The 140,767-nt window shown below is 56.1% G+C and overlaps 2 protein-coding genes and 1 pseudogene across 5 annotated transcripts; all 3 read left to right on the top strand.

Annotated features, from left to right (window-relative positions):
• The first annotated feature begins 50,610 nt into the window (after positions 1-50,610).
• Positions 50,611-103,624, top strand: PPP2R3B (protein phosphatase 2 regulatory subunit B''beta). 2 transcript variants are annotated; one of them, XM_060292659.2, is made up of 13 exons: positions 50,611-51,496; positions 74,147-74,332; positions 88,666-88,769; positions 89,008-89,110; positions 89,829-89,903; positions 91,432-91,518; positions 92,660-92,816; positions 97,137-97,185; positions 97,720-97,809; positions 98,513-98,688; positions 99,322-99,440; positions 99,527-99,633; positions 102,872-103,624. In XM_060292659.2, the coding sequence occupies exons 1-13, from the start codon at positions 51,164-51,166 to the stop codon at positions 103,020-103,022; spliced, it is 1,737 nt and encodes a 578-aa protein (XP_060148642.1). In that variant the 5' UTR covers positions 50,611-51,163; the 3' UTR covers positions 103,023-103,624. The 2 variants fall into 2 exon arrangements, with proteins under 2 accessions (XP_060148642.1, XP_060148643.1); XM_060292660.1 differs by lacking the exon at positions 50,611-51,496 and adding an exon at positions 66,481-66,689.
• Positions 103,625-121,987: 18,363 nt separating this feature from the next.
• GTPBP6 (GTP binding protein 6 (putative)) lies at positions 121,988-134,701 on the top strand. 3 transcript variants are annotated; one of them, XM_060292493.1, is made up of 10 exons: positions 121,988-122,366; positions 126,976-127,113; positions 127,668-127,738; positions 127,866-127,996; positions 128,323-128,393; positions 129,540-129,698; positions 131,108-131,316; positions 133,410-133,558; positions 133,876-134,028; positions 134,324-134,701. In XM_060292493.1, the coding sequence occupies exons 1-10, from the start codon at positions 122,003-122,005 to the stop codon at positions 134,445-134,447; spliced, it is 1,569 nt and encodes a 522-aa protein (XP_060148476.1). In that variant the 5' UTR covers positions 121,988-122,002; the 3' UTR covers positions 134,448-134,701. The 3 variants fall into 3 exon arrangements, with proteins under 3 accessions (XP_060148476.1, XP_060148474.1, XP_060148475.1); XM_060292491.1 differs by lacking the exons at positions 133,410-133,558; positions 133,876-134,028; positions 134,324-134,701 and having other exon boundaries at positions 131,108-133,007; XM_060292492.1 differs by lacking the exons at positions 121,988-122,366; positions 127,668-127,738; positions 133,410-133,558; positions 133,876-134,028; positions 134,324-134,701 and having other exon boundaries at positions 126,974-127,113; positions 131,108-133,007.
• A 3,932-nt stretch (positions 134,702-138,633) lies between these two features.
• On the top strand, positions 138,634-139,695 carry LOC132594572 (phosphoethanolamine/phosphocholine phosphatase-like; annotated as a pseudogene).
• Positions 139,696-140,767: the final 1,072 nt, after the last annotated feature.

Here is a 140,767-nt window from a genome sequence, read left to right as displayed (position 1 = left end):
TCATGGGTTCTCTTTTAGAAGGACACTTATCCCGTCATGGGGGCTCCACCCTCATGACCTCATCACCTCCCCAAAGCCCCACCTCCTGATACCATCACCTTGGGGGTTACCTTTCAGCATAAGCTTTTTGGGGGCACACGGACAGCCTGTCCATACCAGGGAAACACATTTCAACCCACCCACAGTGTCCACTTTCTACAGGCCTGGCTGATGGGGAGGGATCCCTTGTGACTTTTTTTGTTTGTGAATTCCCTTTTAAGTCACTTTGGGGATAATCTGTGGACTCCAGGTACCTGCCTCAGCTCATAGCCATGTGGGATTGGCCCTAATCATCTTCAATGCCTGGGCCAAGCTGCCTCAATGGAGGAAAAGAAATGAAATTTCGAGCAGGTGAGTAACAAACATGGCGTGTGTGCTCCCAAAATCTGTGTGTCGTGCACACGACCCCATCTTTCTCTCGATCACAGATCCTCAGAAGCAACTGTGTAAGCAGATTTTCCATGGGATGTAGTTGTACCCGATCAATCCATGACCCAAACCTTCTACCAATCAACCCAAATGGGTCCCTGACAATTAGCAATTAGTGCATTTTCCCAACTTTGCTACAGTAATTCTCTCTACATGTTCCAGAAAGACTCATACACGCCTGAGAGAGAAGAAAAATGTTGAAAATGCATTTCTGAATTGGAAATATTAACATTGCCTCATCGTCCGATGGCCTATGTAGCTGGTGGGTTTTCTTTAAAAGGCTCCCCCTCCTGATTTCTCCCTGTTTCCACCTGTTACTGAGAGGAAGGGGAAGATGGACCCTGTTTCCACCCAAGCTGCCCGCTTTGGGCGCCCCAGAGATGAACACTCACCCTTCCTTCCTCCCTTCCTTCCTTCCTTCCTCCCTCCCTCCTCCCTTCCTCCTCCCTTCGTTCCTTCCTTCCCTCCTCCCTTCGTTCCTTCCTTCTTCCCTCTTTCCTCCTCCCTCCCCCTAAGCTCCATCTCCTGCTCCACCAGAAGCCCCTCCAGAAACTTCGTTTGAGGTCCTGGAGAAGTAGCTCCATCTCCACCCTTTTTCAGCAAAGTTGCCAACATGATCACCTGTTTCCCCAACTTGATTCCTGTATAAACCCCTTTAAAGGAAGGGGTTTCCTTAACCCTCCGGGACCAGAAAGTAATGTTGACGGTAACATGTAACACGAGTTAGATCTGCACAAACATGAAAACCACCACCTACGTCTGACACTGATAACGGCCCAGGCGTGGCAGGTGGACAGAGCATGTCTTCTTATTTTCTGGATCCTGGATGCTCTGGATTCTTCGGACCTTGATGATTCAGGGACTGTTTGCAACTTCCTAGAGCGCACCTTTGACTTGCAAACAACCCACCCAGCGCCCACACCCTGTGACCCCTATGAGGGACCTTCACGCTCTGGGCCTCCATCCACCTGCCCTCATGCCCCCAGGGCCAGGTACAGACAACTGGAGCCAGCCCTGCACCCCAGCATCTGCAGAAATATCCCCGCCAGCCAACCCCACCCTTCTCAGCTTCCTCACCCGGCCTCCCCATCCCTCCCATGGATGGACAGCCATGTCCCCACCTGCAATGCCTCCTCCCTGGCACTCCCCCGAGGGGCCCTGCACAGCAGGCCTCCCATTCATGTGTCTCACTGGGTACAATGACAGCGAGCCCCCCGATGCCTGCTCACGGTCACGGCTCCCTTGCAGATGCATGAAGCTGCCCAGATTCTGGACCTGCCCTGGGGGGGTCGCTGGGCACTCAGCAGCCCAGGCCCTGTGTGGTGTGGACAGGACCCTGGGCGCCCCCCATGGGCTGCAGCAGACACCTACTGGACCCCTGGTGGGTGCCGGCCCTGGGCATCTCGGGCATGTCCGCCACCCCTTCAGAGGAGCCGGCTGCGTGCCTATGAAGCCAGCCAGCCCATCGCCCGGAGTCGGTCCTGATGTCCAAGCCTAATTAGTGCTGCTTACTGACCTCCACGTGTCCCCTTACCAGGCGGCCACAGCCTGGCTGATGCACCCGGAGCCCAGACCAGACAGGCCTAAGCTGGGGAATAATAATCAGTGTTAATTACCAGCACTGAGGCTAATGGGCCCCATGCTGGCGGCCCCCCGGGGCCCCTTGGGCTGCTCAGACTCCAAGGCCCAGAAGCCGAACCCTCACCCTGCCTGCAGACCCTGCCCCATGGCCATCCCACACTGGTCCAGGCAGGAATCGGGCATCCCGTGCACACCTGGTCCCCGCCCTTCTGAACACACAGGTGTGCACACCCAGATGTCCACTCTGCCCAGCCCCAGGAGGGGTCCGGGCCCAGGGCCCTCCCCATGTAACCTGCCCCTCCGTCTCCCCAGGACACCCTGATCACCTTCCCTCCAGACATCATGGCTCATGCAGTGTTGGTGTCACGAGCTCCAGTCTCCCCTGGCACCCACAGTTGCCAAGGCCACGTCCCTGCCGGCCACGCAGATTCCCTGACTCCTGCCATGCACTGGACCAGGGCTGTGGTCACCTTGTACTGAAGTGGGGGCCATGTTCCCCCAGAGGCTGCCAATTTCATTTTTACTCTTTGGTCCTGAGACGGGGTATGAGGACTGTATGTTCCTGTAATGGGCTGAAAAATGTCCCCAAAATTCATATGTAGAATCCCTGACCCCCAAGACCTCAAGATGTGATGTATTTGAAGACACGGTCTTTAAAAGGGGATGAAGGTAAAATGAGGTCATTAGGGTGGGTCCTGATCCCAAAGGTCAGGTTTCCTTATAAGAAGAGGAGATCAGGACACAGACACACACAGAGGGACGACCCTGTGAGGACACAGGGAGGAGAGGGCCGTCTACACACTCAGGAGCGAGGCCTCAGGAGAAAACAGCTCTGCCCGTACCTGGATCTCAGATTCTAGCCTCCAGGACTGGAGAAAATCAGCGTCTGCTGTTTGAGCTACCCGTCTGTGGTATTCCAGCATCAGGAAAGTACTACAGCCCCTTGTAACCACTGGCAAATTACTTTACTGTTTCTCAAATGATTACAGACGTAAAAATAATCATATACGCTTCATGCTTAGAGTTCTGAGACGTTGCAAATATGAAAACAAATTTGCAGATTGAACCCCAGCCAAACAAGAAAGGCTTTCAAGTCCACATTCCCCCTCGAGGTCAGAGCCCCTCCTCCCACAAGTGGGGGAGACTCCAGCTTCCCGGGAGGCCATCCCATGATTCTTATTCCTCCAGAGAGCTTTCCATGCCTGCGTCCTGTGTCAAATTTCTGTTGTGTTTTCTGAATTTCCCCAGTCAGAAGCTATGTCCCAAAGCATTCATGGAGCAAAATAAAGGGAATTATTTCTGCATTGCGTATTTTGGGTATACTCACTCTGATGGGGTCAGAGTGACTATCCTGGCAAAGCAAAGGAAATCAGAGTTTGGATTCCCACACAGGACATGCTTGGGCCAAGCCAAGTCCGAGGCAAGATGGTGGACCCGACACACACAGCTGGGGCCAGTTCTTCCAGACCCAACACAAGTTCTGCATGGAGGCCCTGCACGGTCTGAGAATGTCCAGGAGTGGAAAGAAGGATCTTGTGTCTATCACATGGTGTAGGGTGGGGAGTAAGCAATCTACAAATGAGGTGAGGGGGCAAGGGGTGGATCTCCAGGCTGAGGAAGTGAAGCTCCCCTACAAAAGAAAACAGATGCCCAAGATGGCAGCCCAGACCACCGTGGTGCTATTGTCCATCTTAAACATTTTCTTGGTGAAAGTTTCAACATAATCAACTGTTTCTCCAATTGATTGATGGATAAACCCTTTTTTAAGAAAGAGTTTTCATGACCCCCTGGAGCTAGTAAACTTTTTTGCCTGTCACGTCGCTTAAGCACAAATGTAAAAATAATCCCACGTGGCATTCTGATACATCAGTGATCACCTATGCAAATTGATAAATTGAATCCCAGCAAAGCAATGAACCCTTGACATTCAAGCCTAACACACCCATTTATTGTAACCAGCGACGTTGATTCAATGTCAGGTTGCTGGAGAAATATTCATCTTCAAACTTCCATATTGAATCTACTTTGGTATTTTTATATCAGTGGTCTTCCTACAGAAAATGCCTTTTTGAATAAACATGTAAAATCAGCACCTGACTGTCAAGATTTGGTTTGCCAGCCCAGAAGAGGGAGACCTCACAGGTCAGAAAGACTGAAGTGCTCACGTCAAGGCCGTGGGGACTCGGAGGCCCTGGGAAGGCTTGGCCGAGGAGGGGTTTATCCAGTGGGGACATAGCTCCACCTGTGCGGTGACCTGTCACGGGAAATGCCGTTCACTTTGTCCCAACTGTGTGGAAATAAATGTGTGGTGTAAAGGACAAGCTGGCCATCAATGCCGTATTTTCTTCCAATGTTTATATTTGTGAAAAGCAATGAGCAGTAGGCAAATGCATACACATGCACGTCTAGGAATGTGTGTAGTGACATCGGAACATGTAGGAACCCGCCGTGCCCCGTCTGCATGTATTTATTTGACAGGAACTGTGTTCAATGTATGGGTTTCCTGGGGCAGCTGTAACAAATGACCCCAAACCAGGTGGCTTAAACAACACGAATCCATCCCCTCCCAGCCTGAAGACAAGATGTCTGAGATCAAGGTGTCCCAGGGCTAAGCTCCCTCCAGAGGCTCCAGAGGAGGGTCCTTCCTGCCTCTTCCAGCTCCTGGGGGCTCCAGGCGTCCCTGGGCTCGTGGCTGCAACCCTCCCGTCTCTGCCTCTGTCTTCATGTGGCTTCTCCTCTGTGTCTGTGTCTCTCCTCTTCTATCTCATAGAAGGACCCTGGCATTGGGCCAGGGCCACCGTCCTCCAGGGGGACCTCATCCATCTGCTCGACTTCTGGCCTCTGAAACAGTGATAAAATAAATTTCTGTTGCTTGAAAACACTGGGTGGGGTGACTTGTTACAGCAGCCCCCAGACACTCAGACGCACCGTTATGGGGTCTACCTGGGGGTTGCCACTTGCAATTTCCTGAGGCCCCTGTTCTCCCGTGGAAGGTATTTTTTATTTTCTGGGCCCCCCATGGCCCCCATCCCTGCAGTTTTGACCCCATGCTCCCCCATAAATTTTGCCCCTCGCTTGGGGCTCACCAGAACCATAGCCCAAGCCCATGGCCCCGTCCACTCCCTCCCTGCAGCACCCATTTTGCAGACCGCAGCCTGGTTTCTACCGCTGGCAGACTAGACAGTGCAGGGTGGACCCTTGTGCCCACACACGCACACCCAGGGCAGTGGGTATCTCGGAGCAGCCTGGATTCTCACTCATCTTAGACAGCCCCCAGACGCCCAGTCATCCAGCAGAGCCCCATCCGGCATTCTGGGGGGGGAGGTGTCTGGAAGCATTTCCTCCACCAAGAAGGTCTCAGGAAATCACTTCTTTCATTAGATATTGGTTCCGCAAATCCCCTTCCCCATTCACGGTTGGATGGAGAGGTTTTTTCCCCTCATCCAGCCCTAATTTATTTATCTTAAGGCCGGCGATGCACTGTAATTCCATCATGAAGGGCTCCCAATCAAAGTTTACCTTATCCAGAGGTAATTAATACAAAGATTGTTGAATTAAAGATGTGAGTCTTGACACTTTGGCAGGGGGTTAGGGACATGGTCTCCAGGGCCCACATTATGCCTGAGACAGACCAATTAACACCATGCATCTTCTTTTATGTTAACTCCAATTAAGGTTTCTTAAAATTTTTAAAGTTATTTTCTTCCTCACCGTCTCCAAGTGTCAGACAGTACATCAAAGGCCGTTGGTGGAACACTGCAGGTAATGCTGATTGGCAGGCAGATCTGGAGGGGACCGGCTCTCAGCGCCCGGGCGTGAGGCACGGCAGGCTGTGTCTGGGCATCAAGGGGCTTGGGGAAGAGCCCTTCCCGTGAGGGCCTGGGGTCAGGTTACTCTCACAGCCCAGATTCCAACCAGCAAGGGCTCTGGGGGTACCTGCAGCTCAGGCTTGTTCTGCCCTCGAGGTCGGCAGGAATAGCAACCTTCTTTCCTTGCGTGGTTGTCTCCTATCCGAGAACTAAGGCTGTCCATCCAGGGAGCAGTTGAGGGCCTAGGAGGACCTGGGGCTGGTTGCAGCCTGTGTGAGTCTCCTGAGGCTGAAGTAACAAAGAACCACAGCCTGGGGACTTAAAACTCCAGAAATGCATCCTCCCCCGTCCTGGAGACCAGACCCCTAAGGCCAAGGTGACCCAGGGCTGAGCTCCCTCCAGAGGTTCCAGGGGAGGGTCCTTCCTGCCTCTTCCAGCTTCTGGGGGCTCCAGGCATCCCTGGGCTCGTGGCCGCCTCCCTCCCATCTCTGCCTCTTGTCTTCACCGGGCTTCTCCTCTGTGTCTGTGTTTCTCCTCTTCTGTGTCTTAGAAGGACGCTGTCATTGAACGTAGGGCCACCCTCATCCAGGAGAACCTCATCTCAGACCCTTCACTTCATCACATCTGCAAAGGCCCTGTTTCCAAATAAGGTCCCGTTCCCAGATTCCTGGTGGACGTGAATTTGGGGGGATACCAGTCACCCCCTAGGTGGGCTTTTTGCTCCCATGGTAGTCTCTTGTCCTGCAAGATCAGGAAAAGACTTGTCCCTTCCCTTCTCACAGGGAGGGGCAGGGGTTCCCACGAAAGTGCAAAAGAGGGGACACCCTGGGTGTCTCGGCCTCAGGAACAGAAACACTGGAAAGAACTGTTCTCCACGTCAAGGCCGAGGTAGGAGACTGGGGTCCGTGGGGGTCTCGGTGGAGACATGGCACCAGGATTGACTGCAGGGTCTGTTCTGTTTTCCACCAGGATCTGCACAGACAAACAGGCTCCTCTGAGGAGAGCTGAGTGGGGCAGACCACCCGTCAGCCAGTCTGTGGGTGACCAGACTCGGAGTCAGCTGGACAGGCTATCCCTGTTGACACTGCAGCCTGGGGTCCTGGGGGAGGTCACTCGAGGGGCCTTGGTGAGATGTGACAGCAGGCGCACCTCCGTGCACAGCGACCGGGCACAAGACTGCTCTCCGGGGGTCCTCTTCCCACTGTTCCTTCACCCTCCACGACTGACTGTGGTGGGCCGTTCGCTGTGAGCTGTGGGGCAGGAGCAAGATGGAGAGAGAGAGAGAGGGGACAGGTAACGTGTACATGGATAGACGCGATAGGGAGATGATTGATAGATGGATTGATAGATTGATCGATAGATGAATTGATCAATAGATGATTAGACAGACATAGGTGAGAGATACATGTTGATAAAAATGGATGACTTATAGATACATAAATAGATATGTCAACGGATTGATAGATGATTAGATAGATATAGATAATAGATATGATTGGTAGATTGATGATAGAGGAATACATAGATATAAATAGATGATAGATCAAAAGTGAACAGATGTGATATAGGTAGATTCTAGATAGATAGATAAATAGATTCTAGATAGAAAGAAATACATGACAGATATATAGGTAGATACATAAATGGATAGAGGCATAGACTGACTGACAGATAATCAACGATCAGATATGGATGTTAGGTTAATAGGTATGATAGATAGATTAATGATAGATGGATACATAGATATAGATAGATGATAAAGATAGTTTGATATTAGCTAGATACGCTAGATGGATGAATATATTTTTTGGTTCATGACAGACAGATAGACAGAGATTTCCACACTCTGTCGGATGATGACCGATAGCAGCTCTGATCTGGAAGAGAATGATCTGTGTAGGGTTTGTCATCCTCGCACTGTGGGCACCTGGGGCTGGATGACTCTCGGATTCCACAGAGCGTGCCCCGTGTCCGTCTTTGAGCAGACAGCCTGGAGGGACACGGCGCCGCGAGTCTGGGCTGGGATCCGATGACACACCCTGCGGAGAACTTGTCTCTCCAACCACCGCTGGCCACGTGGCCCGATGTCTGCAGGTTTACCCCCCTTCACACAGGTAACTCTAGGTTTCCACAAAATGCGCATTAGGGGACAAAAATTCTCTTTGCACAACGCATGCAGCGTGTAACACGTCTGGAATCAGCAAACTGTGTCTTGAGTACAATTGAATCTCGAATTATGTGGCTCCTGTGGGGATCTCGACACAGCAGACAGACCAACAGAAAGGGTTGAAGGTGGCATTGGTGGGTCTGATGAGCTTCACAACCTACCTGCGGCCTGTTTGGAGAACCTTCCAGGTGTACGTACAATAGGTCTCCATCCCTGGCTCAAAACTGGATGCCAAACTGTTGCCTACAGAGTAGCCATGTGACCCAGCAATTCCACTCCTAAGTATGTGCCCAAAAGAGGTGACAACAGGGTCTCAAACACACGCGTTCACAGCAGCACTACTCAAAACAGCCAAAGGTGGGAATACCCAAGGGACCGTGGATGGACAGATGGATGGACGGGTGGATGGATGGATACACAGCATGGGGTCCGTCCACACAGTGGAATATGACTCAGCCAGGACAAGGAGTGCAGCTCTGACACAGGCTACCACGTGGATGGACCTTGAACACAGGATGCTCAGTGAGAGAAGCAGACACAGAAGGACACACAGTGTGTGATTCCATTGATAGGAAACGTCCAGAACAGGCAAATCCATAGAGACAGAAAGTGGGTTCGTGGTGCCAGGGGCTGGGGGGGGATGGGGGGTGACGGCTCATGGGGACGGGGTCTCCTCTGCAGGATGAGAAGGTTCTAGAACCAGATAGAGGGGGCGGTTAGACAACATTGTGCTAATGTTAGCACATCGTGCAGATGCTAAATGCCCCTGAAGTGCCCACTTTAACATGGTTGGTTTTACGTAGCGTAAACTTTACCTCAATCTACGGAAACAGGCTCTTTTCTGAAAGCCACGTCACCTCTAAAAACGTAATGAGTCTTCTGGAAGCTCTTTATAAACTGTAATGTTAGCTGTTATCACCCGCATAGTAAAACATCCCTCTAATTCCAGCCAAGTGCCTGGCATCTGAGGATTTATAACAAAGGCACCTACAACAGGGGATAAACTCTCCACAAGGGTAACTCGTGACTACATCCCTCTAAGATTTTAAACCAACAGAAGAAACACCTCCCACCAACAAAGGCGTCTCTCATACCTTTGAAAATGATTCATCTGGAGAAACCCTCTTCTAGCATCTTGCTAGTTCCCTCTCCACCCGAGATGATAAATATAACATCAGCCTGACCCTGCATTCCCACATAGCAGACCCTCAACCTCTTGGCCCAAGGATGGAGACAGACCCTCTGGGTCCTGAGACAGTGCTTCGCACCGTCCCGGGGATCCCACTCAGAACATTGATCAAAGATTTCCAGCATCACGTTTGCTCTCTCCACCTCACGCTTTGTTTTCATTAAAAAAACCTGAAAACCCACGGTGCTTTCTAGACCGAAAGAAAAACAGGAGAATCAAACGAGAAAAGGGAGGGGTAAGTCAACATCCTAGGGAAGCCGAGCACGCGCCCCACCCACGCGGCCTCGTCACCTAGGCATCCGGCTAGCTGCAGAAGACGGCGTGATCAACCCTGACCTCTGATCCGCAGCACTGGACTTTGACCTCAGGCCTGTGACTGTGTGTTGCCTTCAGTCAGCCTGGTGCTGGGAAAGTCAGAGGAGGCCAGAGCAGGAAGAAGACCACAGAGGACTCTGCATCCTTCCCTTTTCAGGGTCAAGCCTCCTTCCTTCTGATGAGCAAATGCACCACAATCACCATGGACGAGCCAGCTCCCAAAGAGCATCGCCCCAGGAACTCAAGACAAGCACCAGAAACAAGATCAGTCTGTCCGTTCGCCTGTCCCCTTCCCTCTGAGAAAATCGATGCTCCACCCTTGGTCTGATCAGGCATGAAGGTGGGATGTGGCTCCATGGAGAACGTTTCTGCATCTCTCCACGCGGCAATGCAGGGAGGCACCACACCAGCATCACCCCTGAAACACACCTTAGGGTCAGCTCAACTATCATAACAAAGATTCGCCTCAACTTCAGCACAAAGGAACCCACACAACAGCTCAAGGTTACACCCCAGCTTAGTGGGCGGCGGGGCTGTCGTTCAGGGATGCTGGCTGCCTGGGCTGTGCTCCCCGCCGCACATGGCCTCCCAGGTTGAGTCCACTTGAGCTGGAATGGGGAAGAGCTCAGGCTTGTAAGCAAGTAATGTGGTAGGTGCTCGAGTCCGCTGGCTGGGGTGTAGACCCTCTGCCCCACCAGGCTACAGAGGGTCTGGGAAATAGAGCCCCAGGCTGGTCACCCACCTCCACACACACGGCCAGTACAACGGGAGAAGGGAGAAAAGATTTACATGGGCAGCTAGCAGCCCCCTTGCCATGTGCCAAGTTCCCACATGGGTCCCTACCACCGTCTGACTTCTGCTCGCTGCCTTGTGGCTCTTCTCCTGGTTCAAAACCACACAAAAGGCTGCTCGTGTGGAAGAATAATCATCAAAGTACTTAAAGAGGAATTGTTTTCAGCAGGGATAAATAAGACTGCAAATGGATAAGCAGAATGGGGTCCATGCACACAGTGGAATATTATGTGGCCATGAAAAGGAGTGAAGCTCTGACACAGGCTACAACGTGGATGGACCTTGAATACACGATGCTCAATGAGAGAAGCAGACACAGAAGGACACACAGTGTGTGATTCCATTGACAGCAAACGTCCAGAACAGGCAAATCCACAGAGACAGAGGCAGATTTGTGGGGCATTGGCCACCTTGACTTTGAGGGTCCTTGGAGACATTCAGGTGACCCTCTTAGGGAGGATTTGGGGAATGTGAGCTCTGGGCGAGGATGAGTCTCAGGTTCAGGAATGCAGGGCGCACGATGCACAGGTCCTAACGGAGCCAAGGGCGTGCAGGGGAGTGTGTGGGGGAGGGACCAGGTGGACCTCCACGGCCAGAGAGAGGAGGACGTGCCAGCCCTGGAGAGGGAGGCACTCCTGGATGGTGCAGGTGAGACCCTGGGGGAGGGCGCAGCACAGAAGACGGGGGGAGTCCACCCCGAGCAGAAACACTGAGGAGATCCATGAAGTGTTGGTTTTATGTTTAAAAACAGCTCACGTAAGTAATAATTTCCCAAGATAAATAAGAGCACAGGGAAACAGAAGTCACGTGAACACCGGCAGAAGCATCATCTTTAAAACAATCCTGAATGAAGGCTGGGCAGGCGGTGACCCTGACAGGCAGGCGTGAATAGACCAGCCTTTTGCCCTTTACTGCCTCCTATTCAGTTGTTTTCCAGCATGCCATAGGTGAGTAGACTTTCTCCCAGAACGTGTCCCTGACCCCGAGAAGGCTGGTGTGCCCGAGGTGGAAGGGACAGTGGTGCTTGTGGTGGAGGCCACGGTGGAGGCAGTGGTGGTGGACATGATGCTGGCGGGGTTGTCAGGTGAGTTGAGCTGGTTCCTGTCTGTGTTCCTTACTCCGGGGGGTCTGGCTCCTCGATCCCAATAGAAGCTACACTGGGATGTCATCTTTCCAAGCAGCCTCGACAGCTGGACTTTTAAATTTCACGAAGAGTTACCGGGGCCAAGATGACGACCTTGAACCTCTCCGTTCACGGCTTTCTAGGGTCCGTTGAAAGACTGGAGAGAGTCCCCTTTGCTTGCTGCTTTCCCTGCCACCTGCTGCCACACCAGGCCCCCGCTCCTGCCCCAAATGCCTCGTCCCTCCCCTCACCCATCCCGGGCTGGGAGCTGGGCGCAGAAGTGGCCTCTTTGCAGCCCAGCCTTCCTCGCCCACCAGCACATCAGAGCGTCTCAACGTCCCCGCAGAACCACTCCCCCTCCGAAGCCCTGGTTACACGGGGCCACTTTGCAGAAGTTGCTCCAATGCTTCATCATCACCTCCCCGACGTGTGTCAAAACCCAGGAGCTGCTGCGTGCGGAATTGTTGCAGGGCCTGCAGAAAAGGGAGTGCCCAGCCAGCAGGACAAGAGCAGGTAATAACGGACCAGACCTCTGAGGTCATGGTCTCCATGGCAGCAGGAGACCCTTCCCCAACCATGTGACAGGTAGCTTCGGGCTGGCCCATCAGTGGGCCCCTGAACTCCTAGAACCACCGGTGGGCAGCCATCAGCGGCCCTCACGGCTGTTTAAACGGGGGATCTGCACACCTCACGTCAGTTCTGGACAAGCCTCTCCGTGCATCTGATCCTAGTGCAAACGAACCACAAAGGACGCCCCACTTCCAGAAACTTCCATTCATTCTTCTTAGAAATTAGAAGAGCAGGATCTGTCTAAACACCAAGAAATCCCGGTTGTGACCCTAAATAATTCACACGGGCATCAAGAGATCCTTACGCACCCACAGAACGTGAGTCTCCACGGAGGATGACAGTGGGGCATTTCATGCACTTTTGTTGGCTCTTAAAAGATTTCTGCCAAAAGAAAAATTTCTCAGGGAAACTCCAAAAGGCTGACAGACAGTTCCCGGCGAAGCTGCTGGGAAAGCAGTGTTTCCAGGGCAAGGCTGGGTAAGACCGTCTCCAGCAGGGAGGCCAGGGGACACCCACACACTCAGCCGTGCCCGTGGCCATCAGCTGCCCGCGTGTGAACAGGATGACGTGAGAACAGCGCCGGACACCCTGCACATGTCTGGAAGCAGCGAGAACTCTGCTCAGCGTGTTCTGGACAATTTCACGCCACCCGGGTTTTTGACGTTTTCTTCTCTGGGACCACTGGCTGGCCGGCGCAGACACGGGGCCTTAAGGGAACCTGTCTTCCCCGTCAGTTTTCATCAGATCTGCGCCATGACCCTTAAATGCAGAGAAGCCGGAAGAAGTCAGAAAGGTGGCCGAGGGGATGGGTTTGTTAGCAGCAGCCTGCAGGCATGCCAACGTCAGTTCTGAATTAGTCGGTTTGCAGTGTAACCTGGACCAAGTTAGGAACCCCCGTCGGGATGGAGGAGGGTTATTGCTGGTTTATAATGAACTTCAAAAACAACCCGGAAACACCAGCCTCGTTAAACACAGAAACGTGGGGAAGGCTCCCGCTGGTCAGCAGAGAAAAATTTAAAAGCCTTTGGTAAAGGAAATAAGTATTTCAAAACTCTGCAGAAGCCAGGAAGTCTCTGCATATCCGTGGGTGACAGCGCCATCGTGTGGCTTCACGGGGAACGGGCACCCAGATTCTGGGTTCTGACCCAGAGTCAGTGGCAGCTGCCTTCCTACCGGCCCAGGGAGCGCCCTTCAGGACAGGTAGCCTCGCAGGCCTCCACATGAACCTGGGTGGGGGGAAAAGCTAACGCGCCGTGCATCTGGCGGGGAGAACTGTAGGTACTGGAATACGAGCTGGTGTCCTGCGTTTAGGGGATGGATAATTATCTTAGAGGTCGTGGGGACTTGTTTTTGGGAGATGCATCCTGGAACATTCCAAGCCACGTTGTGTGTTTTGCCATCCAGCTCCACAGACAGACAGAAGGCCCCGGCCCCAAGATCCCAGGACTTGCGTGCCCCGGCTGCAGGCTCCTTGACCCCCCTCTGTTCTCTCCCCACTCCTGCAGGCTTGTGAGTCTGTGTCCTACATTTCCACGGGTTGAAAACAGCATCAGCAAACGATACCTGAGTGATGGCTCTTCTGCCCTGTATGGGTCGCATAATTGCCCCATTTTACAGATGAGGAAACTGGGGCACAGAGAAAGCAAGACACCTGCCCTTGGTCACACAGCTGACAAGTGGCCGGGCTCCGGGTTTTGTGCTCCAGACACCTTGTTATGAAACAAAAGCCTTTGAATGGCCCTAGGAAGCCAGGAGCAGTACGGCCCTGTCCCCACCACGCTGGCACAGACCTTTGCCCCCCTCGCACTGCCCAGGTGGTCCCCACGAGTCCAGGGCTCCCCAGCCGCCAAGCTATTGCCTGAGCTGCTCCCGCCCCCCCAGGCCCTTCCTCATCTCTTCTTTGCAGACATCGGCCCCAGCCCCCCCACCACCTACCCTGCTCGCTCCCGTCAGCGGCCCCTGCCTCTTACAGTCGGTCTGATGTCCTGGGTCACCTTGTCCACCAAGGAGCACGGTCCCCGGGGGCAGGCTGCCTGCGATCAGTGCTGCTAGGAGAGCCCGGGGTTGTGAGCCTCCCAGGGTGCCTGGGGCTGTCTCCTGAGAGAGATGAAGAGGTGAGGAAAGAGGGAGGGAAGGAAGGAGGGAGGGAGGGAGGGAGGGAGACCCTTGCCTTCTGTCTATGCCCTTCAGGCTGACTCCATTGTAGGAGGAGTCCAGGAAATCACCGTGTATGATCCCTCCATGCACACAGACACCCCCAGCCCTGCCAGCCTCCTCGGGAGCCCCCATCTCCCCTTCCCTGTGGTCCCCAGAGCCTCAGGAAGCAGAGGGTCCCAGGTCTCCATCTACACCAGCCGACCGTGTGTGGCCATCAGCCGTTCAAATGCTTGCTAATTCTGCTGGAAGGGGGCTGAGGCCACCCCCACTTGTCCGAATCCCACCACGAGCAGCCCCTTTCAGATGGCTGACTGGCCTCCGTCCCCAGTACTGCCGTGCAGGTAAACTGAGTCACAGCAGAGGAAACCCAGGAGCCATGCACAACCTGTTGTCCTCTAGGGTATCCCAGTAGTGCCTGGTGCCCAGAAAGCCATCCAGCCCCTGGGACCCCAGTAGCACAAAGCTCTGCAGGAAAGCATCTGTAGGGCTCCCCTGGGGTGGACACCGGGGCACCTGGAGGGACTATGCTGTCTGGGTGCTGGGGGACCATGTGCTGATGCCTGGGCTCCTCTCTGGGAGGGGGGATGAGGCCACTGGCAGACCTCAGCCCCAGGGTTTCATCCACAGTGGAGCAAAAGGACCAGTGTAGGTGCCATGCAGGTGAGAGTCACCCACACACCTGGGCACACAGGTGAGTCCACAGCAGAGAAGGGAAAATGGTTTGGTGGTTTGTCAATCAGTGAAACAGAATTACTATACAACCCAGCAATTCTGCTTCCAGGTATGTCCCCAAAATAACTGGAAACAAGTGTTCAAACAAATACTTGTACCTGAACGCTCACGGTAGCACTATTCACAGCAGCCAAGTGTCCACAGATGGATGGATAAATGAATGGTTGGATGGATGGTTGGAATGAGTGGATGGATGGATGGATCCTTGGATGGATGGGTGGAATGAGTAGATGGATGGATGGATGGAAGGACGGACAGACAGATGGATGATGGATAAACAGAATGTGGTCCATGCACACAGTGGAATATGACTCAACCATGAAAAGGTGTGAAACTCTGACACAGGCTACAGCGTGGATGGACTTTGAATACATGATGCTCAGTGAGAGAAGCAGGTACAGAAGGCCGCTGATTGTATGATTCTATTTATAGGAAACGTGCAGAGCAGACAAATCCACAGACGCAGGACGTAGACTAGTGATTGTGGGGCTGCAGGGAGGAAGGCCTGGACGGATTGAGATTCACCTCTGAGGATAGGGGTTACTCCCATTCTCTCACGACCTTCCACACGGTGGGCTGCACAGCCCCAAGAGAACCCTGTGTGGGCGTGAGAAGCTGGACTCTGGGTCTGAGAGCCTTGAGTGGGTCAGAGCGACGGGACACAGCTGGACACCAACACCTTCTCTGCTTCCCTTTGTCCTTTGAGTGGACTCTGGGCCCCTCACCAGGCCTGCAAGACCTCCATGACAGGGTCTCTGACTGCCTGTAAACACCCCCAACCCCCAGGAATTCTCCCCGTGGCCCTTAGACCACCCTGACGGCCTTGAGATCTCAGGACACGCCAAGCTCCTTCCCAGTTCATAGTCTTTGCACACGCGGATGCCTCTGCCTGCTTGCTGTTCCCTGCACATGGCTGGCTTCTCCTGGCCCTTTAGGTGTTGGTTTACATGTTGTTCCCTCTTCCTGGGCAACTCTATCACCAGCCTGAGTTGACATCTTCATTCTTCCCTTCTGCACACCCTGTGAGGTCACTTCCCCCCAGGGAACTCCCCACAAGCAGCAGTTATATATTATTTTGTTTGTCTATGCACTTTCAGTGTTCATAGCGGATGCTCAGCCAGCATCTACTAAGGTGAATTCACGGGCAGCCCTGGGTTGTCTGCTTGGTGGGTGTTCGCGGCCCTTCTGTGTTGGCTCCTGTGTTGGCCTCCCTGCCCACACATAGGCTGCTCAGATGTAGGGGGCAGTGGGTTTGAGTTCAGTCTTGGTGGTACTCACAGCTTTCCTCCTAAAACCACCCCCTGGGCGCTGGCGTCCACACTGACGAAGATGTTCGGGAAGGAGGGTCTCTTCGGACCTCACTGAACCCACTCTATGCTGGGAAGCGGCTTCTCCTCTGTGTCAGGCACAGTGCTTTATTCGGTGGACATTTGATACCAGATGGATGGGCAGTTGGTCAGGTAAAGCAGAGTGTTCAAGATAAGCTAGGGGCTGGGGACAGAGGTCGAGAGCAGCAGGACAGAATCAGACGTCGGCACAAGTGCGCGTGGTCTACAAACCTAAGTCCCAGCGTCTGGGTCTGTGGGTAAATGCCGGCTCTTCCCCAGCCGGACGCTTCCTTTTGCCTCAAGAAAAGGCAACCCCCCAATGAGACATCACCTCACACCCAGCAGGACGGCGATGATCATGAAGCAGAACTTCGGGGCTGGTGAGGATGCGGACAGAGGGGAGCCCAGGGATGCCGAAGGTGGGAATGCGTAATAGGGCAGCCACGCTGGAAAACAGTGCGGCAGTTCCTCAAAATACTAAACATTGAATTCGCATATTATCCAGAAATTCTCCTCTGAAATTCCCCCCAAATCACGGAAAGCAGGGACTCAAAGAGACAGTTGTACACCCAGGTTCACAGCAGCATTATTCACAAACGGCTAAGAGGTCAACATACCCGAAGTCCATGCATGGATAGATGGATGGACAGATGGATACATGAAATGGGGTCCATCCACACAGTGGAAAATGACTCAGCCATTAGAAAGGAGTGAAGCTCTGACACAGGCTGCCACGTGGATGGACCTTGAGGCCATTACACTAAGTGACATAAGCCAGACACAGGACAAATACTGTGATTCCACCAGTAGGAGGCGCCTAGAGGAGTGAAATCCACAGAGGCAGAGAGCAAGAGGGTGGGGCCAGGGGCTGGGTTGTGGGGGAGTGAGTGTTTCAAGGAGACAGAGTCTCAGTTTGGGAAGATGAGAAAGTTCTGGAGACGGACGGTGGGGATGGCTGTACAACGTGAATGTACTGGAGCTGTGCATTTAAATAGTTAAAAACCAGGGAATTCCGTGCCGGTCCAGTGGTTAGGACTCAGCTCTTTCACTGCCATGGGCCCAGGTTCAACCCCTGCTCGGGGAACTAAGATCCCACAACACGTGCAGCATGGCCCCCCCAAAATAGTTACAATAGAAAATGTTATGTTATGTATATTTTACCACAATCAACAAAGGATAAACAGCGTTAGTTAACCAGCCGCACGTGCAGACCTGGCCCACCTCATGGACCTCGATTCCTTTGTATAATTACTTTCAGCCAGATGCTTCCGACGCCCAAAAACTAGGTACTTGGTGTGAGATGTGCATGAATTTGTGCTACCGGGGGCGCCCAGATCCTGAGCTGCAAAAATAATTAGAGACAATTGCTGACTCCTCTTTATCTGTGTCTGATCCTAACGAAAGGTCTGCAGCACCCAGGGTCAAAGTTAACATGCATGGGCTCTGGGTCATATTCTAATGATGCTCGCTAGCACGCGCCAAGGTTCAATAAATAAAGCAGGTGGAATGTTTTGTAACGCTGGGATTTTTTTTAATTCAATAAGGGAAGTTTCATTTCTTTCAATTAAATGCTTTTAAAAAGTCCATCCCTTTCATTGCTGGGCAAGGTATAGTAAAAAAAGTACCAATGTTATTTCTACTTGTAATAAACTCAAAAAAGTAAAGAAAACCTCAAAACTGGTGAAATGCTCTGGCAGACTTGTACAAAATTAAGTTTCTACGTAAACGTCAATCATGTGCTATTACATCTCAAAACACAGAGCATAAGACTGTAGAAAAAAATCATTTGCTATTTGAATGATGTGTAAATGGATATCCTTTTCCAGCTACGGTTAATTATATAACATCTGCTAATGTAACGTTTAAGAAACTGTGGGAAACCCCAAAGCAAATGATCACTGTCAAGAAAGTTAACCCTTCACGGAAAGCAGTTTTTTTTATTGTTCACGATCTTGTTGCTTTTCAAACCTGTGCCATAAAGATCTCCGGTCCAAACACATAAATTGGTAAACTTGGGGTGATTCTCTTAAAAAGTAAAACGAAGGGTATTACACGCCACCCTGGCATGAAGGCAGAGACCCGTGTAATCCACAAACCTACACTCAAAACCACCCACATGTCCGGAGGTGCCCCCCACGGCTCTTAACTCCCTTGACGTTTATTTTTTACGGAAAAAAACCCCCAAAACAGTCACAGGTGGGTTGTGTCCCCCAAATGAGGTATGTTGAAGCCCTTACCCCCAGGACCCCATCATGAGACTGTATTTGGAAATAGGGTCTTTACAGAGGTGGGTAGGATGAGGTGCTTGGGGGTGGCGGTGACGCCCGTGTACTTACAGGACAGGGTCGTGACATGGGACCGTCTCTCCAGTGGCTGCGCAGGGAGGCCTCATCTTCATTTTTCACCCTGAAGCGTAGGAGCGCCATTTCCTTTCTGGATAACATTTCTGATTATAATGCAGACGTTCACGGGTGAAACACTTGAGCTGAGCTGGAAACTGGGTGGCGCTGTGACCCCAGTAAGTTAGGACCTCAGCTTAGTAAAGAGACTCCCTTCCTGACCCCAGATGATTGAAAACTTACCCTTCTTACCTGCAGTCCCGGAGCAACTAGAGGACTGGACCCCATCTGTACAGCAAAGCAGAGGAGCCAGCAAGGGAACAGGGCCCCTGCCCCCTCCTGGGCCTCCCTCAAGCCCTGGGCGACGGGCGAGTCAGCCATACATACGGGGACACGGCCTCTGTTTGCAAATGATCGCGCTTCCATCGCTGTGCTGTGTCTACTCTCTCGAAGGCCCACCGTACTGTTATTGGGGAGAACACATTTGAGCGCCAGCTCCTGGATCAGACAGGAGACCCAGCCCTGGGTAGGATCTGAATCTCAAAGGCACGTCTCATTGCCCAGGGTCTAGAGGAGGACCTCTTTGCCCGGATCACCGAGGTTCTCCATCCTGAAGCAGAGCGCTCCGAGGACCTCACCCTCAGCCGTCGTGGGACAGAGGAGACCGGCCCGGGTGGCCCCGGACGTCCGCCCCGCCTCCAGCAGGTGGTGATGAATGTCCGCCTGTCTTCATCCAATGCGCCCCGGCCCTGGGCAGCTGCAGACCTGAGCTGACGGGCCCGCGGCCTGGACCACATCCTCAGCGGAGACTCCTCCGCGGTCAGACGTGCAAACCCCCCGCCCCCGCAGGCCCCCAGCTCTGCCCCTGCGGCGGTCCTTCTGCGACCACCTCATGTTCCGGGAGCCGGGGGCCGTCCAGAGCCCCCCACACTGTCCTCTTATGCATACGTTTACACCCGATAGACAAACAACACTTTCCCAGGGCCTCTGTGGCTCGCGGACGCAGGGGGATGGGCCTTCACCAGCACGGAGAAGAATGAGGACCCCCAGCCGGTGCGTAGAGCCGTCCGGGCTTATAAGCGCGGCAGACCTGGATGTCTGGTCCGCATGGTCATATTTCACTGTAAGGCTTATAGATGGTCCGACCTCCGACGAGGCAGCTTGCGCTCAGCCCCAGGACAGCGTTCCGGGGGGGGAGCGGAGAAGAGGGGGACAGTACAGCCCCATGAGCTGCCGGCGGTCTTGGGTCCCCAGGGCAGCAGAGTCAGCCCTTCCAGTCCCGTTTCACAGGAAAGGAAAGGGAGGGAGCGGGTATTACAGGCTGATGTCTGTGAGGGAGATGGTGCCTCTGGGACGTCATGAGGTCATGAGGGTGGTCGTAAGGGTTAGTGTCCTTATGAAAGAGACCCCAGCTTCCTGGCCACCTGGGAAAGGGACCTTATGTGGAAACAGAGTCCTTGCAGATGAGATGAAGTGAAGGTCTGAGATGAGGTCCCCCTGGATGAGGGTGGCCCTACATCCAATGACAGGGTCCTTCTAAGACACAGAAGAGGAGAGACACAGACACAGAGGAGAAGCCCCGTGAAGACAGAAGCAGAGACGGGAGGGATGCGGCCACGAGCCCAGGGACGCCTGGAGCCCCCAGAAGCTGGAAGGGGCGGGAAGGACCCTCCCCTGGAGCATCTGAGGGAAGCGTGGCCCTGGAACATCTTGACCTCAGACGTCTGGTCTCCAGGATGCAGGAGGATGGATTCCTGTGCTTTTAAATTCCCGGTTGGTGTCATTTGTTACGAAAAACCCCAGGAAACTCATCACCCGAATTTAGTCCTGACCAAGCCGAGGAGGCTTGGTTGCCATGACCCTTTGCAGGAAAAGCCATAAATTGTGGCCTGTTAGGGCCACCCGTTCCACCATACACTGCACCTCCATACCCCCATTCCCTCTCATTTTGGAAACATGAAGCAGCAATTCTGGACTCTGTTTTGTGGCATGGCTTGTCTGACCGTCGCCACCACCGATGCGTGAAGTTCCGTGGCCGGTGGACTCCCGATGAGCAGGGACCCTCAGGTCCAGCCTGGAGTCCCCCAGCCCCGGGGAGCACTCCAGGCCCTGGCAAGTGGTGGTGGGGTTCCTTCTGGGCTCCTTATACAGCGTCCCAATTCCCATCCCAGCTTTGCCTAACCCTGACATGGGGCGTCTCCACCCTCCGTGGCCCCAACAGCGCCACACGCCGGTGGTCCCGCGTCCTCCTTCCCGAAATGAGGGCACCATCACCCGAGCCGGGGCGAGCGCGCTCCTGGAGGTGAGGATGCCGACGGCTGATCCGCACCCGACGGGTCAGCATCCTGCAGCAGACGTGCCAGCTTTGCGCGAAGGAGGACAAGACCACATGCCCTGGGTGGGGGGCAGCGTCCCCTCCGGAGCGCTCACCCAGCCCTGCTGGACGGGTCCCTGGGGACAGCACAGCTGCATTCTTTCTCCTGGGACCTTAGTTACTCCAGGGCCACGTCCCATTCTGCAGGACAGGGGCCTGGTCGTTGCAACCTCGGCACCAGGGAGACTCAGAGGGGTTGGGGTCCCCCCGGGATCCCTGGGGTGATGGGCAGGGATGGCAGCTCCTCCCCTTTGCACAAAGCCCCCAGTGCCTCCCAGGTGACGTTTCAGGGTTGATTTTCCCCCCCTTTCCACAGCCACGTCCACTGCTCTCGAACAAACACCCCGATGACCGGACTCTCGAGAGGTCCCTCTTACCGTCTTCAGGTTTTCTCTGAACTCCTCCACTTTCCTACCCGACACCCTCCAGCTCATAAGCATCCGTATCTCCTAGAATTCAGACTTTGGGAAATCCTGTGTGCTTTTCAAAGGACACTGAAGCTGCTTCATTCACGCAGGCAACACTGCAGAAAAAGACAGAGATCCTCTCTGAAGCCACGGTGCACGCCCGGGGGTCGGTCAGCCTGTGAGCTGCTCCTGCAGCAGAGGTGGGCGCCTGACCCCTCCGGGCTGGTGCCGTATCTTGGGCAAAGTGACTCAAAACTGTGTGTCCTAAAAGCAGCATAGACCTCGCCAGCCAGACCCCTGCCCGTGTTTCTGAAAACGGAGATCAGACAAGGAAGCGTTTGGCCCTCACACCCTGGGGTCCGCAGAGCTGCTGTCACTGTGTGCGCGCGGCATCACGAAGCCCCGGCGCGATCTGTGAAGGCGCCGTGTCCCCCGTGACCCACCGCATCGAGAGGCCAGGCCCAGCTGTCCCTGTTTACAGCAGCCTGTCCTGGCGGCCCACGCCTGGCTCTGACCCTGGCTGACCCCCTATTTATAACCCTGCACGTCCCAGCAACCACACAGACACAGCCCCCGTGACAGCTGAGGGGCAAAGGCGCGGCCCCGAGGCCTTAGGTGCACAGATCCTGTTACACGGGCCCAGAAAAGACCTGAGCCCCAAGGCGTCCGGGGTCCCCACCCCTGAGCCGACCCTCCAGCTCGGGGGGCGGCTGGATTCTCTGCGTGAGCCCAGCTGCCAGCCAGGACCCGGAGGGGGAGAGGCTGTGACATCTCCCCAATGTGTGGGTTCAGGTCTTCTCTCACTCGGAGGGAGGGGGCCACGGTCCCCGAGGCTGAGGGCAGTGCTGGCCGGGCTCGGGCCGGAGGGTGTGGCATGGATGGGGCCACAGCCAGGGAAGGCATTCATGGAGATTTGCGAGCCCAGGTGCCTCTAGGTCTGAGCCGCTCTGGGTGCCTTTAAAGGAGAGTGACCACGTGGATGGACCCAGAGGGCATAATGCCAGGTGAAATGAGTCAGAGAAAGACAAATACTGTGTGATCTCACTTACATGTGGAATAGAAAAGACAAACGCACAAATACAACAAAACAGAGGCAGACTCACAGATATAGAGGACAAACTCGTGGTGACCAGTGGGGAGAGGGAAGGGGGGAGGGGCAAGATGGGGGAGGGGAGTAACAGATACAAACTACTAGGCATAAACTAAAGAAGCTACTAAATTCCCTGGGTACAGCACAGGGAATACGGCGAAAATTTTATAACCACTGTAAATGGAATACAGTCTTTAAAAATAGTGAAGACTATTCATGTTTTTAAAGACTATTTACCTATGTTGTACACCTGAAACTAATATAATATTGTAAATCAACTATACTTTAATTTTAAAAGAGGAATCAGGGGCTTCCCTCGTGGCGTAGTGGTTGAGAGTCCACCTGCCGATGCAGGGGACTCAGGTTCGTGCCCCGGTCCAGGAAGATCCCACGTGCCGCGGAGCGGCTGGGCCCGTGAGCCATGGCCACTGAGCCTGCGCGTCCGGAGCCTGTGCTCCGCAACGGGAGAGGCCACAACAGTGAGAGGTCCGCGTACTGAAAAAAAAAAGAAAAAAAAAAGAAAAGAAAAATCACCAAAAAGGTACATTATTTTATAAGTGTGCTTTATTGTACAGTCTTCATATTTTTAGAATCGCATTATTTTTATACAGTTTACCCTTTTAAGGAAAAGAAAAAGATGTTGCTTACTGAACATAATGGGCATATTTGGTCATATCATTTAAAACCATGATTTATTGTTAGGCTATTTAACTTGAGTGCAATGCTTCCTTCCCACAGACAGATAGGTAGGTGTCTGGACCCAACAGCCCACAGCCTGGGAGAATGAGCTCGGTATCTCCGAACCCCAGCCCCCCACTTCCAAACATTTCACCCCCGAGCTCCCTGACCAAGCCCCTCAACCTCCCTCCCACCCCCTGGCATCCCTTTCCTCCAGCAGGTCCAGAGTGGGGAGGTCTTCTGGGAGAGGGAGGGCGTCCAGTCATCCCTGCAGGATAGAAAGCCCACTCCCCTGGGGGACAAGGCAGGAAATGTCACACTGGGCGGCCATAGCGACGCACACGGAGACGGAGACGGGTAAACAGACCCGCCAGCCCTGCCAAGCGGAAGGAGGCCACCTCGCCAGGCAGGAGGCCATGCCCAGCTGTCCCCCTCCCCCAGCGGCAGCTGCTCAACCCCGCCCCCGAGGCCGCGACCAGGCGAAGGATGGCCGTGTGACATGGAACAGACACACCAGAGAGGGGGCCACGTCCCAGCTTACGGTTCTGGATAAACTGACATGCGGGGCAGGGTTTGCAGAGACCAGCATTTCCGTGCTGTCAGGCAAGGTTTGGGCTCCTGTGTGCGGCGAGGCTTCCGTGTTCAAGCCGAGAACCCTTGAAGACCTTGTTGCGAGAAGAGGTTGGAAGGGCTCGGCCGCGATAGTCATTTCCCTCTGGCCCACGAGGTGGCGCGAATCGCCACCAGCCTCCGCTTTAGAACGCATTGATTCCCAGCACAGATATAGGTTGGGGTCATATTTTCACCCCTAGCAGATCCCACGTCCCCAGAGCTCCCAGGAAATCAAGTGAGATAATGTATAAGTCACACACCGCGTGAAATACCCACAAATACACTTGATACAAAAAAAGCAGCCTGCAGTCCCGCAATTGTTAACAGAACTTTTCACAGGGAAGGTTTATCCGTGTTGGTGGGAATGTAAATTGGTGCAGCTGCTGCGGAAAAAATTAACATAGATCTACCATGTGACCCAGCAATCCCACTTCTGGGGGTTTGCCCCAAAGAACTGAAAGCAGGGTCTCAAAGACATATTTGCACAGCCATGCTCACAGGGGCACTGGGTGTAAACCCAAGTGTCCACGGATGGATGGATGGATAAACAACAGTAGAATATTATTCAGCCTTAAAAAGGAAAGGAATTCGGACACATGGTACAACCTAGACAGACCTTGAGGACATGATGCTGAGTGAAAAAAGCCAGACACAAAAGGACAAATAGTGCGTGAGTCCCCCCATATGAGGTCCCTGGAGGAGTCCGATTCCTAGAGCCGGAAGGTAGAAGGGTGGTTTCCAGGGACTGGGCAGGGGGATGGGGAGTTGGTGTTTAACCACAGCAGAGTCTCAGTGTGGGAAGATGGAGTGGTTCTGGGAATGCTGCTGCAGATGCTCGCATGACCCCGTGAGTGTGCTTAATGCCCCTAAAGCGTGTCCTTAAACATGGTTAAGATGGTCATTTTCACGTGATGTGTATTTTACCACAATTTTTAAAAGTCTTACTACATGTTTTCTTTCTACAATAAAGTTCATAGAACTATACGAAACTGTAAAGACTTCAGAAACCATAGCAAAAGAAAAGTCGAGTGCGGGTCTCTACCCAGGAGCCCTGCACCAGCTCCACCGGGCACATGCCTCCCGGAGAGGCGGATCGCCCCTTCTCCTGACCTTCGGCAGAAGCTGAGCTTCAGGCCCCAAATCCCAAAGACAACCCCATCTTCCTCTGCAGAATGCCCCGGTGTCACCCACCCAACCCACAAACCTGCGGGTATGTGAGGGAGGGTCTCAAAGATGGTCTGCCCTGCAATTTCCCACCCTCTGTGTAAGCCTCCCCGAAGCGAGCCTTTGGAGAAGATTCTCTAAAATCCAAAAGGTGATTCACCTCCGAGGGTCATCTCTGTAGGACATTTACACTCAATATAGCTGCACAGCTGCCCACCGGTGTGAGGCCGGGTCCAGGACAGTCTTAGGAGGAATGACCACGGACCACGGTTTGGGTATCTTTGTTTTTTTGGCTGTACCACGAGGCATGCGGGACCTTAGTTCCCCAACCAGGGATGGGACCCGTGCCCCCTGCAGTGGAAGTCTTAAGCACTGGGCCAGCAAGGAGTTCCCTGGGGAAGCTTTTAAAAATCCCAAGAGGTACATCTGAGTTCCATAGTTTTGCCAAGTAGGTGGACCCCAGCAGCGGCTCTGATCCCATTTTTTCAGGGATTAACTAACCAGCACACGGTCCCCTGGTTACGCAGATGGCAGCTATGCCAACCTCAGCCCCAGATTCCAACTCAGGGCCGGTTCTGGCCTGAACAAGTACAAGACAAGCATCGGTTAATAAGGTGGGACCAGGAAATACAGGACAGAGGAAGAGGGACCCCTCCGTCCTGGCCGGGGTGGGTTACGTATGCCGAGGATGAGAGGTCTGCTCTCTGTGAGAGGGAGCTTTCCAGGCAGATACTCCTCCACCGTGCAGCCCGTGGGCTGGACTCTGAACCACCGCCCACCCAGACCCCACAGTTGTGGCCTGTCTGAGGGGTGCGTCATTCATTAGAATGCAAATGAGACGAGACGGCTTTTTCTGAAGACACCGTTTTCCATAATTTTCACAAGCATTTGGTACCAAGGCAATGTCCCCCCAAAGGACTAAACCACAGCACCGCCAGTTCCTTTATCTCCTTTCTGTCTTATCTCTGCCCACCGTCGCTGAGCAAAGGTCCTTCTGGAATCTTCTGGAATCAGCAGGGAGACAGCTGTGTGCTCTTCAGCCAGCTCACCGGTGTCTCTTTGTTCTGCGTGGGGCTTTCCTCTTCCTCGGCGTCTCGTGTTCATTTCTACGAGCTGCTCCCGGGACTCGGCCACACCAGGACCCTCATCAGCTGGAGCTAGAGCTGCAAGAGTCCTTCCGTTTGTGTTGAGATGATGGTGCTGACTCGGGGACCCCAGAGGAGCAAAGAGGTGGGTTTGCCGTATCCAAGGGTCATGATTACGCTCTTCACACCAAGACTGCCTACTTTTCACACCTCGCCAAACGCGGCTCCATGACAAGCCTTAGTACAACTGCCTTAGTGCCCTTACATTACATTTATGCGTCTGGATAGAAGGCACCTTGGCCAACTGAGTCAGCAGATTTCCAGACAAAAAATTCGGGCCCAGAGCTCTCTTCCAGAGATCAACATGGAGCCAGTTCTGATGCCTGCAACCCCCCGCCTGCCAGACACTCACACCCACAACCAAGACGGCGCCCTGGGTCTGAGGGCTGTGGATTCTCCAGGTGTGCCAATCATCTGTCCCATGGTGGTTCTTCCCAGCAAACCCTCGAGGATCCTCTCCCATCAGTCCAGCTGCTGTGGTACAGAGGGCAGGATGTGTCCCTGAGGCCACTGCAGCGACAGCAAAGCCAATTCTTGGATAAAGGACACCTAGGTGCCTTGTTCTCAACAGTCTGGAGACCCCTACTCAGAGCCCTGCATACAAGTTAGCTGGTACCCAAAAGAATCGAAACCAGGTTTGCAAAAATTTGTACACGCATGTTCATAGCAGCACAAGTCACAATCAGCAAAAGGTGGAAACAACCCAAGTGTCCACAGATGGATGGATGGATGGATGGATGGAAACAGCATGGGGTCCAGCCACACAGCGGAATATGACTCAGCCATGAAAAGGAGTGAAGCTCTGACACAGGCTACCACGTGGACGGACCTTGAACACACAATGCTCAGTGAGAGAAGCAGACACAGAAGGACACACAGTGTGGGATTCCATTGATAGGAAACGTCCAGAACAGGCAAATCCACAGACACAGAAAGTGGGTTAGTGGTGCTGTTACAGAGTCCAGGCTCACTTTGCTTGCCGCACGACAGGTCAATAAATCAGAGATGAGGTGTTGAGGCAGGGAATATGACTTTATTTGGAAAGCCCGCAGGCCGAGAAGATGGCAGACTAATGCCTCAAAATAACCATCTTGTCAGGGTTTGGATGCCAGCTTCTTTTACAGCACAGAGAGGGGCAGGAGATGATGAAGTAAAGTAAAAAGGCCGTAAGCTTTGCAAATATCCCCTAGAATGGCCAGCCTCGGGGAGGGGATGTGTTAATTTCTTCTTTCTTGCAGCCATCCACAGGTGGACAGGGTCTGGATGCTTCCCTGAACAAAGACACTTTGGTTTAACATTCAGGCAGAGCGGCAGGGTTCCCTGAGGCAGACCACTGTGTATAGACAGTATCCTTTTCGTGAGAAAAGCAGCGGGAAGCAAAGGTTATGGTGAAAGAAACAGATCCAATGTGGAGTCGGAATTGGCTCTTCCCTCTTACAGTGCCAAGGGCTGGGGTATTGGGGGAGGGTTTGGGGTTCATAGCAAAGGGATGTGGAGTTTTTTTCTAAGGTGATGAAAATGGTCTAAAATTGACTGGGGTGATGACTGTCCACTCTGAACACATTAAAACAGCCCTGAATAGAACAGTTTAAATGGGTCAATTGTGTTATGTGAACTATATCTCAATAAAGCCCCTTTTTTACAAAATCAATCCATGTCATCTGCTATACGAATAGGATAAAGGACGAAAAAAACACACGATCATCGCAATGGATGCAGAAAAAGCATTTAAAAAAAAAATCCAACACCTTTCATGATAAAAACTCAATACACGAGGAACAGAAAGATCTCCCTTAACCTGATTAAGGGCGGAAAAACGTTTCTGTGAGTTTTACCTCAATTTGAAAACAAAAGCTTGATTGGGAAAAAAAAACTCTCAAGGCCAAAGGAAACACAGACCTTCAATGTCTGAGTTTACCAAACACCAGGGAAAGAGCAGGGACGGGACGGGAGGGGTCGCAGTGGACCCCCAATCTGGCGCCCTACCCAGCCTGGCGTGGCCCAGAAAGACGAGGAGAGTTTGGCAGGTACCCAGCCTCAGGAGCATCCTTCACTCCCCCTCCCAGGAAGAGCGGAGACAGCCCACAAAGGAGGTGGCACAGGCAGTGACACAAAACTACGGTTTACCAAGCAAGCACTCTTTTGTTCCTTTGAAAAAGAGATTACCCGGCCGCATCGTTTGAGATCAAAGGTGCACATACATGCATAAATGTCGGTGAACGGTTTGGGGTTTTCTTCTTATTTTTTGGTAGAACTTTTTTGCATTTTTGCAACGTTTTTGCAAAACGGTGACGTTTTGTCCGGAATTATTACCTGCTTGAACAAAAAGCCCATTTTTTTTTTGTCTTGGGAAGAAAAAACAATTATGCTATTCAATTTGTGGCTCCAACAATGTACTGTCATATGAAGTAATAAAAGAAAAAAAAATACAAAGTACGAGTTTAGATTAAATTACCCCACAGAAACCTGAGGGAAGGAAGGAAGTCTAATCCTACGAGCATGTGATCAATAATGGAGTTTATGCATCCCGTCTTATGACTTGATTAAAAAATTCTTCCATTTATAAAATAAGTCCACATCCTTTTGAGAAGTCATGAAACAGCTGCCGCGGATCTAGGGCTGTTTTCTTCAGAGAACGGTCAGCGCTCCGCGCGACCCTCCTGCTTTTCTCTTTAGACTCTGATGACTCAGGGTTGTCTCAGAGATGACTTAAGTCCAGCAGCATTTACTGTGTATGAAGGATGGGGTCATGGAGGAGGGGTTTCTGCCGTAAGTCGGAGTCCTGCGTCCTCCAAAACGTGTCGTTTCTGGAATGAAATCGCGTGGCTATGATTGAGGGCAGTTTCTGTCTCCAAACTGGAGGAAAATAACAAAGAGCTTTAATAACAGGGAGTCGATATCTGAGCTGGGAGCCTCTGGGACAGGAGGTCCGAACTGAGCCCTGATCCCCCAACTGGAATATGCTTATCTTGCCTTTTTTTTTTTTTTTTTTTGAAGTGGCCAAGGGCCTGTTCGTGTGACAGCACCAGGATGGCTTCAGGTGGTTCCTGCCCTGCCGTGCACATGGGGCTTTCAGAGTGAACGGCGGGTGCAAGTTGGGAGGTACAAGAGGGGGAGTGTCCATCTGCCCGCGAGTTGTCTCGGCTCCGCCGCGCGTACCCCAACTCCGTGGTGCCCCAGGTCCCTCTGCTTTAAACGGAGAAGGATGGCACCCCCCCCCAAAGAAGTGCATCGTCCATTCAAGTGTCAGATGTCCACCAGGTGGAGAAAACCCTGCTGCTACCTCCTGCCTGACCCCCTCGCGTCCTGCCCCTCACGCCCCCTCCTGAGCATGGAGGCAGAGAAGAAGGGGCAGGAAGGAAGTTCACTCCCCCCACCCCCGTGTCATGGCCCTTTCCTGCCAGCCTCAGCAACCACACACACACACACACACACACACACACACCCATCTCTCCACAGATATTTTATTCCTAAATCGCGGTTGCAGACACACAGCAGTGCTGAGCAATGAGATTCTGGGGTGATATTTCCCCAACTAGGAAAATACTGACGCCCAAAACATCAGGCCCACGACTCACCCCCTCCCTTTCCTGCCCAAGGGGGCAGGGCTCTGTTCTGACAGCTCCACCTAGCATCGGAATGTTCCACAATGCTCAGAACTACGTCCTGTAATAGAAGCTCCTTAATATCCACGGGCGAGGACACGGCGAAAAACATACTGCGTTAACTTGTGAACAAACCTCCCTTTTTCTCCAACTCACCTCTACTCCAAACTGATGTAGCGTAAAGGAATAGTAAGGGGTGGGATCCACAGTGTTGGTTTTCAGCACTGAAAAGCATGCCTGTTCCCTGTGCAAACAGCTTCGATGGGGCATGGTGTCCGTGCTCTTCTGAGACAGGGAGGCGGGCTGCTAGAGAAACCCCACCTAAGCTCATCTTTTCTCATTCTCAGCAGAACATGCTGTCTCACCAGCTCATCCACTCGTGTACTGATCACACAAACCTTATGTAGACACCGACCCAGTGCCAGGCAAGATCTAGGAGCTGGGGGTCCCCGCGGTGGGTGAAACAGACTTGTTCCCTGTCCTCAGGGGTATATGTTCTAATGGGGCCTGGGGGCTGCTCCAATGGGGACATGACATCCAGACAGTCCAAAAGCACCTTATTTTATGTCACAGCATCAACATCCTTCCCTATAAAATCTTCCCCCGGGACTTGAAACATGAAGGCCAAAACCAAAGATGTTTCAGGGGCAGGACCACGGAAAGAATTTATCTCTAGCTCATCCACATTCCAGAAACATTAAAGGACTTCCTTCAGGCAGAAGGAAAATGGCATCGGGGGAAATAAGGATCTAGTTGAAGGAATTCAGAGTTTCAGAAATGTCAGTGATTTTGGTGATTACATATCGTACATTCTTATTATTTAAATCTCTTTATAACTTTCACTAGCATAGCTGTAATGGACTGAGTGTATCCCCCCAAAATTCATATGTTGAAGCATCGACCCCCAATGGGATGGTGTTAGGAGGCAGGGCCTTTGGGGGGTGATTAAGGTTAGATGAGGTCATGGAGGGTGGGACCCCCAAGATGGGATTAGTGTCCTTTTAGGAAGAGGAATAGACCAGAGCTCTCTCTCTATCATGTGAGGACACAGCAAGAAGGTGGTTGTCTGCAAACCAGGAAGAGAGCCTCACCAGGAACTACATCTGCCCACAGCGTGATCTCAGACTCCCAGTCTCCAGGACTGCGAGAAACAAATGTCTGTTGTTTAAGCCCCCAGCCTGGAGTATTTTGTTACAGCAGTCCCAGCAGACTAAGACAATGGCTTTAAAACAAATCTGGGAAAAAAATAAGTGATGAAAAGAAGAACTTTTCTCAGCACCTCTCTTTTCTCTGAAGTTGTTAGCGCGCAGTAAGACGGCCGCCAAATCTGTCCGAACGTGAGAATCAAATGTCAGGCGTAAATAAAAGAGCCAGGGCTGACTCATTCCTGGTCTGGAGTATGACATTCATGGTGGATTTGCCAGGAGCGGGACGTGTTCCCTGGAGCGCTCCCAGCAAGGGGCTGTCACTGGCCATTTCTGGGTTTGCCTGATCCTTTCATGGTGTCCCCACAGATGCTTCATTCAGCGCCCCTGCCCCGTGCAGCTCTGTATGAGTGTCCTGGGGCTGGTCTAACAAAGTGCTGCTAACTGAGGGGCTTAAAGAGCAGGAGTCTATCCTCTCTCAGTTCTGGAGACCAGAGGTCTGAGGTCAGGGCTGGCTCCTCCTAGGGGCTCTGAGCGAGAAGCTGCCCAGGGTCTTTTCATACAGGCCCCAGGCGTAGCGGATCCTGCCCCGTCTGAACAACCTCATTTTAACTGATTATCTCTATAAAGACCCCCATCTCCAAACACAGTCAGGCTTTGAGGGCCTGGGGGTCACGGATGAGTTTGGGGGACACAATTCAGCTCATCACAGGTGTCAGCCACACCGGCCTCCCACTTCCGTCTCTTCTGTCTGGGAGGCCCTCACTTTGCTCCCCACTCCCCCAGCCTCCCCCACCCACCTTCTCCAGCCTCCCACCCTGAAGGCACATCTCACCCACTTCCGCAACCTCAGGACTCAGCACACAGCACCCGAGCCATGGGAGTGTCCAGATGCCTTGAGACCACAGCCAGCTACGGGGTCATCTTATTCCTTTATGACAAGGAAGAAGGTTCACGCACGCTTCCCTTAAACAAGCCAGCCTCTGAGAACCCAGGAGGCTAGCTCCTAGGGGTGTTGGGGGGATGGATTCAATACACAAGGAAGGAGGGCAGGGAGTAGTGGGATCCTTGAGGCTTCATATTTAAAAATCATACACTTGGGACTTCCCTGAAGGCCCAGTGGTTAAGACTCCGCGCTTCCAGTGCGGGGGGCATGGGTTTGATCCCCAGTTGGAGAACTAAGATTCCACATGCTGCATGACACGGCCAAAAAAAATAATATAAGAAAAACTTTTAATTAAAAAACTAAAAATCATACACTGCTTCAGGAAAAGAAGACTATGTACAACAGTCCCTCCACTGCCCTGCTTGTCCCGGGGAAGCTGCTCCCTGCTCTTGCTTGGATTTGCTTTCCTGGGGCTTCAGCCAAAATGTAAGTGCGTCTCTGAAATCCCATTGGGGCCACCACAGAGCTGCAGGGAGACCAGGAGGAGAATCTAGACCCAAAGAGGGAAGCTCGTGTGGGGAACTGCTGGCCATCAGAAGCACCAGCTGTGCTATCAACCTGGAGAACCTGGACCACGAGTTCCTGCAGAGCCAAAGGCTTGCAGACGGGACTGGGGGAATTAACTACGAACATAGGGTCAGGCTCCACGAGACGCACTGAATGACAAAAAGGGTGCCCCCTAAAAGCGAGCTGGCATGGCAGGAAAAGCGTGAGAACCCGCCGCCGCAAGGCACAGCCTTTGCAACCAAGAGAGCAAACCTCTAATCTCTGCCATGAGACAGAGCACCCCATCGCAGACACCCTGTTGAGGCTGTCACTCCCTGCTGGGGCTGTCGTTCCCTGCTGAGGCTGTCATTCCCTCCTGGCCCCCAAGCCCTTCATTCGGATGTTTCAACCCCTCTTTCATAAGCTGAGTGGAGGAAGCCCAAAGAATAAAAATGTTAGCCAGGCTAGGAATCCCTCGGTCGTCCCCCACTCCACACGGTTTCATCCTTCCTGCAGCTGCCCTCCAAAAATAGAGCTGCCCAGGACGCCCGGTATCAGGTGTCGGGTGGAGAGGTATGTGGACAGATGGCCCCTGCAAGCTCGCAGGGATGTTTTTAGAGTGTCGGAATCTAGTCCACTTGTGCTGTGGCCAGAAATAAACTCTCCCACTCCGGCAGGTCAGGCGTCCGGGAGACGCGGGCCTGGCGACATCTGGTCTACTTCTCTGCTCTGCAGAGATGGCCCAGGCGGAGCCCGGAGAGACCATCCTGGTCCCGCGGGCTCCCGTCCACGCCTTGACGTTCGCTGGCTCACCCCGAGGATTCACGCTGGCGCTGTCCTTGCTTAGAACACACAGTGTTCCCTCTCCGGGTCCTCACTCTGGTTGTGTACCTGTGTTCCCACCACACTCTTATTCACGAGCTAAAGTACCAGCCCAGGCGTCCTCCTGGCTCTTGGCGTCTGTCTGGGGGTCCCTCCTCCGAGCTGTAAGTCAGCTTGGATCGCGCCTTCAGTGGCTCCATAACTGTGCGTTATCGACCTACAGCCGCTGCCAGGCGAGCAGCTCTGAGCTGCAGGGGGCATTTGGCTGACACCTCCACTGGGGCGTTTATCCCATCCAAGGGGACACGGCTATGCCTCCCCAAGGGATGGGTGGGGGGGACACACAGTCTTCCCTGTGCATGCAGACTCTACAGGTCGGGGTCCATCAAGGACTTGTGGGTGCAGCCTTCTAAAAGCGTGAGCGGATGATGGACCCTGCCTACAAGGGATGGATTCCAGCTTTTAATGAGAAAACCTAACTGCTAATAAAAGAGGTGAACACACAAACCTATTAATAGAGGAGCCTGGCTCCCAGCCTTGCACAGCCCCCGGGTGTGGGGTGGAAGATCCCAGGCACATAGGGTGAGAGGTCGTGGGGACCTTCCCCAGGTGCATGGGGTGGCAGTTCCCAGGGACCCTCCCTGAGGTCATGGGGTGACAGGTCGTGCGGACCCTCCCTGGGCACATGGGGTGACAGGTTGTTACCTGAGCCCGTAGCCTCTGAAGTGGGTACTCCCCCCCCATCCCCGCCAGCTGAGGCCTGTGATCCCTCCCATCAGCTGCTGTAAGGTCAGGTCCGCTCTCCCACACCTAGAGACGGGGCACAGCCAGCACTTTAAGTCTACAGGCTCAAGGGGGAAAGAGAAAGATGGGAAACCTGCCCACAGGTGAGTTCTGTGGACCTCAGTGCTCGTGACGCACCAGTGTGGGTAAGCTGCTATGGCATCCAGGCGGGGGGACCTGGGCCGCGCCTGACAGCAGGTGAGAAGCGCAGCTGGGGACCCCAGCCTCTGGGACCCAGGCCATCCAGGCAGGGGCTGTCCTGAATCCCTGTCTGGCCAGACACAGGTCTGACCCCAGTGGGAAGGCAGCACCTGTCCACAAACCCCCACCGCACGGCCGCCCTGGGGAGGTTCCAGGTAGGAAGACTCCAGAGAATTCACTCCGTGGGGTGGGCACAAGGTTGGAATCCATGTGTAAAACTTCAAAGCCATCTTAATAATTTGTTGGATTGTAAAAATGATGCAAAAAGAAGTCAAATTATATATAATATAGCATACTACTGTATTGTATAATAAGATATGCACGCGCCATGTGCATATGAAACATATAGTGTATAGTGTTATTATACTGCACTATGTTAATTATATAACATATATACTATGTAATAATATAAAGCATCTAATACTATATTGTCATATGATATGTACACATATTAAAGTTATGTTACATAAGATGTATACATATATATTATATGTATGTAATAGATAACTACGTACTGTACAATTTTACACGATACACATTGTATGCATATTATAGAATACTATAGACTATAATATATAATTTTATAATTTTAATACACATTATATATATATTCACGTATCTCATAAACTCTTTGTTTATTTCCAGGTGGCATATGTGTATGTATCTTAAAGGAAATACATATCACCTATCTATCTATCATCTATATATCATCGCCTATCCATCACCTATCCATCCATCCATCTATCTATCTGGCATCTATCTAAAGATCTAACCTAATCTAATCTAGCTATCATTTATCTACTTACCTATTTATCATCTGTCTATCTAATCTATACATCCATCTAATTGAATCTAATCTATCTATCTATCTATCTACTGTCTATTTCCCTTTCAACACATGTCTAGAAGGAAACTGAAGCTCAATACGTGAGTTACTTTTCAAAGCGTCAAGTGTCCACCCTCTCAGTGCATTTGCACAGAAAGAATTTAATTGGTTTGGGCAACACGATGAGGTTTGGGTTTAAAGTGGGTCAGAAACAAATCCCCAGTGAATAACCCACTTCCTCCCTGAAACCCAGTTCTGACTCTGCCACGCTCCCTGTGGCCAGAACACGGCAATTCAGCAGAGAAGTTCAGACACCGCAGAAGCAAGAGCTGTCTGACCCTTCGCATTCCTGACCATGGTGGGAGACTTTCTTCAGGTCCCACTGACGGTGTTTGCTCTGTTTGAACATCAGAACTGCCACCAGCCTGGGACTTTCCTGGTGGTCCAGTGGTAGAGACTCCGCCTTCCAATGCAGGGGACGTGCGTTCGATCCCTGGTCAGGGAACTAAGATCCCACATACCGCGGGGCCACTAAGCGTGCACGCTACAACTACTGAGCTCGCGCGCCTCAACTAGAGAGCCCACGTGCCGCAAACTACAGAGTGCCCTGGAGCCCGCAGGCCACAACTAGAGAAGAGAAAACCCGCACGCCACAACTAGAGCGAAGCCCGCGTGCCGCAACAAAGGATCCCACATGCCTCAACGAAGAGCCTGCACGCCGCAACTAAGACCCGACGCAGCCAGAAAAAATAAGGAAAATAAATAAAATAAATATATATTTTTTAAAAATTTAAAAAAACCAAAGAACTGCCACCAGCCCTGTGAGAGCGTGCCTGTGACGTCACCAGAAAAGCCCATCAGAAGGTGGACGAAGGCTCTTCTTGTTGCTATGGAACAATCCTGTCCCATCCCCACACCCAGTCCCGTGCACGCAGCACCAACTACCACGCCCGCCGAACCCGCACGGGTTCTGCATCCCCTCCATCCAGCGAAAGCCCACCGCTCAGTGTGTCTCTGTCCTTGAAGAGCCCGACCGAGGTCACCGCTGAGGTTTAGAAGCTAATGACATTCTTCAGATTCCAGGGCCGGACAGTAATGCAGCCTTAATGCCATGCGTGGCTGTGATTTCCTGAGATTTGCTGAACGTAACCCCTGGGGCATGAACGAGAGCCCTTAAAATAACCCGAGTTATGTGCTGCCAACACAAGCCTGTGCTCAGCTGTTGCCACGAGGAAATGCCTTTCCCGAGGCTCCTGGGGGGATGTGGCGCACGGCCAGAGCAGCTGAGCGTGTGGCCTCTTCAACCTTGGGGGCAGTGGCCAGAGACAAAGCATGGTGTCGGGGCAGCCTCGTTTGAATGGTTTGTCACGAGATGCCACCCTGTGCTGTTTAAGATGGTCATCGGGACTTCTGCCCACACCCAGGCACCAGGCTGACAGGCTGTGCTCAGTTTCCGATGTCTCCCACTCTGTGGGTTCCTCAAGGTGGCAGATGACTGCAAAGTGGGGGGTTTAAAAGCACAGAAATTCATCCTCCCCCAGTCCTGGGGACCAGACGTCTGAGGTCAGGGTGTCCCAGGGCTGCGCTCCCTCCACAGGCTCCAGGGGAGGGTGCTTCCCGCCTCTTCCAGCTTCTGGGGGCTCCAGGCGTCCCTGGGCTTGTGGCCGCGTCCCTCTCGTCTCTGCCTCTGTCTTCTCGGAGCTTCTCCTCTGTGTCTGTGTCTCTCCTATTCCGTGTCTTAGAAGGACCCTGTCACTGGATGTAGGGCCACCTTCCTCCAGCAGGACCTCATCTCAGACCCTTCACTGCATCACATCTGCAGCGATCCCATTTCCAAATAACGTCCCGTTCGCAAGTCCCAGGGGCGAGGATGCAGATGCATCTCCTAGAGATGCAGTTCAGCCCACTATACCCACCTGACCTTCAGTAACATTCATTAATTAGGTCTTGACCAGGTGAAGATGCATAGACACACACACAGACACACACACACACAGAGCTAAGTGACCCCCCCCCCCCACCGGGGACTCAAGCACTGACCTCACATCAGTCGTTCCGTCCGTCCACGGCCTTGAGTGACTCATACACACTCACTCGTGCTGTATTCATGGAACCCTACACCCTGGCTCAAATCACAAGGTTGGGGTGATCCAAGATCCCTTTGTTCCTCTTTCAGTGACCCTGAGCCCAGCATGCACTGTCCCCTGGTCCCCTCCCCGTGACAACTCCGTGTGCCAGGCCACCGTCCCCTTCCCAGGACCCCTACAGCCGCCTCCTTGCCCCCTACCCATCCCCATTTCTCCGCCCAGCAGCTCTCGTCCCCTCGTTTTCTGGTGTCTTTCTTTAGTGGCTTTACTGAGATGTAATTCACATCCTATACAATTTATCTACTTAAAGTGTATAATTAGGTGGCTCTTAGTGTTTTCACAGAGTTGTGCAATCACCGCTGAGTTTGTTTTAGAGCATTTCATCCCCAAAAAAGAAACCCCGCACCCATCAGCTATCATGTCCGTGTAAACCCCTGAGAAATCACGAACCCACATTCTGTCTGTGGATTTGTCTGTTCTGGACGTTTCCTGTCAATGGAATCACACACTGGTTGTCCTTCTGGGTCTGCTTCTCTCACTGAGCATCGTGTGTTCAAGGTCCATCCACGTTGTAGCCTGTGTCAGAGCTTCACTCCTTTTCATGGCTGAGTCATATTCTACTGTATGGATGGACCCCGTGCTGTTTATCCAACATCCATCCACCCATCCACCCACCCATCCATCCATCCATCCATCCATCCATCCAAGGATCCGTCCATCCATCCATCCATCCATCCATCCACCCACCCACCACCCATGCATCCATCCATGGACCCTTGGGTTATTTCCACCTTTTGTCTGTTGTGAATCCTGCTGCTGTGAGCACTGTGTGTGAGGTTTTCTGTGGACGGCTGTTTTCGGGTACACACCCAGGAGTGGAATCGCAGGGTCACATGGTCACCCCGTGTTTAACCCTTGGAGGAATGGCCGGACCGTTTCTCGACCCCTCTGTATGCAGCAGACAGTGCCCCCTTGTGTAAGACCTCCCGCCCGGTGGCTGGCTGTGACTCCAGGACCTGCTGGCTGGCCCTGGTCACCTGCTGACATCAGCTCAGCTCAGCACCCATGGCCCATGGGCTCCAGCTGGGCCTTGGTCCCCCTGGACACACGCAGCTTCTTCCTGCCCTGGGACCCTCACCCTGGATGTTTTCTCTGCCCAGGACCCTTCCCCACATTTGCAGGGCTGACTCCAGTGCCTGTGTCTCCCAACCATGAAGCTGAGAGGGGACACCAGGACCCTCTCAAACACACAACACGGATCCCCGTTCTCTGCAGAACCCTTCTGACCACCCACGTGTGCATCGGCCTTCTCCCCAAGAAAGGGGAGCCCCATTACCACCTTCACGAGGGTACAGTTACCTGTCCTCCTGAGCATGGCCATCCACACCTGGACCCAGAGGCACGTGCACACACTGGGTCCACTCTGGGTGGGATGATGACCCTCAAGTTCTGTGTTCTTTATGTTTTCCTTAGATTTCCCCATGTTCTCCCATCGCTACCTATCACTTTTACGGTCATAAATATAACCAGATGTCTGGAATATGGTGATCTAAATCACTAACCTTGGCCCTCAGAAATACAGCCCCATATCATTTAGAAAAGTGTGCACTCTACACTCCGAGTCAAATGTACATCTTGAACAGGAAAAAAACTAGTTTCTATCACCAGCATCCTTAACATTGTGCTCACTGAAAGAAAAGACTATCACATCTGAGTTTCCACCTGCTTTAAGTTCAGGGGAAAGTGTATGTCATAGCAGAAGAGCTACAGCTAAGGCTTTCGTTAACCAAAGAAGCATCCAGAAAACACCCTCTTTCTCTCCTTAAAGAAGAATTTGTGAGCGATTTTCTAGAGCCACACATTCCTGGGAACAGTACAACTGTTCTCTCTTCCATTATCACCTAAGCCTTTTTATAGCCTAGCGCTTCCCAGAAATAATTCCAACACGCATGTAATTTTAACGCATGTGGGTCTTACTATTTGAAATTTGGAAGATAGAGGAAATATTTTTAAGTCACATATTATCCACATCTGTTTAACAAGCATGAGTTTCCTTTTGTGTATTCCTTCCCCGTCCTCTTCAAGCTCCTTTTACAGAGAGTGCGTCCTGCTTCACGTGTAGCTCTTTCTGCTGGCGTGACAGGCGCACTCACTGCGGTCCTCGTTCGTCGCGGCCTTCTGTTGACCATGCGCAGTGCTGCCCAGTATCTTGAGGAAATGAGCCGTGACTTACGGGTCCCTCCTGCTGTTCTTGGGCATGGAGACAGCTTTCATGTTTCCGTTTTTGTGGGTCTTGCAGGGATGAAGATCTGTGCTTGCTTTGGGAGACTGTTTTCTTTTTCTTTTTTAAATTGAGGTATAACTCATTTACAATATTATATTAGTTGAAGGTGTACAACATAGCGATTCACAATTTTTACAGTTTATACTCCATTGTAGGTTATTACAAGATAATGGCTATATTCCCTGTGTTGCACAACATATCCTTGTAGATTACTTATCTTATACATAGTAACTTGTACCTCTTAATCCCCTACCCCTATCTTGCCCCTCTCCCCACTGGTAACCACTAGTTTGTTCTCTTTATCTGTGAGCCTGCTTCTGTTTTGTTATATTCACCAGCTTGTTGCATTTTTTAGATTCCACAGATAAGTGATAAAGAACTGTATTTGTCTTTCTCTGTCTGACTTATTTCACTTAGCATCATGCCCTCCAAGCCCATCCATGTTGCTGCAAATGGCATTATTTCCTTCTTTTTCATGGCTGAGTAGTATTCCATTGTACATATGTACCACATCTTAATCCATTCATTTGTTGATGGACATTTATGTTGCTTGCATGTCTTCAGTATTGTAAATAGTGCTGCTGTGAACACTGGGGTCTACATACCTTTCAAATTAATGTTTTCATTTTCTTTGACTTAAGGGATCTATCAAAAGAGTCCCAGAGGTCACAGAGAAGTGTCTCTTGTCTTCTAAGGGGGATGAAGGGCCGCAGGTGATGGTCAGTGAGGGCTTGTGGATCTGCAGGCCCCGTGGCCCCAGCGGAGGTGGTGATGTGTCAGTGTCCTGGGGTGGCCACACAGATGACCACCAACCAGGTGCTTCAAACATCTCAAACCCATCCTCTCCCAGTCCTGGAGACCAGACGTGTGAGATCAAGGTGTCCCAGGGCCGCGCTCCCTCCAAAGGCTCCAGGGGAGGGTCCTTCTTGCCTCTTCCAGCTTCTGGGGTCTCCAGGAGTCCCTGGGCTTGTGGCTGCGTCCCTCCCATCTCTGCCTCTGTCTTCCCGGGGCTTCTCCTCTGTGTCTGTGTCCCTCCTCTTCTGTCTCTTAGAAGGACCCTGTCATTGGATGTAGGGCTACCCTCCTCCAGGAGGACCTCATCTCAGACCCTTCACTTCATCACATCTGCAGAGACCCTGTTTCTAAATAAGGCCTCATTCCCATATTTTGGGGGTCAGGGCATGCACATATCTTTTTGGGGCCACTGTTCAGCCCATAACCATGGTCTGTGCCCGGTGGGGGCAGGGCAGGGTCTGTGTGGGTGTTTGAAAGTGAGCAGGGCTCACGTGACCCCAGCGAGGGGCCCACACCGCATCCCCAGCCCTCGTTGCGAGGTTCCAGAAGGGTTCTGAGTGCCTTTCCCATGTCAGCTCATCTAATGTGTGTCAGAATCTGCCAGATGAGGGCTGTGATGGAGGCAACACTGCCAAGGAGGCAACTGAGGGTCAGAGTGGTTGAGTCAATGCTCTGGTCCCCGAGTAAACCTCAGTGACACAGTGAATGGTAAACATTTTCCCTTACAACATGAAGGCTTTCATAGCATTACGACAGATAGCAGGTACGAAGCAGAAACCACCCAAGTGTCCATGGATGGATGGATGATGGATGGGTGGATGGATTGATGGATGGATGGATGGACAGATGGATACACAGAATGGGGTCCATCCACACAGCAGAATATGACTCAGCCATGAAAAGGAGTGAAGCTCTGACACAGGCTATAATGCAGTTGGACCTTGAACACAGGATGCTCAGTGAGAGAAGTCAGACACAGAAGGACACACAGTGTGATTCCATTGATAGGAAACGTCCAGAACAGGCAAATCCACAGACAGAAAGTGGGTTCATGGTTGTCAGGGGCTGGGGGAAGGGGATGGGCAGTGACAGCTGATGGGGACGGGGTCTCCTTGGGGGGATGAGAAGAAGATAGAGGTGGTGGTTGTGCAACACGGTGAGTGTGCTAAATGCCACCGACTTGCCCACTTTCCAATGGTTAATTTTATGTTATTTCACCTGAATAAATTAAAAACTAAATTTTATAAAATGGGACAGTTGTGTGCAGGCATGTGACATTCTGGATCATAGACCAAAGGAAGGGGTTCCGGTAGCTCTGGGAACCACCAGAGCGACAGAGCGGCTCTGCCAGGTGACCATCGGAGACCACCTGGTTCCCCCAGCAGTGGGGCTGGGGGCGCGGCCAGGGGCTGGACAGAGCCTCCTACAGCAGGGCCCTCTGCACAGCCCCACTCCCTGCTCTACTGCCCATGAGTCAAGCCCAGGAGATCAGTGTGATGGGCAGGGCAGGGCCACCTGGATTCCCACCTGTGCCCAGGTGAGGAGGGGCTGGCGAAGTGGTGACCTGAGAGAAAAAAAGTGGGTGTAGCTGGGGTCACTGGGGTCATCCAAGGACAGGGCCCACATCCAGGTCATGCCTGAGAGCAGACCAGGGGATGGCTCAGTCACAGAGATTACCTGGGGGATGGCGACGTCAAGGTCACCCAGAGGATAGTGAGGTCACAGGGGTCACCTAGGATGACGTCTATGTCCAGGGCACTGTGAGGTCGTGTCTGTGACAGATCAGGGATGGTGGGGTCTCAGAGGTCTCCCAGGGGATGGTTTTGGGGTCATGGATGTCACTCTGACATGTCAGTCCCCTATGCCCTGCTGGTCCAGCCCCGTGTCTAGGCATCTAACGATCGGCTTCACCGTCCAGTCCACACAAGGATGGTGCTGAGCCCCTTCTTGTATCTGGGGCCCTGTGGAAATCGCACGTGTCTCAAGGGGACTTTGACGGGAAGGCAGAGTCTTCCTCCCCTAAATACTTTCCAGGAAGACATGTCCCCACCGTAAGGCCCCCGAGTCTCCCTCCACAACGTCCCAGCCTTGGTGACCAAGGAAGAAACAAAGTAAACACTTAGCGTTCGCAGCATAAATAGAAGACAGAAAACACATTCCCCATGCGCTCCTCATGGGCACGTCTCATTGGACCACGGTGACTATGACCACACTCCCCACCAAAGCAGGCTGAGTGACAGGGGCGCCTGGGGCAGCAAGGAACATTCCTGTACGTGCTTTTCCAGAACATTAAAGCACAGGGCCCAGCAGCCTAGGACCTGGGCTGCTCCTTCCAGGCTCCAAATCTCTTCATTTTCAGCCTGATTTCTCACCCCAAAGCACCTCTATGCCCGAGAACCCCAGTCCTGCCTCTGGTGTTGGGATGGGCCAGGGCTCGACCTTCCAGGCTGTCCATCCTGTGAATTCCCATGCTCGTCTCTAACGAGGTGCTTCCAATTCTCTGCAGCCCCCGCAGATTCATCTTCTTCTTTGAATCCTTCGGAAACGCGTCAAGGTCTGGCGAGACCCACAGCTTCTGTTCATTTCCCGTGAGGACACCTGTCCTTCCCCACGAACGCGGTGGCAGGCGGCTGCCGCCTTGCCCAGCCCAGCGGATGCATTTCCATGTGCTCTCGTACATTAAGTCCTAATTTGTGACCTACCATTTTTTCCCCTGTGACAGAGCTGTTATTGGTACAGTAATAGGAGGACGCGGGGTCTCGCAGTGTAATGTGCATTTTTGCACTTTGCGGGGATATTCAATCGACTTCATTATTTCCAGCACGCCCGCCGTGCATTCTCCCATTTGATTACCTGCCCCAGAAGCATTTCCATATGCCATCCATCACCCTGACCCGTGCAGAGTGCTGCATATTCAGATTAAATTGGAGCTTTTTCCCCATGAATAAGGAATTTGATTCTATTCTATCATACACATCGTCTCCAGGGACGGGAAATTGAGTTGAAGGTGGCGGAAGGCAAGTCAGAAAATTTTATTATCCAAATACGAGATTCTTTCCCTTATCATCAAAACCTTGAAATGGCGCCGTGGGGAACTGGGGGGTCAGGGAGAGAATTCAATTAGACGTGAAAGTGGAAAAGGAGCCTTTTTCAACGGACCTTTTATGTTGCCAAACAAGTGGCAGTGAGAGGGCCCAGGACAAAGAGGTGTTTGTCAGAGTCTCCTTGCGATGGATCAGGACACAGGCCTGAGAAGTTATAGGGGAGGGAGAAGCCACCTCTGTGCTCTCTTGTGAGACGCGGTGCCGGCCATTCTTGGCTTCTTCTGCTTCTTCTTTTTCCTCTCCTCTGACTTGAGACACGCAAAATTGACACAGTGTACTTATTAGAGTTTCACAGAGCATCTCGGAAAAAGGGGCTGGATTAAAGCTCAGATTTCTGGACTTTCCCTCCAGGACCACCCCATTTTCACAAGGACCCAGAGTGTGAATGTCCCGGGGCTGCCGTAACACATCACCCAAAACTGGGGGCCTTAAAACCACAGGAATTCATCCTCCCCCAGTCCTGGAGACCAGACGTCTGAGGTCAGGGTGTGGACAGGGCTGTGCTCCCTCCAGAGGCTCCAGGGGAGGGTCCTTCCTGCCTCTTCCAGCTTCTGGGGGCTCCAGGAGGCTCTGGGCTTGTGGCCGCCTCCCTCCCGTCTCTGCCTCTGTCTTCCTGGGGCTTCTCCTCTGTGTCTGTGTCTCTCCTCTTCTGTGTCTTAGAAGGACCCTGTCATTGGATGTAGGGCCACCCTCATCCAGGAGGACCTCATCTCAGACCCTTCACTTCATCACACATGCAAAGACCCTGTTTCCTAATGAGGTCCCATTCATAGGTTCTGGGGTCAAGATGAGGGCATAACTTTTGGGGGCCCCCTTTGAATCACTTACACCGGGGTGATGAGGGAATAGTCATCTCCATCAGAACAGGGTTTCCCTTTTCAGAGGCCACACGAAGCTTGGGATGACTTTGCCGGGTTTTCGTTCTCCAAACTTCTCCGGCCACTGGTCAACTTGCTTCAAATGCCTCCGTCAGTTACACACGGCTGGCTAATCAGACCTACATCACCAAGCGGTTTTAAGGCAAAACGAGAAGCAGCGCTCGCCTTAGTGCTGAGTCTGCTCGGAAGCCTCAAGTATTCAGGGGACGGCAGAGGTAGCACTCCACCACGTCTAGTCTTCCGGCTCCTGACCTGGGATCCCTCTCTGGGCTGTTTCTCGGTTTTTCTCTACCTGTGTGCTTTCTTTTCTTTTCTCTTTTTAAAATTAAGGTGAAATTCACATGATATAAAAATGAGCATTTAAACTGGACAACTCAGTGACATTAAGCCCATTCACAATATTGTGCAACCACCACTTCTGTCTGGTTCCAGAACATTCTATCATGCCAAAAGGAGACCCCGTCCCCATGAGCTGTCACTCTCCGTCCCCCTCCACCAGCCCCTGGCAACCACTGATCTGCCTTCTGTCTCCATGGATTTGCCCGTTCTGGACATCTCACGTAAAAGGAATCACACAGTATGTGCCCAGACATTGCACTCACTCAACAGACTTTATTTTGTTGTTGTTTTGTTTGCCTGCTTGTTGTTGGCCATGGCACATGGCTTGTTGGATCTTAGGTCCCCGACCAGGGATTGAACCCGAACCCCCTGCAGTGGAAGCACGGAGTCCTAACCACTGGACCGCCAGGGAAATCCCCAACAGACTTTAAATGGATGCTTAAAATAAGCTCAAAGAGCTAAAGGAGACCAAGAGAATTTCAATAAAGAGACAGAAATTATAAAGAGGAAGCGAGAAGAAGCAGTCTTTTCTCTGCTTCTGAGTTCTTTGCTGCTTTTTGGACAGGTGAGGTTCCCAGGCAATAGTCATGGCTACCGTTCACGATGTCTCATGTTCCCAAGGCCCCTCCCCAGCCCACCCTTTCACCTGTTACGGGCTGAACCGTGTCATCGAAATTCCTATGTTGAAGTCTTGACCCCCAGGACCTCAGAATGGGGCTGTATTTGGAGATGCTGTCTTTAAAGACGTGATTAAGGTAAAATGAAGTCTCTAGGGTGGGTCCTGATCCCATAGGACTTCTGTCCTTATAAGAAGAGGAGATCAGGACCCAGACACACACACAGGGATGACCCCGTGAAGACACAGGGAGGAGATGGCCATCTACACGCCCAGGAGAGAGGCCTCAGTAGGGACCAGCCCTGCCCACACCTGGATCTCAGATTCCAGCCTCTAGGACTGGGACATACATGTCTGTTGTTTAAGCCTCCAGCTGTGCTACTTCCTTATGGCAGCCCCAGGAAATTAACACCAGTGGTAAAAGTGACTTCGCAGATGTCATAAAATCAACGGTGTTGAGATGGGAGGTGATTCTGGATTATCTGGGTGGCCCCAATGCCACCACAAGTGTCCGTTTTGGAGGAGGCAGCAGGAAATTTGAAGGCAGAAGAGGTGAAGGCTGTGCGACTACAGCAACAGAGATTGGAGTGATGAGATTTGAGGCTGGAGCTAGGGGCCACGGGCCCAGGAAGCCAGCTGTCTCCAGAAGCTGGAAAAGACACGGCGCAGATTCTCCCCTGGAGACCCCAGAAGGAACCAGCCCTTGACTGCAGCCAGTGAAACTGATTTTGGACTTCTGACCTCCACAACCATGAGAGAGGACATTTGGGTTGTTTTTAGCCACTGAGTTTGTGCCTTTTGTTACAGCCGACCTAGGCAACTAACGCACCCACTAAAATCCCTTACAGCCTTGGAATCGTTGTCTAGATTCCCATGCCTGTAACTCATCTTCCTCCTCACTGTCAGAGTTAAAGGCCTCAGACATACTGGATCATTTCAATCCCTGCCTTTTGCGTTTCAAGGGTCTGCCTTTTGTGTATCAGGCAGTTAGTTGTGTGTAATGACCATCCCCAAACTCTGTGGTTACAATAACATCATTTCTTCTCCCTTGTGCATCTGTATCCATGGCTGGGAGTTGGCTGACATGCGCTGGCCCTTCTCTCTAAACTCAGTGACAAGGATTCTGGGCTCTTTCTCAGAGTCCTCCACCCCCAATTTGCTCGCTCTAGTTCTTTCAAGTCTTCATAAAGGGAATCAAACCTGCATTAGGTCTTTTCTCCAAGGTTGTGTTATAGTGGACACACTTCTGATTGGATGAAAGAAAATGGGTTCAATTTCTAACCCGGCAATTTGGGGGCTTGCCCTTATTCTCTGTAAAATTCTGGGGGCAAATTGGCCCATTCTTTTCTTTTCTTTCATGTAGAAATTGATGGAATATAGTTGGTCACAACCAGCCTGCAGTCTTGTTTTCAGATGGTTTCCCAGAGCTGCCGGTGTACAAGGCACATGTTTTGCCTCCCAGGTTAATGCAAGTCATGGTTTTACCAACTATCCCACCATAACTTAACATGATCACTATTTTCCCAGCCTCCTAATTTAAGGTATTTGTGCATGAGAACGTCTAAAGTCTCTGCCTGGCACAGAAGCCCCTCATGACAGACCCTCAAACAATGGTTCTAGCTTCAATTCTTGTGTGTTCTTTCCACGCAGCCTGCTTTCCACTATTAATTATCCTTAACAACTCTGCTTAAATAGCACTCCCCTCGACCCCCTGCAAGCCTGTCCTGTCTCCCCACGTTCACTTTTCTATCATCCTTCTGCATCATACTGTATAATTGAATGTTGAATTATCTAATTAAATAATTCCCCTCTCCCACCCCATTCCGCTTCCGGATCTCTGAGATCATGAGTTGTATTTATCTATGTCCTCAGGCGTATCGCACACACTCAGATGACCCAATACTAACCCGTTTAATTATGCTGCGTCCCAGCATAACAAATAAATTGTTAGTAAATTAAAAGACAAGGGATTGATAGAGGCGGGCGAGCTGATGTCATGAAGTTACAGCGGATCACAACAATTACAGCTGACAGCCGGACAAATACAACAAAAAATGGGGCAGAGTCAAAGGTCATTTAGAGGATGGGGTCCTGAGCCAGCATTTAGAACTGGGATGTTGAATCAAGACCATCAGTGGATGTCTGGAAAGTTTCGTTATAAACAGTGCAAAACCATATGCACATACACAACTTCTGTAAAACTCTTTCTTGTGGATAAAAGGGCATATTATATGCATACTCCCCATTTTTTTTCTTTTTAGTTTTTATTGGAGTATAGTTGATTTACAATGTTGTGTTAGTTTCAGGTGTACAGCAAAGTGAATCAGTTTTATATATACACTTTTTTTTTCATATTCTTTTCCCATATAGGCCATGACAGAGTATTGAGTAGAGTTCCCTGTGCTATACAGTAGGTTCTTATTAGTTATCTATTTGATGTATAGTACTGTGTGTATGTCAATCCCAATCTCCCAATTTATCCCTCCCCCCTCCAATCTTTAAAATTTTTTTTTTTTTAGCATTTGAGATTTTTCAGTTCTCTTTAGTTTGCTTAGAACTGCTATGAATGCATTTCATTTTCCCTCTTTTGTTCAACATTCTTATTCTTTGAAAGCTTATCAAAATGGGTGCTAACAAAAAAAAAATTTTTTTTAACTATCAGGTCCATATCGCATTTTACCTAAAATGCTACTACTTATATAGGAAACGTTCAATGGATTTCTCCCTCCTTTTTGTCCTGGCTGCAGGAAAACCTTAGCACATAAGGAATGCTGAAAAAATGTTCAAAGGCCATTTGACCCCTGGTTCTGTGTCTGGAAACCTTTCCCCGAAACCACTTTGCTTTCAATGGAGGGAAACTCGGGGGCACTGGGTCCGGGGTTTGTCTGAGTCCCACAAGTTAGAGGGTGCAGGGGTGAGCGAGGTTCACAGGAAGAAAATGGTTCCTCGACAATCAGGGAATGTGCAGTATTCCCGTAACGGGATGTGTGTGCCGGGGCTGCCCCACAGTGATGGGATGCACCAGCCACTTCCTCCACTTTCACATGGTCTGAAAGGAAGTCTTATCCAGCAAGAAACCAAGGCTGAAAAGGAAATCAGCCGGGAATAAAGCAAAGCAAATAAAGACAAGGAAGGGAAAAGACAGAGATGGAAAAGACACGCCAGTCAGAAAAGAGCCCTCACTGTACTTGATGGAACTCCCCATTAAGTACTTTGAGAGGAAGTCACTTGAAATCAAACACATGTACCCTCATGGCTGTTCAGGAGTCCTTTCTCACGAGAAAGACAAAGACCAAAAAAAAAAAAAAAAAAAGAAAGAAAGAGAGAGAGAGAGGGAGGGAGGGAGGAAGAGAGGAAGATGGAAGGAGGGAAGAAAGAAGAAACTCAGGTGGAACAGCCGTGGCAGATATCAACTTGATCACTCCAACCTCTAGCTGCACAGAACACGTATATTTGGAGCTCAGGGTCAGCCCAGGACCAGTGAGACTGACCACATAGGACACTCTGTCCAGGGCATCTTCATGCCTCACGCCTGAGTATGCAATCAACCACCCGACCTGGGCTTTGGTGATAGGCAGGTGTGACTCAGAGCCACAGGGTGTTCTGAGCGCCTGCCTTTCCGAGCAGCTCTACCTGGGGCTGAAGCTGGTGTGTCCCACCGGCTTTGAGTTGATGGCCACAGAAGGGCCCTGGGCTCCTGTGGACGAAGGAAGGACTGCCCTCCCTCCCACTCCCCTGGATAAGCTCCGCCCTCCCACATGGGGAGCATGCGCAGTGCATGCCCTCCCACAGGGGGCCCTCTGGGATCTTCCTCTCCACTTGCACGCTGTCCACACACACCCCCACACCCCGCCCCACCGCCCTGAGACCTCCGCCACCCCTGGAAGGCGGATGCAGCCAGCAGTGCTTCCATTCCTGCCATCAGCAGAGTCCTGCCTCTGTTCAGGGGTGGGCGGTGCACATCCCAGGCCCCTCCGGCCTCTGCCCCGCCGTCCTCGGGCCACACAGCACCTCTCTGTCCTCTGCGGCAGGATCCACCGCACAGACTGAAGGAGGTTCTGTTTCATTCCCGGAGTTTGTTGCTGTCCCGTTGGCAGACGCACAGACCTTTCTTTAGGCCCCGCCGAGCCCCGGCGTATAAAGCCGTCTTGTGCAGGGACTCAAAAAGACCATTCCCCCCCACCCCCCACCCAAAACCACGTGGATGAATGGCAGCTCGTTTACAGACCCCGAGTGAAAAGCACATTTGTTCTTGGACAAGATGTCTGTATGTGATAAACTCAGAGACGTGTATTAATATTTACTTCTCTCCAGAAGTCACAGCCTGTGCACACAAGCATTAGCTTCCCAATGAATAGAAATAACCGCACAGACTTCCTGCATTATGGCCCTGTCCTGACACAGGATACTCGGATTTTTATCTTCAAGCCATATCGGTAAACAAAGGATATTGCATCCATCAAGCCCTCAGCCACTGCAGGCACCCTGGACTGTGCACCCTGGGGGGACTCAGGATGGAGAAAAGCAGGATGCTGGTCCCAGATAGCTACGGTGCACATCAAAAGAGTGATTTCCTATCTTTAGCATCTTCCCATCCATAGAAAAGTGCTAAATTCATTAACTTGAGATGTCTGTTTTTCTTTCATTAACAGTAACCTTCCAACTATCTTATTTTTTGTTGCAAAAAAGGCCTCTGTACTCTGGCTCCTCCCTGACCTCTTGGAAGAAGTCCCTCAGAGCCATCTGAGAGGCTACCTCCCTGGCTTAAGTCCTCAGCAAGTCCACGGAATAAAACATAATTCTCAACTCTCAGGCTGTGCATTTTCCTTCAGTCAACAAACACAAATGAAGTTTGAAATCATTGTAGGCACAAAATAAAACCATAGTTTAAGAGTTATTTAGTGAGTCTAGCTATATTTATACTCCTGAGAAATAGGAGAGCCCAGCTCATAAGACCTCGAAATTACCTCCTAAAAGAGAGCAAACCCAAGTGAAACCTCATAATGTTAAGAGAAAAAAAAACTTAGAAAAGAAAAAAGAAATCAAGGCATTAAAAAAAAAGAGGTGCACGTGTGCTGTGTGGATGATTTATCGACACTCTTAAAAGGATAAACTGAAATAAGCTAGTCATGGGGCCTAAGTCATTTAAGTAATTACTTCCACTTCCATCAAAATAAACATTATTTTTGCAATTACAAAAGCAATTCATTCTCAGCCAGAAAGGCCAGCTTTAAAGCAGCTGCACGCCTCCAACCCGTCACTATCATTTAACAAATTTAAGGCAACCGCGACCATTGCGGTCTGAAGGGGCCCCGTTTTATCTAAATTCTGCATTTCCCCGCAACCGCCGCCACGCCCGCCTCCCGCTCGCTCCCGCGGTCGGCGGGCACGCACTGCGCATACTCCTCCCCTGTACCGCGCCCTCTCCGCGCACAATGTCCGGCCTCCGACTAGCTCCCGGCGGGCACGCACTGCTCATGCTCCACCGACGGGCCTCCCGAGCGTCGCCACTACAGGCATGCACTGCGAATGCCCAACAGACCGGCCAACTAACCCCGCCCATCCCGGCGAGATGGCATCGCGCATGCTTGCACTTCCGCGGACAAAAGGGCACGTCGCTGGTGCGGGCCGCACCCCAAGAAAGCCTAAAAGCTGAAAGACATGGGGTGGGGTGCCCGCCATCCCCCGCCCCCGTCCCCACTCCAGCTCCTGAGCGCTGTCCAGCCCACTGAAACGCCCCGGCACAGCCACGGCTGGAGTCGTGGGCGCCGACGGGCGGCGCCGTGATGACGCCACGTGTCACGGTGACGCAGACATAGGCGACCTTCTTTGGGAGCGCAGCCGGCGCGCCCGTTTTGAAGCTGCCCTGAGCTGGGCGGGCCCCGCCGCGGTCCGGCCTTCCGCCTCCGCCGAGCCCCCGAGTCCGCGCAGCCCCTGGGCGGGGTGCCGCCCTACCCCTGACCCATGACCCCGGGCCAGCGACGCCCGCCGGGCAGTTGACCCCACACCGGACCCCGGGCCCGCGACGCCCGCCGGGCCGGCCGCCTTCACCCGGGACCACGGGTCCGGGACCCCCGTGGGGCTCGTCCCCTCTGGCGGCCGTCGCCTACTACGCGGAGGTCCTTTCAGGCCGGACTTCGGTCCCGGCTCCAGGCACCTGTGCAGGAGGAAGGAGTCCCCCTGGAAGGTGGGTCCGAGCCCCGGAGATGCCGCCCGGCAAAGTCCTGCAGCCCGTCCTGAAGATGAAGGTGGACGAACTCTTCCTGTGCTGGCTCAGCGAGTCCAGCACGCAGGCAATGCTCCAAGACTGCTTGCAGAGGATCAAGATGCCCGGGGGGCCCGAGGGGGTCGGGGGAGACGCAGGGCAGCCCGGGCCCACGTTCGCAGCCCCGGCCCTTGCCTGCAGGCCGCGCGGGTTGGATAGCCCAGGGGCGCCCAGCCCGTCCCCCGCGTCCACCGCTCTCCCCCTGGGAGCCGCCTCTAGTGCCCGGAGTGGACCACCTGTTCGAGGGCCTCGTCGATCCGCAGGGACGAGAGTAGTAAGTTACTCTTCCTTCTAACGCCTGCGGAGGTAACTCGGGTCGCCTACCGACGTGTAGCTGAGGGTGGCTGAAGATGCTGGAGGAGGGTCAGGCATGAAAGCGCTTGCATGGCTAGTCTCTTCCCTCTGCAAAGTCTCGCACACAGAAAAATGTTGTCTTTGACACATTCCCAAGTTGGGCGTCATTCTGGGACAGCAGTGTATTTAATTTTTACAAAAGGTGCTTTTTGATTTTTAATACTGTGTCGGTTAAAAGTAATAAAGCGTCTCCAGGTGTTACGGGAAAACGTATGGTTGTTGCATATCGTACCCCTAGCATACGCCTAAGCCTGAAGGAGTGTGACTGTTCCGTTGGGACTTGATGACAACATTGGAGTGTTTTCGGTTGAGCCCGCATCCATCCCATCAACAGCACTGAGCATATCAGGAGGAGGGACTTCCCCCATCACTTAGTCTGCTGGTTCCCAGCCACGAAGGGGAGGGTGAGAGGTGGATGTCAGTCCGGAAGGAACTTGTCTGGTTCCAAGTGATTGGAGGGTGTGTGACATGTTCTCACAGATCAAGGATATTTTCCAGAAAGTGAGCCTCCAAGGAGGATGGGAGGTAGACCCAGAGGCAGCTTGGAAGACCCTGTAGAAACGCCCCGAAGGAGGCTTATTTGGATCTGCAGGAACGTGTGTCCTGGGACCCATCCCTGAGTCTGACCGTCTGCAGTGCCCTCACTGACCTGCAGAACCACAGTGTTCCAGAAGGCCTGCCTGAGCCCCCATTGAACTGAGGAGGTGGGTACGTGAGGAGGGCCAGGGCTCAGCAAGATCTCTCTAGCAGTGACAGACCCCTGCCCGTCCACCCTCAGGCACTCTTCCTCCCTGGGATCCCTCAGGCCTTCTGTGGGGAGCTCCCCACTTTGTCACTAAGTGTGCTCCGGTGACACAGCCTGGCGGACACCGCTGGAAGATGAATTCTTGTGTTTCGTGACCCCATGACTTGGTGTGAGTCCCCTTAGGTCTGGAGATGTCTGCGAAAGGTCAGCTCGTGCAAGGAGGGTGACTTGGATGCATGTGAAGAGAATGTGTTTCTGCGCAAGTAGGAAGTCACAGACCTGTGGAAGTCAAGTTCTGCAGGCGTTCACAGCAGGGAGAGGCCATTCCTCTCCGTCTGGGGGGATGGGGCGTGGAGGAAGTGAGCTGTGGGACTAGGGGGTGCCCTGAATTGGGGGAGGGCGCCTGGGGGGGGAGGGGACGTGGGGGGTGGCTATGTTCCAAGTGTGAGGACCAGATGTTTATGCTCAGAGCCGCCGCACGGCAGGCTGCTGCATCTGGGCCGCGCCAGCCGGATTGGAATTGAGCCAGAAGCAGAGCTCAGGGCTGGGTAATCTCTCTGCCTCTGTGGCCGGCTGCTGGGCTTCCCGAGGGCAGCGACATGGCGGGAGTGGTGTTTCCCCAACACCACGTTATCGCATTGCGCTGCACTGTATGGGGCCCGCAGAGAGATGAGCTTCTGCCTGGAGGGGTGGGGCGTGGCCTGGGGGGCGTGGCCAGGATGGAAAGGGGGTGAATGAAAGGAAGTGCTGACGGAGGTGGGGTGAGACTGAAGACCCCTCCTCTGGCCTGTGGTTTTCATGACCAGATACAGCAAGTCAGCACGAGAAACCGGTTTTGAGGGAAAACAGAATGACTTTCTCTTAGTCGTCCCAAGAGTGTTCAAAAAGTGATGATGGACCTTGCCTGGTACTTGAAGGTGACTTTAAGCACATCTCAGTGTATTTGGAATTTATGGCGCGCTTCACTTGGATTTCGAGAAGCGAGTAACCCAAAAGGATGTTTCTCATTCGGACAAAATGATAAGAGCTCTTTTGCCCCAAGAAGTGGATAATTAATTTCAGAAAAACGTTCATACGTAAAGTGCTGTGAGGAAAGCTCTGAACCTTTTTTTCTTTAACAACTAATAGGAAGCAAGTAAGACTCACGTGAGGCCCTCACCCATGGGAGCGGTGGGGAGGAGGCTGGGTCCTGACGCTCCTCGCAGAACCCAGGACACCTCAGAGTCCTGGGAGTGACAGGCAACAATCCACCCTCCCCCATCCTGGAGACCAGATGTCTGAGGTCAAGGTGTCCTAGGACCGCGCTCCCTCCAGAGGCTCCAGGGGAGGGTCACTCCTGCCTCTTCCGGCTTCTGGGGGCTCCAGGCGTCCCTGGGCTTGTGGCCGCGTCCCTCCCGTCTCTGCCTCTGTCTTCACGGGGCTTCTCCTCTGTGTCTGAGTCTCTCGCCTTCTGTGTCTTAGAAGGACCCTGTCATTGGATGTAGGGCCACCCTCCTCCAGGAGGACCTCAGCTCAGATCTTTGACTTTATCCCATCTGCAAAGACCCTGGGCACTGTCCCTCCCCCTTCACTGCTGTGCCTCCTCTCCCCACTTCCCATCGCCATCGGAAGCGAAGGGCTCTGTTTTATCTCTCTGCCGCCTGCTGCGTCCCGGGTGCCTGGACACACTCAGACTTCCACGGTGGGTTTGCTGAGGGGTGCGCGTGTCGGCTGACCCCCCAGCCCAGCAGCAGCTGAGCCCCTCCCTGAGTGTGGAAGTAGAGGTGTCAGGGAAAGGGAGGGGCTTGTTCTTAACCCTTGATTTTTGAAAAGTCCAGTTTGTGGGGGGTTAGTTTACATACAGCGAATGGTGCCTATAGGTGTGCAGGACGGTCGTCACACTCACTCACGTGTGAGCACGCCGAGGAGCAGAGCGCTTCCTGCCCCCAGGCCCCGTGCCCCTCGCCCCAGGCAGCCACTTCCGCTCCCAGGATCTGTCTGAGGTGCTGCGCAGCCTGCGCTTCCCTCTCCCTGCCGAGTAGGATCCCTTTGCGTGGATGGACCACAGCCTGATTGTCACTTCAGCACTGGGGGCCACTCGAGCTGTTTCTGTGTGTGGACAGGTGTTTGCGTCTCTCTCAGATGAATGACCTTGGAGTGGAATTGCTGGGCTGTGCGCTGTGTGTGTGTTTAACTTAAAAAACAGAACAAAACTGAAAAGCCTCCAAAGCCTCCAAAGCCCCTACACTGTTCTGAGGCAGGTGTCATGTCCCGTTTCCCCAGCCGTGCGTGCGGATCCTCGTCCACGCCTCCCCGGCACTGGCTGTCCTTAGACTTCTACTTCAGCCGTCCCGGCGGGCGTGTTGTGTGTCATGGTTTTACCTGCATTTCCCTGTTTTCTGGTGACAGCGAGTACCTTTTCATGACTTACCCGCCGTTGTGCGCCGCCTGTCCAAATCTTCTGCCCATTTTGAAAACTGGGTATTTCTCTGTCGTTGAGTCGTAAGGGCTCTTTATGTGGAATCTGGATGCAGCTCCTTTATGAGACACGTTTCCACTATTTCTCTTCAGTCTGTGGCCTGTTCTGTCATTTGTTTAACGTGTGTTTTGAAAGCAAAAGCTGTTACTTTTTTGATTCTTTAAATTTTATTCTTTTATGTTTCTTATTTATTACATCCAATCTACGAAATATGTGCCTATCCCAAGCTCTCAGGGTTATCTGCTCTTCTCCTTCTAAAAGCTTCCTGGTTTTCACTTTTGCATTTAAACTTCTGATCCATTTCATAAGTTTCTGCATGTGGTGTAAGATATCCAGGTACACAGCAGTTTTGAAATCTCTCCTTTTCCCATTGAGTTGCATTGTCTGAAATCAATTGGCCGTATGCGTCTGGGTCTATTTTCTCATCCCTAACCCACTGATCTGTGTTTGTGTTCTCACTCTGGGGCGCTTTGTAGACTAACATGTGGAAAGTGGGTGGTGTACGGCCAACTCTGTTCTTTTAAAACAGCTCTAGCTATGCTGACATTCGCATTTCCACCTAACACTGAGAATCAGCTTATGAACTTGTACAGAAAGGGCCTATTGGCATTTTGATCGGGATTGCATTGAATCTGTAGATCAGCTGGGTGTAACTGATGCCCCCGAACAGCTGAGTTTTCCAGCCCGTGAACTCTGGGTGTTTCTCCGTTTACTTACGTGCCCCATAGTTTCTCTCAGCAATGTTGTGTGCACACAGGTGTCACACCTCCTTGGTTAAATTTATTATCCATCTATTTAGATCTTTCTCTGCAGCTATTTTGTAGTTTTGGGGGTATCCAGTTAACCGTTGATTCCCTCAGGACATGTGACCATGTTCTAGGTTAGAAGTGTGTTCCTTGGAGACGCTCGTGTGTATGTGCAGATGCGTGTACACACAGCAGTCACGTGTGTTTACTTTGACGCATCCTTAGATTTTCCTGCAGATGTGTTGGAGACAGAAAGGGCCTGGAAGTCCTCGGAGCAGAAGGTCAGGATCCTGAGAGCGTTTCTGACGGGAGCCTTGAGTTTGCCCAGTGACCGTGACTTCACAGAGGGGCTGAGCTTGGCCATGTTCCATTCTGTGGATCTCTTAGTGAAGAACGATTTCTGGTTTTCGTAGTTGGCATCAACGAGAATCTTTGTGCAGGAAGGAGGGGAAATACTGAGAACTTTTTATCACTGGTCAGGAGTTTGCCACATTGAAGTGGCACGAAGCTAGACGCCCTCCGTTCTCTTCCTGATGAGTGGAACCAGGAGGTTTCTCAGGATCGTGGTGGGGTGTGTGTGAGTGCTCTTGTCCTGTCCCCTCGGGCCTCCCAAACAGGGCCCCGCGCCCGCAGCCTGCATGCGCCACCAACGGCGCCTCACTCTGGTACCCGGCGTCCACCGGGCGCTGCCTGGGCCGCCACAGACAGGGCTGCGTGAGGAGCCTGAGGGCCCTGAGATGCAGATTGGCCACAGCCCACCCCCAGCGATGGTGGGTATCGCCTCGCCCCCAAGTCCTCAGCTTCCCCAAAGCTGCCTGTGGGCCCCCCGTGGACCAGCTTCCCCAGGCCTTGTCCAGGCTGCTGGGTCGAAAGGGGCTGACTTGAGGCTCGGCCACTGGATGGCCACTGTGGCCCGGGGGGGACACTACATGGCCGAACCCAGTCCAGGGCAACACCGGTTCAGTCCTGGCTTAGTCCTGGTTCAGGAGCCGTGTTTGATTCCTTGCTCTGGGGTCCTGGTTCAACCTGGTCCATTCCTGGTTCAGGGCCCTTGTCTGGTCGGGTTCAGGAGGCCTGGTTCAGTCCTGGTTCAGAGGCTCTGGCTGAGTCTTGGTTCAGGGGCCCTGGTTCAGTGCTGGTTCAGGGGCCCTGGTTCAGTGCTGGTTCAGGGGCCCTGGTTCAGTGCTGGTTCAGGGTTCCTGGTTCAGCCCTGGTTCAGGGTTCCTGGTTCAGTTGCTTGTCCAGTCCTGGTCAGGAGTCCTGGATCAGTTTTGGTTTAGGAGCCCTGGTTCAAGTTCTGGTTCAGGAGATCTGGTTCAGGGCTCTGGTTCAGCCCTGGTTTTGGGCCCTGCTTCAGTGGTCCTGGCTGAGTCTTGTTTCAGTCCTGGTTCAGGAGGGTGCTGGAGCTAAAGCCAGGGAGTATCTCCATGGGTTCCCCATATAGCAGACCTTCAGCCTGGGTCTTTATTATCCCCAGGGCCCCACAAAGGCAGAACACGTCCATCACGTTGCCCCATGTTGGATGGGACCTTTGAATGGGGCTTGTAGGGGGGGGCAGAATCAGGGCCCTCCCCACCCCAGAGGACTCACCCACAGAGTCGCCGGTGGTGTGTGCCTGCAGGGGGAGTCCTCGTGGCGGCGCCTCAGAGCCCAGGGCCTCAGGAGCTGGGTTAGTGACTGTCTAGAGCAGAGCTGTGTACCACCCCTCACCCCTGTTTGTGACAGCATTGCCTAGGATTTGCACTTGTTTCTTTGTTTATTTTTGTTTTTACTTTACACTTGTTTCTTTGGAGCATTCATTTTCTCAGCACTCTAGGCAGTACTGTGCGGGTCTCAGGTCAGACTCAGCGGGTCTTTCAGAGCCTTGAAGGGCAGTTTGGGAACAGGTCCACAGCAGAGAGTGCTGTGGGAGCCTCTGTGAGTGTTGTGACCTGGTGACCTGCTTGGCGGAGCTGATGACATCCTTCAGGAGGGCCCTGGGGACGGATGGATGAAGAGACAGATGAGACGGTCTTTGGGACAGGTGGACCGTGGATGGGAGAGTCCTGAGGCTGGATGGATGTGTGGGTGTCCTGGGGACAGGTGGACAGGTGGAAGGGAGGCCCGTGAAAACAGTTGCTGAGCCCTTTTCCAGAATTCCAGTTTCGGGGGCAGCGGTGGTGGTGGAATTTGTGTCTCTACCCCGTTCCAGGGTCTGCTGCTGGGAACCCCTGGGAGGACCCGTGCTCGGAGCAGTGGAGGCAGTCAGTCAGTGCAGGGGATGGGGGTGCTCTGAGGAGGCACTTCGGACCCCGCAGCAGGGGCCCTGCCGTCTACACAGTCTTCACCTTGGCCCGGAAGCGGTGTCGCCGCGGGAAGCGCGGCTGGAGGGGCCGGCGCGTGTGACTGCGGCGGGAGCTGGGCCCACGTGTGCGCGTGTGCACCGCCTCCGGTCCGCGTGGTTAGGACAGGACCGGGGGTGCCAGACCGCGTCGCATCGGCTCCCTGCGGGGAAGCTGCGGAGCAGGGGCTCTGGGCGCTCGGAGCCGCTGTACTCACACCACGGGCAGGCCTGCAGGGGGGCCACGGCGGAGGCGTCCGTGCTTTCGGAAATACGTCCGTGGTGTTCCCACGTGGGAACGTTTCTGTCCGAGTGACCCTGTGCCGTTTCTGGAGTCTGTGCTTTTCAGGATTAGGTGGAAGTTGAGCTGCCGGTGCCCCGAGACCAGCTGTCAGCACAGAGCCTGGGGGGCCAGTGAGTGTGTCGGTCTGCGGCCACAGCACCACTGCTCACCCGACGGCCGCGTGCGCCACGTTTCTGGTTGTTGCAGTTGGGGGAGGGGCCCTGGCATCTGGGGTGGAGACCAGGGCTGCCCCCGCCACCCCCTGCCCCGCAGACAGTCGTCCACCCCGCCGTGCGCACAGCACCGAGGCCGAGGTCTGCTCGGGAGGCCCGCTGACCGGTCCCTTCACGATGTCACCTCCTTGCCCCGGGCTGCAGTGTCCTGACAGCACAGAGCCAGCAGACCCTGTGGTGGGTCAGAGGTCAGACCCCACTGTCATGGCTCCCTGTTTGCCTGCTCTTAACAGCGTGGTTAGGCTCGGGTGTCCAGGAAGGCGCAGTCCCACAGGAAGCCTGTCCACGCAAACGTGTTCCAGGGGTACGTTTGTGTGCTGAAGAACACTTCGTATCCCCACACGGGCTGTTGGTACGAACGTGTGTGTAATTAGACCGGGATGAAAGGAGGAGGTTTCGGGAGCGGCGTGGATCAGTCTTCTGGGCAGAGTTCGCGTTTCAGGGGCCGGGTGCGACCGTTCTGGGTCCCCACCAGGGGAAGGCGGCAGGGTCCCCGTGGATGCTCCCCCACACCTGCCGGGGCCAGAGTGGTGGTTGTCTCGCATGGCGGGGGTCGGGGACAGCATTTGGGCCTGGGAACTGCTCCCGGGCTGTGCTGCGTGTCCTGCCAGCCTGACCACCCACCGTGCACCTCTTCATCCCCTGGAGCCACCTGCTTCCCGCTTCCCGACTGTCTGCGCTGCAGCCCCGGGGCGGTGATGCGGGGTCTTCCCTGCTCCTTGCCTCTTGCAGGTGCCCCATCAGTGGTCCCGGAAGAAGGAAGCACCTTTGCAAGGCCGTGCTGGAAGGGAGAGTGAGGACGCGTGGTGCACGGGTCCCTGAGGATCCCCGGGGCCCCAGGAGAAGGGACGCAGGGGGGCCCTGGAGGACGCTTGCTGGGGAGGATGGCGGAGCTCTGGGGGTGGCACCAGCACTCAGCTGGGCACCCGGGCGGGGGTCGGGGCAACGGAACGGGGCTCCTCAGGATACAGAGGACAGGGGCTGAGGGGAGGGTCCGGGGGCTCACGAGGAGGTGGGTGCAGGGTCTCCAGGAGGACGTGGGTGCAGCGTCTCCATGAGGAGGTGGGGGGCAGCTGCTGGTCCTTGGACTTGCGGGGCTGCCTGTGGCAGACAGGGGTCCTCTCAGGCCTGCAGCTGCAGGGCTCTGTTGGCGCCCTGGGTGGAGGTCCTGGACCTCCACCTCTATCTGCGTCTCCCTGGCTGTGACATGGGCTTCTCCGGCTGCCACAGAGCGGCTGGGAAGTGCCATTCCCCATGTGTCATCCGCGTCTCCGCTGTGAAGCGGGGTGGCCTGGCGTCGGTAGCGTCCTGTGCTGAAGGGTGCTGCAGCTCACCGGGCTGTGCAGAGGTGCGACAGACTGTCCAGGGCGGTGCTGTAGTGTCCCTCTGGCTGGCCGAGAGTGGATGGCTTAGTTTTGGAGATGCGGTGCCTTCCCATTTAGGGTTCCAAGGACGTTAATAGTTGTGCACAAACCCTCCCCCGCCTTAGCCACCCCCTGAGGCAGCCAGGGCTCTCAGCAACGTCCATGCAGTCCGAGGTCTCCTCTGCAACTGCAGGCAGACTTTTACCAGCTGCGTTCTCGTGTGCTTCATCCCATAAAGCTCACCGAGTTCAAGCGCGTGCGTCTGCACCTCCTCTCCTTGCTGAGCCCTGCTCCCTGAGCGGGGGTGCCTCGTGTTGTGTCTGCTGGGCCCTGGGCCTGTCCCGGGCTTTGAGCTCACGGGTACTCGTGCTGAGCACATTCGCCTGTGAGTCCTCGTGAGGACCGTGTCTCCACGCACCTTAGGGACAGGCCTAAGGAGGGATCGCTGGCTTTATGGCACCTGTGCATTTTGCTGTTTAAGAGCCCGTCAAATTGCCTTCCCAAGGGGCTGCGCGGTGGCTGTTCCCGCCCCATCCTGACCAGCCCTGGCTATCGCCAGGCCCCTGACCTGCCCCGCTCTGGAATGTGGGCCTCTGGGGGCACCTCTGCGGCTTTATCTGCGTTTCCCTGGTGACGGTGATGTTGGGCTTTTTTGCTGAAGTGTCCATTCAGAGCCTCTACCATTTTCCCCACTGGGTCGTTGGTTTTCTCATTCGGTTGGTAAGTCCTGTGTGTATGCTGGATGCAACTCCTTTATCATGTACAGGATCTGCAAATTGTCTTCCTAGTGAATGACTTCTCTTATGTTCCATTTCTTCTACCTCTTTTATCAAGATATAATTGACATGCAGCACTTCATAAGTTTGTGTACAGCGTAATATTTAGACTCATGTAATCGTGAGATGCTGACCACGATAAGTATAGTTCGTTATCTCGTATAGATACAACATTAAAGATATATTAAAAAAAGATACCTTTTCTTTTGTTGTGCTGAGAACTCCTAGGAGTTACTCTTAACACCTCCCATATGTAGCAGTGCTAATTATTTTTACCATGTTGTGCATTGCATCCCTAGTACACATGTGTCCCCTAACTGGAAGTTTGTATCTTTTGACCTCCTCATTCAATTCCCTCCTCACACCCGCACTTCCTCTAGTAAGGAACCTGATCTCTTTTGCTATGAGTGTTTGTTTTGAAGTATGATTGACCTATAAAACTACGCTCTTGTTCTACAAGATAGTGATTTGGTATTTCTATACATTTCAATGAATCTAGTAATGATATGTCGCCGTACAAAGATGTTACATAGGGGCTTCCCTGGTGGCGCAGTGGTTGAGAGTCCGCCTGCCGATGCAGGGGACACGGGTTCGTGCCCCGGTCCGGGAGGATCCCACATGCCGTGGAGCGGCTGGGCCCGTGAGCCATGGCCGCTGAGCCTGCGCGTCCGGAGCCTGTGCTCCGCAACGGGAGAGGCCACAACAGTGAGCTGCCCGCGTACCGCAAAAAAAAAAAAGGAAAAAAAAAAAAAAAGCTGTTACATAATTACTGTTTCCCACACTGTACATTTATACCCCTGACTCGTTTATTTTGCAGCTGGAAGTCTGTGTCTCAGTCTCCTGCACCTTCTCTTATATTCTTATTAGTGTTTTCTGAAGCAGAAAATTTTTAAATTTTGACGAGGTCCAATTGATTACTTATTTGATGTTCCCAGAAGTATAGTCCATAATCTAAACAATCTTTGTCATACCCTGGGGCAGATAGGTGTTCTCCTGTGTCTTCTCTAGAACTTTTCCCAATTTCGCTTCTATGCTTGGACTTACGGTCTTGTTCAGGTTAATTTCTATGTGTGGTCTGAGGTAAGTTTCGAAGCGTGCTTTTTTGTACGTGATTACTCAATTGCTGCGGCGTCGCTTTCTGAAATGATTTCCCATTGAATTGTGCCGGCGCCTTTGCCGGAAGTCCCGTGTCCGCAGGTGTCTGGGTTGGTTCCTGGACCTTCTGTCCCGCGCCTGTGAGCACCTGTGTGCGCACTGCAGGTCGCCCGTGTTCTGGTGAGCTGAAACCAGCACCCTGCCCGCCCCGGTGCACGACTGTTGGGATGGCTTTTCTGGGTGCTTTTTGCTTCCGTAGACTTTTAGAATCATGGTGCCAAGTTCTACACAAAAAGGCCACGTGGTCTGCAGACCCTGTGGGGCAGTGGCCGCCCGGCAGTGCGGGTCACCCGCCATGGAGGCTCTCGTCCTTGTCCGCAGGGTTTCTGGCTGGGAGGGCGGGTCTTACGGTGCCTCCCCTAGACGAGTCGCTGGGGCGTTTGTTCCTTGTGGTGCTGCTGGGAGTGGAACTGTCTTCCCGTCACCTCCGCATGCCGACTTCCGACAGCCGTGCACTTGAGTCCCCACCCTGTGATGTCGCTGACCCGCTGATCAGTTCTGCGGTCAGTAGATGCTCGAGGACTCTGCACCAGGGTCGTGCTGGCGTGAGGGACAGCTGTCCCGCGTCACCCCTCCCGGCCGGCGTGCCTGGGACTTTCCTTCCTGCCCGACACTTCAGCTGGGGTCTCGGGGCCTGGTCAGGGGTCAGCGCTGAGAGCGGAGGTGCTCGATTTGTCCCGGCTCAGCCAGAAAGCATCCCGTCTTCCTCAGGATGACATAGATACAGGTGTTTTCATAACGCCCTTCGCAGGTTGAGGAAGGTACCCTGTATGTTTAGTTGGTTGGGAACTGTTAACGTGAATGGGTGTTGAATCTTGTCCAATTCTTTATGATCACGTGATGTTTTCTCACTTGATCTGTGGGTGTTAACCAGCCTTGCTTCCTTGGATGAATCCACTGATCCCAGCTGATGATCTCGCACGTTGCTGGGCTCTGAGGGCTCCCATGTTGTGAGGTCAGTGTGTCTGTGGTCGGGGGACACCCGTCTCCCGTCTTCTGTGTGATGTCCTTGGCGGTGGTGTCAGGGGGATGCCGGCCTCCCAAGAGGAGCTGGCAGTGGTTACCCCTTGCTCTGTTTTCTGTAAGGGTGTTCAATATCGGTATCATTTCTTCCTAAAAATGCTCTGTAGGATCTAGGCAGGGGGTGAATCTGGTCTCCGTTCCTCTTTTGTCTGGAAGCATACCTCCCTGGGTGTCGAGTCCCAGACCACAGCCCATTTGAACAAACGTCAGCTCCTTTCCGTCCTACAGACTACACGCTGTCGTCACAGAGCAGCGTAGAGATCAGCGTTGTCAGACAAGTCCAGAAACTTAAGAGCAGACTTCCAGAAAACTCCTTTGCCAGAGGGGAAGCACCATGAGCTGTCTGAGATCGCTCAGACCGCACGAGGAGGCTGGCACTAACTCGTCTCTAGCCGCCGCCGTCTGGGGGCCTCGTGTGCACGTGGCCTGGCCGCCTCTGGGCCTTTCAGGAGCCGGGGCAGGAGATGGGCCAGTGCTGAGGTGACTCTGTAGCCGGGTTGCAGAGCTGATTGTCGGGAATCGTTATTTTATCTGCATCGACGATAAATTGTGGACAGTACATCGCGTCTTAGTTTTCCTGGCCAGCTTTTGGCTCCGAGCTCAGAGAATCATGGGATGAGCAACATGGGGAGGGGGTGCTGGTGGCAGGGATCAGCTGTTCTCTGCTGTCTCGGGGACTTCAGGCCTCCGCGGAGACCCGGGGCCTCAGGGGTGCCCGTGGCCTGCTGCCAGCCCCAGGGTCTGCACCGCCGGCGTTGGGCGCCGTCCATACCGGGCGTGGCTGAGAGGAGTTTTCACAGGTGTTTTGCCAGCGAGGGGCCGCCCCCGGCCCCCATGGCTCTTTCTGTTCCTCGTGACAGTGTCTCCAGCCTGGCTGGTGGCTCAGGTTCCGGAGCACCAGGGCCTGGGCTGAAGGAGGGGAAAGAGAGCCGGTGATGCTGTGTCTGCACGTGCCGAGCGCCCGCGTGGTTCTAGACGCTGCCTCGGTGGGTGTGCTGCTCTCAGAGCAGTGGCCGCGGGGGGCAGATGTTCCCCGTCTGTGGAGCGGCCCGGAGCCGCCAGTCCTGCGCGGGGTCAGCTGCCTACCTGAGCCAGGCCCACTCCACCCCGTGGCCTGCGGCCTGCTTCCTCACCTGCTCCCTCTGTCCGGGGCTGTCCTGCAGGTGAGCCCTTGCTCTGGGGCAGAAACGTTACTGAAGGTTGCTGGGGGCCTCAGTCTCCCTCTCTCCTGAGCTACATTTGAGCGTTGGAGGAGCTATGGATTTTTCCCCAGTTTACCTAGAAGTGAAGAAATGAGTAAAATATTCCTTTTTTCTACTTGGATTAAATTTCTGGTTTGTAGCCAAATTGTAACCTACACATGAGGGGTCTTGGGGACTCTCTCGGTGTCGGTTTCATGCCCCCTCAGCACTGCAGTTGACGCACGTGTACCAGCATCGCTACAGAAACTTAAACAGAAAAGTTGAGAGCTGACTTGGAAAGGTAGAGTCTGTATAGTCGGGAGGCCCTGCGGGCAGGGCCTGCCCAGGTGTGTAGTTCCTGTGCTGCCCCACCTGCCCTTGTGCTCATCTCTCACGCTCAGTGCAGCAGCGCCGAGCTTTGCTGTGAAAACTCACCCCTGGGCTTAGCAGCCCCTGTGTTCTCGGCAGTCTGTGTTCCCCAGTCTGTGCCGGCACGGGACCTGCGGCCATCCCGTGGGCTGGTTGGCCAGGGCCAGGCACAGGGACAAGCCCAGGTCTGGGGCAGGACACATGCTCTGCCTTCCCCTGGGAGGAGCAGCATAGAAGGGGCCCCCAGTGGAGGACCTGGACAGTTTTTCAAGCTACAGGAGGAGTACCTCTTCCCTGGGGTTTGCAGGGGAGGGGGAACGAGAGTGAGCCTGCAGGTGTGGCTGTTCGTGGCAGAGACGTAGCGCGGAGTGACAGGGCTGCGCCTGGGTCCGGAAATCTCCCTGAGCCACTGATGACCCGCTGCCGACACCGTGAAATCAGAAGTTTGTCCTGAACCTGGTCCCTGCCTGGGGCGTGGTATTGGGGGCCTTCCTGCGTGTTGTGTCCAGGTCTGGACAGGGCAGAACTTAGGCCCTGTGGCCCTACACCAGCTAGGCTGGTTCTGTGGCCACGTTGCGGGGCATACACTGCCCCGTCTGCGTGTCTGGAGAACCAGAGGGGTCGCCAGCCAACCTCTGAATCTTTGAGGATGTTCTGGGAATGGGAAGAAGGACAAAATAGGGTAAAGAGATGGGAAAGAGGCAGAGGGGAAGGACAGGAGAGAGGGCAGCCCCCTGAACAGGAGTTTGAAGAGGAATTTGGGGCGGGGTGTTGGTGCAAATGAAAGAGGAAGCGGGTCTGAGAGGCTGCAGCCCTGTGATCCCAGCTAGGGGACACGCCGGGAAGGGCAGATCCCAGCTAGGGTTAGGACAGAATATGGACACAGTAAGAAGTCAATGTTGGGGAGGGACATGAACAGGCCGGGCCCAGGGGACTCCAGGGCAGGGACCCCGCGCTGCATGATGCTGTAATGGCAGGCCGGGCCCAGGGGGCTCCAGGGCAGCGACCCTGCGCTGTGTGATGCTGTAATGGTGGACACACGTCACTGTGCGTTTGTCCAGACCCACAGAATGTGCACCACCACGATGTGCCCTAGGGGGAACCGTGGACGTCTGTTCATAGCAGCATATCAGTATGGGGTCATCCTGTGTGCTCATCGCTGTAACAGATGCAGCACCCAGTGCGGGGTGCTTGTGACAGGGAACCTGGGCTCCGCAGGGGAAGCACACGGGAGCTCTGTGCTTTCTGCCGAGCGTCTCTGTAAAACAGAAGCCACCCTCCCCCCAAGAAAGTCCATTAGGAAGACGAGGAGGAAGGTGGGTGGGTGAAGTGCCTTTCGACCCCAGAGGTCATCTCCCCAACATCTTTGTCTGGGGCAGAGGGAAGGGCACAGGGAAGGTCAGCTTTGGCCGGAGCAGGCGTTCCTGGGGTCCTGGGATTTCAGGGCTGGGACATGCAGGCCTGATCTAGACGGTATGTGGGGGAAAAGACCACCCAGAGGGGGGGCCTGGCTCTGCTGCTGGTTCATCCTCGTGTCAGGGGCTGAGTCGCGTGCTCTCATCGCTCACGTGACACGACAGTATGCATCGTCTGTGTCGTATTCCACACCACTCACACCATCTATGTCATCTGCGTTCCACTACACCCTACACAGCCGTGTACGACAGGGCGAGAGCAGTAAGACCCTGAATTCCACCCCAACCCCGAGTTTAAACAAAGGCCGTCAGAGCATCCTCTGCCGGTTAGGTGTATCTTCTCAACTCCTGAAGGGCTGGTGGGTGCCCCCTTCGTTTGGGGCCGTTTTCCCGACGTACCAGCTCTTGGGCCGCACGTGGGCTGTTGGGCGGGCGCGGCCGGGACGCCGGCCGCGGGCTCTGTAGCAGGGTCCGCTTAGTCCTGGACAGGCTGCCCTTGTCCGGAGAGAAGGCCCACCCTCCCAGGAGCCGGCAGGAGGCGTCTCCAGGTCCGCTGCCCTTGCCGGCCTGCCTACAGGCTGAGCTGAGGGAGGCTCTCGGCGGGAGAGCAGCTCCGCGCGCAGCAGGCCAGCTCGGGGCGGGCGTCCAGCGCTCCGTCCAGCACCACGGAGCACAGCCCGGGCCACGGGAGGGGCCGCGCGTCCGCCACGCCTCCCCTGCCCCCGCCGCGTGCGCCCGCCCGGCCCCGACTGAGGAATGCGCGCGCCCGAGGCCCGGCCCCCAGAGCGCCGGCCAGCGACGCATGGAGCGCGCTGAGCCCGGCCGCCCGGACCACCCCGACCCCGCCGGCCCCGGCCAGCCGCAGCTCCAGTCCCGCGAACGCGCCCGGCCCGGGCCCCGGCGGCCCATGCGAGCCGACATGCGGCTCCGGGACCTGTCCCTGCGCCAGGACCCCGACCTGCGGCAGGAGCTGGCCTCGCTGGCCCGCGGCTGCGACTTCGTGCTGCCCTCCCGCTTCAAGAAGAGGCTCAAGGCCTTCCAGCAGGTGCGGCGGGCGGGTCCGCTGCGTCCGCGGGCCCCTCGCCCCTCTGGCGAGGTCGGGGTGGGGGGCTGCCTGGGCTCGGGGGGCTCCACCTGCGCCCATGCGCGGCTCCCCTGGAACAGCGCCCGTGCGCGCAGAGAGCAGGTGTGCCCGTGCAGTTTGTCAGGGAAAGCGCTGTGAAGGGAGCCGCCGGCATCTCTTTTCCTGGAGTTCTAGCAGCGGATACCACGGGCGCGGCGCGGGGCAACGTCGTGGTGCGTCTTGCGCGAGGCGGGGAGGTGTCGACCTCGGGCAGTAGGAGGCTTCGGGACTCGACCCTCCGCAGGTGCGCAGCGAGCCTCCCCGTGTCGTTGGAGCGTGTGGCGCCCTGGGTAATGACAGCGCAGCGCTGTTGGAAAGGAGAGCGCGGTTTGCCGCGAGCGCCTGTGTTGTTTTAAGGGCTTTATCGCAGGCACGTACCAGCCGGAGCGCCCTTCTCCGCGGCTTCAGTGACGACTCGGCTTGTAAACATCACGGTGCTTCTCCTCAGCGCGCACAGAAGCAAACCCCGTGTCTGTGCCTCGTGTGTGCTTTGTAAATTCGTGTAAGGGGACCATGGAGTTGAAAAGCCATGGCCACCTGGGACCTTCCGGCAAGTGGAGGTTCTGCTGCCTCACGGATATTCGGCACATTAATCACTTGTATTTTCGCCCAGGCGAGGAGTGAAAGGTCATCTCGTGGCCAAAAAAAAAATCACATCGAATCAAGCCAGGCTGTTTGGGGTGGGAAAAAAGACCTGCTTTTTGCTGGTAGTGTAACTGGATTTTTTTCCTGGGATCATGTCTCAACTTTTACAGGGCTTCTGGTACTTTTCTGTCTGACCTCTATCCTTCAACTTGTGAAATTCTGTCTGCAAGTGGCTGATGCATGTGTGTTTGTTGCTTGTGGAGAAGGAAAGTCTGTTTAGAATCTGAACGTGGAGACCTTAAAGTGGACTCAGCTAAGGGTGATCTTCTTCAGAGAGGAGGTCTGAGGTTTGCTGGTTACCGTTTGTGTGCGTGGCGCACACATGGTGCACACAGGCTGCGCCGGGGTGTTCCCTGGATTGGGGAGCCCTTCCCTCTCCCCCCATGGCGGCTGTGACTTGATCTTGGTTGGGGGGGGGGTCCTGGCTCCACGCAGAACTGTTCATGAAAGCCTGGTTGTTCCAGGATGGCTGTTGGTCTTACAGAATCACTTTTTGGGATACGCGATTCACGGTTGCCTTTAAGAGGTAGAAGTTTCACCTTACAGCAGATGTGTTCCCGTGACGTTTCCCACAAACGTCCGCACGCACTGCGTGGAGTGAGTGCTTCTTGGGGCGGGCATCGGGGGAGTGTCCGGGAGGAGAGTTTTCCTGGCTCCCTTCGCCCCTTGGTGTTTGAATGTGGACTCGGTGCAGAGCCGTGGGTGGTCGGCAGACCTCAGGGCATGGGGAGATCGGGGGAGGGTGGAAGGAGATGGTGGGGGGCGTGGGGAGATGATGGGGCGGAGGGCAGCTGGGGAAGGTGTGGGGAGGAGGGCATGTGGAGATGGGGGTGTGGCCGGAGAGGATGGCCTGAGGGAGGTGGGGTTGGCCTTGTGGGCAGACGGGGACTGTGGAGGGATGAGGGGGTGCTTCGTACATGCCGGCCCTGCTGCCAGCTTGGGGCGTCCGCGCTGGTTTCGGGGCCAAGGGAAGGTGTGCAGCGAGGCTGTGTCATGCGTGGGAGGCTGTCCTGCCCCTGCGGCCTGTGTCCGCCTGCCTGCCCTGCCTGTGGCGCCCGCGCCTTGCGCGCTCTGAGCAGCCCCAAGGCCCCCAGGTCATCCACTGCGACGTCCCTCAGACCTCGTCACAAGCCCTCAAGGGCCCGCTATGGCCGTGCTGCCCACCCTGTCCAAGCCGGGTCCTGACGCTCCGTCCCCCGGCGCTTGACTCTCGGGCTCTGCACACGCTCTCCTCCGCTGTCACCGTGCTCTGGTCCCGCTCACGCCCGTCCAGCTGCCCCGTGGGGTCCTTCAGGTGGATGCACGGGGCACCAAGAACCCAGCGCAGCCGCCCCCGGGGGACAGTGCTGGGTGTTGACCTGATCTCTCCTCCACACGGCGACAGCCTGGCCTGGGGACTCTGACCGTCTCAGACACCGCGCGGGGTCACAGCCCCGCGCAGGGTGGGCCCTGAGTACCCCCTTGACCCATGCTCCCAGGACCCAGGGGTCGGACGTGGGCTCCCGGGTCCCTGAGCCCACGGATGTGACCCCTCACGCCGCCCCCCCGTCCCGTCCATGCCCCCAGCCCTGCCTTCCGGCCCTGTGGGGCCCCAGCGTCCTCTGGCCGGGGGTGCAGACCCAGCCGACGTCTCAGGACCCTGCCTCGTGGACGTGGAGCCCCGGCCTGTCCCCTCACGGCAGCCGCCCTGCTCAGCCCAGCTCCTCGTGGGTCTGAGACTTGGCTCTCCAGCCACCTTTTCTCCCCTGGAAACCTCCGTGGCTCATGTGGCCTCTCGACGCCGGTCCCTCTCCTGTGGTGGCTAGAGGACTTATGAACAAACCCACGCGCAGGGCCAGCCGTTCTCATCTTTGTGTTGGCGCCTCTGCTTTAAACTTTCACATTTGGACTCTTGCTGTCCATCCAGCGGGCCCTTGGCAGGTCTAGCCGGGGAGCCTGCCGCCAGCCGGTGGGGAGGGGCCCTGGGGTCGGAGGAGAAGCAGCTCCGGCCTGCAGGGCCTCCCAGCCCAGCGGTGGACTCTGGTGGGCGCCATGCCCGCCTGTGTCCCTGCGCCGCCCGCCGGGCTTGGCCGCTGCCCCTGGGTCTCGGCTCGGATGGGGCCGGCCCGCTGGATGCTGCCCCCGGGCTGTGCCGCACTTGCCCTGCATCCTGCCCTGGCAGAGTCGGAGCCACGGTCGTTTCCGCCACCCCAGCTAGTGCGTCTGCCCGACGGGGCGCTGGCCGTGCGAGACTGCGTTTAGAGAAGGCTGGCCTGGGCGCTTGCTTGTGCGGGCCCACCTCCCGGGGCCCCTGCCGCTGCGCAGGGATGGCCGTGCTTTCCCATGAGGCCGAGTTTTCAGCCCGCCTGTGTTCTGGGGGCCCCGGGCGTCTCCGTGATGTCTGGAATCGTGATGAGTCAGGCAGCGCTGGTGTCCGTGCGGGCGACAGAAATAGCTCTTTGCGAGCAGGTGTCATCTTGACCGGTGCCTGGGTGACAGCCGGGAGGCGGGCGTCAGGCGTGTCGCTGGGAGGGAAGCTGCCCTGCTCCGGGAGCCGAGTGCCCCACCTGCTGTGTTGGCTTCTGAGAGGCTTCAGCCCTGCTTGAGAATCCTCCCTGTGTGTCTGTCTGTCTCACACACACACACACACACACAAACACACATACACACACACACGTATTTGTGCCACGTCCACTTTCATTGTGGACGTCCAGCCTGGACGCAGGTAGCTCAGGAAACAGCCCCCGTGGTCCCCTCCGGCTCTGCTAAGGCCTGTTTGGGGCCTGGAGGTGGCCGGCTCCCAACAGCGCCCTGTGTGCTGGAAAAGAACGTGTGTCCCGCAGCTGTGCCGGCCGCGCTCTATTTATGTCCCAGAGATTACACTGTAAATCTCTCGTGTCCGTGCCCAGCTGTTTGTTTTTCCGTCATCCGGTGGTCCGTCAGGGGTGGCGGGGGAGCGGGCCTGGCCTGCCTCTGTGCCGCGTCCCTGCATTTCCCCAGCACCTTGGCTTGGTGGGCGCCGAGGCTGTGCTGGGGCAGCGGTCAGCTCCGGGTCGGCAGAGCTTCCCGTGATGGACGCCCAGTGTGGTGTCCTGACCATGTCTGTCACATCCAGAGTTTCTACCCTATCTGGGCATGAATCTGACGATGCCAGCCTTCTTTTTGTCACTGTTGGCTGCTATATCTTTTTCCACTTGTTAAAAGTTTTCCACTTCTGTGTCCTTGTATCTTACACGTGTTTCCTGTAAGTCAGTCTTACTTTCTTTTTTCCGTCTGATCTTTGTTTTTTAATTGGAACATTTCATCCATTTACATTTATAAGGACTATTAATCCATTCTGATTTATTTTCACGGTCTTATTTATGTTTCTTTTTATGCTCTCCTTTCCCTCTTTTTTATCTTTCCCTCGCCGGAGCACTTAATACTAGCTTACTGCTCATCTTACAAGGTCAGTGACTTCGTTTCTTTAGGTACAGAGTGAGTATCTTTACCCTCCAGCTCAAAACCTTCAAACCCTTCACTGCCGGCAGCCTCTCATTTCATGTTGTTGTCCTGAGAGAGTCTTTAAAGAGAGGTAAAGCAATATTCTCATTACCGATGTACGTGGAGGGCGTGTGCGTGGATTTACCCATGTAGGCACCATGTTCCTTGCCCTTCGTCCCATCCTGCAATTCAGACCTTCCATTTGGGAGCGCGTGGCTTCCTGCCTGAGCCCAGTTCTCCTGGGAGGGGCCTACGAGGTGACCGTGGGGCAGGCGCCACGGAGCTGGTGACGTGGGGAGAGCTCCCTGCTCTCAGGAGGCGAGGCTCCACTCCGCCGTGTCCTTGGCGGCTTCATTTCCCTTCGCTTCCCGGTGGCTGGTGAGGGCGGCGTCCCCATCCTGACAGCGGAGAAAATAGCGCGTGTTGTTGAGCGGCACCTTGTCTGTATGTGTCTGCGGCCGTGGCTTGGCAGGTGGGGTGCCTGCCCTGGGACCAGCCGGCCCAGCTGCTTCGGCGGTGGGCGATGGTGGCACCCGGCGCTGAGTGCCGCCGCGCCGCGGAGGATGCCAGAGGCGTCAGTGCAAGCCAGCAGCCCTTTCCACACGCGTGAGCCATGAGCTGCTACAGGTGACAGCCCAGGACATGGGGCCTGCGCTCCATCCTGCCCTCCAAACACAGGCGAGGAAAACTGAACCCGCCCAGAGGAGGGAAACCGGAGGAAACATTCCCCAGGTGAAGCCTGGGCGTCCCCAGGTGACGCGTGAACCCTCGAATCTCTCCGTCCTCGGGACCGGCGCTGGGTCTTGCTTCCCTTGCGGCTGTTCTTTGCCGCCGTAGGTGGGCATCACAGCCCAGCAGCTCTGCCCCGAAACCAAATCCCAGAGCCAGGACGTCCTAGGGCTGGGAGGAGGGGGTCAGCCTCTGTCCCTGGGCGCCGACAGGGCCGAGTCTGAATGGAACGTTAGGCGTCCCGCGGCCCCTCCCGGGGCAGGGGCTCCTCCGGGGCCTGTCCTCCCGCCTCCTGCCGTCTCCCCACCCCATCCCCGTGCTGTCGCTGCCCCAGCCCGTGGCCATGCCGGTCCTCAGGGCGGCCTGCTGCGCCTCTCCTTCCCCTCCGGGCGCCTCCCATCTCCCGCTCGCCCCTCAGGACTGAGCCAAGTCTGAACGCAGCCCCTCAGGATTGTGTTGGCCCCGTGGTGATCACAGAGCTCGTCGCCCAGTGTCCCCAGGCTGCCACACGGACCTGGTACAGCCGACTCATGACGGCTCCACCTCCTCTTGGTACGGTCACTGTCCCGTGCAAGGTCGCCAAGCACTGAACAGCTGCCTCCTCAGCTGGGGCCTCAGGAAACACAGGAGACGTGGGGCATCCGCGACGTGACAGAAGGGGACGCGGGACATCCCCTATGTGGCTGACGGGACAGGGGACGTCCCGAGGTGTGACCGAGGGGACGCGGGATGTCCCTGGTGTGACCGAGGGGTCGCGGGACGTCCCGAGGTGTGACCCAGGGGACGCGGGAGGTCCCTTATGTGACTGAGGGGACGCGGGATGTCCCTGATGTGACCGAGGGGTCGCGGGAGGTCCCGAGGTGTGACTGAGGGGACACAGGAGGTCCCTGATGTGACCGAGGGGTCGTGGGACAGCCCGAGGTGTGACCGAGGGGACGCGGGAGGTCCCTGATGTGACCGAGGGGTCGCGGGAAGTCCCGAGGTGTGACTGAGGGGGATGCCTGCTGTCTCCTGCTGTGTTGCGGGTGGAGAAGCGGCCTGAGTTGCAGGCTGTAGGAGTGACTTCCGCTCACAACGTTAGAATCAGTGCACAGCGTGACTCCTGAGGGCCGTGTGCTGTGTCTCGGCTGCAGGTTGGTGGCGGGGCCCCTGGTGCTTGTGGGCGTGGAGCTGTGCTGTGTGAGCCTGGTTGGGGCAGCTGGGACGGGGGCACCCCGCCGTGAGCACACCGCCACCGCGCCCCGTCCTTGGCTGTGCGGGCCTGGCTGCCCGGCCCAACCCCCTGGACGTAACCACCCCTGGAGGGGCGGTGCTACCTGTGAGCCCCTCTCCTGCGTTTGCCTTCCATCTGCTTTTCCACGTGTGTCTCTGGATGCCCAGGGGCCGTGGGCTCCGTGTGTCCCTAGTGCCCTGGGTGCGCTGAGTTTCCCAGACCTCGTTGGCGGGCGTACCCCTCGCCATCCCCTCTCTGGAACACCTGGTCACTCCCCGTCCCCCGCCGGTCCCATGGCCTGAGGCCTTGGGTGCTCATCCCTCGCTCCAGCGCTTCCCACCAGGACCCTGGGCTCTTTCTGCTGCGTCACGGTGTGTCCTCGTGTCCCCAACCACAGGGAATCTGGGGTGTGTCCAGGAGGTGGGCCGTGGGCTGGACTGTGCTTCCCTGTCCCTGCCCATCAGGGATGCCCGGATGCGTGAGTCTCCATGGGCATTACAGGCCGTGACTCGGGGCAGCTGTTTCTGGCACCTAGGAGGCCTTCCCGGGTCAGCGCAGAGGCACACTGCACATCCTGCAGGGGGACAGTGCCCCACAGTCCAGGGACAGCAAGCTTCACCGCGTGCAGCCACCCTCCCGGCCTCCCCAGAGCTGCCCAGTCCCAGCGCGTCCACTCCCAGCAGGTGCTTCCTGAGTGGTTCCACTGACTGGTCCCGTCTACTCAGGGGCATTGGCGAACGCAACCCTCCTTTGCATGCGTGGTGCACGCTTCTGACCTGTGACTGCACCGAGCTCACGGGTCACCCCGTCGGCCACCGGGCAGACATCCTGACACTGCCGTTTGGAAGGCGCGGTGTGGCTCCAGGATGGCTTCCGGGCGCTCCCTGTGCCAGGATGCTGAGCCCTCGGGGCTGTGGTGCTTTCTGAGGGCCGTGCCCAGCCACGGCGCTGGCCTCACATCCCGTCCACAGGGAAGGGCGGTGTGGGGACAGGCGGTTCCAGGCGCGAGACGCAAACGAGGGGACAGCCCGCCTGTGCCGACCTTGGCCTCCCGGGAGGGCAGGAGGGCAGGTTCTCTCAGCAGCCGTCCTTGTCCTGAGGGGTCACACCCGAGGCAGGATCGGGGAAGCAGGGCCGTGTGTGTGGCGCTCCGCCACGGGCCCGTCACCTCCCGTGTCTGCAGTCAGCCCGGTGATGGTCTGGGCGTTCTGTCCACAGTCGGGTTCGCTGGGCTCCGGGCAGCCGCTCTGGTCCAGCCCGCCTCTGCTCAGTACGCACCGGCGGGAAGCAGGTGCTCACCGTGCTGGGTCCTCACTGCTCTCTCTCTCAGGTCCAGACGAGGAAGGAACAGCCCCTGCCGCCCGCTGCCAGCCTGAGCATCCCCACGTTCTACTTCCCCCGAGGCCGCCCGCAGGACGCGGTGAACGTAGACGCCATCATCGCCAAGATCGAGAGGACTTTCGCCCAGTTCCCGCACGAGAGGGCCACCATGGGGGACATGGGCAGAGTGGCCAAGGTGGGTGTATGCGCGTGGGGACGTGGCCCGCGGTCCCCCTGCGGTCGTGGCCTCACACTGCCTGACATTCCCTGGGGCCTGAGGTTCTCTGTTAGTCCAGCGGTTTGGACTTGGTGATCCTACCACAGGAGCTGAGGCCCGACCCCCGGCCTCGGAATCGGGATCCCACAAGCCACACGGCACTGAAAAAAAAAAAAAAAAGGCAAAGCAGGGCAATAAGAAAGAATAAAAACTAAAATAAAATTCGAAAAATAAAAATATTGTAAAATTAAAAATAAAACAACAACAACAAGGCAAAACAGAACCACGACAGCAGAAAAAAGAAAAAAGGGGCTGGAAGAGGCCTGAGGGGCGGGGCTTAGGCCCAGCACAGCGGGAGGGGCCCTGGAGGGCTGAGGGGTAGGCCCAGGACCCCCGGCAGGCTCGCCAGGGCGGGGGAGACGCCGGCCACGCTCCCCTCTGACCCCCTGATCCCCCTCCCATGTGGGAACCCCTCCCCTCCCCGCCCCGAGGGTGCTGGTCCCATCCCACCTCCACTTTTCCTCCCCTCCTCCTTCCCCTCCACCTCCTGCCCAGGTGCTTGGGGATCCCTCCCTTCCCTTTAGATGTCTGAGGCCCCACCGGCACCTGGCCGGCGCCCCGTTGTGAGGAGACGCGAACTCCGCCTCTTCCTGTGCGCCGTCTGGACCCCTCCTCCTCCAGGGTGTTTACTGCCCCCTCTTTAACTCGTGTCTGTTAGGATGAAGCGGTCTGTTCCGTTGTCTGTCCCTTCAGGGGAATTCTCTTGGTCTGTTAACTGCGAGTGGTTTCTCTGCTTCTTGTACTTAACGTTTCTCTTACTCTGTGAGTTTAGGAGAAACAATTACGTGTTGTAGTCTTGGGAGGCTATTTTATGTGGGACTCTGCCCCGTAATATTTTGGGCACAAGGGCAGCTTTTAGTTTGCATGCTTGCCACCTCTTTCCTCAGCGTGTGCTTGCTGTTACCCCCGTAATAGGGGTGGGCAGGGGCCGGCAGCCCGTGCGCACTCCCGGGGCCCCTACCATCAGGGGCAGTGATGGACGCTTGCTGACAGGTCTCTCCGCAGGGGCGGTGGCCCGCGCGCGCTCCCAAGGCCCTCGCCGGGCAGGGACAGTGATTAGCACCTGCTCGCCGGTCTCTTAGGCACAGTGGCAGCCGGCCTGCTCCCAGGATGGCAGGGGCAGTGATTGTTGCCTGCTCCCGCATCTCTCGCAGCAGCGGTGGCTCACGCCCACCCCGGGGCTCGTGTAGGCGGTGTGCTGTTGCCTGAGAGCGTGCGCGCTTGGGGAGAGAAGCTTCTTCAGTGGTCCCGCCGTTCCCCTTGCACATCCCCCAACAATCGTGCCTTGCCTCTCTGGGGGGACCCAGGCTTCTTCCACGTACACCCTCCATGGCCACACTCCAGCCCCTTCAGGATGTCTCCACGCAGCCAACCCCCGTCCTCTCCCCGGGTCTGACCTCTGAAGCCCAAGCTTCAGCACCCAGCCCCCACCCGCCCCAGTGGACGGGTGTCTCAGTCTGGGGAGCACAGGGCAGCAGTGACCACCGTATGTGCAGGTCACTGTCTGCGTTGCCTTTCTCAGACCTGTTGTTGTGCTCTCTCTGAGGCCCTGAAGCTCCCCCTTGGTCCACGCTGATCTCCCTGCCGGCGAGGGCACTCTCCAGGGTGCAGGAACCTTTCCTCTTCCACAGCTCCCTCCCTGGGGCCCAGGTCCTGTCCCCATTCCTTTCTCTCTCTCTCTTTTTCTCTTCTTTGTTTTGCCCTGCCTGGTTCCGTGGAGATTTTCTTGCCCTTTCTGAAGTCTGAGGTCTCCTGCCAGCGTGCAGTAGGCGTCCGGTGAGAGCTGTTCCGCACGCAGGTGGGTTGTTCTTGTATTTGTGGGAGGATGTGAGTTCCATGTCCTCCTCTTCCTCCGCCGTGATCGCTTTCCTCCACATTTTCCTCTTTGAGTTTTAATTTCCTTTAATGTTACTGCTTTATTAAGGGTTTTAATTTCTGGGATCACTTTTGGTCATTTATGCTTTTTTCTAAAACAATCGTTGGCATGATTATAAATGTATTATCTAAAGCTTTTCCTTATCTTCTCGTATGATTCTTTTAAAATTTTTGTTTTCTTTTGGAGTATAGTTGATATACAATGTTGTGTTAGTTTCAGGTGTACAGCAAAGTGATTCACTTATACATATATCTATTTCTATTTCAGAATTTTTTTCCCACTTAGGTTATTACACGATATTGAGTAGAGTACCCTGTGCTATACAGTAGGTCCTTGTTGATTATCTGTCTTGTATGTAGTAGGGTGTATATGTTAACTCCAGACCCCTATTTTATCCCTCCCCGTTGCCTTTCCCCTTTGGTGCCATAAGTTTGCTTTCTAAGTTTGTGAGTCTGTTTCTGTTTTGTTAATAAGTTCATTTGTATCATTTTTTTAGATTCCACATATAAGTGATATCGTATGATATTTGTCTTTCTCTGTCTGACTTAGTTCACTTAGTATGGTCATCTCTAGGCCCATCCATGTTGCTGCAAATGGCATGATTTCATTCTCTTTGATGGCTGAGTCATATTCCATTGTACGTATGTGCCACATCTTCTTTATCCGTTCACCTGTTGATGGACATTTAGGTTGCTTCCATGTCTTGGCTATTGTAAATAGTGCTGTAACGAACATTGGGGTGCGTTTATCTTTTCAAATTATGGTTTTCTTTGGATATATGCCCTGGAGTGGGTTAGCTGGATCACTTGGCAACTCTGTTTTTAGGTTTCTGAGGAACCTCCATACTCTTCTCCACGGTGGCTGCACCAACTTACATTCCCACCGGCAGTGTAGGAGGGTTCCCTTTTCTCCACACCCTCCCCAGCATTTATTGCTTGTACATTTTTTAACAGTTGCCATTCTGACCAGTGTGAGGTGATACCTCATTGTAGTTTTGATTTACATTTCTCTGATAGTTAGCAGTGTTGAGCATCTTTTCATGTGCTTTTTGGCCATTTGTATGTCTTCTATGGAGAAGTGTCTATTTAGATCTTCTGCCCAGTTTTCAGTTGGCTTGTTTTCTTTCATACTGAGCTGCATGAGCTGTTTGTATATTTTGGAGATAAATCCTTTGTCAGTTGCTTCGTTTGCAAATGTTTTCTCCCACTCTGTGTGTTGTCTTTTTGTTTTGATGATTTCCTTTGCTATGCAAAAGCTTGTAAGTTTAATTAGGTCCCATTTGTTTATTTTTGTTTTTATTTTCATTACACTGGGAGCTAGGTTCAAAAAGATACTGCTGTGATTTATGTCAGAGTGTCTGTCTTTGTTTTCCTGTAAGAGTTTTATAATATCCAGTCTTACATTTAGGTCTTTAATCCATTTTGAGGTTTTTTTGTGTACGGTATTACACAGTGTTCTAATTTCTTTCTTTTACATGTAGCTGTCCAACTTTCCCAGCACCACTTATTGAAGAGACTGTCTTTTCTCCATTGTATATTCTTGCCTCCTTTGTCGTAGGTTAATTGACCATAGGTGCATGGGTTTATCTCTGGGCTTTCTATCCTGTTCCGTTGAATGTTTTTATGCCAGAACCATACTGTTATGATTACTGTAGCTTTGTAGTGTAGTCCAAAGCCAGGGAGCCTGATTACTCCAGCTCTGTTTTTCTTCTCAAGATTGCTTTGGTTATTTGGGGGTCTTTGTGTTTCCATATAAATTAAATTTTTTTTTCTTCTAGTTCTATGAAAAATGCCATTGGTAAATTGCTAGGGTTTGCATTGAATCTGAGATTGCCTTGGGTAGTATATTCATTTTGGCAGTATTGATTCTTTCAATCCAAGAACATCAAGTCTGCACATTTGACCCTTTGTCTTCGTAGGGTTATTTATCTCAGATTCCTTTTGACTAGTCATGCTAGAGGTTAACTTATATTTTTTCAGATAAGATCTATCAACTTCATTGAGTACTTTAATTTTTTGTTCATCTCCTTCATGAACCTCTGCTTTCATTTTTGTTACTTTCTTACATTTTTTCTGTTGTCACTTCTTTCCAGCTTCTTGAATTGAACAATTATTTTTCAGTCAGCTTTATTGAGATATAATGGACACAGAGTAACACTCCCCAGTTCTAAGTATACAGTTTGACAGAATTTGATAAAAGTTCACCCCTGTGGATCCACATCACTGGCAAGGTAGGGAACGCTAATCCCCCAGGGACGTCCCTTGGCCTCCTTGATCAGTGGGTTGGGCCAGAGGGCGTGGCTTGGGCATCTGCCCACCCCTGTGGTGGTGCCGTGTACAGGGATCATGGGTGCAGGACCCTGCTTTGCTCCTGGCACCGCAGAAGTGACAGTTAGGTTCTGACTTTTTTGTGTCTTGTTCATAATTTGCCCAGCTGCACGTGTGTGCAGTTATTTTTAGTCCCTTGTAGTTTCTTTGTATCTGTTGCTGGAGGAGATGTTTGTCCATGTGCAAGCCCTGCAGCAAAGCGTCCCAGGTCCTGGCCTACCTCACCGTCACTCCCTGGCCCTATGGTGCTGTTGTTTTGCCTTTTCTAGAATTTCACGTGAATGGGATCATGTGGTGGTTGTCTTGGGTTCTTCTGGCTCTTTCACCCAGCCTAATCGTCGATGTTCGTCCTTAGCATTTACTGCTAAGTAGCATTCTGTGCACACGTCCCTCGGTGTATCTGTTTACTGGTGGATGAAAGGTTGTTCCCAGTTTTGTCTCATGAATAAAACTGTTGTCTGTACACGGGATTTGTGCGACACCTTTGCAAGTTCTCTGAGGTGAGACATGCTGCAGAGTTGAATTGCTTGGTCATCTGGTGACTCTATCTTTAATTTTATAAGAAGCTGTAAAACCGTCTTCCAGCGTGACTGTCCGCTATGTGTGTCCAGCCAGCAGTGTGTGAGACGCCAGTTGCTCCGTAAGCTGCCAGCACTTGGTGTTGATGCTTCTTAGCTGTAGCCGAGCTGGTGCCTGTGCAGAGGTCGCTTACTGTGGCTTCGTGTCTCATTTCCCTAATGATGATGTTCAATCCCTGGTTATGTATTTGTTTCTCATCAGCATCTTTTTCTTTTTTTGGCAGCTCTCTTGAGGTATAACTGATGTGAGGTAAACAGTAGATGTTTACTGTGTACATTTAGTGAGCTTTGATGTGTGTGAATCCCTGTGAAACCATGCAGACAGTCGAGATGAGAAGCATTTCCAGCGTCCCCCAAAATTGGCTTCTTTCCAGTCCATCCTGGCCCAGCCCCAGGCCCCCACTGGTCTACTTTCTGTCACTGTGGATTAGAGTTTCCTAGAACTTCATGTAAATAGAAGTAGGTACTTATTTTTTTTAATTGTGGTAAAATTCACATAAAAGTCTGTCAGCACGTTAGCCATTCTAAAATCTAAAATTTAGGGGCCCTTATTACATACACAGTGTTGCACGACCCTTACCGCTGTCTAGTTACAGAGCACTCTCATCACCCCAAAAGACGCTCTGGGCCCCTTGGCATCACTGCGTTCCCCCTCCCCCAGCCCCTGACACCGCTCCTCTGCTTCTTGTCTCTGTGGATTTGCCTGTTCTAAAGCTTTCATATTAATGGAACCAATACACGAATTGTCCTGTGTCTGGCTTCTTTCCTTTACTTGGCGTCATGTCCTCAAGGTCCATCCACGTGGTCCACGTGTCAGAGCTTCACTCCTTCTCATGGCTGGGTCATATTCCATTAGGTGCTTGGACCCCGTTCTGCTTATTCACTCACCCATAGATGGGCGTTTGGGTGGTTTCCACCTTTTGGCTGTTGTGAGCAGTGCTACTGTGAACATTTGACTATGAGTGTTTGCGTGAGGCCCCGTTTTCAGTTCTTTTGGCTGGGGGGCGGCGGTGGTGTGTGTGTGTGTGTACACGTACCTAGGAGTGGAATTGCTGGGTCATGTGGTAATTCTGTGTTTGACTGACGGAGGGGCCACCCAGCTGACTTCCACGGCAGCTGCACCATCTTGCGTCCCCACCCGCACGTGTGGGTTCCCGTCTCTCCACGTCCTCTGCACGCTTGCTTTTCTCTCTCTCACTGTAGCCATTTGTCTTGGTTCAGGCTGATGTACCAAATCCTGCAGACTGGGTGGCTTATAAACAACAGAAGTTTGCTTCTCCTAGTTCTGGAGGCTGGATGTCCCAGATCAAGGTGTCAGCAGGGCTGGTTCTGGTGCGGGCTGTCCTCTGGGGTACAGAAGTTTCTTGCTGTGTCCTCACCCGCAAGAAGCGGTGAGGGAGCTCTCTGGAGTCCCTTTTCTAAGGACACTAATCCCGTTCATAGGGCACCACCTTCATGACCTCATCGCCTCCCAAAGGCTCCACCTCCTAATGCCATCACCTCGGGCGGGGGCGGGGGGGGGGGACACAAACATTCAGACCACAGCTCTATCCTATTGGGTATATGGAGATAACTTGTTTTAATTTGCACATTTCTAATGACGGACAGTACTGAGTGAGCATCTTTTAAATGTGCCCATTTGTCATTGTATGTCTTCTTTGATGACGCGCCTGTTCAGATCATTTGCCCGTTTAGAAATCTGGTGTTTTCTTACTAGTGAGTCATGTGTGCTTTGCATGCATTCTGGATCCCAGTCCTTTGTCAGAGGTACGTGCAGCAGACGCTGTCTCCCCGTGCTCGCTCGTCTTTCTGCTCTCGTAACAGTCTTTGGAATTGCAAACGTTTTTCATTTTGATTGTGTCCAGCTTTCAGATTTTTCCCCTACTTGGTTTATGCATTTGTATCCTTGATGAGAAGTGCTGGAAAATCCAAGCCAGTAGGATTTTTCTCCTGTGTTTTCTTCTAAAGGCCGATTCGGGTAACTCTTCCCTTCAGGTCTGTGCTCCACTCTGAGTTGGGTCCTGGCACATGTGGGGTAGGAGGGAAGGTGCATCTCTGCACACGGTGTCCAGTGGCCCCAGACCCACTCGTTGGGCACCTCGTCCTCCCGCTGACTTGCCTCGGCACCTTCTTCCGACGGGAATTGCCGTACGTGAGTCTGTCCCTGGACGCTCTTGGGTGTCGGTGACGGGTTGTCTGTCACAGCGGGACAGCACGGCCCCGCTGCTGTAGCTTCACTGCTGTGTTCGTTTCAGGCAGTGCCGATTTTCCTGCTTCTCTCTGCTTCTCAAGTGCTGAGACTGTTCTGGTGTCTCTGCATTCCCACGTGAACTTCAGAATCACCTTCGCACGTCTGCGCAAGAAGCCTGCTGGGATCTGGCTTGTGCTCGTCTGCGTGCGCAGGTGGGTTGGGGACAGCCGCACGTCTGCGCAAGAAGCCTGCTGGGATCCGGCTTGTGCTCGTCTGCGTGCGCAGGTGGCCTGCTGGGATCCGGCTTGTGCTCGTCTGCGTGCGCAGGTGGCCTGCTGGGATCCGGCTTGTGCTCGTCTACGTGCGCAGGTGGATTTGGGGACAGCCCACGCCTTTCCAACGTCGAGTCTGCGGGCTTATGATCCCGGCATTTCTCAGACTTCAAGTCATCGTTAATTTCTCTCAGTACCGTTTTGTCATGTTCATCTTTCATCAAACCTATGAATACTTGGGCATAACCCAGTGTTTCCTATCTTTGATGATACCGTCAGTAGCGTTATTTTACTGCAGTTTACGGCTGTTCCTTGAAGTGTACAGAAGTACTGTTGATTTTTGTGTGTTGACTTTGGACGAAACATACTCATCAAATCACTTTTTCAGGTTCCTTAGGAGTTTCTAATAGACGATCACGTCCTCCAGAGATAAAGAGGGTGTCCCCGTTTCCTCTGTAATCTGTGTGTCTTGTATCCTCTTTCCTGCCCTGTTCACTGTGCTGGCCAGGCCTCCCTGAGGACGTTGTCTCAGGGTGTGGGAGCGGCACAGCCCTCCTCCCCGGCCTTAGGGCGCGTCGCTCCCCGCAGACGCAGTGTGGGGGCTGCAGCTGCTCCTGTGTCCTTTACCAGGTTGAGGAACCTAGTTTGCTGAGAGCCCTTGTACTGTGTGAAATCTCGAAGGCGTGTTGAAATTTGCCCAGTGCTTTTCTGCACGTACTGAGGGCTCCTGTGGTTTTTCTTCTTCCCTCGAGCCGTCTTGCGTCTTTGGATGAATCCCATTTCATCATAAATCCTGTCTCTTCCTGCTTACGTGCTTTTGGATCCTGATTGCTTGTGTTTTGTTAGGGTTTAAATCCAGGCTCCGGAAAGACGCCCATCTAGAGATGCCTTGTCTAGTGAGTTCTCTGGTTTGGTAGCAGGGTGGCCTGGCCTCACAGAATTGGTTGGGCTATTGCCCTCTTTTCCGGAGCCACGTGTTTAGAACTGGGCTGGTGTTCTACGTTAAACGTTGGCAGAATTCACGGTGAAGCATTGGGGTTGGACATTCTCTCCCTGGGAAGGTTGTGGACATTGCGTTTGATGGGGTAGTTCCCGTCTTTCAAGTGTGTGCCCAGCTCCCGTGACTTGGTGAATTTATTGACACACGTTGTTGATAAGATTCCACACGTTTAGGGTCTGTACTGACTGACGTCCCTCTGCCACTTCTGATGTTGGCATTTGTGTCTTCTGTCCTTGTCCTCAGTCAGCTTGGCCAGAAGTTTTTTTATTTTCCTGATCTTTTCTGAGAACTAGCTTTTAGTTTTGCTAACTTTTTTGTAATGATTTCGTATCGCATCGATTTCCCGTCTTTATTGTTTCCTCTCTTCTGCTCCCTTTAGGGCTAACTGTTCTCCTTGCAGTTTCTTAACGAGGCAGCTTTGTGCACTCAGCCTTTCTGCTTTGCTCACGGAAGCACGTAATGCTGTGAACTTCCTTCCAGGCGCTGCTTGACGGGCATCCCAAACATTGTTGATGTGTTGGTTTTTGGGTTTTTTTGTGGTTTTTTTTTTTCCCTTCTCATTCAGTGCAAACTACATTTGTGTTTGTCTTGTAACTTCTCCTTTGGCTGATGTGTTATTTAGAATTTCGTTGTTTTGATTTTCAGCTCCTGCACCTTGTTTAGACATGTTTTGGTTACTGATTTCCAGTTTAGTTCTGTCGTGGGCAGGGGTGCTCTGTCTGGTCTCAGTGCTTCCAGATATACTGAGACTTGTTTTCTGGGCTGAGGGTGGTCGTCTTGGTAAACGCGCACTTGAAGGCCGTCCAGCCCTTGAGTGTCAGCTTGCTCCCTGGGTTCCGAGCGTGTCCAGGTCCCGGCGTTCCGGCAGCTTCTGCCTGTTCCGTCGGTGAGGGTGCGGCTCCCGATGCTGAGTGACTGCGGGGTTTCCCTGGGGAGCTGTGGGCCGGGGGCCGTGGCCTTTGTGCCTCTGTGGGCGGCTGTGTCGTGTGAGGACCTCCTGTCCCCAGATCAGCTCCGCCCTCACACCCCTTCTTCTCTCTCGTCATTGCGACACGGCCCTTGTTCTTGCCGGAGACATGCTTCTCGGGAGCCTGCGCGCCCGAGATCAGTGGACCCGCTTCTCTGAACACAGAAAGGGGCAAACGGCTGATCCGTGAAAAGGACAGTCTCTGCTTCCTTTCCCGGCGCACGGAGGCCTCTTTCGGCACACGTGTGGGCTTTGATCTGGGCGTCCTGCAGTTCATCCAGTTCTGAGCCCTTCTGCCTGGAGTCAGCACGGGGGGGGGGGTGCTGAACCCACAGGGCCGCCCTCATTTCACACGCCAGGCCCGAGTCCGAGGCTGTCACCTGTGTGTCCGTCTGACCAACTCTGGATTCTGGGGGTTCCCACGACCCCCTCTCGAGTTCTGCAGTTTGCTCAGCAGCCCACGGGACTCAGGGAAACACCAGTTCATTATAAAGTGTTCCTTATGAAGGGTATGATGAGGGGTACAGGTGAGCAGCCTGGTGAAGAGGCATCAGGGTGAGGCGTCGGGGGCTCCCTAGTGCAGCAGTCTGTCCCCATGGAGTTGGGGTGCATCTCTGTCCTGGTACGGCGGATTTGTTCCCTAACTTGGAAGGCCCCTGAACCTGCTCCCTTAGGGGATGTTTCAGAGGTTTCATCCCATGGGCATGATCGAGGCTTCCCTCCACCTCTGCCCTCGCCCTCTGCAGAGAATGCTGGGGGGCTGAAAGTTCTAGCTCAGTAACCATGGCGTGGGCTTTTTAAGGACAGCCCCATCCACGACCAAACAGGCTCCCGTCCCCCCAGGAGATTCCAAGGGACTTGGGGGCTCCGTGTCAGGAGCCGGGGGCAGAGGCCAAATATCAGAGCAGAAGACGCTCCTGGCACCAGGTGTTCGTGGTGGGAGCACAGCTGCTCTGGGGCTCCCTCCCTTAAGGGACCCCACGGGGCGCCTGACCGGGAACCGGGCAAAGGCCAGCGCGCACCTGCGCACGGCCTGCACACAGAGTCCTGCACGGGGGACGTCAGATGCCCTGTGCCCCGTGAGCACAGCCAGACCCCAGGCCCTGGCCAGATGCTGCCGTGCTCGGGACAGGCTGTGTGGACGGACGGGGAGCTCTGTGTGTGCGCGGGCGTCGGGGGATGCCGTAAGGGGCGTGAGGGCGGGGATCGGGGTCACCGCAGGGCTGCTCCTGACGGGGTGACGCGGGCCTCGGCGTGTGCCCGGGTCTCCCGTCACGTACACTAGATAGACGTTACAGACCTGTAAAACCTGACCCTGTCGTGTGTTTTTCCCTTCAGGGTGGCATTTTACCATACTTTTAAACGCGTTTCTTCGTACCTCTGGATTTCAGAGTTGGTGCTTCCCGTTCCCTTAGAATGTTTGCAGACGGTCCTGAGAGGTGGCGGACGGAGGTCACAGTGAAAGCGTTAGGATGGGCTCTCCAGCTGCCTGGGGGGTGGGTGGGCTTGGAAGTGCAGGCACCGCTCATTCTGGGGACGTGAATGCAGGCGTCACCCCACGGGCAAGGGCACAGCTCCTGCTGTGCGGTGGACGGACGCACGGCCGTGGGACAGGATGGTGCCATCGCCCGAGTCCGCCCAACGAGCTCTCACGTGCCCGCACGAGCACCCCAGGCAAGGTGCCCGAGGCCCCTGGCTCCCCTGTCCCTGCCGCCTGCGCCCTCCCACCCCGGGGAGCGGCCAGTGTCCTCCACGCCCTGACTCACACAGCCCCCTCGGGGCCCCGGCGCCAGCATCCCTGGCAGGAGGCCTCTGCTGCCCGTCGCCCAGGACGCACGCCCGCCTGCGTGGAGTAGAGGCCTTTCAGCCCGCACTGTGCCCGAGCCTCGCCCCGTGGTCCCCGCCCCAGCGTGTGCGAGAAGCCACAGAGCGTCCAGACGCACGGCTCCCGCGCAGCTGGGCAGCTCCCTCCTGGGCGCCAAGGATAAGGCGCCGGCATGTTCTGGGCCTGGCGCGATGGGCAGGAGTGGACTCCGGTGGTGTCCCCCAGGGCGGCCCCTGCCCACGGGCATGCGTGGCCAGTGCTCGGGTCAGGGGGCGCGTCCTGCCAAACCATCTGCCGGCAGCTCCCCGACCCGCGGGCGATGCCCGTGAGCCAGGTCCTGTGAGCGCCATCGCCCATGTGGGCTTCTGTGGGGATCCGGTTTGCGCCTTTCCTCTGCCTCTCCCTCCGGAGTCCTGGCCGTGTTCACATCCTTTTCCCTGCAGGGCCTGTCGCTCTCTTGGGCCCTTTGCCTTTTTTCCTGTACCTCTGCCTTCGTTTACAGTCTGGGTGTGGCCCCTTTGTCAGGATAACGCCCTGCGAACGTTTTCCTGGTCTGCGGCTTGTTTCTGTGCCCTCGGCGACGTCTGCCCCGGAGTTCTGGTGGGGAAGCGGTTCAGTTTACCCACCTTCTCTTTCAGAGTTTTGGTGATTGAGTCACGTTTAGGGAACCTTTGCTTCTCCAGCATCGGGACGATCTCCTGCATTTCCTTCTGGAGTTTCACCGTCCACGCTTGGGGCCGGGCTCCCTCCCTCATGGTTTTGTAGAGTTGCCCCGCTGACCAGCTGGGCTCTCAGTATAGACGATTGTTCCCTTGGAGCTGCCGCCAGCCTTGTCTGTGCTGAGTTGGTGGGTGGACGTGGGCGTCTGACCCTAAACTGGTCCCTTCCTCTTTGCCCTGATGCACAGCCTCACTGCTGTGACTGCACGGAAGCCTTGACAGTCGTGTGCGTTTGCCCGTGGGCTTTGAATGAGCTGGTTGATTTCTGCAAAACACACCTTGCTGGGTGTGCATTGGCTTTGCGTTGAATCTGTGGGCGTCTGGGGAAGAGTTGACATTTTAACACATTATTGACCGGGGGATTTTTGCAGAAACTAACGCCTGTGACTGTAATGTCTCCAGTCAAAAATGTGTCAACAGCATTAAGTGTCCAGTCCAGGAATCTGTATGGTCTGTCCCTCCACTGGGGGGTCTTTGATTTCTCCCAGGCACGCTTTCTCGTTCCCTTTGTAGAGATCTCGCACTTTCAGTTACGTTTACCTGTAGGTTCATGTTTTTTATGCTGTTCATAGACGGCACTGTTACATTTTTTATTTTCTAATTGCTTGTTGCCAGTGTGTGGAAATATAATTGATTTTTGTACATTGTCCTGGGATCCCGCAGCTTTGCTGGTTTTCTGTTACAAGTAAGTCCCTTACGTACGCACCTTCAAGTTGCGAACTTTTAGAGATACGCACGTGCTTACTGTCAGCGTCAGGCACGAGTGAGAGTGACGTTGCAGCTCGCCCTCCACCTCGTACTACTGACGACCCTTCAGCTCTACCATCTCCCACCTCCTCTCCCTCCTCCAGGCAGTAACTCTTCTTGCCTGTTCCCTCGATGCCAGCCCCTGTGTGCCAGCTGTTGTACTGGACTGCTGTGCTTTTCAAGGGACTGTAAAAATGTTTTCTTCATCTTTTGTGTTTATTTTTTATGTATCATTTGCATGGGAAGTATTAGAAACCTGTTATAGTACAGTACTATGCAGCCGATGGTGTTAGTTGGGTACCTAGGCTGACTTTGTTGGACTTACCGACAAACTGGACTTCGGAACGTGCTCTCGGGATGGAACTCGTTCGTGTGTAGGGGACTTAGTGTAACTCTGGTATTTCGTAACCCTTTCGGAATTCTCCCTACCGTCGCGTATTTTTGCATTACCAGAGTTTCCCCTTTGTCTCTGCCCGGAGCGTCCCCTCCTCCATCTCTGCTGGTGGAGCCTGTCCCATTCCAGCTCAGGGCAGAGCCGGCCTGCGCGCGTCCCCACGTGCAGATGTGAGCCGTGGGCTCCTGTGTACGCCCCTGATTACAGTGCTGTGTTCCCTCCTCTTCTTAAGTTTCCTGGCCTGTTGTTTGTTTCACTGTGATTTTTCTTGTTTTTTCACTGCTGGATTCAATTTGCCAGCCTGGCTTTGTGTGGGATGTTGGCATCTCTGTTCCTGGGAGCTGAGGGCGCCTGATCTCCCTTTACAGGTGTCAGGGTCCAGGACGTGCAGCCTCGTAACAGGAGTTGGGAGACGTCCCTTGTTTCCATTCTCTGGAAGAGTGTGGGTACCATCCACGTGATTTCTTCCCTAAAGCTGGGCCCGGGATTTTCTTAGTGGGAAGGTTTTAAGCCACGGGTTCGGTCTCTTGAAATGTAGAACCGTCTGGATGTCCGTTGTCAGTTCTGGTTAGACACGTTCATTAGTCAAGGAGTCCGCCCTGCAGTCGTCACGTTTCCTGGCCTCCAGTTATTGGGAGTGTCCGCTGCCTGTCTGTCAAGCGCTGGTGGGCTCTGCAGTGACCGCTGATGTGCGGAGCATGTGTTTCCTTTTTCTGCTTGTCCAGGAGTGTTGCTGAGGGGTGATTACTTGCTTGAAAGCTTTCCAAAGAGCTGACTCGGCCTTGTTGACTTTCTCTGTCGCGTATCTGCTCTCTTTTTCTCTTCTCTCAGCCTTTGTTGTTTCCGCCCTTCTTCTTCTGTGTTTACGGGAGGGAAGCTCAGAGCGGGGGTTTTCCGCCTGCTTCCCGGTCAGCACCTGCGCTGACAGCTGTGGACGCCAGCCCTGTGGTCGCCTGGACCCCTGAGATGTGCCCGGGTCACAGCCTCGTCCTTGTTGCACCCCGAGTGTCTCCTGACATGCTCTGTCGTTTACGCCGTCCCGACGCGTCATCGGAGGTGCTGCACATCCAGGGCTGGAGACGTGCTCGTCGCCTCTGTACAGCTGCCGATGTGACACCTCCAGTTGGGGCGGGTGGTCTGTGCCCCAGGCTCGGGAGCGCCATTTCCGTCAGCGTCTCCGGAGTGACAGCTGGGAGAGGCTGCCCCTTCCCCTGGAGGCCCCTGGGGCTGGCGCAGGCGCTGGGCTGCGCGGTCGGGCTGTGTGCACGCGGTGCGCTCCCAGCGCCTCGGGGGCTCGGGCAGCCGGGGTGCCAGGGCGCGCTAACCCTGTGTCGTCCCCCACCCTTCCCCCCGCAGGCCTGCGGCTGCCCGCTCTACTGGAAGGGGCCGCTCTTCTGCGGCGCCGGTGGAGAGCGCACGGGCTCCGTCTCCGTGCACAAGTTCGTCGCCATGTGGAGAAAGTGAGTCCCGGGGCGGGAGTGGTGGTCCGGCCTTGCCTCTGCCTCCACTGGCCGGCGCTCCTGCGGCCGGGACAGTAAGGGACTGAGACGGATGTCCGGGGGTGCCCGGCACGTCCGTCGTGTCCCTTGCGGGGCCCCATCCGTCTGTGCCCGTCCTCACGGAGCACCCGACCCCGGAGTCTGGGGAGGGGCCTGTGGCCGCGCGTGGGGTGCAGCTGGAGTGCCCTCTGTCGCCCAGGATGCTCCAGAGCTGTCATGATGACGCGGCCAAGTTCGTCCACCTGCTCGTGAGCCCCGGCGGCAGCTCCCTGGCGCAGGAGGACTTCATCCCCTTCTTGCAGGTGCGTCGCCCCCTCCTCACAGGCGCGCCCGTGTCTACACCCCGGAGGCGGGCGGGCTCCCCGAAGCTGGCTCCACGCAGCCCTCCAAACCCGCGTGAGAGACAGGGCGGTGCGGACAGCTCCACACCTGAGCCTGCGGAGCGTGGAGCCGGACAGGGGTTAGCACCCTCGGGGCTGGGCCGCCCACGAGAAGCCGGCCGCGGTTTGCAGAATGCTCGTTTCCAAACGCCGTTCCAGTTCATGTAAACACGGTTTTATTTAGCGCTCTATGTTCCATCTTGTAGAGGGGAATCGAAGGTGGTCCCCGGTTACCCGCGTGTTCCCCGTGAACACGGAGGAACCGAAGTTACCAAAACCATTTGAATAGAAGTGACTTAAAGGGCTCCTGGGACTGCAGTGCTCTGTTAAGTGAGGATATCGCAAATTTTCTTTCTCAGAATCTGGGATGGACTTGCACGGTGGTCTTTTATACATTTACATGTGTCAGGTTATTACCCTCGGCCGCGAGAGGTGGCCTGCTTCCTTAGCTCGTGGCCCAGATGATTCTGTGTGATCCTTTAATTTGATGTGATTTCTTGTAACCGTGTGTTTGGGGTGATGCTGCGTGAGTGGCTCTGTGGCTGGATGTGTGAACCTGGATGTTGCTGGTGGACACGTGCGTTCTTATCCCTGGGCCTGGCGGCACATCCCAGGGCCGTGTCCCATCCCCTGTGTGCAGGACGTGGTGAACACCCACCCGGGCTTGGCATTCCTGAAGGAAGCGTCAGAGTTCCACTCCCGCTACATCACCACGGTGAGTACGAGCACGTCCGCTGCCCCTGTGGCTTCCGTGGGCGCCTGAGGCCCGGGCTCCAGGCCCGCCGTGAGGGAACGGACACCCAGCCCCGGACCTGTGGCCCTTCACGGCCCGCTTTCTCACCAGGAGGCGGGCGTGGGGCTCGGGCACGGGGAGGGCTGTGTGTCCCACCTGGGTCCCCAGCTGGGCGCGCTCAGCGAGAGCCTGGGTGGTCCTGGCCACATGCCCCGGGGTCGGACAGGGCGGGGCAGGCGAGGGGACGTCCAGAGACCCAGCGGTCTCCCTCTCTGGGCAGGAGGGGCCTCAGAGGACACCCGGGCCCCTCCTCCTGAGGGCCGGGTCTCCTCGGGTCCAGGCGAGCACGCCCAGCGAGTTGGAGCACGGCGCTCTGAGCGCTGCAGGTGGGATGCCGGCCTGGCCTGGGGACAGGAGGACCCCATGGCCCATCCCCCGCCCCCGCCCTGGTCAGAGGGCACCCGGGGAGGACGGCCCTCCGGCTCTAGGTGGAGGTGGGCAGCGCGGCAGCCCCGTGGCACGCCGGCCGGGGGCACGCTTGTCGTGCGTCGCGGAGCGCATGCTCATGGCAGTCCGCGTGCCCGTGGTTCCCCAGGCCTCCCTCCACCCCCTCACCGCTCTGCATCGCCCTGAGGGCCCGTCTCCGAAGAGCGGTGCCTGGAGCCGTTCCTCATTCCAGCGGCAGCAGGGAGTGCTGCGTGTGAACGGGGCTGTGCGCCAGGTGCTCCGTTCCCATGCCCCGACCTCCCTGCGCAGACAGGACAAGGCAGGGCACGTCCGGGGGGTGGGAGGACAGCCTCCAGCAGGGACGGGGGAAGGGGATGTCTCAGACGAGGACAGGTTGGCAGGGATGCCCTGGGAGGACAGGTGAGGGGACAGCCCGTGACAGGGACAGGCGAGGGGACGTCTCAGATGAGGACAGGTGAGCAGATGCCCTGGGACAGGTGAGGGGTATCACAGTTGGGGACATGCCCACCTGGGAGCGGAGCTGAGCCCCGTGGCCAAGGTGGGCCTCAACTGTGCAGGGGGCAGGGGCCACTCTCTGGCTTTAAGTTAACGTTTTTCATTCAGTGGTCAGTTGAGTGTCCGCGGAAGCATTCGGGGCAGTCTCTCAAACCACCCGCAGTGTAATAAGGGCTCCTAGCCACGCAGGAACTGCGTGCCTGTGCTGTCCCAGCTCAGGTGCGGCCGTCTCACCCGGACATCCCCCCACATGTGGCAGCAGGTCCACTTCTCCTGCCACCTGTGTCCTCCCTGCAGCTGGAGGCGGGGCTGCTTCCCCCCCCCCCCCCCGCCCCGGTCTGGTGACATGTGGGGCGGTCGCCCTCTGCTGGCGACATGGGGCCCTGCAGCCCAGGGTGCGGAGCTCCTGGTGAGGCCAGGCAGGAGCTCGTAGGCGAGGTCCCAGGCTGGGTTCCTGCAGCACCACACGTGGGGTTGCTGCACAGTCACGTGCAGGGCCCCCAGCCCCCCACGTCCCGGTGCTCAGCCGACGGGCCTCCTCCTACAGGTCATACAGAGGATCTTCTACACGGTCAACAGGTCCTGGTCCGGGAGGATCACGTGCGCAGAGCTCCGGAGGAGCACGTTCCTGCAGGTGGGTGGTGGCTGGCCGAGGGGACACAGGGCCTTCTGCATGCCCCCGCCCACTCATCCGTCCTCCCCAGGTTCCACCACGGCCCATCCACCCATCCCTGCACCTGGCTCGCATCGATCCCCCATCCCTCCACCAGCCTGTCAGCGGGCAGCGCACGCGTCTACCCAGCCGTCCTCGTTACCCCACCCCCCCCCTCCCTTCCCCGGCGTCATCCAGGTCCACTGCCAGCAGTGCACCTTTACCCACGTACACGTCATCCGTCGGTGCACCCACCCCTCCGCCCACCCGTCGTCTCTCCCTGCACCCACCAGCCTGTCACCCGTCCCTCCATCGACTGACGCATCACCTGTTTCTCCCAGCCAGTCCACCCACCCGTCGTCCACCTTCTTGTCCATCTACCCGGCCGTTACCCATTCCTCCAGCAACCTATCACCTGTGCCTGCATCCATCCCCCACCCATCATCCACTTCTTCGTCTACCCACACTCTCGTTCATCCCTCCAGCCCCCACCAGTAACCCATCGCTACACCAACTCCTAGGTCATCCATCTGTCCACCATCCCACCCTCCATCCCTCACCACCACCCCTCCCTCCCCCCTCCCATCCTCCCTCCCTCCATCCCTCCCTCCAGCACCCACCTTCTCAGCGGCCACCCCGTTCGTCTGCCCACCTGTCACCATCACCCCACCCACCTGTCATCCATCCTTCATCCCCCGACTCGTCCATCATCCATTCATTTTCCTGCCTTTCATTTACCCACCCGCCCACCGTTTTTCTTCTTCCGTTCGTCTTGTACCCTTCCTTTCCCCTCATCCATCCCGGAGGCATGGCCCCACCCCCGTGCACCCGGGTTCTGTGGACGTGTGTGTGTCAACAAGCGCGGGGCTGACCCGCTCGCGTCAGGAGCCCCCGGCCACGAGAGCGTACGTGCTTGGGCTGCTCCGTGCTGCAGTCTCGCAGACCTGACCGGGCGCACCCCGACCTGGGTGCTGGGCTCCCAGCCCTCAAGCAGGTCTCCACCAGCTCTGACCCTCCGCCCTCACGACGTGAGACTCCTGGGGGGTGTCCCTCCTGCGGGAGGCCCGTCTCCACGCTGCAGCCGGAGGTTCCTGGCAGCGGTTTTCTGGGTGTGTCCTGGCAGAACGTGGCGCTCCTGGAAGACGAGGTGGACATCAACCAGCTGACGGAGTTCTTCTCCTACGAGCACTTCTACGTCATCTACTGCAAGTTCTGGGAGCTGGACACGGACCACGACCTGCTCATTGACGCGCAGGACCTGGCCCGGCACAATGACCACGGTGAGGACGCGGCCTGCGGGCGGCGGGGACACAGCACTGGGGCGGGCGCTGCCCTGCCGGGCTCCTGCGTCTCCAGGGAGGCCAGCGTGGCTGCCTCCCCTGACCCTCGAGGCCTGAACCTTGTCCTGCCTCTGGTCTCCTCCTACAGGACACACGGGAGACAGGGACATAGCACAGGACCCTGGGGACCAGGGCGGACACGGGACACGGCACAGGACGCATGGGGACCGGGGCGGACATGGGACACAGTACAGGATGCGTGGGGAACGGGGCAGACATGGGACACGGCACAGGACGCGTGGGGAAAGGGGCAGATACAGGACACGGCACAGGACGCATGGGGACCAGGGTGGACATGGGATACGGCACAGGACGCGTAGGGAACGGGGCAGACACGGGACACGGCACAGGACGCGTGGGGACCGGGACAGACACAGGACACAGTACAGGATGCGTGGGGAACGGGGCAGACATGGGACATGGCACAGGACACATGGGGACGGGGGCGGACACGGAACACGGCACAGGACCCTGGGGACCGGGGCGGACACGGGACATGGCACAGGACCCTGGGGACTGGGGCGGACACGGGACACGGCACAGGACGCGTGGGGACTGGGGTGGACACGGGACACAGTATAGGACCCTGGGGACCGGGGCGGACACGGGACATGGTTCAGGACGCGTGGGGACTGGGGCAGACACGGGACACAGCACAGGACGCATGGGGAACGGGGCGGACACAGGACACGGCACGGGACCTGCGGGGACTGGGACAGACACGGGACACAGCACAGGACGCATGGGGAACGGCGCGGACACGAGACACGGCACGGGACGTATGGGGAACGGGGCGGACACAGGACACGGCACGGGACGCATGGGGAACGGGGCGGGCACGGGACGCATGGGGAACGGGGTGGGCACGGGACACGGCACGAGACCTGTGGGGACCGGGACAGACACGGGACACAGCACAGGACGCGTGGGGAACGGGGCGGGCACGGGACATGGCACGGGACGCACGGGGACCAGGGCGTACGCAGGTCACAGCACGGGACGCACGGGGACCGGGGCGTACGCAGGTCACAGCACGGGACGCATGGGGACCGGGGCGTACGCAGGTCACAGCACGGGACACAGCACGGGACGCACGGGGACCGGGGCGTACGCAGGTCACAGCACGGGACGCACGGGGACCGGGGCGGACGCAGGTCACAGCACAGGACGCATGGGGACCGGGACGTACGCAGGTCACAGCACGGGACGCACGGGGACCGGGGCAGACGCAGGTCACAGCACAGGACGCACGGGGACCGGGGCGTACGCAGGTCACAGCACGGGACACACGGGGACCGGGGCGTACGCAGGTCACAGCACGGGAGGCACGGGGACCGGGATGCACAGGCCCTGCCATTGGTGGAGGTGCTCTCTGGGGGCGTGGAGCCCCGTCCTGAGTAGAGGTAGTGGCTGCCACACACAGGCCGCATCCGTCCATCCCCCCGCTCTCCCCGCCCCACCTCCCCTCCATTTGTCCTCAGGTATTTGGGGGCCACCCCACCCATCATTTCATGCCCGGTCTCCTGATGAGCCCCAGTGTGGGCCAGTCTGGGTGCCGCCCTGAGCTCCCAGCACCTGTTCCCGTAGCTGAGCAAACACCTGTTCTGCAGGTGGGGCAGCGTTCCCCTCCCTCCCTCCTCCCGCGGCTTCCTGCTCTGTGTCGGGGCCTCGAGCGCCCGTCCGTGGGGTGGACGGTGCTCTGTCTGCGTGGGCGGCTCGGGGCACCGTCCCAAGGCCAAATTCCAGCTCGGGGCCTCTCGGGCCGTGGTGGGTCGGACAGCGGTGGCCCCCCAGTAGTCGTCCTGAGGGGAGGGAGCGGCGGAGCAGAGACGCAGTTCCCTGAGAGATTTCACTTCTGGCTTCTGGGTTTGTCTGAGCTTCCCTGCGTTCTCATCGCAGAGGGGCCTGAAAAGGGGAACTCTGGCCTCCGCACAGCTCAGGAGCAGCGGGGGATCCAGTGTAAATGCTTCTGGGATAAGAGAAAATGATCATCTCCCACCTCCCGTGACAAGAAATCACATGTTCAGGGTGCAGAGTGGACCAGAATTTAAGTGCGCCACGGGTTCTTAGTTTTAGAAACAGTTTTCTTAAGACTGCACGTTTTCACATAACGGATTTTTCATGTACCCACACGCACGACCGAATTTCTCAATCCTCCGGGCATATGTTTTGTCTTTGGTCGACGGGACCCGGACGGTCCCCTGACGTGAGCTCCCCAGCGCACCGTCTGCTTGCTGTATCTCTCTGACTGGCCTCGCGAGGGTGCCGTGAACGCTGGCGTGTGGACGCCTGAGCGGACGTGGGTCTCTCTCAACTCCGTCCCTAAATTCGACGCCTGGTCTCAACTCCAACTGCCTCTGTGATCTCGGGAATAGCTCCAGGCGCAGACCCGTGGTGGCTGGCACGTGGCTCCCCAGATCGGGGGTCACCTGTCCCCGCCCGTCCCCACGGCTCTCTCCTGGTGCCCACATCCCTGTGTCCACCCCGTCGAGGTCTCACGTCAGGGCATCTCGTGGGGCTGGTGTTAGGGCTTTGTCACCAGGAAAGGCTGGTGGCGTTGTGGCCTTGAGACACGACTGACTGTGGGGACCGTGGTCTTGCGGCCAGCACAGGACACTGGGTGGCTTCGGGCACAGCCCCCCCGCTGTGGACGTGAGCGCCGTGATGCGTCCCTCCCCGTCCCTCTGCCGCTTCCTAACCTACCAGGTCCTGCACGAGAAGCGGCAGGGGTCCTCCTTACGTCATGGGAAGGAACGGGCAGAGGGGCAGAGCTGACCTTTCCCGTGTCCCACGGACGAGCAGGTTCTGTTCTCAGATTGCCGGTCGTGGCAGTGAGTCTGAGTCAGCTGTCCAGTTCCCTGGGGCTCCCGTCGTGGCAGGCGGGGGGTGGCGCGGACCCTCAAAGAACAGGAAATTATCCTCCCAGTTCTGAGGCCAGAGGTCCAGAATCAACACATTTATGAAGGACTGTCATCCAGGAGGGGCTTCCTGAGGCGGCTGTATCGGATGACTGCAAATCAGGGGCTTAAAATCCGTCCTCCCCCAGCCCTGGGGACCAGACGTCTGAGGTCAAGGTGTCCCAGGGCCGCGCTCCCTCCAGAGGCTCCAGGGGAGGGTCCTTCCCGCCTCTTCCAGCTTCTGGGGGCTCCAGGCGTCCCTGGGCTTGTGGCCGCATCCCTCCCGTCTCTTCCTTCGTCTTCCCGGGGCTTCTCCTCTGTGTCTGTGTCTCTCCTCTTCTGTCTCTTAGAAGGACCCTGTCATTGGATTTAGGGCCACCCTCATCCAGGAGGACCTCATCTCAGACCCTTCACTGCATCACATCTGCAGAGACCCTGCTTCCATATAAGGTCCCGTTCCCAGCCCAGGAGTGAGGACGTGGACATGTCTTTCTGAGAAACACTGTTCAGCCTCTGACACCATCCAGTCATTTCCCATTAGAGGTGACTTTCATTGAGGCAGGATGACTTGGGGGAAAAGACACTTTGTCTTTATTTCTCCATTTTTGTGGTTATAGGTCTCGGGTATGGGCTGAAAAGTGTCCCCAAAATTAACACGATGAAGCCCTGACCCCCCGGTACCTCAGGATGTGACTGGATTTGGACATGGGGTCTTTAAGGAGGGGACGAAGGTACAATGAGGTCACTAGGGTGGGTCCTGATCCCATAGCACTGGTGTCCTTATAAGAAGAGGAGGTCAGGACACACGCAGAGGGACGACCCTGTGAGGACCCAGGGAGGAGACGGCCGTCTACACGCCCAGGGGAGAGGCCTCGGGAGGGACCAGCCCTGCTGACCCTTGGATCTCAGACTCCAGCGTCCGGGACTGGGGGAGACATAACGTGTGCTGTTGAAGCCGCCCGTCATTGTGGCAGCCCCAGCCCACCAATTTGGTGTCTCACTCTTTTATCCTCTTAGTTGCCTGGGGGTTGGATGCATTTGTGTGCTGATCACAGCAGACTGAGTGTTTGGAGGCAGAGCCTCTGCAAGGGCGGACGTGTGTGTCCTGCCTTTACCGCCCGCTCTGTCTTGGGGCCCCTGGGCCAGCTCTTCACTCTCGCTTTGCTCTGGGCTCAGGTCCTGGACTGGAACGTGCCGGGCAGCGCCCGAGGGAGGCCGGGAGCAGGAGATTGGGTCCTGAGGGTTCCGCCTGACTGGGCTTGGGTCTCGGCATTCAGACCTGAGCCCGCCCAGCCGCCTGCGAGGCTGCGACGTGGGGCCGGGAGCGGCGTGCGGGGCTCACGGCCTGCTTCCTCTTTCGCAGCCATATCTACCAAGATGATCGAGAGGATCTTCTCGGGAGCCGTGACGCGGTGAGGCCCGCCGCTCAGCTAGCTGGTCCTGTCAGCGTGTGGGCTGACGTTCCGCACGCGCGTCCGCACCTGACTCGTTCGCTCCTGATGTGAGGTGGCCGTGCTCTGGGAGTGCGTGCCATCGTCACGTGAGGTCGTGGGTTAGGGACACGCGTACACACCTTTGTCACACGAGGTCACGAGTCAGGGACACGTGCCACCCACATGAGGTCACATGTAAGGGGCACGCCATTGTCACACGGGGTCGTAGCTTGGGACACATACACGCCTTTGCCACGAGGTCGTGAGTCGGGGGACACAGGCCCCTGCACCTGAGGCTGTGACCGTGGCGGCTGCTCCTGCCAGAGCTGGGCCCCAGGGACCCTCCTCCGGGTCACATGGTCTGTCTCAGGCCTTGTCCCGAGTAGGAACCAAGGGTACAGGACTGGGCCAGACGCAGGGTTCCCCACGCCCCGGGGGAGGTGGGCGGGGACCCGTCCTCAGGCTGCTTCTCCCTGACGCAGTCTTTGTCTCTCGATTCGGCCCTGAATCCAGAGGGAAAAAAGTGCAGAAAGAAGGAAAAATAAGCTACGCTGACTTTGTCTGGTTCTTGATCTCCGAGGAAGACAAGAAAACCCCGACCAGGTGAGTGTCTGGCAGCTGTCCTCTGCTCCACTTGCTAGAACACTTAGAAGCAGGGGCTACTGGTCACCCCTGAGCGAGGGCGCCCCCGCTCCGTGATCCACCTGAGCAAGGTCAGACACAGGCGGGGCTCGCACTGGGGGAGGGGTCCCCAGGGGGTGGCGTCTGTCCCAGGTGGGGCTCACACTGGGGGAGGGGTCCCCGGGTTGTGGCGCCTGTCCCAGGCGGGGCTCACACTGGGGGAGGGGTCCCCGGGTTGTGGCGCCTGTCCCAGGCGGGGCTCGCACTGGGGGAGGGGTCCCCGGGTGGTGGCGTCTGTCCCAGGCGGGGCTCGCACTGGGGGAGGGGTCCCCGGGTTGTGGCGCCTGTCCCAGGCGGGGCTCGCACTGGGGGAGGGGTCCCCGGGTGGTGGCGTCTGTCCCAGGCGGGGCTCGCACTGGGGGAGGGGTCCCCGGGTGGTGGCGTCTGTCCCAGGCGGGGCTCGCACTGGGGGAGGGGTCCCCAGGGGGTGGCGTCTGTCCCAGGCGGGGCTCACACTGGGGGAGGGGTCCCCAGGGGGTGGCGCCTGTTTCAGGCGGGGCTCACACCAGGGGAGGGGTCCCCGGGTGGTGAGGTCCGTCCCAGGCGGGGCTCACACTGGGGGAGGGGTCCCCGGGTGGTGGGGTCCGTCCTGGGCGGCCATGCTGACCGTGGCCCGGTGTCACAGCATTGAGTACTGGTTCCGCTGCATGGACCTGGATGGGGACGGGGTGCTGTCCATGTTCGAGCTGGAGTACTTCTATGAGGAGCAGTGCCGCCGGCTGGACAGCATGGCCATTGAGGCCCTGCCCTTTGAGGACTGCCTGTGCCAGATGCTGGACCTGGTGAAGCCCCAAAGCGAAGGTGATGCCGGGGGGCGGGTCCCCCAGTGGCACAGGGACACCCCGGGGGAGTGGGTCCTCGGGGGCTGGGAAGGTGGTCCCCAGCCCCGTGGTCCTGTGCCTGAGCTCCTTCAGGGCCCACGTGGGGAGACCAAGCCCGGGACCCCTGGTGTGGGCACTTCAGAGGGCCTGTGCTGGGGCCCCCGGGCTGTGTTTGGTGGGTGTGGGAGCCGGGAGCCCACCAGGTGTGTCTGTCCGGGGGCGCTCAGGACACCTTCCAGGGTCAAAGGGAGGGTCTGCCCGAACCCACCCGCCTTAGTCGGTGTCGTGCGTCCGTGTCCTGGACCCTGGTCTCAGGTGTCGTCACCGAGGGCCATGGTGGCCTGGGCCTTCCTGCCCTGGCTGCGGGTTCCTGCCCCATGTCCGCGGGTCCAGGGCAGCTTGGGTCCCGCCCTCAGGTGACTGGCGGGCGGCCCTCGCTGTGTTGGGCCCTGTCTCCCGACCCCTTCCACCCCACGGGCTTCTCCCGTGGCCTGGTTCGCGGCAGGGGGTGCCGTGTCCTAAGGCGTGTCGTTACGCACGCACGCACGGAGGTGACGTGGCTCCTGGGTGTGCGTGGGAGCCGCGTGTGCTCACGTGCCGCCCTCGCCCGCAGGGAGGATCACGCTTCACGACCTGAAGAGGTGCAAGCTGGCCAGTGTCTTCTTCGACACCTTCTTCAACATCGAGAAGTACCTGGACCACGAGCAGAGAGAGCAGATCTCCCTGTTCAGGGTGAGTAGGGGGGCGTGGAGGGGGCGCAGGGGGGCACCTCTGGGTCCCCCCCGCCCTGTGTGACACGACGCGCGTGCTTCCCGCAGGAGAGCGAGAGCGAGGGTCCCGAGCTGTCTGACTGGGAGAGGTACGCCGCTGAGGAGTACGACATCCTGGTGGCTGAGGAGGCCATGGGGGAGCCCTGGGAGGACGGGTAAGGGTGCGGCGGGCATGGGGGCCCGGGACGCGGGGACGGCCCGCTGGGGGGCGCGGGGACACTCGCCCCATGTCACGGCCTGAGGCCTGAGGCCGCAGGCAAGAGACTCCTGCCCCGCTCCACGTGCCGCTGTCCCCCCGGAGGGCAGGGACCCACGGAGGCTGGGCCCTCAGCCCCCTGCCCCACTCCCCACCGCCCGGCCTCACGCCGCCCTGACCCCGGAAGGGCTTGCTGCTGAGGTAGTTCCTTCCCCGGCTCCCACGGGCTCTCCCAGGTTTCCGTCTCCTGAGCTCCCTCTGCCCTCTGCGGGTGGGACCGACAGGCGGCTGGAGGGGCGCAGACCCCACCCCTGCGGAGGGGCGGCCGGGGGAGCCGGCACGGCAGCCCCTCGTGGAGTCTCCCGTCGGGGAGCATGGCTATAGCTCAGTGGGCACGTCTGCCGACGATGTCCCTCCTCCCCCGTGGCTGACGGGTGTGGACAGCTGAGGGGAGCGGGGCTGGGGACTGGGCGTCTCCCCCAGGGCCTTGGTCCTCAGGCTTGAAAGCAGCCTTGCAGTAGAGGAGTGTTGGGGTCCAGTGTTCATGCCTGCGTCCCTGGCGGGCTCGGACCCCCGCCCACAGCCTCCCGACCTGCCTCTTCCCCTGACGGGGCTGCTCGGCACCGGGGCTGGGGTTGGCCCGGCTGCTCGTGTGGTGCATGGGGTGGCGGTGGAGCCCAGGGCCTGAGGGTCACCCTCTGCCTCTGAGGGGGGGGCTTCAGTTTGCTGATAGCAGCTCTGCCTGCCCAGGGAACCATCCTGAGGGGGTTCCGAGTGGGCAGGAGGGTGAGCACGCCCATCACCCCAGATCCCGCCCACCCTTAGGCCTTGTCTTTGGTCCAGGTGGTCCTTCTCCAGAAGGTCACAGAGGTGGAACCCCACAGCCCCTGCATGCCTGCCTTTGCTCTCAGCACGAGGCCTCCGAGAGCTCTGCGGGTCCCTGGGCGCGTCAGGAGCTGGGCCCCTTCACACCTGGCCGCGTCCTCAGCAGCGACGGACGTTGGCTTGCTGGTGTCCGTTGCTTCGGGCCTGGGCACGTGTGGCCGGCCCTGGTGTCGAGCTGTGCGAGCTGGATTTGTGGGGCTGTAAGCGCTCGTCTCCTGGCTCAGAACCTGGGCGGGGGGTTCCGGGTCACCTGGTAGACAGACGCACCTTTACCTCCACGAGCCGCCCACCCATCTTCCCACGTGTCTGCGCCACTTTGCGTCCCCGCCAGCGTTGGGCGTGCGTTCCCACGGCTGCACAGCCTTGCCGGCTCTGCCGTGGTTACGGTTGGCTTGTTTTTTAAATTGTAGCCACTCGGACGTGTGCAGCAGGATTGCACCCTGGCTTTAGCTGTTCGTGTCCTTGTTGCCCTTTTCTGGTGAATGGCTGTGTCTTCTGTCTGTTTCCCATCGTGGGTGACTTGTTTCCTTCTGATCGAGTCTCAGGGGTCCTTTACCTCTGGATACAAGTCCTTCCGGAGGGAGGGGACTTGTATTTGCCAGCGGTTTGTGGTGTATCTCTTCCTTCTCCTAACCTTGTGTACCACGGAGGAGACGCTGTGAACTTTGATGAACTGCCATTTGTCACTTTGTCTTTACGGGCTGGGCTTTGGTGTCGCGTGTAAGAAAGGATTGCCTAATCCAAAGCCACAGAGACCCTTCTGGAAGTTTCAGCGTTTTCCACTTTACGCTGGGTCTGTGGTCTGCTCTGAGTGACCTCCCCTGCGGGGCATGGGGTCTGGTCCGGGTTATTTCTTTATGCACGTGGATGTCCAGTTTAACGCAAGACCCCCAGGTCAGCATCTCTGTGGAGAATCAGTTGACCGTGTCTGTGGGGTCTGTCTGTGAGTTCCTTCGGTTCTGCTGACGCTCATCTGTCCAGCCAGCAGTGCAACGCCGTCTCGCCTGCCGTGGCCTCGGGGTGGGGGCAGTGGACTCACGTAGCGAGGCCTCCGACTCTGGTCTTGCCCAGAATCGTCTGGGTCACTCCAGTTGCTCTGGCTTCTGTGTGAATCATATAGAGTCGGCCTGACTGTCCGGGAAGAGCCTGGGGAACGTTTACTGGGCTGAGCCGGGTCTCTACATGGTGAGACTTGGCACCGTGACCGGGTGACCACCTGTGAGCTGGTCTCGGGACCGTCTGTCCCGTGACTGGTGTGGCTGGCCTCTTGCCGCCCCACCCCCGGCTGTGCTTCCTGCAGCTCCGAGGTAACCCGGCCTCTGCGTGGTGAGACCCTGCACCCTTCAGCGTGGTGCTGGCTGCTCTGGTTCCTTTGTTTTGATGTGGACGCTTAGGAACAAGCTTGTCTCTACACAATATTAAGTTGAGACTCTGAGGAAGGAACGAGCGCTCTGGGTACAGCGACACCTTAGTGACATCGAGTTTCCTGATCCACAGAGCACTCTTTCCGTTTATTTAGGTCTCTGATTTCTCCTGCCAGTGTCTTGTAATTTCCAGTGTATGGATCTTACGCGTATTTTGTGAGATTTGTACTTGAGTGCGTCATCGTTTTCGGCGTTGGAAAGGTCCTGCTAAAGTCTCCATCCCCGCAGTTCACTGGTGATGTAGAGAAATACGGTTTATTCCCCTCGTTGCGGTTCCCCCACCACCCAGCACGATGCTGAAGGAAAGTGGTGAAGGGAGATGGCCTGGCCTTGATCCACGTCAGGTGTGGAGTCCCCCGCTGCCCGGGAAGCGTGACGCTGCTGTGGGATGTTTCCGCCCACATGCTTCCCCAGCCTGCGGACACCCCGCTTCACTGCCGTCCGCAGAGACTCTGAATCCTGCCCTTTGTCAGGTGCCTTGGCCAGATGGCTCCTCGCCTGTCGTCTGCCGATACAGATACGGCGAGGTTCTTGTAGTTGAGCCGGCCTTGCCTTCCCGTGACAAACCTGGTCACGGTTCGTGGGCCTTCTCGTTTGTCCTTGGACTGTGCTGCAGAGGTTACTTGCACTTCTTGTGACACTGTGCCCTGCTTTGGCACCGGGGTCACGCTGGCCTCCTGCAACAGTGAGGGTGCCTCCACCCACCCTCTGGAGGAGTTTGGGTGGAGGACGTGCCTGTTTTCCCCGCGGGCAGGACTCAGCAAGGAGGTCGTCGGCGTGGCAGTCCTGCGCTCACGCGTCGGGGGGCTGCCAGCAGCACCTCTGTCCGTAGGGGAGCACAGGTGGGGTGCGCGCCCGCCCGCATCCTCACCAAGCCCCTCCCTGCAGGTATGAGGCGGAGCTCAGCCCCGTGGACCAGAAGCTGAGCACGCTGCGGTCTCCGCTGGCCCAGAGGCCCTTCTTCGAGGTGCCAACCGGCCTGGGCGCCGTCGAGCTATATGAGTACGACCACGGGGATGACGACCTGCCGCCCTCGTGACCTGTGGCCTCCGTGGGGCGTGAACGCGGCCTCTGCCTCAGGAGCAGAACTGTGTGCTTGTTGAGCCCTTTTACAGAAGGTGAAGTGCGTTTGTATGGAGAGACCTTATTTATTCAGCACAGAAGCTGGCCAGAGGTGGTCACGGTCACTGAGGTGGGTCCCCACCCGCCCTGGAGGAGCTGACGCGCGTGCGAGAGCCCCAGACCCAGCCTGGCGGTGAGGACGCACGCGCCCCAGCGTCCCCAGCGGTCAGGGTGACCTTGGCCCCACTGTCCAGCTTCCAAGTGTAGGTGTTTGCAGGCTCGCGTCGTCTGGCTGAGCGGCAACCAGGCGCCGCCCCAGAAGATCTGCCTGCGGTCGTGGATGTGCGCTGACTTCGGGGAGGGGTGTGGTCGTCAGGAACATTCCAGGAGCCCGTGGGCGCCCCCGCAGGGGCCACTGTCCCGGCCGCAGCTGCTCCCCCAGAGGGAGCGCCCACATCAGCATATCTTTTATTGTTTTTGTGTACAGCATGTGTAAAGTTGAGTTTTATTTGCCGTGCAGAGCAGTTTAAAAACGTTTCATGAGATCACGTTTGTATTTTCAAATAAAGAATTTAAAGATTTTCAGCCCCAGGCTCACCTTGGGGCAAAAACGGACACAGCGGCCGGGGATTCCGAACTCGGGTCACAGAGGGACGTGGGGACAGACGGTGGTGTCACTGTGGGGAGACCGCAGGGTGTGGAGGCCCTCAGGGCAAGGAGCCGGGGGCGCAGGTCCCAGGCCCTGGGCCGCGGGGCTCTCACAGCCTGACCCTCTGGCCACGGTGGTGGGGCTGACACTACCCGATGGCCACTCTCGCCCACGGTCACTTCTGAACTGTGCGTGAGGGGGTGCGAGCCTTCCCTGCAGACACCACGGGGAGGCCCCGACACCCACCCTCCACGCCGCTCGGGCCACCCCCGGGTCCGCCCGGCTGAGTCGGCACCAACCTGAGACTTACAGGGAGGGCGCGGCCTGCGTGTCCAGGGGGAGGTGGCCAACGAGCCCCCTGCCCAGGCCAGGAACAGGTCGTCTAAGGTCTGGGCGCTGAGCAGACCTCAGGGAATGAGTCTGTCCACTCTGCAGCTGGGCCCGCGGCGCTGGACAGAAGACGCGCCCACGGCAGGGCCGGCGGTGAGAGGAGCCGGCCCCCGCATAGCCAGACCACGTGGGGCCACGTGACCGAGACCACATGGCCGCCCACAGGGTGGTTCCCAGTCAGTTCAAGGACAGTTTGGCAAGTCCCCAGAAAGTGGACGGGGGACCCTCACCTGCCATGGCTGTTGGGGCCGTGAAGACGGCCGGGGGCAAGGCCAGCCGCACTCCCGCCCGGAGCCCCCTCCCGGGCTGGTGCACTGACCACGCGGGGTCTGCACAAGGTGCCCCGGAGAGGGGCACCTCTGCTCCTAAAGGGCCGTCCCAGGCCCATACTCACCGGGGCTCTGGCAGCACTGCCCCAGTCCGGAGTCAGGAGGGACGCCAGACCCCAGGGCACCCCCGACCCTGTGGTCTGAGCCGCGTGAACCTGGGTGCACGCCTGAGGCTCCCGAGCGAGCCCCAGTCCACACCTGGGGTATCAGAGCACCTGGGGTGGCTCAGCGGGGCCTGGGCCACCTGACAACCAGCCAGCCACTGGTGATGGTGCATGCAGTGGCCCCGGGTCACTGGGACCAGCGCCTGGATCCCTGGTGCTGACTGCACAGGGGCCCCTCCCATCCCCACGCTGGGCTCAGATCTCAGCTGGGAGACCCCAGCGGCTGCAGAGTCCCACCTGCTCCCTCGCTGCCCCCCAAGTACCCACAACGCAGGGGACGCCTCACCTGCTGGACTGGGGACCCTGCAGACGGTTCTGGGTTCCCCACCGACCACGGAGGTGCTGGCCAGGGGGTCCAGGTGGAGCTCGTCCCTGCGGGCAGCTCTGCAGTGGCAGGAGTGGTCAGCCACGGTGGCACAGCAGGGCTGCTGCTCCCCCCAACCGAGGACGCTCCCTGTTCTGAGGACGCCCGCCTCTCACGCCCCGCCCCCCTTGCCTCCCCACAGACCCCTTGGGGGCGGCAACGGGTTGTCGACAGGCTGCGTCCCCTCTCCAAAGGCTTGCACACCTGCGGGGATGGAGTCCCACAGGTGGGCGAGCCTGCAGCAACAGGGTACCTGGATGGGGACAGGTGAGGGGACCCCCCCAGGAACCCACCTGTGCCCCCTCCCCACGCTCACAGCGGCGAGGACGCCGTGCGGGGACACGGAGGCTCGGGGACGGGGGAGCGCCCTGCCCCCCAGGAATCCCCTCCGCCCTCCTCACTACGGCGCCGGCTGGGCACTCACGCTCTGCCAGGATCTTGCAGAACTGGCCGAGCAGAAGTAGGACGCCGAGGTTGGGGACGCGCTGGTGGCTGTGGTCCTCCTCCGTCCTTCCCCTGGGGCTCCGGGGCCTCGGGCCTCCGGGAAGGCAGGCGAAGGCCTACCCATCCCTGGGGGCGGGGCTCAGGGAGAGGGTGGGGCTTATACAGGGATGGACCCAGAGGAGGGGCGGGGCCAGTGTGGGTGGGGCCAGGTGTGGGCGGGGTTCGGGACTTAGAACTCAGAGAAGTGGGCGGGGCTCAGGTGGAGGGGTGAGGCTTAGAGCCAGGGTGGGTCCAGAGGAGGGGCGGGGCTTCTAGGGCGGGGCCAGAGGTGGGCGGGGCTAAGGACTTGGCAGAGCTCTGATGGGAGGAAACTGGCGCTCAGAGAAGTGGGCGGGGCTCAGGCAGAGGGGCGGGACCTAAGCAAACCTGTGCACCCGGTGGGTGGTGTGAGCACCAGGCTGTGAGCCAGCAACCCCGTGGAGTAGCAGGGGATGCAAATGAACTCAGTGGGGTCGCTGCCCAGGCTGTATGTGTCCACGGACGTGCGGGGGTGTCGGGGCCCTCCCATGTGCAGACGTGGGCGGTGTGGGGGCACCCAATATGCCAGGGTCCGGGTGAACCTGCAGGGGTGGGAGGAGGCAGTGTCCCGGGTCTGGGGATCCGTATCTGCATGTTTTACCAAGAGAAGCCATCGCGGCCTTGACGCCCCCTTTCCTTCCAGGGGAAGGGGGTGGGTCTGCTCACCCCCAACAGAGGCTGGAAAACCTCTGTGCACCCTGGCCACACCCACAGGCCTGTGACCCAGGTCTGAGCCGGGTCACAGGGGTTCGGACCCCAGACCTGCCTGGGGCCTCCCCTGGCCCCCATACTTCAGGGGAGTGGGCCGTTGTCTGGATCAGGTTGTCAACCAAGACAGCAGGGCAGAGCCCACTCCCCAGGTGACCCAGGTTCAAGACAATCCAGAGAAGAATCCGGAGGAGCCTCCCCACCTCTGCCTCGCCCAGAGGCGAAGTAATGACAGGGTCCCGGGACAGGCGTGTGGTCAAGGGAAGGGTGACCCACAGGCTGATGCTGTGCAGGTGAACGGGGACCCCTGAGGCTGGGGACACGGGGCCGGGGTGGGGGCACAGAACCACAGCAACACACACACACGGAGGCCACTGATCCACGGCTGAGATGCTGGGGGCAGGATCTGCCCACATCCAGCTACACCCGCACCGGCCACGTCACCTCCGATCCACGACGCCCTCACAGCCTTTCAACACGACGACCCGGATGGAAACCCACTGACCAGGGGAGACGCTCACGACTTATTACCAAGAGAGGAGAGCCCGCATGGGGCCCGATGTGGCCACCAACGCCGGACGCTCGGTTCTTGGAATTTGGGGATCGTCTGGACGTTTCGGGCTACTCCACAACGAGAAAGGAACCAGGCTGTTCCCGTCCAGGAGCAAAATGCAGGAAACCTAACGTGAAACCTGAGTGTGAAGATCTCAGAATCTGCAGAAATGGGGAGGCGGGTCGCCACATCACTGCAGGACGGGGAGGGTAAAGGGCGTCCGACGGCTGTCCAGGGAAAGCTGGGCACCTGGCCCGGGCACAGCCCTGGATCCTGAAGGACCCATGCTGGCCGGGAACGCCTGCCCAGTGCTCACGGTCAAGAGAGGGGCTCCGTCCCGGCCCTTCCCGAGAAACCGCCGCAGCGTGCGAGGGACAGGGGTCAACCCCCGAGAGGGGAGAATCTGCAGCAGCAGCAAGAAAGCCTGGGGCCCGCGGGCTGAGACACGGTGCCGAACCCAGACGAGTGGACAAGGTGAGAACAGCACCATCTCCTCCAAGACGCTTTCGGGACCGAGACCAGGTTGGCCCCCGATTCAAGGCGGGCTCATCAGAGAATCTGCCGACACCTGTGAGTAATCCCCGATGTGAAGGCAGGGGTGTTGGTGTGGGAAACACACGAGGAAACACAACCCAGCGTGAGACAGCCACTCGCCACACCCCAGACTCCACGATTCTGGGGTCAACTCTTCCACGAAGACGAAGAATCAGAAAACCAACCTTGCTCGCACGTCGTCATGACAACATGACAGCTCAGATGAGACAGAGGACAGACAGATGCCCACCCCGAGGGACGGGGAGACCCCTCCCCGCATCACTGTCAGCGGCACAAGTCCCCAAACTCAACACGAAGCTCACGCACGGGGCCCTCCCAGGTACCCTGTGTAAGGATGGGCCAAAGTCGGGTGTGTGGGGATGCCCAAGTGGGCGGGTCTACAGAGGGGACAGTCTGCAGCCTGACCAGAGAGCAGGCGGGTGCAAGAACTGCCCAGATGCCCCGGGGTGAGGGACCCCTGTCCCGGGAAGATGCAGAAGCACCTGTAGGCAAGTGGTGCTCTCACCTGGCCCCTGAGATGCCCTGCGGTTCCTGCAGACGGCAGGAAGGTCCCAGGCTCAGCTGGGAAAGCCGCCCCCCACCCCGGTGACAGTCCAGCCAAACACAGAACCACAGGTTACTCCCCAGCCTGGGCAACAGGGCGAGACCCCCACACACCATGTGCCACACCCGACCTGTCACATATCCCAATGACACACCGGGGCCGTTTCCTCCCATTCCCTCCTCCTGTCCTCAGAGACAGGACACAAAGGCCAACGCCCCTAAGGTGGGGCTGACTTCATAAACCACATGGGATGGACTCAGTGTGCGTGTCCCCCCAAATCCACATGTGGAGGCCCTAACCCCCCAGTGGGACAGGATTAGAAGGTGAGGCCTTGGGAGGTGATCAGGGTTAATGACGTCACACGCGTGTGGCCCCACGATGGGGTCAGAGTCCTCGTAAGACTCAGGACGGAGCTTGCCCTCCGCCCTGTGCCCTGTGAGGACACAGAAGGGGCCGCCTATGACCCGGCCCAGAAGAGGCCTCTCCAGAACCTGACCCGCTGGCACCCTGGTCTCAGAGTCCAGCCTCCAGGAGAAGAGACAAATTGATGTTACAGCCACCATCTGCTGTAACCACTGCCCGACAGGACAGGACACCAGGATTCCCCGTGCCCACGCGCAGCTGAGGACACACTGCAGACCAGGGCGGGTGATTTCTATGGAGGCAGCAGGTGACCCCAGTGTGTCCCTGCCGTCCTCAGGCCCCGGCGACTCACCATGACTGCACGCCCCGGCTGGGTGGCCGTGGGGCACCGTCAGCCCTTCCGGGCTTCCTGCTGCAGCAGAAGAGCAGGGATGGGGCGTTTCACAGCCCGTGGTTATGCTCGTCCTGGTCACCGTCTCCTCAAAGGTGTCACCAAAGTGGTGGCAATGCTGGGAGTTGCAGGAAGGGACGGTTACCACGGCAACACTAAGCACACACTGGTTGCCACTGTGTTCCAAAACTGAAAGGCACAGAGTGGAGACAGCCACCCGTGGCCCAGCCACACTGCCTGGGACCCCAGACTAACTGTGACTGTGGTGCCCTCAGCATCCCCCACCCCATCGGGCCTGGCCTTGGCCCAGCGAGGAGGTGCGTCCAACACCCACCGGGGAGGCTGGACCCCGAGCCTCGTCCTCAGGGCGAGATGCACCCTCAGCAGAGGGTCCAAGCTATGGGCGCCGTGCCGGGCCCTCAACCGGGGACGCTCCTTCCATGGGGAGGGTGGGGCCCCCGGGGCAGCGAGGGGGCCACGGTGAAGCTATACGGCCACGCTGACCAGAGCTGAGCTGAGCCACGTGCAGACGCGGCCTCCAGGGGGCACGGAAAACCCAGCAAAGGAAGGTGGAGAAAAACCCGGTAAGACTGTGCAAATCAAAACCACAATGAGGTATCGCCCACGCCAGTCAGGATGGCCGTCATCAAAAAGTCTAGGAACAATAAATGCTGGGGAGGGTGTGGAGAGAAGGGAACCTCCTGCACTGCTGGTGGGAATGTGAATTGGTAGAGCCACTATGGAGAACAGCATGGAGGTCCCTTAAAAAACAAAAAATAGAGCTACCATATGACCCAGCAATCCCACTACTGGGCATATACCCAAAGAAAACCATAATTCAAAAAGAGTCATGAATCCCAATGTTCATTGCTGCGCTATTTACAATAGCCAGGTCATGGAAGCAACCTAAATGCCCATCGACAGACGAATGGGTAAAGAAGATGTGGCACATGTATACAATGGAATATACTCAGCCATAAAAGGAACGAGATTGTGTTATTTGTAGTGAGCTGGATGGACCTAGAGTCTGTCACACAGAGTGAAGTCAGAAAGAGAAAAATACTGTATGCTAACACATATATATGGAATCTAAAAAAAAGAAAATGGTTCTGAAGAACCTAGGGGCAGGACAGGAATAAAGATGCAGACGTAGAGAATGGACTTGAGGACACAAGGAGGGGTAGGGTAAGCTGGGACGAAGTGGGAGAGTGGCATGGACATATATACACTACCAAATGTGAAATAGATAGCTAGTGGGAAGCAGCTGCATAGCACAGGGAGATCAGCTCGGTGCTCTGTGACCACCTAGAGGGGTGGCATAGGGACGGTGGGAGGGAGACACAAGAGGGAGGAGATATGAGGATATATGTATATGTATAGCTGATTCACTTTGTTATAAAACGGAAAGTAACCCACCATTGTAAAGCAATTATACTCCAATAAAGATGTTTAAAAAAAAAAAAGCACAGGGTCTCACAGGAAGGAGACCCAATGAGGGGTGTCAAAACCCCTCCTGATGCCGAGTCTGGCGAGAATGAACCCCCTTGACCGGGCGTCAGGACCCCGTGAGGAAAGAGGAGGTGGCCCATCCGAGTCAGGGCTGCACTGAGCGAGTTACTCCCTGAATATTATGAGACATGAGGAATTACTGTGCATACTACCTGTGTCCATTGATGGGTGAACAAAACACCAAAACATGGTCCATCCACACAAAGGAATGTCATTCAGCCTGAAAAGGAAGGGAATTCTCGCACAGGCTACAGCGTGGATGACCCTGAGGGCATGATGCTCAGCGACATGAGCCAGACAAAGAAGGACAAACACTGTGTGATTCCACTCACACGAGGCCCCTGGGGCAGCAGATCCACAGAGACAGATGAGAACTTCCCCTTCCGTCGTTCTTGGGGTGTAACCTGCACTTTTAAGCAACACCCAGGGGTCCTGTGCAGAGGCTGAACGCCCAGCCCCACACGGTGCCCAGTCCCCCGTGAGACCAGAGCCCAGAAGGAAAGGTGAGACGGGCCTGCCTGTTTACAGGACCAGTGTCCTACGGTCTCATGTGAAAACACCTCGCTGGGCCACGTCCTGTGAGAGCCACTCCCCAGGGCGCCACGCGGGCAAGACCAAATGGTCAGGGCCACGGTGCTGCCTTCAGTTCAGGCCCACTCATGGTAGCCGTCTAGCTGGAAAGTGCGGAGGCTCGAGGGGAGGGTCCTTCCCGCCTCTTCCAGCTCCTGGGGGCTCCAGGCATCCCTGGGCTCGTGGCCGCCTCCCTCCCGTCTCTGTCTTCACCTTCACGTGGCTTCCCCTCTGTGTCTGTGTCTCCGCTCATCTTATAAGCACGCAGTTACACAGGGCTGGGGCCACCCTAAGGCCCCTGTCTTACCTACTTACACGACCAGGCCGTACTTCCAAATGAGGTCACGTCCTGAGGCTCTGGGGTCAGGACATGGATGTCTCTTTCCCTGGGTGGACACAGTCCCCCTTCCCTCTGAGATAACAGATAACGTTGCCCAGAAGACAAGCCAGCCCCTCCAAGGGGTCCGAGCCTGCCTGGTCTCTTGGAAGCTCACTGGGCAGGAGAGTGCGCCTCATGACCCGAGTGTGAAGGACACCAAGAAGCCCCCGTGCGAGGCTCCCCTTCGCAGCTGCAGCCCTGGACTGGCTGATGAAGTCCAGCAGGGAGACTCCGACCTCGTCATAGGACTCCACCCACGTGGCCTGGGGGCGACAGGCAGCGGTGAGCTCACCTGTGAATGTGAACGATTAGGTACCCGTGACGAGACACTGGGTCTGAGGACAGGGGACAGAACACCCCATCTAGGGTCGGGGGAGAGGACATGGTCTGCAGGCAGGGCCTTAGCCGGGGTTTCTGGTCCTCCCTGGGCCCTGAGCGGAGCATCACACCCTCCGGCCTCCATGGGGGCTTCCCCGCCCTTGTCCCTGCCACAGCCTGACAGCCGGGGTCCTTGACCTGCCACCGTGGCCATGAATCACCAGTGTCCGGGGAGGCCCGTGTGCTTGCCTGGAGGGTTGGAGACCTGTCCCCGAACCCTGTCTGCAGGGTTACAGGGCACCCATCACCCCACCCGTCAGGACCCAGGATGGAGACAGGGAACTCAGGCCAGCGACCAGGGACAGAAGTCCTGTGGGATGAGTGAGAGCACGAAACATAGGCAGGGAACCACTCTCCCTGCGCTTCCAGGGAGGGTGCAGCCTAGTGGCCTGGCAGGAGGGGTCAAGACCACCGCAGCCTCGCGGGGCCACAGAGCCTGCAATCATGGCGGAACCCGGGGTCATGGTGGGACCTGGGGGTCACGGCAGAGCCTGGAATCATGACGGAACCCTGGGGTCATGGTGGGACCCGGGGGTCATGCCTGGAGATGGCACAACCTGGGGGTACAGTCGCGACAGCAGAAACCAGGGGTCACATGTGGACACAGTGCCCGACAGGACTGTGGCCTTCCCCGCAGACTGTGGCCAATGTCCACGGGCTTCAGCGCTGAGCCCAGGTGGCTCCCTGCCACCAACAGCCTCATTGCGACAGGCCCCTGATCTTGCCTTAAGGAAGCGCCGCTGACTCAGTACACGGAAGGGACCTCACCTCAGCGGCATGCTCCCAAGTGTCTTCAGGAAAATAAAACAAGTGTACACACACACACACACACACATACACACACACACACACACACACACAGGTTTAAAACATTTGGAAGTTCTTCAACACCTTGTCTGCTGCTACCTGTGCCCCCCAGCCCTGGATGTAACGTAACTCAGTTAACCACCACTCCTCCTTGGGACATTTATTGCTGTTATACATAATACTGCAGAAAATACCTTTTGTATCTCTCATTTTTTAACCCACTCCTCAGAAGTTAACAGGACAAGTCGAGACCAAAGGCAAAAGTTGCTCCGTGTGGCTGGCAGGGCTGCCCTCGAGCACCGGCGAGCACTGCAGGCACCAGTCTCCTTCCTACGCAGGAGGGGATGCAGGTCCACAACTGCATGTGCACTGGGCTGAGAACAGGGCAGGGACGGCTGTTCCTACTGTGTCCCAGAGTCCTAGTCAGTGGAAGGGAGAGAAGGGAATGAAAGGCCCAATAAGACTGGGAAAGAACAAATAAAGCCACCTCTATTTGCTGATGACATGATGGGCTATGCAGAACATCCCAAAGAATGTAACCAAAAGGTCCTCAAACTCAAAACTGAATTTATTAGCAAGGCCGCAGGATACAAGGTTGGTCAGTATAAAGAAATCAGTCATATTTCTGTAAACAAGCAATGAAAAACTGGAAACTGAAACTTAAAAAACAGTGCCATTTAGAAGAGCACCCTAAAAAGTAAATTCTTAGGTATCAATCTAACAAAATAGGTATAGGATCTGTGGGCTGGAAACTACAAGACTTTGATGAAAAAAATCAAGTAATATCTTAAGAAACAATGAGATATACCACGTTAATGGAATTGAAAGGAGAAATAGACAGTGCTTTACAGAAATAGTTCGTGGCTTCAATACCCTATTCTCGGGAATGGGACGACCAGACAGAATATAAGTGACGAAAAGGTAAATGAACACAACAAACCAACTAGGTTACCAGGCAAATACTGAACACACTACCCCAAAGCAACAGCACACACCTTCCACTTATGTGCACAAGGGACATTTTCCAGGATATACCATATGTTAGGCCACAAATTAAGTCTCCATAGATTTAAAAAGATAGCTATCATACAAAGTTATCTTCTCTGACAACAATGGGATAAAGTGAGAAATCAGTAACAGAAGGAAAACCAGAAAATTCACAAAACTGTGGAAATTAAACAACACACATTTAAACAATCAATGGATCAAAGAAGAAATCGCAAGGGGAATTAGAAAATATTTAGAGGTGAATTAAAATGAAAACATAAGATACCGACACTTATGAGATGCAGGGAAAGTAGTGCTAAGGGGAAATTTATAGCTGTATAATGCGTTCATAAGAAACAAGAAAGATCTCAAGCCAACAACATAACTTTATAAGTTAAGGAATTACCAAGAAAAAATAAAATCCAGAGCTAGCAAAAAGAAGGAAATAATAAAGATTAGAGCAGAGATTAATAAAACAGACAAGAGAAAAACAACAGAAAAACAATCAATGAAACCAAAAGTTGGTTCTTCAAATAGATCAACGAAGTTGACAAACCTAAAGCTGGTGGACTAAGGAGAACAGCGTGAAGACTCAAATCACTGAAATCAGAATCATGAAAGGGGGAACATTACTACCAACTCAAAAGAAAAAAGCATTCTAAGACAGTACTAAGGATAATTGTACACCAACAAATGGAATAACCAGATGAAATGGAAAAATCCTAGAAACACAAAACCTACCAAGACTAAGTCACAAAGAAGTAGAAAATCTGAATAGCACTATAACTAATAGGAGATGAATCAGTAATCAAAAATCTCCCCAAAGGAAAGCGCTGGATCTGATGGCTTCACTGGTGAATTCTACCCAATATTTAAAGAACTAGTACCAATCCTTCTCAAACTTCTTCAAACGTATAAGAAGAAGGAACACTTCCTAACTCATTCTATGAAGGCAGCATTACCATGATTCCAAACCCAAAGACACTACAAGAAAAGGAAACTACAGACGAATATCTCTTATGAACACCGATGCAAAAATACTAGTACATCAAATTCAGCAACATCTTAAAAGAATTATACACCATGACCAAGTGAGATTTATTCCTGGATTACAAATATGGTTCAACACGCAAAATCAAAATAAGACACCACAACAACAGAATTAAGGGACAAAACCACATGATCATCTCAATCAATGCAGAAAAAGCATTCAACAAAATTCAACACCTTTTCATGATTAGGAAAAAAAAAAACTAGGAATAGAAGGAAACTACCTCAACAAAATAAAAGTCAAATATGAAAAACCACAGTAGATTAAACTCAGTGGTGAAAGACTGAAAACTTCTCCTTTAAGATCAGGAATACGACAAGGATATCCACTTTTGCCACCTCTATTCAACAGAGTACTGGACTTCACTGGTTGTGCAGTGGTTAAGAATCCGCCTGCCAATGCAGGGGACATGCGTTTGAGCCCTGGTCCGGGAAGATCCCACATGCCGCAGAGCAACTACGCCCATGAGCCACAACTACTGAGCCCTGCACTGTAGAGACCGCGAGCCACAACTACTGAGCCCGTGTGCCACAATTACTGAAGCCCATGCGCCTAGAGCCTGTGCTCTGCAACAAGAGAAGCCACCGCAATGAGACGCCCGCACGCCGCCATGAAGAGTAGCCCCCACTTGTTGCAACTAGAGAAAGCCCTCATGCAGCAATGAAGACCCAATGCAGCCAAAAATAAATAAATAATTTTTTTTTTTTTAAAAAAAGGAAACCTAAACAGAGTACTGGAAGTCCTAGCCAGAGCAAGGAGGCAAGAAAAAGGCATCCAAATTGGAAAGAAATAAGTAAAATTATCTGTTTGTAGATGATAGGATTTTATATGTAGAAAACCCTAAAGATTCCACAAAGAAACTGTTGGAACTAATAAATTCAACAAAGAAGAAGGATACAAAGTCAATACAAAAATCAGTTGCATTTCTATACACAAACAATAGCAATCTGATAAGGAAATTACAAAAAAAATTCTATTTACAATAACATCAAAAAAGAATAAAATACTTAGGAACTAATCAAGGAGGAGAAAGACCATTACAAAGAAAACAACAAAACATTGCTGAAAGAAATTAAAGAAGACAAATAAATGAAACACAATCTATGTTCATGGACTGAAAGACTTAGTGTCATTAAAATGTCAATATTGCCCAAAGTGACCTATAGATTCAATGAAATCCCTATCAAAATCCCAATGATGTTTTCTGCACAAATAAAAAAACTCATCCTAAACTTCACATGGAATTTCAAGGGACCCCAAATAGCTAAAACTATCTTGAAAAAGAAAAACAAAGCTGGAGGACTCACACTTCCTGATTTTGAAACTTACCACAAAGCTACAGTAATCAAAACAGCGTGGCGTTGCCATTAAGACAAACATATGATCCAGCAATTCTTCTTCTACATATATACCCAGAAGAGTTGAAAGCAAGGTCTGGAAGGGATATTTGTACACCCATGTTCATCACAACCTTATTCACAATAGCTAACCTGAAAGCAACACAGTATCCATTGACAGATGAATGGATAAGCAAGATGTAGGATATTCATACCACGGAATATTATTCCACCTTAAAAAGGAAGAAAATCCTGCAATATGCTATGACATGAGTGAACCTTGAGGACATTATACTAAGTGACATAAGCCAGTCAAAAAAGACAAATAATATATGATTCCAGGTCCTCAGAATAATCATAGAGATAGAAAGTAGAATGCTGGTTACCAGGGGCGGGAGGGGCAATGGTGAGTTATTATTTAATGGATGTGGAGTTTCAGTTTTACAAGATGAAGAGAGTTATGGAGATGGTTAATGATGATGGTTACACATTATAAATGTATTTAATACCACTGAAGCGTACAGTTAAGGATAGTTATGATGGTAAATTTTATGTTATGTATATTATACCACGATTAAAAACACTGGGAAAAAAAGGAAACAGTGAGATATACCGTGTTCATGGACTGGAAGAAAGAATATTGTTGAGATGTTCATTCTTCCCAAAGTGATCTGTAAATTCAATGCAATCCCAATCAAAATCTCACCACAATTTTCTGTGTATATTAACAAACCAATTCTAAAATTTATATGGAAAGAGAAAGGAACCAGAACAGGCAAAACAATTTTGAAAAAAAAAAAGACAAAGCTGGAGGACTCACACATAAAGCGACAGTAACAAAGACAGCGTGGTGTTTGTGAAGGAGGGTCCCACGGCTGGAAAAGAACGGAGTCCAGAAACTGAGGGACAGAAACGCAGTCAACTGCTTCTCGCAAAACTGCACGGGCAACTCAATGCAGAAAGAATAATCTGACCTACATCTTTCACCTTAGGCAAAAATTAACCCCAAATGGGTCATGGCCCCAACGCTGAGATGTAAAACCATAAAACTTCTGGAGGAAAGAATTTTGCGATCTAGATCCATCATCAAAAAACGTAATCCACAGAAGAAACAACTGATACCTCAGACTCCATCACGATTCAAACCTCTGTTCTGTGGAGGATACTTAGGAGAGTGAACAGACAAGCCAGCGTCTGGTAGAAAATACCTGCAAAGCACATTCCTGGTAGAGGTCTTTATAAAGATGTCTCAAAACTCAACCAGAAGAAAACAAACAATTCAACAAAAAAAGGCCCAGAGATGATCCCAACAGATTCCTCAGCGAACACATGCAGATGGGAAAATCAGCACATGTCAGGACGCTGCACATCAATAGACATGAGGGAACGGAGACTGAGGCCACAGGGAAATGCCCCTTCACAGCCATCCCAAAGGCCCACAGCGGCTGGAGAGGACGCTGGGCCACCGGGACGCAGACACCACTGATGCGAGTGTGAAACAGGGACCAGCTGGGAAAACAGTTTGGTGGGTTTGTAAAGCGTCAGGCGCGTACCTACCATATGCCCCAGCCACTCCACTCCCGGTATTTACCCAAGAGAAAGGCAGGCATATTTCCACACAAAGACGTCTCCAAAGAACACACACAGATGGCCGACAGGCACATGAAACCATGCTCAACATCGCTAATTATCAGAGCAATGCAAATCAAAACCACAATGAGGTATCACCTCACACTGGTCAGAATGGGAATCATCAAAAAGACCACAAATAACAAATGCTGGAGAGGGTGTGGAGAAAAGGGAACCTCCTGCACTGTCGGTGGGAACGTAAGTTGATGCAGCCACTACGGAGAACAGGATGGAGGTTCCTCAGAAAACTAAAAATAGAATTATTATATGACCCAGCAATCCCTCTCCTGGACATATATCCGGCAAGTGTAAAAAGTCTAATTTTAAAAGACACGTGGGGAATACTTAGTAATTAGTGGAATAGTTTTTGCTACTACCTTCCATGATTGTTTCAGCCTATTTGCAAACCTCCCCTGTGAAGCGCCGCCTCTTCGTCCCTTGACAGTACAAGTAATACCGGGAACCAATCACATACTTGTTTTATGTTTGGCCCCGTAGTCTACGGTACAGTTATATGTCCTTTATTAGAATTCTGTAGAATTATCCCCACATTAGTATATTTGTTCAAGTTCTCTTTTGAGTACTTTTGAAACACTGTAAAGTTTTATTCATATCTGTACATCATTCACATTCCTTGTTAAGTTTTTTCTCTCAGAAACTTTACATATCTCTTGTATGGTAAATGAAGCTCTCTTTATTAAATCCTATCTTCAAACACACACATTTTAATAATATGCATATATAAAATTTCTCCACATTATATTGTTGTTTCCATGTGCCCTACTGAATTTTCCTAGAGTTTAAAGCAGTTTTTAGTTCTTGAATGTCTGCAGTACAACATATTTAAACAACAGTAATTTTAACTATTTGCTTTAAATATTTTTCTCACGTAATTATTTTAGATAATATACTAAAAATAGTAATATGTGCTAGTCTACATTTTTATCTTGATTTTGGCTTTAATGAGGTGGCCCTAGTGTTTCCCCAGTCAACACGATAAAGACTTTTAGACTGAGACAGATGTCCTATCATGCAACTCTTCATATTTTACAAATGTTTAAGTCAATAATAATGTTGAGTTCTATTAAGTGGCTTACCAACATTGTAAACATGAATAGCAATTAGTATGTGAATTTTCTCCTTAAATCCATTAATTTGAAAAATTGTCACATTATTTCAATACTAAATTATCTGGACATTTTAAGAAATAAAAAAAAATTAAAAGTTAAAAATAAAAGATTCATGCACCCCAATGTTCACAGCAGCTCTATTTACAATAGCCAAGATGTGGAAACAACCTATATGTCCGTCGACAGAGGAGTGGATAAAGAAGATGTGGTGCATGTATACAATGGAATATTACTCAGCCATAAAAAGAATGAAATTGGGCTTCCCTGGTGGCGCAGTGGTTGAGAGTCCACCTGCCGATGCAGGAGACGCGGGTTCGTGCCCCGGTCCGGGACGATCCCACATGCCGCGGAGCGGCTGGGCCCGTGAGCCATGGCCGCTGAGCCTGCACGTCTGGAGGCTGTGCTGCGCAACGGGAGAGGCCACGGCAGTGAGAGGCCCGAGTACCGCAAAAAAAAAAAAAAAAAAAAAAAAAATGAATGAAATCATGCCATTTGCAGCAACATGGGTAGACCTAAAAATTATCATACTAAGTGAAGACAGACAGAAAAAGACAAATACCATAAGATGCCACTTATATATGGAATCTAAAAAAAAATGATACAAATGAATTTATTTACAAAACAGAAATAGACTCACAGACATAGAAAACAAACCTGTGGTTACCAAAGGGGAAAGGGGATGGGGGAGCGATAAATTAGGAGTTTGGGATTAACAGATACACACTACTATATGTAAAATAGACAACCAACAAGGACCTACTGTATAGCACAGGGAACTATATTCAATATCTTGTAATAACCTATAATGGAAAAGAATCTGAAAAAGAATATATATATATAAATGAATCACTTTGCTGTATATCTGAAACATTGTAAATCAACTATACTTCAATTAAGAAAAGAAGGTTCTCACTCACTCATGCTTAATGCCCAAAGGAGAAACTCCTCGACATTTCAGTGATTTGCCCAGTACAACTATCGAAATTATAGTCGGGCTGCTGCTTATTTTCATATGAAATGCATGAGGAGTGAATAGAGAACAGTGATCTCACTACATGGCAGTCATATCCCCAGGCACACATGTAAGCCCAGTTAACATGAGGGATTAAGTAACTGATGAAATAGCCACTGAATCACATTCTACGCAGTCAAGACACAGTGCTACTTTATGTACTGAAAGTATATGCAGGATACAATTTAAGTTAAAAATTTTATAAAACAATATATATTATATGAATCCACAAACCTGTGTGTATATGTACATTAAAAAAACTGGAAGAATAAATAACAAAATCTTAACAATAGTTATCTCTGTATGGTCATATTGTAGGTGATCTTTATTTCCTTCTGGGTTGTTTTCTGCACCTTCTAATTATCTACACAAATATGTCACTTTTTTCCATGGAGGGAAAATGCACTTTCAAGCCCAAGTAACGAACGTATACAAATTGAGCAGATTGTTATCCTGACAAAATCCCTAATAAGTAGCCTTTACACATATTCTCTGCCTTTTGAGACAGACTCTGATTTCACCACAATTTGGCCAGACCTTCATCTAAGGTACAAGAAAAGTCAAGTTGCTAAATGCAGCCCTTGAAGCTGTAAGCCATGTAATGACACTGCCACCCCGACTCACTCACAGCATCTCCCAAATGTGCGGACACCCCCAAACCCTGGGGATTTTAAGTGCATAGCCCACCATTAGACTTCTTAACACCTCTTGTCAGTAGAGGGAAGCAAGTTACAAAAGGGAGCCACTGAAAAGAAACTGGCAACACCATGGGGACAGAGGCACCACATCAAAGTCATCGTTTCCTACTGCTGCGAAGGGGGAGAGGTGACCCACCAGCTCTCCTGATTCTAAGTGCAGGATCGTCCGTGAATCAGAGACTTCTCACCGCCCCCCCCCCCCCCCCGCCGAGCAAATTCGTGATGGCTGGGGCTTGACTGTATTTTTTTTTTTTTCAATGGTGGGGTTCGGGTTACCATGCCATTTGTAAGTTTTGCCAAGAGAATATGACTAATTACAGTCTGAATGGGAGGGGTTCTCCTTTGGAATCAGCCTGCCTCCCACCTTCTGTGATGCCGTGGAGTCTGCTATCATGAACCAAGCTCCATCTGCCAGCTGGATTCGGACCCTCAGGGCAGGGCCTGAGACCGCTAGCATGACTCACACCCTCAAGGCTGCACTCAGGCTACCATCGCAGACTTTGGAACACCCCCTTGTCCTATTGGGAAGCCGCGACCAGCATTTGGGACTCCTGCAGGAGGACAGCATCGGACACTCATGGCAAAGTCAGGGGCCCCTGGGGATGGGCTTGGACTCCCATGGCAGGGTCTGGGACCCAAAGGGCGGCACTTCAACCCCCCCAAAGTAGAGGCTGGGAATGCACTGTCACAGACTTGGGCCTGCAAGGCAAGGCTGAGGAGTCCCAGGGCTGCACTCAGATCCCGTAAAGCAGGGTCTGGGATCCCCAAGGATCAAGTGGAACCCCCAAGACAGGGTTCGAGACCTCCAGGGATAGGATGGGATCCCCAAAGCAGGGTTCATGACCCCTGGAGTCCCACTAGGACCCCCCACCCCTGCCGGCAAGGCAGGGTCTTGGGGCCCAGGGCTGCATTCCCACACTCGGGCTACCAACACGGAGTTCATCCTGCCAGGGCCAGACAGGAGACTCCAAGCCCAAGTTTGTGACCTCTGGGCCAGACACACAGCCCCAAGGCAGAGTTTAGGATCCACCGCGACTTGCCTGGACCCCCAGGGCCACAGTCAAGCTACCACCATAGACTTCAGATCCCCGGACTTGGATTTGAAACCCCCAAGCAGTGTTTGCAATACCCGTCCAGTCCAGACTCCAGACCCCAAGGTAAAGTCTGGGACCTCCAGGGATGGGACTGGATCCCCAAGGCAGGGTCTAGGACCCCCGGGGCCGCACCCGGACACCTAAGGTAGGATCCGGGACCCCTCCCCAAGGCATGGTCTGAAACCCAGGCTGAACCGGGACCCCTAAGGCAGAGTTCTGGGCCCTCAGGGCTGCACTCAGACTCCCCCTAAGGCAGGGTCTAGGACCCGGGTCCTCATTTGTACGCCTAGGGCAGGGTCTGGGACACTCAGAAATGCACTTGAACCCCCAAGGCAGGATCTGGGACTCCTGTGACACACTAAGAGCCCTAAGGCAGGACCTGGGAACCCAGGGCTGCACTCGGACCATTAAGGCAGCGTTTGGGGCTCCGGGGGCCGCCCTCGGACCTCCACCAAGGCAGGGTCTGGGACCCCTGGAGCCACACTCGGATCCACCAAGGCAGAGTTCGGGGTTCCGGAGGACGGGACTGATCCCCAGGACCGCACCCCGACCCTGCGCAGAGGCCTGACCGGGGTGCGGGGAGGTGGCGAGCGTGGGGGAGCGCCCACTGGGTTCGGTGCCCGGTCTGGCCCTGCTCCGGCACTACGTGCCTTGGGAAGCCGCCTAGAGCATCCGCAGCAGAGAGAAACGTGTGCCCAGGCTGCGGTGTCCCAGACCGGCCTCCCGGCCCGGACCGCGCGCACCAATCAGGCGGCGGCGAGCACGTGACCCGGACGGCCAATGGGCAGCCTGCACGGGAGCACGCCCCTGAGGCCCCGCCCTGTTGCGTAGGAGCGCTTGCGGTATGTGGGCCGTGCGAGCCGCCGTCCGCCCGGGGTCCTGGCTCTTTCGCGTGGCTCGCGGCTGCGGGGCTCCGAGGGCCGCGCCGCCGCTGTCGCCCTGCCCGGAGCGTGCGCTCGCCGCCTTCCGAGGGGGCCTGGGGTGCCCGGAGGGGCGAGGGGGTGGGGGGCGGGGACCACGTGCAGATGGCCGGAGAAGTCGGACTGGAGGAAAGGAGGGTGAGGAGGAACCAGAAGCTGCGGAGGCGGAGGAAGAGGAGGAGGAGGAGCTGCTGAGGAGGGACCCTTTGCTGCCGGCGGGGACCCAGCGCGTGTGCTTGGTTCACCCTGACGTCAAGTGGGGGCCCGGGAAGCCGCCGGGGACCCGAGGTGACCGTGACTGTGGCCGCGGACTGATGGGGGGGAGAGCCGTGAAGAGCGCCGAGTCCCGGAACTTAAAGGGCGGGGACGCAGGGGGCGGGTTTCGAGTTCTGGCGCTCTGGGCTGAGCTGCCGAAGGGCGGGGCTTCTGAATGGGCGGGCTGAAGGGGCGTGGTTTTGGGGGCGTGACTCTGAGGGCTGGAGCCCTTATGGCGTGGCTTCTGGGAGCGGGACTCCGAGAGCAGCACTGCCCCCACCCGACCCGCTCCCGGCAGCCGCACCCCTGCAGCGGGCCTGGAAATCCTAATTCTGGGCTGGGGCGCCTTCCCGCGTGCACATAGCGGGTCCGGGGCCCCTTCCCCTTTCGGACGCGCCCCAGGTTGTCGCTCGGCCCCTTCTGCCCCGCGCAGCCTCCCCATCTGTAAAGGAAGAGAATCCAACAACTAACGCCGGTTTGCACGGGGTGTGTCGCTCAGCTTTAAGCCCTTGTTGACCCGCTTTCACTGTGTAACGCTGAGTACTACGCCCGAAGGTTGTGCACAAGCGTGTTCACACGCCCTTTGTAGCAGAAACCGTGAACCCGGCTGAGCCCCTGAGACGCCTGGGACCTGCCTCCATGGCCCTCGGGCATCAGCAACCCCACTTTACCCGCCCCGGTCGTGCTGGGAGGACAGCAAACACGCCGGGCAGGAGCCCGCCGCCTGACCTGAGTGCTGTGTTCAGAACCCAGCAGGAAGGCGGACGGACGGGGGCGGGGACGGGGCCGTCTCACCAGGGTGGTCCTGGATGGCCTGGGGAGACGGACCCCACGGATGAATAGGGACAGTGTCCAGGGTTAGGGCTCCTGAGGGAGCACGTCCTGGGCCCTCCTGGGACCGCTGCCCCTCGGCTGTTTAGGGGCTGTCAGAGCCAAGTCACTGCAGTGGTGCAGCCATGCAAGGAGTCGGGTCATCACAGGTACTCTGGGTTGAGCAGAGCAGTGACGCGATTGCGGGCTGAGGGGTGGCATTCTCCTTATTCCTTTACTCCTCTTAGACCTTTATTGAGATACAGTTAGCAGAGCATAAGATTAACCACTTTGAAGGGCACCACTCAGGGGCAACTAGGACGTTCACAGTCTTGTGCAGCCACCACCTCTGTCTGGTACCACAACATTCTCATCTCCCCGGAAGGAGACCCTGTACCCTCAGTAGTAGGCCTCCCCCTTGCTTCTCCCCCACCCAACCCCCGGCAAGCAGGAGTCGGCCTTCTGTCCCCGTGGATTTGCCTGTCCTGGACATTTCATGTGCGTGATATGTGGCCTTCCGTGTCTGGCTTCTCTCACTGAGCACCATGTTTCTGAGGCGTACATATGTTGTAGCCTGTGTCAGTGCTTCGTTCCTTTTTTTTCTTAAAAACTTGTTTTTAGGGTGATTTTAGTTTCACAGCAAAATTGGGGGGAACGTATGGAGACTTTTCACATATACTCGCTGCCCTCACCAACGGATGGCCTCTGCCGTTTTCAGCATCCCCACCAGACGGTGAATTTGTTATAACTGACGAGCCTATGTTGACATAACATCGTCACCCCAAGTCCACGGTTTACGTTAATTAAGGTTCACTCCTGGTCTTGTACATTCTGTGGGTTTGGGCAAATGTACGATGACGTGTATCCACCATTATAGCATCATACAGAGTCGTTTCACTGCCCTAAAAATCCTCTGTGCCCCACGCGTTCATCCCTCCCTCCCCGTCTTAAACCCCTGACAAACACTGGGCCTTTTACTGTCTCCATTGTTGTGCCTTTTCCAGAGTGTCATAGACTTGGAACCACACAGTGTGTAGCCTTTTCTCACTGGCTTCTTTCACTTAGTCATATGCATTTATGGTTCCTCCATGTGTTTTCATGGCCTGACAGCTCATTTCATCTTAGCGCTGAATAATATTGTATTGTCTGGATGGACCACAGTTTATTTATCTAGTCATGTACTAAAGGACACCTTTGTTGCTTCCGTTTTGACAGTTTTGAATAAAGCTGCTATAAACATCGATGTGCAGGTTTTTGTGTGGATGTAAGTTTTCACATCCTTTGGGCAAATGCCAAGGAGTATGATTGCCGGATTGTATGGTAAGACTATGTTAGCTTTATGAGACGCTGCCAGAGCATCTTCCGAAGTGGCCGCACCATTTTGCTCCCCTCCCAGCAGTGAGTGGGAGGGGTGCTGCACACGCTTGTCAGCATTTCGTGTTGTCAGGATTGTGGATTTTGGCTCTTCTGATAGGTGTGTAGTGGTGTCTCATTGCTGTTTTAGTTTGCATTTCCCTGATGACAGAGGCTGTGGACCATCTCGTCCTGTGCTCATTTGCCCTCTGTGTATCTTTTTGGTGAGGTGTCTGGCCCGTTTTTTAGTAGGTTGTTTTCTTACTGCTGAACTTTAAGAATTGTTTTATATTTTGGATACCAGCGCTTACGGATGTGTTTTTTGCACATATGTTCTCCCAGGTCTGTGGCTTAACTTCTCAGTCCGCCGATGACGTCATTTGCAGAGCAGACATTTTTAATTTTCCGTGTTGTCATATGCTTGAACTCCAGGATCCTTTCTCTGCCAAGTCCAGTCTACCAGCAGGCCCACGTGAGGCGGTCGTCATTTCTGCCAGAGCGCTTGTGATCTCTAGCAGTTCTTTTTGGTTCTTTCTTGGGATTTCCATCTCTCTGCTTGCCTTGCCTGTCCGTTCTTGCATGCTGTCTACTAAATCCATTAGAGCTCTTGGCATGGTAATCATAGTCGTTTTAAATTCCTGGTTCAGTAATTCCAACACCCCTGCCACGTCTGGTTCTGATGCTTGCTCTGTCTCTTCGGATTGCCTTTTGGTGCGCCTGGTAATTTTTTTTTGATAGCTAGACGTGATGCACAAGGTGAAAGGAACTGCTGTAAATAGACCTTAGTGGTGAGGGGCTGACGTGTGGGGGAGGGGAAGCCTTCTGTGGTCCTGGGATCAGGGTTCGGTCTCTTATGGTGCCTGTGCCCCTGGGCTGTGACCCGCACTAGTGCTTCTCCGTTTCCGTCCCCACCGAATCCTAACCCTGGCCTTCAGGGTGGGGTTGCGGGGTGCCAGACCCCCAGGCAGGCAGCTGTGCAGCGCAGCAGGAGGGAGGCCGCTGGCACCCACGCAGGCTCTCACCACGGAGCTGGGGCTGTGGCCCCTGCGATCAGGAGAGACAGCACCTGCAGGGATTACTGCTGGGTCAGACCTGGAGTTGAAGGACGGAGGTCAGGCGTGACCAAGCACCTGCTGACCTGAGCGACCAGCAGGTGCAGGAGGTGGGACAAGCTGGCGGGCCCATGGGGCGTCACACCCAAGAAGACCACCTCCCCTTGGCCTAGAGAATGGGGGACCCCGCCCCCCATGTCCCAGAAGATGGGGCCCCCGCACAGCCCAGAGGATGAGGACCACGGTCCAGAGAAGGGGGGGACCCTGATCTGTGGCCTCAGACCCTGCCTGGCCCCTACTCCCCAGCCTCTGGCCTGTGTCCTGGCTGTGCCCTGAGGAGGGTCAGGTGACCCCAGAGACAGCAGCACCCGGGTGTCCGGGGAGTGGGGACAGCGAAGCAGCGGTGCCACAGAGGGGCCACGGCTCTGAGATTCTGTGCAAGGGTGGCCTCCCAGGGGGCGGGGGCACAGGCGCGGGATGGGGGGCCGGCCTCCCATGGGGCTTGGGGTACACGCTCCACATCTCACAGAACACGCCCGGGGCCCCGCAGAGCTGTCCTCCAGGCCACCGCCCCTCCAGACCTGAGTCAGCCCCGTCCACCCTGTCCGGCCCAGCCCCGGGACACGTTGGCATCACTGCCCATCTGCCTGCTGTCCGTCAGGGGAGAGTCTCTGCTATCCCATGCCCCCTTCCTGCTCGGGAAGGACCGTCAGGAGGAGAGCCTAGGGCGGGGCGGCCCCCGACAGCCCTCCATCCACGGCCTGTGCCCTCGGTGTCCTGGGCTCCTGCCCTGGCTGGGCCCTACCTCTCCCGACACAGACCGTGGATGGAGGGCACGCGCGCACACACACACACACACACACACACACACACACACACACACACACACACACACACACACACACACACACACACACACACACACACACACCCTCACCGTTCACGGCCGGGACACACACACACACACACCCTCACCGTTCACGGCCGGGGCCCTGGGTGGGCGCTGCCTTTCTTGGGCCAGGCTCAGCAAGGGCCCCACCCCGCAGGCAGGGCGGCAGGTTTTATGGGCCCTTGGGAGCCTCACAGGGGATGCTGTCCAGTGGGTCTCAAGGGACCATGAGTCCCCACGGGGCAGACGTCCCAGATTCCAGCAGGGGGGGTGGGGGCATCCCCGCGTCCCTGCTCGGCTCAGGGCCCTGCTCCCCTTCCCGGTCCTGTGTCCACCCCTCCTGACCACCTACCCAGAAGAGCAGCTGCATTTCGAGCAAACGCTGATTGGGTCGCTTTCTCGGGACCGTTGTGTAGGCAGGAAGCAGGAAGCCGTCCCAGCCTGGGGCACGTGGCCCAGGGCCCTGGGCAGGGCTGGACACGGCCCGGGGCTGACCCAGCCGTAAATGACCCTCACACTGGCCTGTCTCTCCCCAAAGCTGAGTGGCAGGTGGTGGAGGCACAGGCGCTGGTGCACACGCTGGATGGCTGGTCGGTGGTGGACACGGTGGTGGTGCCCACCAAAATGCCAGACAGGAAGCTCGTCTTCGGCAGAGGGACCTTGGAGCGCCTGACAGGTGAGTCCAGCACACGTGTCCCCGTCACCCTCCCAGAAACAAAGCAAGCATGGCCGTCCCTCTGGGCCTCACAGGAACTTGGATCAGATGGCAAAAGCCACCACGCCCGTGTCAGAATTCAAACGAGGCCCCAGGACACAGGCGGGACCTTTGAGAGTCGGGCGCACGCCAGCCCTGCGCCCCAGCCCAGCCCACCCCCCTCCCCAGTGCCCTGCGGAGGGGATCCTGCGTGTGACCCCTGCCCTCCATGGATCGCAACGTCCCCGTCCCAAAGCCATGTCTAGCTCACGGCTCAGAGCGGGAGACATGCCGAGGGGGGCGCTCACCGCCCATCTGTGTCTAACGGGCACTCAGTCCCCACGGGGTCACGGGACCCCCCATGTGTGTGAGATCTACTCCCCTGAAGATGGACCCGGTCCGGTCCTTCCCGACCCACACTTGACAAATACTGTGCTCAGAGACTCGGGGTGTCCGGCGAACACGGCCAAAGTGCAGGGTCCCCAGACAGACACCATGGGCGTGCAGACCTCTGAGAGGCCAACCTCTTTTCCTAGAGAAAATCAGAGGGTCCCCGGAAATCACCGCCGTCTTCCTGAATGTGGAGAGGATGGCTGCACCCACCAAGGTACCTCAGAAGCTCGCTGTTTCCCGCCCACGGCGGCTGAGCGAGTGGGTTAGTGTCCCCGTGAGAACACAGGTCTCCACGGGCCTGGGGTCACCACAGGTCCCCTCCCTCGCGCTCCATCTTCTAGAAAGAACTGGAAGCCGCCTGGGGTGTGCAGGTGTTTGACCGATTCACGGTGGTTCTTCATATTTTCCGCTGCAACGCCCGCACCAAGGAGGCCCGGCTGCAGGTGGCGCTGGCCGAGCTCCCCCTGCTCAGGTACCTCCAGAGCCCGGGCTCGGGGCAGATGGAACCCTCCTTGGACCCCTTCTTGCTTTTCTATACCTCGACTGTTGCCAGGGTGGTGAGGGTGGAATGTGGCCAGTGGGGACATGTCCAAGCAACCCACCTACTAGGGCACGTGGCCCACTGGAGTGCCACCCAGCAAGGGACCCTCCGTCCCCTCCCGTGAAGGCCCACACGGCGGGGAGGCCCCCAGCGAGCCTGTTCTTCCTGTCTAGATGCCCACTCCCCACCCAGGGCTCTGTCCCAGGCTCCCACGGGCACATGCTTCCGTCTCCTGAGCCGACCCATTTCCACGCCAGGTCCCACCTGAAAAACAACGTTGCCCACCTGGGCGGACGAGGACGGGACTCTCGCCACATCATGGGGTCAGGTACCGTGTCTGACGTCTTGTCACCGGGAGCTCAGAAGGGGGGCGTGTCGTGGCCACCACCCCTACAAAGGGGACGACGTTCCTCAGAGGTCCTGATGGGGCCTCGTCCGTGGTCACAGTCAAAGGGAGGGTATCAAGGTGTTTCCCTGGTGCGGCCGTAACGAAGGACCACGAACCGGTGCCTTAAAACCACAGACATTCATCCTCCCCGAATCCTGCAGACCAGATCAAGGAGTTATAAGGGCTGGTTCCTTCTGGAGGCTCCAGGGGAGGGTCCTTCCCGCCCCTTCCAGCTTCTGAGGGCTCCGGGCGTCCCTGGGCTTGTGGCCGCGTCCCTCCCATCTCTGCCTCCGTCTTCACGGGGCTTCTCCTCTGTGTCTGTGTCTCTCCTCTTCTTTGTCTTAGAAGGACCCTGTTATTGGATGTAGGGCCACCCTCCTCCAGGAGGATCTCAGCTCAGACCCTTCACTGCATCACATCTGCAGAGACCTTTTGTCCAAATAAGGTCCTGTTCTGAGGTCAAGGTGTCCCAGGGCTGTGGTCCCTCCAGAGGCTCCCGGGGAGGGTCCTTCCCGCCTCTTCCAGGTTCTGGGGGCTCCAGGCGTCCCTGGGCTTGTGGCCGCGTCCCTCCCGTCTCTGCCTCCATCTTCACGGGGCTTCTCCTCTGTGTCTGGGTCCCTCCTCTCCTGTGTCTTAGAAGGACCCTGTCATTGTTTGTAGGGCCACCCTCCTCCAGGGGACCTCATCTCAGACCCTTCACTGCATCACATCTGCAGAGACCCTGTTTCTTAATAAGTCCCCATCTGTAGGTCCTGGGGGTCAGGGTGTGGACACATCTTTGGGGCACCACTCAGCCCACTGTGGGTATCATGGGGGCCCTTCTGAGGCTCTCCCCTTGGCCTCTTCCTCCTGGGTAAAGGGGAGCCCAGGAGACCTCAGAGGGCAGAAGTGCAAGGCCACCTCGCGCCGGGCAGAGCTGTCTCAGAACAGAAGGTGTTGGGGCCAAGTGTACAGGGGAGCAGGCTGGGTGGGGGAGGGGGGGTCCCTGCAGCCCCACGCGTGAGCCTGTCCACGTCCCCTGCAGGCACCCCGTGGCTCTTGCCCCTTTTGCGTCTGCTCCTGACTCACCATCTCGGGTGTTTCTAGGAGAGTCTTTCATGCAGGTGCAAGAGCGCCTCCTGAAAGATAAGGAAGCGAAGATTCGGAAGGCCCTGGACAGACTCCGCCGGAAGAGGCTTCTCCTGGGGCAGCAGCGGAGGCGGCGGGAGTTCCCTGTGGTCTCCGTGGTTGGATACACGAACTGCGGTGAGAAGTGGGCCCTCCCCGGGGCCGGGCAGGTGTACGCTAGGGGGACCCACTTGCCAACCCAGCGAGACTGAGTATTCATGGAGGGCTAGCCCGCAGTGAGAAGGGCTGCACTTGGGCCCCGTCCCGGGGCGGCCCCCCGTGTGACTGCCGTGGACTGACGCCCCTCTTAGTGGATGTCCTCCAGACTCTGAGAACGAGGAAGTAGTGACAGTTTTAAGTCCGTTGAGAGTGAACAGGGTCTTGCAGGGATCAGAGTGGTTCAGATGTTGCTGAGGAAAACTTCACAGTCTGTCCTCAGCTTTGTCTGCACGAGCACATCAAGTGGACTCCACGTGGGGAACAGAGTGTAGGGCGTCCTTTAGGGTCACAGGTGCCCTGAGATAAGTGGAAAGCACCCAGTTCCCTCCACTGTGGGGATTCAGTCCACAACACTTGCTGGGCTCCCCTGAGGCCCGGCCCCGCCACGTGCTCGGGAAGCACCGCCGTGACGGGCCCGTCCCTTTATCAGGCACTCACGGTCTGCGTCCAGAGGAGGGAGGGAATGTCCCATAAACGTGCACAGGAAGCTGTGGGGTGGGTGTCCAGGCTTGAAAAGTCGTAAATGTCTACAGGTAAGATCACCCGTGTCAGGAAATCCCAGCTGCCCCTCCTGGCTGCATCCCCAGAGGGTGCCGTGTCCTCCGCTAACTGTCACAGGATCCAGTGAGTGTTGGCTTGATCCCGACTCTCACTGACCGGGAGTTCGGGGTCCTGCACTGAGCAGGGGCGTCCAGGCCGAGCCCCGCCATCCAGTTACTCGACGGCAGGACCCCTCACCACCTCCTGGTGGGCCATCGGCGGGACTTACAGGCGTAGCCAGGGGTTTCCCTGGGCTGGACGGTTACTGCTGCTGCCCCTGAACCTGGGCTCGGTGGAGAAAGTGTCCACGTTGTCAGGAAAGGCTGTGGAGGAGGGTGTGCTAGGACCTCCTCAGGTACACACAGCACTGTCGACACCCTCACTACCTCTCTGCACCCCCCCCCCACTCCACCATTCCCTCGTCTACCCGGACACCACACCACAGCTCGGTTACTCCACGGGACCATCCCTCCGCCTGTTTGGACGCCTGCCCACCTCACATGCACGTCACCACTGTCTTTGTCTATGCCATCTCTCCCGTCTACACCAGCACTCTTGCCCTGGCCCTGGTCCACTTTACCCTGAAGGCTAGACAGTGGCAGCTGAGTCGTTGCACAGCCGGCACAGCGTCCCATGGGTCCTGCGGAGAGTTCCGAGCGCACAGACCTCCTGCCCCTGCCCATCCTCCAGCGCCCTGTGATCAGTGTGGGGCAGCCCCGAGGTCCACAGTGGTCGGTGGGGGACCGGAGGGGTCTGAGACGCATGGTCCCCTTGTGCCCGACGTGCAGGAAAGACCACGTTGATCAAGGCCCTGACAGGGGACGCCGCCATCCAGCCCCGGGACCAGCTGTTTGCCACGCTGGACGTCACAGCCCACGCGGGGTGGCTGCCCTCCCGGCTGACTGTCATCTACATGGACACCATTGGCTTCCTCTCCCAGCTGCCCCACAGCCTGGTCGAGTCCTTCTCGGCCACCCTGGAGGACGTGGGCCATTCGGTGAGTGTGGAGGGCCAGGTCGCCTCAAATACCCACCAACAGGAGGCAGGTCCCCTCATCCCAACATCATGGGCCTGGGTCCCCTCATCACAACATCACGAGCCTGGGTACACTCATCACAGCATCACGGGACAGGGTCCCCTCATCACAGCGTCACAGGGCAGGGTCCCCTTATCGCAGCATCACGGGGCAGGGTCCCCTCATCACAGCATCACGGGCCTGGGTCCCCTCATCACAGCATCACGGGGCAGGGTCCCCTCATCACAGCATCACGGGCCTGGGTCCCCTCATCACAGCATCACGGGGCAGGGCCCCCTCATCACAGCATCACGGGCCTGGGTCCCCTCATCACAGCATCACGAGGCAGGGTCCCCTCATCAGAGCATCCCAGGGCAGGGTCCCCTCATCACAGCTTCACAGGCCTTGGTCCCCTCATCATGGGCCTGGGTCCCCTCATCCCAACATCACGGGGCAGGGTCCCCTCATCACAGCATCACGGGACAGGGTCCCCTCATCACAGCATCACGGGGCAGGGTCCCCTCATCACAGCATCACGGGGCAGGGTCCCCTCATCACAGCATCACGGGGCAGGGTCCCCTCATCACAGCATCACGGGCCTGGGTCCCCTCATCACAGCATCACGGGGCAGGGCCCCCTCATCACAGCATCACGGGCCTGGGTCCCCTCATCACAGCATCACGGGGCAGGGTCCCCTCATCAGAGCATCCCAGGGCAGGGTCCCCTCATCACAGCTTCACAGGCCTTGGTCCCCTCATCATGGGCCTGGGTCCCCTCATCCCAACATCACGGGGCAGGGTCCCCTCATCACAGCATCACGGGACAGGGTCCCCTCATCACAGCATCACGGGGCAGGGTCCCCTCATCACAGCATCACGGGGCAGGGTCCCCTCATCACAGCATCACGGGGCAGGGTCCCCTCATCACAGCATCACGGGACAGGGTCCCCTCATCACAGTATCACGGGACAGGGTCCCCTCATCACAGCATCACGGGGCAGGGTCCCCACATCACAGCATCCCGGGGCAGGGTCCCCTCATCGCAGCATCACGGGCCTGGGTCCCCTCATCACAGCATCACGGGGCAGGGTCCCCTCATCACAGCATCCCGGGGCAGGGTCCCCTCATCGCAGCATCACGGGGCAGGGTCCCCTCATCACAGCATCCCGGGGCAGGGTCACATTACACAAAACTTCACGATGACTGGATCCCCCCCATCCCTGGCCCTCAGCGAGCTGTGCTCTGTACGAGTGTAAGTGCTGTGAAGGCAATGCTAATGAAGAAGGGGTTCTCTGCACCTTTTGGCTGCACTGGGGCCCCGAGCCAGTGAACCCTGGCATTTACTCAGGGTACAGGGGCTGCGGGGCCCTCCGGGTGACAGATGCCCCAGCACCTTCGAGGTCACAGCAGCTGAGCCTGAGGGCCACGTGCAGCTGCCAGCACCGTCCTCAAAAGTGTCTGAAAATCTAGAACTGAACTGAAACGCTGATTAAAAGAAAATTTAAGTTCATCCAAAAAAAGAGACAACCCAGAAGCGAACCCCAAATTGTGAAGGGCACGTCCTTCCTGTGGCAGAATTACTACCCTCAGCTGCTCCTTCTCCTTTTCTGTCTCTTCTGAATTTTGCATAAGGTACCTGCCTGTAAAACGTGTGGAATAGGGGTGGAAGCCTTTTTAGAACGTGAGCTTGGTTTCACAGAACAGTGGAGCGGCCCGGAGCCTCGAGCACAGCACCCGCCGGGTGGGGGGTTGGTGATGGGGGCAAGTGGCCGCACGCAGGCGTATGGCCAGCACCTGCGGGGCGGGGACACGAGGCGGCCCCTCAGTCCGGGTGCACCTGGAGCGGCAGCCTGGCCCGGAACGAGGGGCACTGGGGGGCTCCGTGCACGGCAGAGCGGCTCTGTGGCCTCAGGTCCCACCCTCCCTCTTGGGGCACAAGCCTCCGTGGGGCAGCCGCACCCACCCCCCAGGGAGAGCGGTGCGCAGCCCCCATCGTGGGCCTGGCGGGTCCTCCCGAGCGGGGCCGGGCACCGCTGGCCCCGAGCTCTCCGACTGCCTGGCCCCTCTGGTCCTCAGGATCTGATCGTCCACGTGCGAGACGTGAGCCACCCCGAGACAGAGCTGCAGAAGGCCAGCGTCCTGTCGGCCCTGCGGACCCTGCAGCTGCCGCGCCCGCTGCTGGACTGCATGGTGGAAGTGCCCAACAAGGTGGACCTGGTGCCCGGGTGAGCGCCTGCCGCCCCACCGCCGCCGGACCCTCGCGCTGGCGACCAGGGCGCACGCGGGTCTCCCGCCGGCGGGGCGGCCGCCTCCCCGCTCCTGCTTTCAGGCGTGCCCTGCCACGCCTGCTGCCGCTCGAGCGGCGCGCTTGGACCCGCCACCCCGCGGGCCCAGATCGCACCCCAGATCCACGCACGTCCTTCCTCTCACCTTCCGGCGGGGCCGCGTCCTCGCCCGGCACAATCCGAGCCCGTCACGGCTGGGCCTGCGGGCGGGGTCCCCGCTCCGGCCCCCCTCGCTGAGCCGTCGGCCGCCCCTACAGGTACATACCCGCCGAACCCGGCGCGGTGGCCGTGTCTGCGCTCCTGGGGCTCGGGCTGGAAGAGCTGAAAGCCAGGCTGGAGGAAGCAGTTCTGAGAGCCACGGGCAGGCGGGTCCTCACGCTGCGAGTGGGGCTGGCGGGGCCGCAGCTGAGGTGCGTCGGGCCGGCCCGGCGGGGGTGGGGTGGCGGGGGTCCCACCAGTCGCTGCGCGGGGCGGGACCCTGGGTCTGGGCGGGGAAGGCGGCGCCAGGTGGGGTCCGGGTGCGACGCGGGGCAGCCGCATCCCCCGCAGCCGGTCTGGCTGCTCAGGCGGTGAGCAGGTGGCCGGCCGCTTACCCGCAGGCCGGGGCCGTGGGCGATGCCACCCGCCGAGAAGCGGGACGCCTCGCTGGGGGCTTCGGGGCTCTGTCGGGGCCGCCCGTTACCACCAAACGCGTCTTCCTCCCAGCTGGCTGCATCAGGAGGCCACGGTGCAGGCGGTGGATGTGAGGCCTGAGGCCGGGGTGGCCGATGTCAAGGTCATCATAAGCGACTCAGCTTACGGCAGGTTCAGGAAGCTCTTTCCAGGTTGAAAGGAAGCCCAAGGGTGGGGATGCTCCCTGAGGATTGAGGGGGGAGCTCCCCGGGGGCCGGGGAGAGAGAAGCGGGCTCCCTGCGTGGGCCCTACACCCCCGTGAGCCTGGCGGGAGGGCCGGTGGGGCTGGGAGCTGGCATCGATGGTGGCGCTCCGAGTGGTTCCGGTTGACCGTCGGGTGTCTGGAGAGCTGACGTCCCGTCCAGGGTGCTTGAGCCATGAGACAGTAAAAGCTTTGCGTGTGTTCGTGAACCAGCCTCTCCGGTTCTTCCGTGCCGGCCGCCCGGCAGAAGCCCTGCGAACACTGGCCGTGAAGGAGGCAGGTCCGGCTTCCCCGTCCGTTCTGCGTCCACGTGTTCATGGCTGCCAGTCCTCGGCCTTCCCCACGGTAGCGTCAGGGGTGTAATTAAAATGTCTCCCGACAGCCAGCAAGCAGGAAGAATCTCCCCGTGCACTGGGCCAGGCGGCCGGGACCACCCATCACACACCCGTTAGTTGTCTTTACCCAAAGGAAAAAATACAACTTTGGGCATCTTGTCGACAAGCAGGGAGTCACATCCTGGGGCCAAACTCCCTCATGGTGAGGCAGGACCCCCTTCCCGATGTTCACTTTGCAGAGGCTCCAGGGCCCCCAGACAGACGTTCCCGGGATGCAAACAGGCCGGGGGTCCAGCTTAAAGAGAGTCACACACATCTCAGGGAGACGGGACGCTATGCTGCAGGTTTTCTAAAGGGAAAGCGAATGAGAAGGGCGCTCCCTTGCCCTTTTGGCACCAGGAAAGGCTTTTTTTCCTTACCTCTGTATTCAGCGTTATAGGGCCGTTTCCTGAGTTGTTGCAGGCTTTCAGCTCAGCTGGAAAAAGTCTCTGCGCTTCTCCTAAGCGTGTGGATGCAGGGTGTCCGTGTGAGCTTTCCTTGTTTTCTGAGACTCGGTTGTGCACACGCGGCTCTACAGGCTCCCCAGCTCATTCCTTGGTGCGCCCAGGCCCTCCACGCCTGCTTCTGTAACTGCCATTCTGTGGAGTTTCCGCCTGGGGCAGTGTGGCAGGCGGAATCGTGTCCTCTACAACGTCCACGTCCTAATTCCAGAGACAATCCCCGCCCTCGAGGCCCCCCGGTGAACCTACCAAGCCCCCTCCCCGTGGGTCCCCGTGAACAGGAGGCAGAAGTGAGAGTCGGGGCAGGTGTGAGGACAGAACTGGAGTTTGGGCTCAGAGGAAACTGCCTCTGCGGAGATGCTGCTGTGAGGTGCAGAGAGGGGTCCCGACCCCAGCAATCCGGTGGCTCCAGAGCTGGGAAAGGGACGAAACAGTCTTCCCTGGAGCCTCCAGAAGGATGAGCCCTGCCCGTCCTGGCGTCTGCCTGGGGGGCCACGTGCGACTGCTGCCTGTAGGACGGGGACAATTAATCTGTGTTTGCAGCTGCCATCTGGGCGCCTGTGGCAGCGTGTACAGGACCCACCTGGGACCCCGGGGTGGGGGGGACCACCCGCATGTTATCGTGGGGCACGGGACAGTCGGGATGCGAGCCCCTGAGCCTACGTGTGCAGGACAGTCTCCCCGATCCGAGAGGAGCTGGCTCCAGGGACCCCGCAGGCGGAGTGCAGAGTGGGACCAGGTCCTGCTCCGGGACCACAGCCCCATCCGGTCCTCTTGCACGGGGTGCAGGAGGAGGGGCTGCAGGGTGGCCCCTGGGAGCAGAGTCTCCTTTCCGATGGAGGACCAGGCCAGGGGGTCAGCCAGCCAGGGCCTCACGACAGCTGCTCTGCTGGCCTGTCCCCGTCCTGCTCAGCCCCTGCGGGTCTCGTTCCTACAGGGTCCTTCAGGCAGGGGAGGCTTTGCATAGACCCTGGTGGGTGGGGAGCATCCAGGCTCCCCGGGTCCCGCCCACGCGTTTGTCAGGCTGGTGTTGCCCACGTGGTCCCAGAGGCCCCGTCAGCCAGGGACCCCTGGGCTTGGCCGCCCAGCTCCTCCCAGGTCCAGCCTCCCGGCTTGAGTCTGGTCCACCCCCAACTCCTCCCTGGCGGCAAGACACAAGCAAGGGCTGTAGGGGGTCGGTTCTGGCCTCTGGCCTCCTCTCCTGGTGCCCCTCACCCGCTGCCTGGGGTCCCCGCCACCCACGGAAGCCCCCTCCCCAAGGACTGAGGAGGCAAGCTCAGCCCGCGACTGCCTCGGGTGCTGGCGAGGTGCTGCGGGGCCAGACACGCCCCCGCGGGAGCTGAGCGAGCGCACCCCAGGCAGGAGCACGAGGCGGGGCCTCACGGGGCCTGGGGGAGGGCAGGGGTCTCGGGGGGCCCGGAGGGGTGGATCAGGCTCTTGTAGGGTGGGAACAGGTGTAAGGCCACCCCTCCCCCCAGTACCCAGACCCTCCCACGACCCTTCTGCAGAGACGGTCTCCGCACTCCAACCTCCTGGACACTTCGGTTCCCCATCTGACTCCCGACCCCTCCAGCTGGCTGGGGAGAGGCAGCCTCATGAGACGGTGCGCACAGAGCTTTCTGGCCGGGCCGTGAGGATGGGGACCGGGTCCCACCTGTGCCAAGGAAGCAGGCGTCTCACCCGGATTTGCCTCCGGGCTCTTGAAGGTGGACTGAAGGTCAGACAGTCCAGAGGCCAAGGGCCCCCGAGGAGGGGGGTGTGGGCACAGGTAGACCACGAGCAGCTGCCCCTCTGCCAGGAGAGGCCAACAGCCCAGAGCTTTCTGGTTGCCGGGGGGAGGAGAGGGCGGAGGCCATGGGGCCCAAAGACAGGTCCTGCTTCACCTCTGGATGGGCCACTCAGCTGAGGCCAGGTTTGGAGGGATTAGAGTTAAAGGGAGCAGGCTAGATGGTCAGGGTTAGAGGGTTAGGTTAGATGGTCTGAGTCAGGGTCAGGGTAAGGGTTAGGAGTCTACAGGTCAAGGTCGAGTACCTAGGGGCTAGGGGCTAGGAGTATTAGGGTTTAGGTTTAGAGATTAGGAGGTTAGGGTTAGGGAGTTAACAGTAGAGATTTGGGCATTAGGGTTAGTGGGTCAGTGTTAAGCATAACTGGCCCACGACCCCCCTAACCCCACACCTCTGAGTCCTCTAGGATGGACAGGACTTGCCCTGGGTCACTCATGAGTGGGGTTCACCTGGACCGCTGGTTATCTACCCCCCGTCCTGGAACCTGATAGCAGAAGAATGAAATGTCTGCTCCAGTCACTGACTGTTTCAAATCCAACTCAACCTCAGTCAGCGGTTGTTAGGGCCTCAGAAGTCCACAGGGTTTCCTCCTCCCATCTGAACTGGAAAGAGTAGTGCTGGCCCCACTTGGCCTGGGCAGCCCCGGTCCAGCACAGGCCTGGCTGAGGTCACTGCATGGACATGTTATGAATTTATACAGAACTTGGTGCAGCAACCTACCAGCCCCCGGGTGCTGCCTCCTGAGGGCTGGTGGGGCCCTCCTGGGACTGCAGGCATCCTTTGTCCCATCTGAGTGGGCATCAACAGACATCAAGTCTCAGGACAGCCCTTGACCTCTGAACACCCAGGCAGGCATCTGTGGTCCTCCAGCTCAGGCCAGTCTGGTCCCCGTCAAGCCTCTGTGGCCAATTACTGAGCTGACCATGCTGCTGGGCAATTGAATCTGCTGCTTTCCCCAAGCCAGCATCTGTTCTCATGCCAAAGTCCAGAACCTCAGCTTTCCTTTGGGAACTTCTTACCTGTTTCCAGTCCAAACAGTTCCAGAGGGCTGATGCTACGTTCCACCCACCTTGAAGATGGGCGTATGATCCACATCTAGCCAATCCCATGGTACACCTTATGGGTGCTCTGATGGGTTCAAGGGCGATGCTATGACCCAAAACCAGGCCAATGACGTTTATTTTATTTTATTTTTTGGCCATGCTGTGCAAGCGGGATTTTAGTTCCCCTGCCAAGGATCAAACCTGTGCCCCCTACATTGGGAGCGCAGAGTCTTAACCACTGGACCACCAGGGAAGTCCCATCCCCTCATTTTCAAAACTGCTATGGATTTAAAGCACACAAGATGATTGTGATATGAGTGGCCTTTTCAGTATGACCTCTTTGACTTAGAATGTTTTCAATGTTTATCCACGTTGTGACATGTATTATCAGTGCTTCATTCATTTTTTTTATTGTGGTTAAAAATACGTAACATGGGGTGGGGGGCAAGTGGAGGGAACGGCCCAGATGCACATCATTCACGGACCCTCTGGACTGGAGGGACTCGTGAGAGCCGGAGCCCAGAAATCCGGGGATGGATAAGACACGGCGTCCCCTCCAATCCCCGTAAGCACCCCTTGCTCCATCCTGCGCCCAAATACCTCAGCTAGGCGCTCTCCCACTCTTTACACTCCAAACTCAGCCAGGACAGACCTCTGCAGCCGCCGCTCCCCACCCTACAGGAGAAGCTCAGAGGTCCTGTCCCCCTTTCCTCTGAGGGACTATTTTTGGTGACCACAAAAGGATTAGATCGCCCAGGACAAAGCTGGTAGAGGACAGCGGGATGGCTGCGCCGGGCGCGCCGCTCTTCCTCCTGACCTTCAACTTTGACGAGACTATCGTGGACGAAAACAGTGACGGCTGCGTCGTGCGCGCGCCGCGGCGGGCAAGCGGCTGCCTGAGAGCCTGCGTGCTACCTAGCGCGAGGGCTTCTGCAGGAATACATGCAGCGCGTCTTCCAGTACCTGGGCGAGTAGGGCGTGCGGCCGCGGGACCTGCGCGCCATCTACGAGGCCATCCCCCTGTCGCCCGGCATGGGCGAGCTGCTGCAGTTTGTGGCCAAGCAGGGCGCCTGCTTTGAGGTTATTCTAATCTCAGAGGCCAACACCTTTGGCATGGAGAGTGTGCTGCGCGCCGCCGGCCACCACGGCCTGTTCCGCCGCATCTTCAGCAACCCGTCGGGGCCCGACCCTTGGGGGCTGCTGGCGCTGCGGCCCTTGCACGCGCACAGCTGCGCTCGCTGCCCCGCCAACATGTGCAAGCACAAGGTGCTCAGCGACTACCTGCGCGAGCGGGCACACGACGGCGTGCACTTCGAGCGCCTTTTCTACGTGAACGACGGCGCCAACGACTTCTGCCCCATGGGGCTGCTGGCAGGCGGCGACGTGGCCTTCCCGCGCCGCCGCTACCCCATGCACCACCTTATGCAGGAGGCGCAGAAGACCGAGCCCAGCTGCTTCCGCGCCAGGGTGGTGCCCTGGGAAACCTCCACCGAAGTGCGCCTACACCTGCAACAGGTGCTGAGGACGTGACCTGCAGAGGGCACCCGGGCGGGGAGAGGGTGGGGCGGTGGGGGTCGGGAAAGAGAAAGCTAGTTTTATTACTCCTTTTCCCTTTCGTTTTGGTATATCCCTCCGGGATTTCCTGGAATCCCAGGGTGGTCCATTTGGGGACTGGAGGAGGGAGCTGGGAGCTGTCCCCATCTGTGCAGTTAACCCAGCTCGGCTGCCTCCCCCAGTTCCACTGCAAGCGAATTCCGGAGTCTGGCCGCACCAGGGTGGCGCACATAACTGAGCAGGCAGCAGTGTTTCCAAAAACCTTGTCCTCCCAGCTGGGAGGACGGGGTTCCCTCTCAGGGTAGAGAAGGAACATGTCCCGCCGCGTCACGGTTAACTGTTGCCCTGGGATGCATGGCCTCCCTCCTCCAGTCTTCTGTCCAGGGGACCCAGGCCCTGAAATGCCCCCCCGCGACCTCCCCCGCACCGGACTCCCTGCGGAGAGAGGTGGCGCTCCCTGCCGACGGTCCCAGGCCTAGACCTCGCTTTACCTACTGTGACCCTACACTACACTCCTTGCCTCCCTCCCCGCCCCCACCCTGTCGGCATCCCCACAGGAAAGAAAGCTGGAGGGAACGGTCCCCTCCTGCTGGTGGAAAGAGGTAGCACACTGTCCCGGGGCTCGGGTCTGGCCAGCCAGGGACCTCACAGAGCCCGACGGTGTCTCCTCGCACCCCAGCCTCGTCTGTGCAGCAAGAAACCAGGGACTTAACCAAAGTCGCCCCACTGACGGGGCCCTCTGAGTCCCCCTCCTCCCGTATGGAACAGAGAGCCATGATGCTCTAAAGCAGAGCCAGTGGAAACCCAAGGCCCACCTCCCTCTTTTGGTGTTTCAGAGCTGTAAAGGAGGTGAAGGGGCAGAGGTGAGCGAGATCTCTCACGCTGCAGTCTGAGGGATGAGGGCGAGGTGATCTCTGCTCTCAGAGAGCCCCACTTAAGTGAGGGAGCTGGTCCCCACTCTTGGAGGAGTGCCCAGCTTGGGGAACCAAGCCTGAATACACAACAAAGCAGGCAGCAGGCAGAAGAGCAGGGTGCAGTCCACCTCTGCAGAGGGGCACA

This window comes from Globicephala melas, chromosome X (genome assembly GCF_963455315.2).
Source record: "Globicephala melas chromosome X, mGloMel1.2, whole genome shotgun sequence".
Taxonomy (NCBI): Eukaryota; Metazoa; Chordata; class Mammalia; order Artiodactyla; family Delphinidae; genus Globicephala; species Globicephala melas.
This window is presented reverse-complemented; position numbering and strand designations above follow the sequence as displayed.

Coding starts and splice junctions, on each gene's coding strand:
- PPP2R3B (XM_060292659.2), top strand. CDS start 51,164: ATGCCGCCCGGCAAAGTCCTGCAGCCCGTCCTGAAGATGAAGGTGGAC. Junction 89,904..91,431: donor ACTCCCGCTACATCACCACG/GTGAGTACGAGC, acceptor CTCCTCCTACAG/GTCATACAGAGGATCTTCTA. Junction 91,519..92,659: donor GGAGGAGCACGTTCCTGCAG/GTGGGTGGTGGC, acceptor GTGTCCTGGCAG/AACGTGGCGCTCCTGGAAGA.
- GTPBP6 (XM_060292491.1), top strand. CDS start 122,003: ATGTGGGCCGTGCGAGCCGCCGTCCGCCCGGGGTCCTGGCTCTTTCGC. Junction 127,114..127,667: donor GACCTTGGAGCGCCTGACAG/GTGAGTCCAGCA, acceptor CTCTTTTCCTAG/AGAAAATCAGAGGGTCCCCG. Junction 129,699..131,107: donor GGTTGGATACACGAACTGCG/GTGAGAAGTGGG, acceptor CCCGACGTGCAG/GAAAGACCACGTTGATCAAG.